This window comes from Pipistrellus hanaki (genome assembly GCF_964339955.1).
Source record: "Pipistrellus hanaki genome assembly, chromosome: 19".
NCBI classification, from domain to species: Eukaryota; Metazoa; Chordata; class Mammalia; order Chiroptera; family Vespertilionidae; genus Pipistrellus; species Pipistrellus hanaki.
In genome coordinates, this window is record NC_140521.1 from 9,730,513 (window position 1) to 9,871,317 (window position 140,805).

A 140,805-nucleotide genomic window follows, 5' to 3' on the forward strand; every position below is an offset into this window, starting at 1 on the left:
TTGGCTCAATGGATAGAGCGTCGGCTTGGGGACTGAAGGGACCCGGGTTCGATTCCGGTCAAGGGCATGTACCTTGGTTGCGGGCATATCCCCGGTGGGGGGTGTGCAAGAGGCAGCTGATCGATGACTCTCTCTCATCGATGTTTCTAACTCTCTATCTCTCTCCCTTCCTCTCTGTACAAAATCAATAAAATATATTTAAAAAAAAAAAAAAAAAAAACTACACTTTTATAGTGCTTTACAGCACCTCTCTCAAATTACACTATTGTGAGTTTTCTGTATTTTAAAACCAATACATAAGACCCTATATTTATCCCTGTTAAATGCCAACTAGTTGGATTCCAGCCTGTGAAGATCTGTTCGGGTTCTAATTTTGTCAATGAACTTTGCTATCCCAGCTCTGTGGCATCCTTACTGAAGCAGCCAAGAGTGACGGTAATCTCTCACTGGCATGGGGGCCACCAGCAGGCCTCAAGCAAGAGAAGCAGCAGCAGAAAATACAGAAGAGACTGAATGCAGGACATTAGGTGAAGCAGCACGGGGGGAAATACAGGAAGACCAGGAAGCAAAGAAATACTAACAGGATGTGGGACAGGGTGACAGCGATCGCCCCAGGAGGATATTAATAAATGATACTGTCAAATAGATGCTGTGATCTGTATGTGATCCTAAAAGAAAGATCTTTCAAGATATAATACATTACAAAAGCAAAGGGCAGGAGAATATTTATAGTAGGATTCTTTTAATCATTTTTTGAAAAATATAGCGGTGTTTACTGGAGAGAGAGACCCAGCAGAACAGAATTTACACTTATTTATACTTTCCGTATGGGGCCATTCTCCCATGTATATGTATTGCTTGAAAGCAGACTTTTGCCTCAGCTACAGAATGCTCAAGAACTGTAGGAGAAGGACATTGCTAAAGATCTTCCTAGGACCTGATAACTCTTTCAACCCAGTTAACTAAAAAAAAAAAAAAAAAAAAAAAAATACTGGGAATCTTGTGCAGTTTAGGGATTTTGAACATTTAAACATGTTGTATATGCCCTAGCTGGTTTGACTCAGTGGATAGAGTGTCCGCCTGCGAACTGAAGGGTCCTGGGTTCGATTCCGGTCAAGGGCACATGCCAAGGTTGCCAGCACAGTCCCCAGTGTGGGGCGTGCAGGAGGCAGCCAATCAATGATTCTCATCATTTATGTTTCTGTCTCTCTCTCCCTCTCTCTTCCTCTCTGAAATCAATAAAAAAAATTAATAATTAAAAAAAAAAAAAAAAAAAAATAAACATGTTGTATAGTGATGACTTGTTTTTCCAAGGAAGCCCTATTCAAATTCATTTATCATTTGGTCACTAACCATGCCACTGTTGTGGGTACTCTCACAGGCTCACCCTCCCACACACGCACGGTGAATAGGTAGTTACTTTCCTCTGTTAACTTATATGCTAATTAGACCAAACAGCCCAACAACCTTTCAGCCGTCCTTCCCGATGACTTCCAGACAAAGCTGGGACTGCGAGAGCCGAGCCCCTTGCATGAATTTTGCGCATTGGGCCTCTAGTTTGTAAATAAGAAAGTCAGAAGGTAAATGATTGGCCCAGTATATATTTCCAGAACAAGGATTGTAAGTCTGCCAATAGGCAAAATTTCATAGATTACACAAGATCTTAAAAAGTTTCACTCAGAGGTACAACAGTTTTAGGACATAATGAACCTATTGTTTGTCTCAGTAGTGCCAAAGCCATTTCACAAAATGAGGTGACTACAAACACATCCTGGGCTGTGGGCAGAAACAAAGCAAAGTCAGTGACTTTTATAAAAAACGTGAGCAGCCGAAACCAGTTTGGCTCAGTGGTAGAGCGTCGGTCTGCGGACTGAAAGGTCCCAGGTTCGATTCCGGTCAAGGGCATGTACCTTGGTTGCGGGCACATCCCCAGTTGGGGGTGTGCAAGAGGCAGCTGATTGATGATTCTCTCTCATCGATGTTTCTAACTCTCTATTTCTCTCTCTTCCACTCTGTAAAAAATCAATAAAATATATATATATTTTTTAAAAAAGGTGAGCAGTACAGAGAGCCTGAAAAAGCCTACAAATCTTGTCAACAGACGGCCTACATTATAACTAATCAGTCACAAACATTTTATTATGAAACTGGCTTAAGATCGGAGGGCCTATTCCATTCAGGCAGTGGGAAAACAACTGCAAACAAGAGGAGACCCTGACCTCTCTGAGCTCACAAGCAGGAAGGGGAAATGAGGGCCATCAGAATGGAAGTCCCAAAGGCCACAGGGACAGGGAGGAAGGGCTCAGACAAGTCAGGGGCAGCTTCTGGAGAGGGTGTCACGTAAGCAGAAACCAGAAGGCTAAGCAGGACTTGGTTGGGTAATGAGAGGGGCGAGGGGATGACTGGGTTCTGGAAAGAGACAACAGCATATTGGAAAGCCCATGAGCAAGGGTGTGGGAGTCCAGAGAAGGTCCTGGAGGACAAGAAGCGGGGAGGGGGGGGGGGGAGGAGGGTGAGAGCTAACACAGGGATTTCACTGACAGACTGAGCAGCTGTTTATCTTTTGAGATCTCTCTGCCTGTGTGCTAGAGAATGGACTGGAGAGGAGCAGGTAAGCCTGGAGGCAGATTTCAGAGAGGAAGGGAGACCGAGAGAAAGAAACATCAATGATGGGAGCGAGTAATTGATCGGCTGCTCCCTGCATGCCCCACACTGGGATGGAGCCCACAACCTTTGTCTCTGGGGGGGGGGGGGGGGGGGGGAAGGCTAAACTTTGGGGGTGCTGTTGTGTTGAAAGGATCTTATGATAACAGACCATCATAATTTTGCCCTAAACGGTTTGGACCTTGGACTGAAGGGTCCAGGGTTTGATTTAGGTCAAGGGCATGCACCTGTGTTGCAGGTTCCCACCCTGTCAGGGCACATGTGTGTCTGTCTCTTCCCCTCCCTTCCACTCTCTCTAAAAATCAACGGAAAAATTTCTTTGGGTGAGGATTAACAAAAAACAAAACAAACAAACAAACAAATTGACCCTAATGAATATGCAATTATTCTTTTTTTAAAATATATTTTTATTGATTTCAGAGAGGAAGAGGGAGAGATAGAAACATCAATTATGACAGAAAATCATTGGAAACATCAATGATGAGAGAATCATTGATTGGCTACCTCCTGCACGCCTCCCACTGAGGAATGAGCCTGCAACCCAGGCATGTGCCCTTGACTGGAATCGAACCTGGGACCCTTCAGTCCGCAGGCTGACGCTCTATCCACCAAGCCAAACCATCTAAGGCATGCAATTATTCTAGAATTAAAAAGTAGTTTGGTCACACAATTTTTTTAAAGTATATTTTATTGATTTTTTTACAGAGAGGAAGGGAGAGGGATAGAGTCAGAAACATCGATGAGAGTGAGACATCGATCAGCTGCCTCCTTCACGCCTCCTACTGGGGATGTGCCCGCAACCAAGGTACATGCCCTTGACCGGAATCGAACCTGGGACCCTTCAGTCTGCAGGCCGACGCTCTATGCACGGAGCCAAACCAGTTCGGCTTGGTCACACAATTTGAAGATCCTTCCCCCATGAAGACATCCTGATGTAAGGACCACAAGATACAAAAGGGGACATGGAAGACTGGATGCCGATTTTGGAGTTATGACGCTTGGGACAGAAATGTAGGTGCATCTCTAGTCAGTCTAGTTCAGCGATTTTCAACATAATTTTTTAAGACAGCAATTCCTTACTAGTCAGGGGCACTGACCTCTTTTCCCTTAAATTGTCCAAAAAAATAAAAATAAAAAAATAACAGCCAACACAACAGCAGTTCCGTATGAATGAATCAAAGTGATACCTACTCTGTTGTCAGATCGGCAAAAATATATATATTAAGGTGACCAGACGTCCCGATTTTTAACAATTTGTCCAGCGGCGCTTTAAAAAATTTTTTAAAAAAATTTAAATCGGGACTTTTTTAAAAAAAGCCACGGGACAAATTGTTAAAAATCGGGACTGTCCCGCCAAAAGCGGGACACCCGTTCATATATATATATATATATATACACACACACACACACACACACACACACATATATACACAAATACACAAATATGTATATATAGAGGAAGTGCCACAGAACTTTAGTAATTAATCTGTGTGAGCCAAGCGACGGAAAGGGCTGCCAATCGCTGGTCTGGGCACTGACTCCAGCGGTTCTCGGGTCCCATCCCTGGAGCCTCGGGAGCGGCCGCCCGGACGCCCCGGTCCCCGCGCACCGTCGCGGAGGCACCACTGTTCCCGCGACCAGAGCACCTGGCGGGCCGCGTCCCGGGCCGGCTCGTCCGGATGCCGAACCGCCCGCCCAGCCCACCGGACTCGGCGCCGCCTCCATCGGGGTCAGGTCGAGCCGGGGGGTGGCGGCGCCCCCAGGTCTTCAGGGAGACGGGGTGGGGGTGCGGGTGGGGGGCGCGACCTGCCTGGAGCCCGCCGGGTCCCGCAGAACCCCGGTTCTCACCTGGAAGCGCTCCGGAAGCGAAGGGGAGGACCTGCGGGAGGGCGGGCGCGGGGCTGCAGCGGCGGCGGCGCCTGTCGCGCGAGCGGCCCCGCTGACCGGCGGACGCGCGGACCGGCAGGGGGCGTGTGCGCGCGCGCGCGGGGGCGGCGGCGCAGGCGCACTGACTCCGGGCGCCACGCACGTCCCCTCCGCCGGCGGTAGCGGAACCCCTTCGTCCTCCGCCTGAGGGTCCGCGCAAAGTAGTCCGCGGCAGTCGCCCTTCCCGGACCCCTGAGACTAGGCGAGTCCATGCCACGCTCTGGCTGCGGTGAGCGTGCACCCCAGGCTCGGTGTGGGCTGCCCTTAGCAAGTTCTGTGAGGGACGGGGTTTTCAGGAGAGGTAAACTGAGTCACCGGCTGCCCTTGCCCAGAGCCTTGCGTCTCTATAGAAATTCTACCTCAACGTCTGGACAGTTGGGTTCAGGGACACTTCTCATTTTTTTTTTTAAATTTTTTTCTCTCATTTTTTATTTTATTTTATTTTTAAAAATATATATTTTATTGATTTTTTTACAGAGAGAAAGAGAGAGGGAGAGTTAGAAACATCGATGAGAGAGAAACATCGATCAGCTGCCTCCTGCACAACTCCCCATGGAATGTGCCGCAACCAAGGTACATGCCCTTGACTGGAATCGAACCTGGGACCTTTCAGTCCGCAGGCCGATGCTCCATCCACTGAGCAAAACCGGTTAGGGCCAGGGACACTTTTTATTTTTTATTTATTTATTTTAAAAAATATATTTTATTGATTTTTCACAGAGAGGAAGGAAGAGGGATAGAGAGCTAGAAACATCGATGAGAGAGATACATCGACCAGACACCTCCTGCACAGCCCCCACCGTGGATGTGCCTGCAACCAATGCACATGCCCTTGACTGGAATCGAACCTGGGACCTTTCAGTCCACAGGCCGACGCTCTATCCACTGAGCCAAACCAGTTTTGGCAAAGGACACTTTTAAAAAAAATAATATACTTTGATTTCAGAGAGGAAGGGAGAGGGAGATATAAACACCAATAGAGAGCCGCCCTAGTCGGTTTGGTTCAGTGGATAGAGCGTCGGCCTGCAGACCGGAAGGTCCCAGGTTCGATTCTGGTCGAGGTGCCCGGGTTGCAGGTTGGATACCCAGTAGGGGGTGTGGAGGAGGAAGTCTATCAGTGATTCTCCCTAAACATGGATGTTTCTCTTTCCCTCCCTCTCCCAAATCAATAAAAATATATTTTAAAAAAGAGAGTCATCGTTGGGCTGCCTGGCTGCCTCCTGCATGCTGCACACTGGAGATCGAGCCCACAACCTGGCATGTGCCTCGGCCTGAATCTAACTGTGATCTCCTGGTTCCCAGGTCGAGGCTCAACCACTGAACCACACCGGCCGGTGGGTTCACAGACAATTTCTAAAATTCAGTCAAATATATGCCCCAAACTAAAAGGAGGCTTCCAAGAGTGAGAGTGACCGAAGTCTTCCTGCCCCAGGCTCAGCACCTGCTCCTTCAGGAAACATCCTCCATGGCTGATAGGATTTCTAGAGAACACTGTGACGGAATATCGGTGTGAAAAGTCTGCAGAGATCGCATCAGCGGCAGATGGCCAACTGAGTCACCCGGCTTGCTTGTGGTTGCACAAGAATACATAGCAGCCGGGACCGGTTTGGCTCAATGGATAGAGCGTCGGCTTGGGGACTGAAGGGACCCGGGTTCGATTCCGGTCAAGGGCATGTACCTTGGTTGTGGGCGCATCCCCGGTAGGGGGTGTGCAAGAGCAGCGTTTTTCAGTGCCGCGAGATGTTGCCTGGTGTGCCGTAGGTGCAGACAAGAATTTTATAATTTTTCACTATTTTGTTTACTTAATATTTCATAATAAAGTAATTATAAAATACTTTCTTTGTGTTTATTTGATTCCTATTCAAGAGAATTACTTTATATATAGTCAATATAGGCACAGAGTTAAATTTTTTAACATTTTCTAATGGTGGTGTGCCTCGTGATTTTTTTCATGAAACAAGTGTGCCTTTGCCCAAAAAAGGTTGAAAAACACTGTGCAAGAGGCAGCTGATCGATGACTCTCTCTCATCGATGTTTCTAACTCTCTATCTCTCTCCCTTCCTCCCTGTACAAAATCAATAAAATATATTAAAAAAAAAAAGAAAAAGAAAGAATACATAGCAGCAGCAGGTCCATAGCTAGGAGCCACACCTTTGCCCAGCGGCCAGGTGTTTCCAGAGGGACACTTGAACATGCGTTTGGAATGCAGATGGGCCAGCTGCATACAAGGTGTTTGTCAGGGAGCCACACCGAGTTAACTGCTCCAGGCTGCCCACCGGGTATTTTCTACCGCGAATAGCACAGCGATGATGTGAGTATTTGCACAATAGCTTTACAGTCTGGTGGCCAAAAATGTTAAAGAGAATAGACGGTTCACTTTCAAATTAAAATGGTTTTCCCTGTAGTTCGCTCTTATCCGTGCAGGCCCATCACCTAACAATAGAGTCGATTTTTGCAGTCTTAGGGCTCCTCTTGTTTGTTTTCCCTCGCCCAGGGATCACTGTCCTTTGTTTTCTGATAACCAGTGTCTTAAGACCATTGCAATTTGTCCCATGTATTTTGTTCCTTCGGTGGTTTCAGACGGGAGGGTCAATTGGGCCCCTTACTCATCTTGGCTGAAAGCAGAAGTCTCCAACTTTGTCTTCCTGTCCAAATAGTAGTGTAATAAAAACACGGACTGCCCACACTTTCTTCCAAAGAGCATGGCCAAGTGCCAGGATGTTGCCTACATGATCCCAGTTGGTTCTCACAACCGTTTTCTTAACCTCAGCTCCATTTGACAGCTGAAAAGCAAGGCCCAGATTTTTGCTGGTCCAGACCCCCGACAGGCCTGTCAGATCTTCAGCCATGGGTGTGATTCGTCAGCCCGAAGTTCGTTCTCAACGTCTCACTGCGGAGTTGTTGAGGGAGGTGCCTGACCACAGAGCACCTTTGGTTCCTTGCTCCTTAAAGAAAAGTTCACACTTGCAGCCTGGCTTTTGAGGCGTCTCTGCCCACCTCCGCCTGTGTGCTGGCCATGTCAGGCATGCATATGTGCCAGGGTCTCATCCAGCCACCAGACTATGAGTGAGGCAGGCAGTGAGATGGCCTCCAGGCAGGGAAGCCGTCAGAGAGGGGCCCGTGGCCAGTCACTGAGGCTTTCTGATTCCAAGTCCGGCCTCCTCCTTGGATTCAGGATCACACACAGCTGGCAGGGAGGTGACAATGAAGTCCACGAATCGGGGGTGAAGGTGCTCAGCCCTCTCCATATTTGAAGGTTCTGTGATTCTAGCTATCTCCTCTCCCTTGGGTCAGCATCTTAGACCACCAAGAAACTCTCCAGAAAATACTTTAGAAACGTGAGTCTACTTACTGATATCCTTCTATGAAATCAGCAAGTCTGCCACAGTCTTGGTGTCCAGCATGATCAGGGGCCTGGGGCACTGCTCGGCCAGAACCAAGCGAGGTGGTTGGCCCCAGCTCGGCCTAAGACGCTGCATGACCAGGGAAGTGACCTCCCCTTGAGAAAGGAATTTCCACAAGGAGGGACTGGGGTGGGAGTAGTGGTGACACCGAAGATCCCTTCTGGCTATGATGTCGTCATTCTCCATTTCAGGAGGGATCCACAGTTGTAGGAGAAAGGTGGAAGTGGAAGGAGAGGCAGGGGGAATCAGGATGATTTGGTATCCAATGTGTGTTCATTTATTTTACACTTACAAAAGAAATCACCCGCCCTCTGCCCTATCCCCCCCAAACAGTCTCTTTTTACAAACATTTAAAAATTAAAACCAAATGAAGATAGACAAGTTAATTTCAGTACAATTATTTTTCAATGTAGCTGTCATAATTAGAGTTTAAATTTCCCCCCACAAGTAACCATTGTCCAAGTGACTTATAGGGAAATCCTGATTATTGGCCAAAAGGAAAATTCTGTATTACAAGTTAGCAAATTCTAGTACAAAAATAGTCTTTGTGTTGGAATAGTCTTTCCTTTTACATAGGTCAGTCTACTGACTGCATAATACACTAGTACATTTCAGGGCTCTCTCTTCACAAATGGCTCATTCGTCATAGTTGAAGCAGCACGGCACCTGCAGGGGCAGGGCTAGCGTCCACCTCTGGACCGTGCTGCGGACGGTCGGACGGGGCGGGCCTCGCTGATCCCAGGGCAGCAGGGCAGAGCCCCAGCCCCTGCTCCGCGGGGGGGTCCTGGAGAGAGGCACGAGGTGCCAGCAGAGCTGCCCCCTTCCACGGGAGCAGCAACAGACCCAGGACACCGGGGAAGTCTACCCAGGGACCTGGGCCGGTGCCGGGGCAGGACAGCCCACCTCCTGCCAGTGTCTCCTTGTCCTTCGGTAGCCCGACAAGCGGAGAGGTGGCCCTGCCCGGGCTGTAGTTGGGGCAGATGTGGGCAGGCTACTTGTCCCTTAGGATGTCGAGCTGTTCCTGGCATTCGGTGAAGAGACGCTGGAAGCGGAGGTTCTGCCCGATGACTGGCAGCAGTTCCTTCAGTAGCTCCCTCTTCCGTAGACCCTGTGGGCACAGAAATGACGGCTCAGTACAAGTGTCAGAGAGGAGACCTAGACTGTGGGTGGTTTCCCGGCCTAACAGAGACCCTTGTGTCTGCCCATCTGACCCCTAGGCACCCCTTGGAGAAACCAGAGATGGATGAGAAAAGTTCTCTGCATGCTAAGAGGCCCTGGGAGAGCTGAAAGGCTCACCTGGGGGGTGGGGGATGGGTGGCAGGGTGCAGGGGAAGGACACAAATTCAAAGATATTGCAGAGAAAACCAGGGTAGGTCTGTGCCCCCTAAGTCTGCTGGCACAGTCACCACTAGCCTATCAGCTACACCGTTCAGTGACCACAGTAGCTTGGCCTTCCAGAGTAGGATGAAAGTAGAATATCAGGGTAGAGGGATAGGTAGATGGCCGCCTGAGGGGGCTGCTCCCTCGAGCAATGCTCTCCAGGGGTCTGAGGTGAAGCCCAGAGGTGCGGTGGCACCTGGGAGTTTTACAGTCCTGGGGGGAGTGTGCCCCTGGCTCTTGCCCACCTCCTCCATGCCCGGGTGCACTGGCTCCAAGACCTGCCTGGATCCCATGCACTGCCAGGCATGGTCTCCACTGCAAAGGGAAAACCACTGACCAACAATACTGACCCTTAGAAGAGAAGGCCCACATGTTAAATCAGCATGGCAACAAAGAATTACAGAAAAGAACAAAGTGTAGGTGTTAAGTTTGAGCAATACAGTGGTTCAAGGAGATGGAATTAGCAGGAGAATGGACCCTGCTGAAGACCGAGTCAGATGGGTCAGATGGAGGAGCAGCCAGTGCTCGAGCAGGGCAGCATGCAGAGGGGAAACTGTAAGAGAAGAGACTGGAAGATAAAGTAAGGGCAGATGAAGTATGGAAATGGGCCCAGCATCTACATGAGACCCACAGGAGAGAGACACAAAAGAGAGTAGGAAATATTTGAAGAAATAGCATGGATAGTTTCACACAATTAAAGAAAAAGGGACTGCCTTAGGTTGAAAGGCTCCATTAAGTGCTGATGAAGATATGAAAAAAAAGGTATTTTAGATATATTAGAATGAAATATACAGAATCTGTGGATATAAAACACAAAAAAATTCTGAAAAGTTCTAAAAAACAAGAGCATATCACCTACAAAGGAAGAGATACCAAGAGGCATAATAAAGTAGTATTTTTTTTTTAAATTGATTTTTTACAGAGAGGAAGGGAGAAGGATAGAGAGTTAGAAACATCGATGAGAGAGAAACATCGACCAGCTGCCTCTTGCACCCCCCCCACCGGGGATGTGCCCGCAACCAACGTACATGCCCCTGACCGGAATCGAACCCGGGACCTTTCAGTCCACAGACCGACGCTCTACCTCTGAGCCAAACGGGTTTCAGCTAAAGTAGTATTTTAAATATACTGCGAAAAAACTCAATCTATTTTTTCATCCAGCCAAGCTGTTATTCACATAAGAAGATGTAATAAAAAATATTCTTAGGCTTGTAAGATCTCAGAATGTTTACCACAATAAAGATCCACGCTGAAAATGTTCTAGAAAGTATTCAAAAATAAGAAGAAATAGAGATGATGCTAAAAGAGGTATGAAAAGTAATGTGATCAACCTCTTGCTGAAGTTTATGTTGGTCTTTAAAAAAGTAAACAACAAATGTAAATGATTTTAATTTGTGATAAAAAAACACACACACCTTAGTCTGTCAGATTAAACAGAAACCAGACACGTGATGTTGGCAAAAAGCACATAAACATGGATACAGAAATGTTAAAAGTTAAAGATAGAGAAAGATTATGTTAGTAAATAAAAAAAAGCGTGTGTTTCACAATCATCAAAGTACACAGACTTTGAAACAAAAACATCATTGGAGAAAGAGAAAGTCAGGAGAGAGGGACAAAACCAAGCTTACAGGGAGCTTTTAATACACATTCCATTAGGATGTGTCCAGAAAGGCAAAAACCTGCAGATTCAGGTAATTCAAACTGAACATTTAGTAAACATGACCATTAGGACATTAAGGCACAAGAACTAGAGAACACAATTCTTCTTGGCACACACAGAAATATGAACAATTGTTCTAAAAGCAAACCTCAACAAAATAACAGTCTCATGTAGATTGTGAGTTGGCTTGGGCCAAATCCATCCTACCTATTTAGTGAATAATTTTATCAAAATGCAGACATACCTATCTATTTGTTTACATATTATGTTACAATGGCAGGGTTGATAGTTGTAAGCTATCATATTGATTTGCAAAGCCTGAAATTTTATTCTCTGGTCTCTAATAAAAAAGTATGGGCTCGGCTGGTATGACTTTGTGGTTGAGCTTCAACCTATGAACCAGGAAGTCAAGGTTCAATTCCTGGTCATGGCACATGTCTGGGTTGAGGGCTCGATCACCAGTGTGGGGTGTTCAGGAGGCAGCTGATTGACAATTCTCTCTCATCATCGTTTCTATCTCTTCCTCTCTGAAAAAAAAAAAAAAAAAAAAATTACCAAGAAATTAAAAAAACACACACACAAAAACAAACAAAACATTTTTTTAATGAAAAACTCTATTAAAAAACAACAACAACAACAAAAAACATGAAAGGGTATAAAGCAAAATGCTATTAGCAAAGTAAAAATTTCAGCTGGTCTATGGCACCAGGGACAAGCTACAAGAGGATCTACCTTCTGGCCTGAAGGCTATTTCAATACCAACAGCTATCAAGTACCATCTCCTGCCCGGGCTCAGTAATAGGTGATGTTCCTCCCTGTTCCAGGCAGCAGCCTGGAAACAGCTCATCAGTCTTTCTGGCCAATGACACAGACCCGACAATAAAGCTTCCTTGGGCTGAAGAGACAGTGCTGAGCACAGAGCTCAGGGACTTGAAGAATGGCTGCTTAGTGCCTCAGCCCTCTGTTTCCACCTCCCTCCTATGCACACTGAGTCATGATCCTTGAGGGAAAGAAGCCTGGATCTTTGGAGACATACTAGCAGCTCATATCACAGAGTCATTTCCCTAGTACATAAGAATTCCTACAAAGCAAGTTCTAGAAATTTTGTCATGAATTTGCTCACGCACTATGAGCAGACCAGCTATTTTAAGCAGTTTACAGGAAAAGCAAGTGGGACCGCACTGACAAGTGCTTCCTAGGAAGGAAGCCACAGACTCTCCTGGGCAAATCCCTAATAAGGTGTCCTACTTAGAGACAGCAAAAACAACCAGCAGGGAGGAGGAGCAGGGAGAGTGCATGGCCATGAATTAGTGGCCTGTCTGTGCTCCCTTCTGCCTGCACCACACTAGCCTAGAATGCTTACCTTCAGGCTGAGACAGAGAACTGTTACATAGAGTGAAGCCCTACAGGAGTGGTTGGTTGGGTACTGGCCTACCTGTCTCCCACCTCAACAGATGGCCCATCAGGCTGCCTAGAGGTGAGCTGTTCTTACGGGGAATTCAGAAAAGCCCTTCCCACTGAGAAAGGGGACAAAGCTGGACAAAGAGAAACAGACCTCAGAGAGCTCAAGTGCTAGCAAGAAGGACTGAGCTGGAGTGTAGAGAAGATAGAAATCCAGAGAAAAACGCCTTTGCCTTGGGAACAATTACTTTATTTTTCTTGATTTCAGAGAAGAAGGGAGAGGGAGATAGAGGAACATCAATGATGAGAGAGAATCATTGATTGGCTGCCTTCCGCATGCTCCACATTGGGGATGGACCCACAACCCAGGCATGCGCCTTGACTGGGAATCAAACCTGGGACCCTTCAGTCCGCAGGCCAACATTCTATCCACTGAGCCAAACTGGCTAGGGCTTGGGACCACGTATTGATGAGGAAGAGGCTGAGCAGAGTGTTTACTAGACTTGAGGGTTTAGGGGGACCAAAGCAGGGGGATAGCACTCATGAAAAGTAGGGTCCCTTTCCTTTGTGCTAGTCTCCAACGAAATGCACTCTAGAAGAGTAGACTGGTAGTAAACCAGTCCATGCACTAGTTATTATCCAGCTTTGAGTCCCCAGGTAGCCCAGAAGACTTCAATCCCTGAATTGGTTGAGAGGGCCTTGAAGAGCTAGGGCCAAAAGCTGGTAGCAGCAAACAACAGTGCTCTGTTGAAGAAGGTAACATTACTGAGGCTTCAAAACATTTCTATAAATAATTATTCAAATACCATGTCTATCAGACAGTCAAAACCAACCAGGCACTTAAGGAGATAAGACAATATAAATGAGAACTATCAGAAATATTTATAGGAAATAGAAACAGATCTACAAGGGCTCCTCAAAGTAGAACTATGCTCAAGTAGATAAGACTAAATTTTTAAAATATATATATTTTATTGATTTTCTTACAGAGAGGAAGAGAGAGTTAGAAACACCGATAAGAGAGAAACATCGATCAGCTGCCTCCCGCACAACCCCAATGGGTATGTGGCCGCAACCAAGGTACATGCCCTTGACCGGAATCGAACCTGGGACCTTCCAGTCTGCAGGCCGACGCTCCATCCACTGAGCCAAACTGGTTTCGGCAGTAAGACTAAACTGAAAATATGGGGAGAACTGAAACTATAAAAATAATATAACAGATTCCAAAAAGAAAATATTATATTTCTCATGATGGGGAAAATGGAATATAATCAAAGAGAACCTAGGAAAATACACAGAATGAATGAAAGACATAGACTTAGAGCTTTGTGAAACTTCAAAACACCAAGAAAGGGTCAATCCCAAAAGAATTTACAAAATAATGGAAATGAGATTCCTGGTAGTTTTTAGCAACAGTGGATACTAAAAGTCTGTGGCATAGCATAATACATTCAAAGCTCTAAGATTTTATTAGCCAACCAAATTAAGATCTATTGTAACAAAATAAAAAGGGAGCCCTAGCTGGTTTGGCTCAGTGAGTAGAGTGTTGGCCTATGGACTGAAAGGTCCCAGGTTCAAATCCCAATCAAGGGTACATGCCCGGGTTGTGGGCTCGATCTCCAGTGGGGGACATGCAGGAGGCAGCTGATTGATGGTTCTTTCTCATTATTGTTTTTTATCTCTCCTTCTCCTCTCCTCTCCTCTCTGAAATCAATAAAAAAATATTTTTTTAAAAAGGGAATAAAAAGTAGAGGAAGCCAAGTATACACCAAGGTCTTGAGAACCTTGTAAGACTGACTCTCCAGCTGCCATTCTGCTCAGCTGTTCCTTTTATGCTGCAAGATGCCCAACCCCAACCTCAGGGCCTTTATACTTGCTGTTCCTTCTGCCTGGATATTCTTCCTCCAAATATCTGTGGGGCTTCATCTCTCACCTTTTCTGGTCTCTGCTCAATCAATTAGGTCTTCCTTGATCACCCAATATAAAATCGCATCCTGCCAGTATTCCCTACCTCCTTTCCTATATATATTTTTTCCATGGCACCCATCCCCACCCAACACTTTATATGTACTTGTTTGCTTGTTTTGAATCTGCCTCTCTCCACAAGAATGAAGATCCGAGGGGCTCCGGTCAGCCTTAGTCACTGTTGCCTGCCCTGTGCCTAGATTATGCCTGGCCAGAGAAGGTGCTCTATCAGTCTTTGCTCAGTGACTGAGCGAAGCACTGAAGGTAAATCTTGGACCCATAACTTCTCCCATTCCTCACCAACCTGCTCCTTTTCCAATTCAATCAATACTCTAGCCAAAAGAACCTTGAGCTGACCACACGTTCATTATTCTCTTTTCATCAACTTCTCCATATCCAACCACCCAAAACACCAAGTCTTTTTTTGTTCTGTCTCCAAAATACATATTGAATCTGTTTTCTTCCCCCTCTTGATAGCCATCACATTGATCCAAGTCACCTGCATATATTGCCGGAACTTTTGGGAAAAAACCCAACAAGCCCTGACCAGTTTTCTTTTCTTTTAAAAAAAAACATATTATTGATTTCAGAGAAGAAGGGGAGAGAGAGGGAGAGAGGGAGAGAGAGAGAGGGGGGGAGAGAGAGGGAGAGAGAGAGGAAGAGAGAGGGGGAGGGAGAGAGAGAGAGGGAAAGAAGAAGAGAGAGAGGGAGAGAGGGAGAAAGAGAGGGAGAGGGAGACAGACAGAGAAAGAAACACCAATGATGAGAGAGAACCACTGATTGGCTGCCTCCTGCACATCCCCACATTGGGGATGAAGCCTACAACCCGGGCATGTGTGAACTGTGACCTCTTGGTTCATAGGTCAATGCTTAACCACTGAGCTACGCTGTCTGACCTGACCAGTTTTCTATGTTAGTTCACATCACCTTTGCTGTCTGATCTTATATCAGGTCACAACATCTCTGTTGATTGGTCTATTTCAGGTCATATTACCTCTGCTGACTGGTCTTCTATGTCAATTTGTATCACATCTGTGTAAAATTCTTCAATAACTTCCACTGCCTAGACTGAAATTCTGGAACTTTATCAGCTTTCCATGATTTGCTTCCTGCTCACCTCTTTTACCTAATCTCATGTCACCCTCTCTTCTGCCTAGTATGTCCTAGTCACAGTGGCCTGGATGCACCAAGCCCTCTTTGCATGCACTACCACCTCCACCAGGAAATTCTCCCCAGGGCTCTGCAGAACTGGCTCATCCTCAAAGTCCTCTTCTGAGGTCTTCCCCAGTCACTCTTTCCCAGGCATGCTTGTCTTACTGATCTGCTATTTCTTTCTAAGCATAATCCATGGTCTAAAGCTATCTTGTTGACTAAATTGCTCACTGGCTTCTATCTGCCTCCCTACCAGACTGCAATCTCCATGAGGGCAGGAAGGATCTTTCGCCTTCATTACTGAACAAACCCTCAGCCCTGTGCAGGCAGCTTTCCTCAGCACAAGGGCATGGCTGAATCCCGTCCGAGGCCTCATGCTGAGGGCCCAGCTCTTGCTAGATTGTGCAGTGCAGGCATCTCACCTGCTCACTGACGCTGGGACTCAAGGCATTGTGCTATAGACATCTAATAAGGAAGAATTTCAAAGCACGTAAGCTTACTTTTTAAATTTCCACCTTCACTTTTCAAGAGAGTTCTTGTGGCGAGAATGAAAGAAGCACCTACCACTACCGTTGACTCCCACTGGCTTCCAGTGGAGTAGTGAACCGGACCCAGTAAGTCCTTGCATATTTCTCGGAGTCGGTATTCAAACCCTAATTACAGGAAAAAAAAAAAAGAAAAGAACAAAAAACAAAACAAAACAGAAATAGGAACACATTACAAAAAGAAATAAAAAATCAAGAATATGCTAAGTTGTTGGGTATATCAAAACAGACTGAACAAAGGCTTATTGAGTTGCCTACGATGGGCAGAATGCCTCCTGCATGCCTCTCAGTTTGGGGCACTGAGACTCATAATGACAGATTCGCACTCACTCACTCACCTACTCCCTTGACAACGCATGCAGTGGCCCCTCTGTGTGCTGGGCCAATGAGAAAAAATGAGATGTGGCCAGTTTTGGGATGAAACCCCCAAGGTTATGGGAAATGGTAGAAGGAGGGGAGAGGGTTAGTCAGATTTGAGAGAAGACATCTTGGCAGCCAGTGTGAGGAGATCAGCAGGGTCTGGAGGTAAGAGATGGCGAGGGGACGAGTTGAGATTGAGGAGGTGGTGACTGAGCAGAGATAGGAGAAGCAGGTATGGGCCTATCAAGTCCAGGGTTATGGGCACAGCCATTGGCACGCCAGAAATGCTAGAGGCAGGTCTGGAGTCTGTAGGCACCGGGGGCAGCTAAAGCCACAGGAAATGATGAAATCACCCAAAGACGAGAGTGGAAATAAGAGGATGAAGCTGGAATCTGAGGAATTTTAGGGAAATGGGTCTCCTGTTAAAACTTGAGTTCTCCTTTTACAGTTAGGAAGCAAGGGATAAAGAGAGGAGGTGGCTTATGTAGGACACTGGAACAGACACGGGAAAGATGAAGAGGAGCAAGCGGCAGAAGTGATTTCACAAATGGGTGCAGGCCCCAGAGGAGGCAGTGGCTTTATTCAGGGCATCGGGGTGAGTCCTGATCAACAGCCAGGATGAAGGAAACAGGAGGGGCCAGAGGAGGCATTTCCTCAGCAGAGTGGGTGTGAGGAGCACCCCAGAAAAGGGGGGAGGGGCTTGCAAAGACTGAATATTTAGAAATGCCAGTGACCACACAGATTGGAGAGTAAAGATCAAACTCATTACCGGAGTCTGCTGGGTAAGGGAGAGGGGCTTCGAGTTGGTCAGTCATGCTTGTCCTCAGAGGTGTGTGTGTGTGTGTGTGTGTGTGTGTGTGTGTGTGTATACACACACACACACACACACACATACACACATAAATACATATATACACACACACTAGAGGCCTGGTGCATGACATTCGTGCACTTAGAGCGGGAGTGTCCTTCAGCCTGGCCTGTGCCTTTCAGCAGTCTGGGGACCCTCAGGGGATGTCCGACTGACATCCTTAGCGCTGTCATGGAATTAGGAGAGGCTCCAACCACTGCCGCTGTACTCACTAGCCAGCCATCAGCCAGCTTGTGGCCGAGTGTGCTCCCCTTGTGGGAATACCCTGATCACCAGGGGGCAGCTCCTGCATTGAGCATCTGCCCCCTGGTGGTCAGTGCACATCATAGTGACCGGTCACTCTGTTGTTTCGTCAGTTTGCGTATTACCCTTTTATTATATAGGATTGCAAGTTGTATAGAACATGTAGTTGCATTAGAGGAAACATAACATACAAGTTCTGGGAGTAACGTTTGTAGGAGTTTGACCTCATTTCCCCTGTCTTTTCTATATTTCACTTTAACCTCTAAATCATAAACAGAATGGAGAGGATGATGTCAAAAGCAAAGCAAGGCCAGGAGAGGCCGTGGGGGAGGCTGCTCAGTAACCTGCATGGTGACACCGGGAGAACTTAGGGAGGGCCAGTTCCCAGGCCATATCTCTGGAGGCCATGTTCAAGCAGAAGGAAGACTGTAGGCAGACTCCATGCTTGCCCAGCAGAGAGGATAAGAGGCTTTGGGAGGTCACCTAAGAACAGGATGGTCACTTCCTGTAACACACCTTGCTTTCTGCTGAACAATAGGGCAAGTGTGGGTGGCATATGCTGGGAAGGAGATGTAGGTGCTGAGAGCCCTGGCAGGGAAAGCTAGGCCGGAGGGACAAAAGGAGGTGCTGGACAGCAGGACAGCCCTTCCAGGGCATGTGGGGGCTCAGAAAAGGAAGAGGAGCGCAAGCACATTGGATGCTACAAGACACCCACCCTGGGGTCACTGACCACTGATGCTCCAAGGGATTGAGGGAAGAACAGAAGTCTGAGCATCACATTTGCATGTCTTTCTACATATCCTCTGCCCTCACCCTCTCCTGCTGCCAATCTTGCTGGCCCTCAGGAACACTCCATTCAGGGGCTGGGAGCCTGTAATGGGCTGGATGCCTGCTGAGCTGGCCTGATCATAGCTCAAACTAGGAGATGGGGGTGGGGAGGCCGAGGGTCCATCATGTTGACAGGGAACTGGAGGCTAGGGCCTCTTGGATGACCATGGCAGACTGAGAGAAAAGAATGTAGGGAGCCCTAGGCCACTGTAACTCTGGCCTAACACACAGGCTTCTAGAAGGGTTGTGTTGGGACAGGGATTGAGCTGGGCCCAGGAGAATGGAGGAACCACCAGGGACCTCACCTTCGTTCACAAGGTACCGCGCGTAGAGGAGGAGCCAATGGCGATACTCGTGGCTGGACTGCAGGGTGAGTGCTGCTGCCACCTGGTTTTCTAGGTAGGCCAGGGTAGTCTCCTGCTGCACCACGTGAGGCACGGAGAAAAGGCGGGCCGCCTGCCTCCCTGACCTGCAGAAACACATCATGAGGCAGTGCGCACTGTGTGGGCAGGAGGCTGCCACCATGCACCCCAAGGCACCAGCAAGAAGCCAGCAGGGGGCAGATGGCAGTCTCCACACTGGCCCGCCCATTCCCACGTCCCAGCTGCAGACTTCCTAGATGCTCCGGCACCCCAGTGTACCCCACTCTGTACCTCCCATTTAGACCCCTGAGATGACAGACCCCAACCAAAATACATGACCCGTGGCACATCCAACTGCATCTGGGCCCTGAAATAACAGGGCTTGCATCCAGCACCCTGAGAAATCATCTAATGTGGACCCCAAACTCTTGGTGCCCAGTCTGCCTGTGCTGAGCACAGAGGACAGCAATCAGAGAGCTGGCCTGGGTGGGACTTGCACAACCCAGTCACCTCTCCTGGCACTCGGTCACCTACGTGGAGGCACGGCCTTGGACTATGGCTAAGGGTCCCGAGCACAGCATGGCGTCCTGGGGAGGCAGGCTGCTCCTGAAGTCTGCACACTGGGCCAGGGAGTCTTGCTTGTCAGAAACCAGGTTCCTGGGGAGGCAAAGGCAGGAGCTGAGCTCAGAAACACCAGAAGGGTAGGCTGGCAGTGAGGCTGCTGAGGATCAAGCACCACATGACCTGTTACCAGAACACCTGCGAAGGCCGAGGGTCACCCAGGCCTCTCACAGACAGGTTTCATTACAAGGGTTACATTTAAAAAAAAAAAAAAAAAAAAAAAAAAAAAAAAATATATATATATATATATATATATATATATATATATATATATATATTTTATTGATTTTTTTACAGATAGGAAGGGAGAAGGAGAGAGAGTTAGAAACGTCGATGAAAGAGAAACATCGACCAGCTGCCTCTTGCACACCCCCTACCAGGGATGTGCCCGCAACCAATGTACATGCCCTTGACCGGAATCGAACCTGGGACCTTTCAGTCCGCAGACCGACGCTCTACCACTGAGCCAAACCAGTTTCGGCACAAGGGAACATTAAAGACAGTGAAGGTCACTGACAAGGCTCCTGGGGCCAGGAGGCTTATGTGTGAAGTGGTCCAGCGCTTCGAAGCTTCGAGGAATGCCAGCATCCAGTCTTTGTGTGCTTCCACAGCATGCGAGGCAGTCAGCTCTGAACCCTCACACCCTTCACATCTCTGGGAAAACTTCCTTTACGCACTTTAAAAACAGCCAGGTGCCTTTGTAAACATGCCCAAAATACAAAGGGTCAACATTTTGCTTCTAAATACCTGGTTTGTTTCCATTATAACAGTAATCTCATGTAATACGCAATATCTTGCAATATGGAAGAGCAGGCAGCAGGGAGGTTTTTTTTTTTAATTTTTATGTTTTAACTCAGGAAAGAGATTCCAGTATGGGATAAATTTGTGCCTGGTAACTCTGAACAGCAAAGTGCCAGAAGAACTTGGGTCTGAGGGGCCAAAAAGTGCAGGCAGAAGAATTTCTGTGTTGCTGGTATACAATGCACACAGTTTACATGTTGGGGTTGAGATCTGTGATGTAGAAAATGATTTTACAAATGTAAAAATGGGCTCCCAATTCCAAATGGGTGGAAAAAAGGTACAGAACATCACATGTGCTGACGGTGCAACCGTACTAATTTACAACGTCGAAACTGCTACTAGACTTCAAAAACCGCTATGTGCTGGCGAAGGTATTGTGAAGCTGACTCACCCACCGATGCTGATGATGGCTAAGGAAGCCAGGCTGAAAAAAATACACCGATCTTATGTACATATGATCTCTGAATGCATAATAATCTGGCCACTCAGTGTATATGTATCCCAAGTGGGTAGCAAAAGTATTCTAGACTTTTACTGGAGATCAGCCATCTATTTGCCCTGAGCTTTCTATCAGCCAGTGCAAAGGGGGAAACTGATCAGGTGCACAATTTATAGTATCTTTGATATCAAATAAATAATATACTCAAGAGAAGTACACTGAGTGGTCAGATTATTAGGCGTTCATAGATCATGAATATATGAACTCAGCGTATATTTGCAATCATAAAAATTTTCAAATGCCTATTCCAAAGTGACCTCAGAGAACAATGCAGACAAAGCAAAGCACCCCTACACACGGGCTCTGAGAGCAGAGGCTGTGGGCCTCCAGCCTCTCACAGGGACAGTAGGGCCTGTACAGGTGCGTTTGGGTTCTGTCTCCTCCAGCAGAGAGCACACCACGCTGTCCCTGTGACCTCTACTCCAGGGCCCACCTCCGGAGAAGCCAAGCCAGGCAGGCCTGAGGAGCGAGCACCACATAACCTGTTACCAGCTGAGGCGGACACTCTCCTCGGGGGCCGGGCCAGGGAAGGGTGGCTTGCTTACCATGTAGAAAGGGACGGATTAAAGCAGTAGGCCTTTCCATCCGACAGGTTCATCACGGGGATTCCATGCTGTGTAAGCAAGATCTGCGACACCGTCATATCACTTCCTGGAGAGACACCACAAGAATGGATTCTGGGTGTGTCTGATCAGCAAGTGCTTGTACATGCACCGAGGGGAATGTGAACATGGCGCCCAGTCCCAGAAACAGGTGCCTAATGCTGGCTCAGCAACTAGGAGTCTCTTCCCTGTGAGTGATGTTTTCACCACCACCCACAGGTTCTTTGTCATCACACAGGGAGCCAATGAAATGCGCCCCAGAGAGGGTGCATCTCCTGAAAAATAACTGTGACCCCTTGTCACTCTGAGTGCCTTGGGCTGAGCCAAGAGACTGGCTCTGGCTCTCTGTCTAGGCTGAGTGGAGCCTGGGACTTGAGGTGCCCTGTCCCACTCCCTCATCAGGGCACCAGGGGCGGCCTACCGTGATTACCTGCCAGGATGGAGTGCAGAGATTCTTCTTTTACCACGACCACCTGCCTGTGAACATCCCTAGGAGGGAGACAGGAAGCAGCTTACTCTCCGATCTGAGTAAACGCCTGGACGTGTGCCGCGGTGCTGACCCCTCCTCTGGTCACTGTGCACACCCTGTCCTGGCATCCCGAGAGGAGCTCTGGCCACAAGTGGCTTCTGCTCCCTGTGAGCCACTTTACTTTCCCGCACGAGGCTATAGCAGACGGCTCGGCAGCAGAGCTGTGGGGCTTATGGATCTGCTATATTATGATCCATACCAGCTTTGGGAGAAGCATGCTGCACTGTGGCAGCTGAGATCCCATTCTGATGAACCTCCGTTAGGGATGGTGGCACATTGTGTTTTGCCATGTGGTTTGTTCCTATAAAAGTGGTAGCAGGGGTAGGCACCTACCCCACTTCCACTTGCATACCTGCCCCCACCCCACATGTACACATGTATGTGTGGTGGCCATCACAAGCAGTGTCCAAACCCCCATGCTAGCAGGGCCCAAGGGCATGTCTGCCAGGTGGCTTCCTCCACTGCCTCCCCTGTTCCTGCAGGAACCTAAACAGCCCTAGCCTGCCCTGCCTGGAGCCCACCTCACCCCAGGCCTGTCTCTTACCAGACAGATAACGTGGCTGCCGCAGTGAGCGCCATGACGTAGGAGCCTGTGCAATGCAACGTGGAGATTGGGGATGACAGGAGGATAGGAGGGAGGAGGCGGCGACCACAGGTGGAGAACACTGACAGCATCCTCTTTTCACAGGCCACACAGACCACATCACTGAGAAGGCAGACAGGGCATAGGTGTCAAGATGATCAGGTGCTGTGGCAGAGGTAGAAGCCCCGAGGCACAAAGCCTTCCTTCTGCCTGGGCCTGAGCCTGAGTGGGTGCAGCAGAAGGAGAGGCAGGGAGAGGGCCGGCCAGAGGACTGGGGGAGGGCGGGACAGTAGGGCTGACAGAACTGAGATCTCTCATTAGAGACTATGTTCTCCCCGACACTAGACTGCGCAAGCTTTTTCGGAATTCACCCTAATGCTAACTTGCGGCATGGGGTGCTTCAGAGGACCACTGATGGTGACCCAGAAAACACACCTCACTTGTCATATGAGGCCACACAGCGCCCACTCAACAGCCTGCTGGCTACACTAGTCCTGAGAAGATCTCTGCCGAGAAAGGCCAGTCGTGTGGAAACGAGGGAGCGTGTCTCCATAAGGGACACCAACTGTGTGCTCAGAAAGCCTTTTAGGCTACGGTGGAGGTGAAAACAGGGCCAGCTTCAAAGGAGAGAGGCCCAGAAGCCCATTGTGAGACACGTGTGACTAACACTGAATTAAGGTCTCCCATCGAAGTGCAGAATCTCAAAATGGCTGGTCTGGGAACTCAGAGGGACACTCAGAAATCCATCTGGACTTCCTTGGATTAAAATTTGGGATTCAGAAGAAGAACCAGCCCAAGTTAGAGCCAGGCAGAGCTCAGGCTGGGACCTGAGACTTCATTCAGGAGTCTGGCCAGACAAGGGAATCAGAACACCTGGGTGAAAAATATTGGCATGGGTCAGCCTCTAGGACTCAGTTTTCCCAGCTGTACCATGGAGATAATGACACCAACTTCAGTGGGTGTTGCAGGGACCGAGATGGTAGCTGCACACACTTAGCCCGGAGCAAGACCTGCAGTCTTCATGGGAGCTGGCACTTGGGGGGCAGTGCATGCCCTCAAACAGCATCAGCATCACACCACACCACATCACACCACACCACACCACACCACACCACACCACACAACACATGGGGCTTGCTTTACATGAACTGCTGGGCCAGGTGAAGACCCTCACCCTTACCAGCTACCGGCAGCAGTGAGGATCCGGCTAGTGAGTACCGTCTCCCACTCCTTCCCTTCCCGGTTACACTTCAAGCGACTCAGCTTCACTCCTCCAACGGCTGTCACTTCATTCTCCACCTCAATGTACATGGAGGGGTCAGAGCTCACCTGGATGGAGGAAAGCAAACACAATGTCCTTTCCATGTAGCAGAGCAGAGAACTGGTGTCAGAGCTAGAGACCCCACCATCTCCTCTCACGGGAAACATGCAGAGAAGGCAGGTGGCTTATCTAAGAGCACACTGCAAATGAGGCCCACAGCCAGCTGGACACATGAACCCGAGGTACAAAGGGCATGAGGTGACGGTGTGCAAAGGTCTGGCATGGGTGCTAGAATGAGTGACTACAGGGCCTCTGCGTATAAAGGATTTTTTATGATAGTATTTAAAAAGCTGTGTTTTGAACAAGCACACGGTTAAAATAGCCCTGATGAAACTCTGTGCTGGGCCCTGGAAAGTGAACAGGGCCAGTGGGCTGGTTGGGAGGGAGACCATTACCACACAGTCCAATGGGCACTGAGTCTGAGGCTGCTTGGGACCAAGTATGGAAGAAGGAGGCTTCCAGAAGGGACTCCTGAGACAATTCTGGAAGGAGCTGGCCATCCAGAAGATGGCAGCAGGGACTTTGAGGGCAAAGCCCCAGAGAAAGAAGTGTGGTGGGGGGGCTGGAGGGGGGGTGTAGGGGCTGAAGGGGCTCCTGGAGAACACACTAGTAATCTTGCTAATAAGACTGGTGGTTGCCATGATCAACTACAACTTCCCTCAGAGGATGGTGGAGAGCCACTGGGAAACAGCCCTGTTTTTGACAATTCAGGGTTTACACTGGGGGTTGGGGAAGGAGTGGGGCTGGGGAGAGAGAGAGGCAGGGGGCCGGCTCACCTGGAGGGTGAACGCTCTCTGGGGGCTCGGCATGGGCAGCTTCAGTGTAGGCGCTGGTACAGACAAACACACAGTGTCCTTTTCTGCGGTCAGAGCAGCTGGGGACTGCAAGAGCAGAAAGGTCCCTGAGCCCTCCCAGAACTGGAGGGCAGTGTCAGGTAGAGGGGAGTCGCCTAGAGGTAAGGCTGGGCCAGTTCCCCGGGTATTCCACCCCCTCTGGGAGGACAGTACAGATGAATGCTTCAGGGACCCCACTTGACAGATGAGGTAGCCGACGCCAAGGAGCTGCTCCAGGCCTGTGGGTGGGTCCAGAGCAGGTCTGAGGGGGAGGGTGCCTCCATGCCACGCCCAGCGGAGTGCATGTCTGAGCCAGCTGTTCCCACACTGTGGTGTGCAGGGCCTCCCTTCTCCCACTGGGCACATGCACGCTCCAGCTCGGAACTCACCAAGTGGGCCGGGGAAGCTAGTGCAGACCTGCTGGCCTCACCTGGACAGACAGAGACATGGGCATGAGCCGTGAGTCCTTCCGAGGTCGCCCTTTCTTCTTTTTCTCCACTGTTTCCACCTCAAGCTCCAGTTTCCGCTTGGAGAGGGAGGAGGACTTGGCCACAGGAACCTTCTCATCGCTGTCACTGCTGCTCTCCAGGAGGTCCCGGGGCCTCAACTCTTTCACAAGATTCTGCTCTTTCAACCTGCACAGACACAGGTACCCATGGCTTTTTCATATGATTACTAACTTATAATTATAATTACCAATACAATTCCCCAAAGCTGAAACATTAAAAAAGAAGCTGAGGATTCTGGTTTCTGTTGGGACATTCACACAAACTCTGGCTCCATCCGCGCCCGTTATTCTGAGCACATCTCCCACACTGCCCAGCGGCCATGCTGCTGCCCTCAGGTCCTTGTGCTGAGCTGCTCTGTCCGCCCCCGGCTCCTTCCAGCAACCTTCCCACTTGAAGCAGCCGCTCCTCTCTCCTGGAAGCGGGCTCCCGAGTGCAGAGAGACTAGTCTGCTCCCGCAGGGAGGGCAAGCTGCTTGGCAGGAGAGAGGACGCTGCACTGCTGGCCCGAGAATGTATTCGCCTGGTCTCTCTGAGCCCCACACGGTCACCGCCTACCTTTCTACGGCCGTCGGGGTCACACTTGTCAAGACAGGAGCACCAGGCGTGGCTTTGGACCGCTCCGTGAACCGGGAGTCGAACGCTTTCATGGGTTCAATCTTGGACGGGGTTGTTAACACAGAGGGGGACGAGGCAGCAGGAGCCGAGGTAGCGTTCACGCTGGAGTGGGGAAGAAGATGGGAGAGCATGTCAAGCACAATTCGTCAGGGATTTGGGGGTCTGGGACTTAACATCACCTGGAGCCAAGTGAAAGGGGCACACACATAAAACTTCTAAAAACACAAAAATTTCGAGGTATAATGTACTATTCCTGACTAGTTAAAAATATTTTCACAAGTTACAATTCTGGAAGTTTGCCATGGCCAGCTGGCTAGAGCGTTGTCCCAATGCTCCAAGGTTGTGGGTTTGATACCCGGTCAGGGCACACACCAATGAATGCATAAAGAAGTGGAACAACAAATCAATGTTTCTCTCTCTGAACCAAATCAATAAACAAAAATGGTAAATATGAAAAAGTAAACATTTACTAAAAAATTTTTCGAAGTCTGGCTGTCAGAGAATGCACTCACATTTGCCCACTGCATTGTTCTGAGAGCTCTGGGGTTAGCACAAAGCCTAGAAAGTGGTTCGTTTTTTTTTTTTTTTTTTTAATATTTGTTTTTTTATAGATTTTTTACAGAGAGGAAGAGAGAGGGATAGAGAGTTAGAAACATCGATGAGAGAGAATCATCCATCAGCTGCCTCTTGCACACCCCCCACTGGGGATGTGCCCGCAACCGAGGTACATGCCCTTGACCGGAATAGAACCCGGGACCTTTCAGTCCGCAGGCTGATGCTCTATCCACTAAGCCGAACCGGTTTCGGCTAGAAAGTGGTTCTTGCAACCCTTTTCTCCTCACCATACGGCCCCATCTCCACAACCTGAATACAGCCACCAAACCACTCCAACCACCAGCTTTTCCCACTTTGACAATGGGTCTGATGAAAGTCCCATCTGGGGTCCTGAAGCCACTGTCTATTCCTGACCTTCAACCTCCTGCCCCGGTGGCCCCTCAATGTGACAAATTCACACTCTTCTCCCAGTGTCCATCCCACAGCCCCTGCCTTCTCCTCTGAGAAAGGAGAGCCCACACATGAGCCTGCCAGCTACCCTGTGGTTGTCTGCCTCCCTCACACTGGGTCCCAAAACCACTGGGCCTCCTCATGACCAAATCTACAGGACTGGACCCGACACCAGATGCCTGGCAGGTATCCGAGACAGCCTCTCCTCCTCTCCAGAGAACTCTAGGACCAACTATCGAAACATTTTGCAAATCTGGAGCTTTCTGTCCTTCCCCAGATACCCTTCCTCCCCAGATGCTTTGCTTTCTAACTGGTCAAGCTGCTCCATCTCCTCTTCCCATCCACCCTCATACTTCCCTCAGCCATGGGACACTGGACACTTGGTGTATGCCTCCATGACCGAGATCAGAGCCGAGGAAGGAGGAGGCTGTAAAACACAAGACTCAGTGCCCACCGCTGGAGAATCACTCTATCAGTAGTAGTTTCGTGTGCTAGGTGGCAGCTATATTTAGGCCTCCTGGAGTGATCTGTCTAAGGTGGAAGTCCAGAGCCTTCTGTGTCTAAGGAGAAGGCTCTGGACTTCTAAGGAGAAGCCCAGGATATCTGATTCAGTACCAAGGCTCAGCTTTCCCCCCTTTACTGACACTCCTCAGGGACTTGGGGTTCTGCTCTTGCTGCTGTATCCCAACCCTTCCCCTGGGTGGCCTATCTGGGCCCTGGGTAGGCATCCTCCAATAAGTCTTCCTGAGACCTGCCCACAACCCCTCCCCCGCTTTGGATGGCTAGCCATTTCTACACAGGAGACCCGAGGAGCCATCCTTATGCCTCTGTGTTTGCCCCTTTCTCCACCAGCCTATTCACGCTCTGGGGTCAAGGACCCACCAATCAACCCCATGCGTTACACTAGCAGTGTGTAACCCAGAGCAGGTACTGGGCAAATGTTCACTGAGTGAATGGCTCCTGGCTCTTATTCATGCTCCTCTGGTTCTTACTGACCAGGTAATGGTTGGTGAAGACACAGGCTCCTGGAGCAAACATAATTCTGAGTGAAAGAGGACTCTGCCCCAGCACACTAGCACTCTGCCTGAGATGGCCGGTGCGGTGATGCTACCAATAATGCAGCAGAGGCTCAGCCACCTCCAGCGTAGACCTGCCAGAAGGGGGCTTGATCCTGTGGCAGGTGACGTGTCCTTGGCTGGTTCCCACCCTCAGGGCCCAATCCTGGGACTGCTCTTCCCCCAGGATGTGGAGTCCTCTCAGCCCTGTGCATCAGACTCAGCTGAATGAAGGCCTCCCTTCTGAGCAGGCCCTCATCTGAAATCCAGCATCTCTGTTCTTTCTTTCTTTTTATTTTTTAAAATATATTTTTTATTGATTTTTTTTTTACAGAGAGGAATGGAGAGGGATAGAGAGTTAGAAGCATCGATGAGAGAGAAACATCTATCAGCTGCCTTCTGCACACTCCCTACTGGGGATGTGCCCACAACCAAGATACATGCCCCTGTCCGGAATCAAACCTGGGACCCTTGAGTCTGCAGGCTGATGCTCTATCCAGTGAGCCAAACTGGTTAAGGCTCTTTTCTTTCTTTTTATTGAAAGGGCCATGAAGTGACCCTGGAACTGTGTCCGAACCCAAACTTTCCCCAGGGGCAGGAGGAAGCCTTGGTGCCCACTCACCTGTCCTTATTGACAGAATTGCCCGCAGGCCTGGTGCCGGCTGCTGCCGCAGGTTCCGTGGAAGGCTTTGAGGTGCCGAAGGAGTTGGGGGTGCTGGCGTCCAGCGGCAGTAGCTGTGGACTGCTGTGAGAGGAGAGCATGCTGCCTGCCAGGGAGCCTGAGAGTGGGATGCTGTTAAAGAACGCCGTGGAGAAGTCCCTGTGGTCAGGAAGAACAGAGTCAGCCTCAGAAATCAGATGCCACATCAAGTACTTTCTATAATTCTAAGTCACTTTTTTTCTGGATCCTAAGGTAATTTATTTACATAGAAGAAAATTTGCAAAATAACAAAACTAAAATCATTCCATATACTCTGTTTAACTGACTCTATGGTGAACGGATACTTTGTGTACCACTAATAAAAAATGGCTACCAAATATAATAATAGTCAGATGCATCTGATCTTAGAGGTGTTAAAATGTAAAAACATGTGTCTGAGAACTAATGAAATACAGCATACAGAGTGGACCTCCCTTTTATTATGGACTATATGCACGTGCCATAATTTACCTAACCAGTCTTTACTGAGGAACAACTGGGCTGGGCTGTCTCCCAGCCTGGTCAGTAATAGACACTGCTGCAGCAGGAGGCAAGATACTGCAGTGTTAAGACTGAGGGCCCTGGGCCAAACCAGCCAGGTGTCACTCCTCTGCTCTGGGACCTTGGGTGCTTCAACCACTCTGTGCTTCAGGTTCCTATCTGCAAAACAGAAAATGACAGGACCTTCCCCATGAGGTTGCTGTCAGGACTAAAGTTGTTAGCGTAGCAAACACTTAGAACACATAGTAGCTGCTCAAAGATGTCCACTGGCATAACTGTCATCACACCTGCTGTTTCAGCTTCCATGAGATAAATTCTAGAGGTGGAATTACAGCAGTCAAAGAAATGTTCATTAATGATTTTTGACAAGTAGCTCTAAAGTGCCTTCCTTAGAGGTTTAAATTACAACCTGTCTATGAGTGTCTATAACCCCACACCCTCACTGACAATTTTAATAAATTTCTTTAAAAAAAAAATTTTTTTTATTGATTTCAGAGAGGAAGGGAGAGGGGGAGAGAGAGAAACATCAATGATGATGAGAGAGAATCATTGATTGGCTGCCTCCTGCACATCCCCTAATGGGGATTAAGCCCACAACCCTGGCATGTGCCCGGGACCTTTCAGTCCGCAGGCTGATGTTCTATCTTCTGAGCTAAACCGGTAAGGCATTTCTTCTTATCTTCTAAAAGTAGTTGGTGTTACTTGATCTCATCATGTAGTTTGTGGATAGTCACCTTATTTTCTTCTTTTATTGTCTATGGGTGAAGTTTTTCCAGTTGATTCTCTTATAGAGATCATATCATACTTAGATAATAACACATTTACCATTTCCTACCCAATTTATTGTTTCTCTTGACTGAGCAAGGATCTCTAGAATTAATTTCTTAAATTATAGTCAGAAGAGTGGACATTTTAGTTCTTTAATTTGAATAAGATAGTTTATGAAGCACCCATCTATTCCTGCTTAAATGAGTTTTAAATAAGAATGATGTTGAATTAAATAAAAATGCCTTTTAAGCATCTCTAGAAATATCATATCATTTTTGGGGATATATTAACATGTAGAAGTAAATTAAGTTTTCCAAATTTGAACTACTTTGCTTTCCCAAAATAAACTTTACTTGGTCATAGGGCATTAACATTTTAACACACTGTAAGGTTCTGTTTGTTACTATTTATTTAGGATTCTGCATTGACATTCAGAAATGAGATTGATCAGTAACTTATTATGTTCTACCTCTGTCAAGATTTGGTATAAATATTGTATTCACTTCAAAGACAAAGATTTTGTAAGCTTTCCTTCCTTTTCTATGCACTAGAATGTTTTCAATATTAGAATGATTTGTTACTTCAAAGTGTTAGAATTTTCCTTCTTAGTCTGGTAGCTTTTGGCAGATTAATTATTTGATAGTGTCCTCTCTTTCTTCTGTAATAATTAATCTGTACAGATTTTCTTCAGTTTGCTAATTTTATTTCTTAAAAATCATCCATTTTCAAATTTATTTGCAGAGTTCAGCAAAGTTTTCATCTTTTTAATTTATTCGTTATTTGTAGTTATTTCCCGCTTATTTCTACGTTAAATATTTGTGCTTTTTTTTCTTTCTTGATTAGCTAAGCTAATAATTAGCTATTCTGTTACTATTTGTTTTTTTTGTTTTGTTTGTTTGTTACTATTTGTTTTAATATGGGTATCAGGAGGGCAAAGCAGCTTTGGAGACCAAAAGAATCAAATTCTGGTGCCAGAAAACGAGTTCTATAGCAGAAGGCTGGCTCAAGTCTAGGCAGGAAGCAATCTTCTCTCTCTGCCCCCTTACAAGGGAGGGATGCCACCACCACCATCACCTCCACCGCTTCCAGGACCCTCACTCCCACAGCTCTTGCAGTGTCACATACTTGGTCTGACTTGGTCCTAATAAAAGGTGGCAGCAGGTGGCATGGGGAAAAGGAAAACCACTCTCTGGGAGGAGCCAGGAAACTGGTACTGGCCCCATTGGGTCTCAGTGCCCAAACACCTAACATGAGGAGATCAATCAGCACATCACTGACTGAAGGTCTCTTTAGACTTCTAAGAAGACTTAGAACAGGCTCATGGATGAGCAGTTGCAATGTGCAGAGGGCTACAGCGTGTGGTTGCTCTGAGTAGACTGCATGAATATAACCCAGAGTGAATCACCTTTATAGGGGGAGGGGAGAACTTATTTCTTTCATATTGGACTTTATAATTCTTTGAATCGACATACATAATTTTGGGCAGAATGGCCCATATAAAAGCAAGCCTAACAATAGGTGCTAAGACACAGCACATGGTGACTGAGTTCACTTTCCCGCCTCTCTGCCTCCTCAGGGAAATGTGCCTCAGAGCCCTACTCTCCACCCATCAGTTCCACTTGTGGGAAGAACCTGAAGTAACAGTCACAGATGTGCTGTTATTCATTTATAATAAAAAAAACTACAAGTCCACAGTTAAGGGGCTGGTTAAGTAAATCATGGTGCAGTCACAGGCTGAAAACCTGGACAATCAGCAAGCTAATGCTTCAAAGGACTATTTATTGAAATGGATGCAAGGTCAAGATATAGGGACAAGTCGGGAAAAGACTAGAGATACAGATACCAAAATATTGACATTGATTATATATCTAAGAGACTGAATTAAGGGTAAGGTTTATGTCCTTCTTTGGGCCTTGACTATTTTCAATAATAAATATATGTATTAAGTTACAATAAAATTTAAAAAAGAAAGCTATACAAGGGAAAAAAGAAATGGAAAAAAAGAAAATCAGTACAACTTCTCCACCTCGAATCTTTCAACACCCTGGCAAGATGAAGCAGGGTTGGCTGTGCAGACACGCTGACCTTGTGAAGGTGCCCTTGGCTGCTGGCCTGTCACAGGCTCTTCCCAGCCCACCTTCAGCATAAGTGCTCTGTGAGGAGCGCTGGACTCTGAGACTGGTGGGAAGCTGGGCTCAACTCTCTCACTTCCAGATTCTAAGGGTCAGATCTGCCCAAGAGCCTGTGAAGACCCTGATTATGAAAGTGCTAAGTGGTGAAAGGCGAGAGGAAGAGCTCCCACACAAGGCCACAGAAAGCTCGGCGAATGAACGAGTACCCGGTGTCCAGCTGTGCTATGCAGAGAGGTGTGATTCTTCTCCGACCATCTGCTGTCCGAGTCTCAACTTGTTTCTTCAAAAGATTCTGGCAAAGTAGAGTGATATAAATGAATGGAAACGTTTATGTGAACCATCTCATTATCAAAAAATAAGGTTTCTAAGGAAATGTATTCTGACTTTCCTTTCTACAGACTTCTGGTCCAACTAAACTAAGCCATTCAAACAAAGAATAAATGTTTTTATCAGGGTACATGCTCCACTTCCGGCACAGAAAGGACAGAAAGCTCCAGCTGAACCAGCTCAGCCCCACCCTCTCCATGACAGTATGCAGGTCTGGCCAGGTTCCAGGGCAAAGTGAGTGGCCACGGGGGGGTCAACAAGGGAATTAACAGATGAGACTTGCACCCATGAGCCACACTTTTGTCTCTAAGCTCTGGTTTGCAAACTTTCTTCCACTAGGGCTCATACATTGTGTCTGAATCACCTGTGGAGGCTCATCACCCTTCACAAACTCCTAAAGATGGTTCAAGCACCCTAATAAATTCTAACCTTCCTGCCCCATCTCTACCTTCCACCTCTCAGAGAGAAGATAGAGGAGCCCACAGATGTTTCCTAAGGGCAGAGACTGAAAACTAATGTTCTCAGCACAGTAAATCCTCACTTAATGTCATTGATAGGTTCTTGGAAACTCTGACTTAAAGTGAAACAACATACAAGGGAATCGATTTTACCAGAGGCTAATTGATATAAACAAGAGTTAAGTTCCTATGACATATTTCTGATCACAAAAACACAATCAAACTTCTAAGTAAAGACCCAAAATACTTCTAATACTAAACTCTGAAATATATGTGAGCTATACATACATTGAAAGAAAATTAATAAAAACAAGTAAGGTGATTATTTTCCCATCCACTTATTTCATGGGTGGCTGGAGCCCTATCTTGGCAGCTCTGGCGTACCTTGGTCAGTAAACCTATCATGCACACCTTTGGGATGTGAGAGAACACAGGGGGAGAATGTGCAAACGCCACACAAGACTCAATTTTTCATTTTCTCATCAAGGCTGTAATGACAAAATGATGTTGTTCAAGGACTAACAGTAAATAGAATTCCCTAGAAAGGTCAAATTCCTATAAGAAATGACCCCTTCTAGAGCTCTTTGGGGCAAAAAGGCCTTTGATAAAGGTGGATTAAGCACTACTACTTCTTCATGCAACTGAGGGTAGCGGGCCAAGTGGTCCCACCCAAACTGGCTCATTCCTGGCTCCTACACCAGATCCAGCACACACCCACCTCCCCACCACTCATGTCTGTACCCTGTCCAGACTGCCTGTTCCCCTTGGCCTGTCCCTGGGCATGTGCTATGTTCTCAGTGCCATCAGGCCAAGCCCTCACCTTCCTGATGTCTTCCAGACTCTCCCCATTGACGACCCCAGCGACTGAGGCAGCTGAGCCCGTCTCTCTGGCCACGGCATTCTTCTGGTCCAGCTGCTGCTGTTGCTGCCTCCGCTGGTACTTGAGCATCTCAGGGTTCTCAATGACAGCTGTAGACAGCTGGGCCTCGGTCATGATAGCCAAGCTTTTCCCATAGGTGGATTGGTGAATGTGGCTCTAGAGAAAGCAAAGTACAACAAACCAGCTGTGAGCAGCCAAGTGGTAGATACTGCTCACCCATGGGTGAAGTGTGTGCTAGCTCTCCTGGCCCTGGCAGGGGTCCCGGAGTGCCAGATGCCAGTTCTCTATTGCCTCCCACCCTATTCCGCCTGTTGCCAGTGAGATGACTCTGGAGCAGTCTTGTATCTTTCCTACATGTTTATAGTCTTCTGTGTATCTATACCTGGGGACAAAAGTGAATGAGCAACCAAGCAGAAAAATCCTACTACATGTCTGATGCAGAACAAATGGTATGTTTGTTGAACTGAAGTTAAGACACTCAAATTGCTAACTTAAGGCTCTTATATCACCCAAGGACCCCAAACACTCTTTGGGAATCAGATACTGAGACCAGAGTCTGCTTTAATTGCTCTTATCTACAGCCATCAGCCCCATTTGGTTGGAGGTCGCCATGGGGCTGCTAAAAGTGTTTCTAAGAACAAGGGGAGGCCTAGCACAGCTGACCTAGGGACATCCTTCTCGTTCCCTGCTGTCTAGATCCTTCTGAGCCGGGTCCCTCTCTCCATCCTTCCAAGTCTCACTGGTCGCATGCCAAAACAAGTCCGAGAGGACCCCACAAGGGCAGGGATAATGTCCCGAGAACACAGGGGTGACTGGTGCGATAAAGAACAGATTCACATAAGGACGTGCACTGACCAATGTGGAGGTCAGTAGGAAATCTGCCTCACAGCAGAAGATGCTGGGGGGGGAAGTGGCATCTTGGGACTCACTCCTGCAGGGCCTGGTGTGCCTGTGTGTGGCCAGGAACCTCCCTCCCTTACCCCCTGGCTTCTGTCCCCTTTCCCCTAAATCCCTCAGAACTTGGCCAGTATTTCCCTAGTGTTCTTCATACACGGGGTCCCTGCCTGTCATCTGGGAAGTGATAGTTAGACAGGTTACTATATAGGCTCCCAATGCGACTCTCCAAGTGCGAGTGCACAGTGGATCCCCTGAGGACTGTGAAAAGGTGGAAAAGACCTGAAGCCAAGACACTCATCCTCGTATTGACAAGAGACTGCCAGGCCCTATTCTAGGAGCTGTCAACAACTCAGACTCTTACCCCTGACCTCATAATTGAGGAGTGGGGGTTCCACACAGTAGCTTAAGAGGAAGCTTCTACTATAACTGAATCACTGCGGGGAGAGCTGTCCACTTATTCTGAGCTTTCACAGGGCTCCTTTCAGACAAAGGCCATTTGTAGAAACACTGGTTCTAAGTCTAGAGTAGTGAGGGCAGAGCCGTTCCTGAAGCCCTTCAGTTCAGGAAGAGATGCCCAAAATGGTTTTATGCTTCCTTCCAGAACTGATTTCTGACATGAACCGAGATTCATTTTTAAATTAATCTACTTTCTAAAAAAAAACAACAAGGATTAGGCTTATAAAAGATGAACACCCAATAATACGTTAAGAAACAAAGTACATATTCAACAATAAAGAATTATTTAAAAAAAGAAGAGAAACAATGTATCTGTGTATGTCACAAGTGAGGGTCCAATTGAAGGGGCCTCTCAGAGCTATCATGGCCATTTCTGTGGCCTCAGAGCATGCGCAGCACACAAAGGTCACTAGCCCCGCAGTATGTTATTCTCCTACCTTCTCCTCCTCGCTCAGGGGGTCTCCGAGCTCATCCTGGGAGAAATCTAGGAATGCCACAGAGCCATCCATGGAACACACCAGGATGCCCAGCCCGTTCAGAGTCCTGAAAGAGAAGACCATTAGCAGCCTGGAGCAAGCCTTGTGGTGCTCACGCGTGCCTCAGTGGTTGGTGCGAGAGGACAGCAGGGCAGAGCTCTAGGTAGACAATGAGAATCTCCGAGTCCCTGTTGTGGCCTTGCGGGGATGGGGATGTGGATAGGTCAGACAATAGAGTCTCAGAAGGTTCTGGCATCCTGTAGTTCTAAGCACATGCACAAAGTATCTTTCATCATGTATTTTGTAAGAATTTTATTTTTTTATCTTATTTTTAAAACCATTAAAAAAAAAACCATGTGGGGGAGTACAAATCTAAACGAGGTCATTGAGAGGCAGACTGTGCCTCCACACCTATGCTAATCTGGTTCATGCAAGGACAGAGTGAAGCATTCTCCTTTTCCTAAATATCAGTTTGTTGGAGAAGGCATTTTCCAGGGCAAATCCCAACAGAGCAAAGAGCACAGCAGTTTACACTCTCCCACAAGCAGGACCACGCTGCCCTTTCTTGAATCACACACAAACAGCACCCTGGTGTCTGCTTCGGTGTCAAAACCTGGAGTGGGTCCCTGGCTACCTGACACTAATCACATCAAGGGGTCTCGTGTTCCAATGTGTGGCTTCTCCTTTCCTAAGCCTAATAATACAGGAATCCACCTTACCAGGAAATATCCATGATGGATTTGTCAAACAGCTCATGGATGACAACCAAAGGTCGTTTTAGACACGTGAGCTGGAAAGAAAGCAGCAGCAAAGATTAATAAATGAATGAAAACCTTATTTTGTTCATTCAGCTCAGTTAACGTTATCAGACCTAGAAGACTTGGTCAGAATTTTGAACATCGATGACCAAGATTCCAAACTGTAGAAACCAAAGCTTGCCGAAATAGGCAAACTAGAATGCTCCCTGTCAGTGATCTGGCGGGGGAGATGACTGCATACACAGACAACCAATGACGGAGTAGGGGACTCTGGAAGGGCCAAGACCTGAGCAGGGAAGGGCTGCCAAGCAGGGGAAGGCATGCCAGGAATGAGGCCGGAAAATAGTTCCAGAGAAAATGCAACATATCTTCTGGGCCCAAGGAATTGTGGAACACATTTGTACAAGGCTTGGTGTAAGCGGCTTCATATGTCACACAGGCTGATTCTACACTGTGTGCGGACAGTTCATAAACACACAAAATCAGTTTATGTTGCCCTAATCCAGACCCAAAGTTAACCACTATTAATGTTGGGTGAGTTACTTTCTTCTGGTCTACAAAATAAGGCACATGCCTGCCTTTTCATTTAATATCCACTGAGCATGTCATTAAATATCCTGTAAACATCTGTTATAGATGACTGCAGAACATTCACACGTGCATATACATGATCTAGTGATTGTAACGTTGGGCCCTGCACTGTCTGCATGCTCCCACGGTTACAGTGAGATCCACCTCTCATAGTGTCTTGACTTCCTGTTGACAGGTCCTGGGGCCACAGAGCGGTAGGCTAGGTGGGAACACCCTTCTGCAGGGCTCCCACCAAGTACTATGGAAGCTTCCAGTAGGCTAGGACTGTTTTTGTGGAAAAGGAGTTACTTCAACCATCCTAATTCTGAGGAGAGGGCTGAAATCTGAGCTACCTGGAATCCACCAGAAAAATCTTGCCCCTACCCTAACTGTACTTCCAGAAAAAAGAACTCTGCCCCTCATCCCAAAAATGTGTCTACAGACCCCTCAGAAATCTGGATCTGTGTGAGCAACTGACCTCAATTTTATAAGAAACATGAGCACAGGATCAGTGATGTTTTGGTCAAAGCACCATGAATGGAGCCCCAGGCCAGGAAGAACATGCCTGGAACTGCCTATGATGGCACTAGGGTTCAGGTTCTGGAATGGATGTAACATGAATACTGGGCCTGAAAAAATCACAGTGTACACAGCAATCAATTTCTGTGACGAATGACCATAATAAATGCAGTCAGAGGATAACCTTCAAATCTTCCCCTTATGGGGAAATTAATAAGGAATAAACTATCATTAAACGTAATAGCATACATAACCATGTCATTAGAAAGGTTGCTCTGGCAGAGGGTTCTGGGCTGATGGTTACATGTGTAAACATGTTATGGCAATGCTCTGAGCTGGATACTTCATTTAGGTTGTATGTTGATATAGGGTTTTTAAGTGAAGCAAACACAACATGCCAACTAAAGTGTTCCTTGAGTCTGGACACCAGAGCTGCTCTGGCTGGGCTGAGGCCCAGTCTTCAGTGCTTCCTTAGGGGTAATGGGTGGGCCTGACTCCGGGTACAGGGTGGAAGCAGGGTCCCTCTCTGGCAGGCTTCCAAACCTTGACCAGCCCTGAATCCTGTCACCTTGCAGGAGCAGCAAAAGCTCATGACGGGGGGCGGGGGGAGGGGGGCGCTCACCCAGACAGAGAGAGAACGGTCCTTGCTGCCAACAGCACAGCAGCAGTACGGGCAGCTGGGCTTCGCAGAACTCCCATTCTTCTGCTTCTTTTTGAAGATTTTTGGGTTGAATTTCTAAAGCCAAATAACAAATGCTAAAATAATTGATCAAGCATCAAGCATGTACCGCATGCCCAGTATTACAAATATACCACAACTGCAGTCCACCGATGGGCAGTCCACACAGACATCTTCCTGGCCCAGGCACTCAGCATGTTACTTGATCTTTACAACTACCCAGGAGGCATTTTGCTGAGGCTGAAGTGAGATTCAGAGAGGCCAAAACACATGTGCTGAGTCACCAAATGAGTAAGTGGTGAGAGGAGGATTTGAAACAGGCTCTACCAACTCCCCAGGCTGGGCCCACAGTCAGGTCCATGGCAAGGGAGCTACTGAATCCCCCCGTCTGGGAAGGACCAGCTCTAGGACCTGAGCTTTAGGGACAAGGTCCTGAGGGGAGCTGTTCCAGTGCTCCTTTCCTTTCACTTTATTTCTTGCTCAGTCAATACTGTCTTACAAAGACTGAGCAGCCTTGCTTTGACCTCCCAAACAGGGATGATGGCTACGTCAGGCTAAGTGTAACGAGGGCACCATTTTTGGAAAGGTTGGAAGCACACATGGAGGTGTTCCTTGCTGCTTTCCTGAATTGAAAAGGGTTGGGAGCTCTAGTAGACTAAGAGTTGAAATCTACTAAGCCAGGAAAACTGAAAGGCAAGGATATGTTAGGTGGTCCAAAAAAATTCTAATTCCAGAGGGCAGGCAAGAATGGCCAGAGACCGGAGAACCTGGAACCCAGAGGTACGTATTCTGGGCTTGAGTATTCACAACCACCTCACACAGTTGATCCATGAGGTTCACTTGAGAGAGTCATGTGGAAGCACTATGCTAACTACGAAGCAGTGACTTTCAAACATTTTAGTAACATGGTCCTAGTTTCAAACAAGATCTTACATGGACTCCAACATAAAATATTAAAGAAGTGATATTTTATTTGCTTAAGTTTAAGTCACATTATATGGTATATATTATCACTTTAAACAATGGGAAGAAGGAGCCCATTTTGATAAATAAAAAAACTGAGGTCAGGGGCCTGGATGATCCTTCACTTCTATCATCCTTCGCCTGTCAATCTATTGACTTAGTTGTGGTACCCAGTGTTGAGGAAATTCTGGTCCTCATAGTGTTTGTCTTGGGTACTCTCAAGAGATTCTTCAATGAAAGTCATCCAAAAGCATAAAAGCCTGAGAGAATAACACATCTTCTGGCACTCTTCCCTCTTCCACATCAAAACGGGGCCAACAGCTCCAGAATCAGACAAGCACTCCAGTGATCCAAAGCACAGCCCTGAAGCTACACTGGCCACTGGCGGGCTCTGGGACAAGTGCACAGGCTCCATGGACACTCAAACTGCATCTGTGTCCTCCAGAGCCTGGTGGGTGGGGCACCTGTCAGGACCACCATGCGTGAGCACCACCAGCAGACCGGAATGTGTAAAGAGACTAGTGCAGAGCTAGTGTCACTAATCAAAGGCTGATTTTGGTGATATTCATCATGTAAAGTTTGCCAATAAACACATGAGTACGTATTCTATTTTTTAAGTTTAATTTTAAAATGCCAAAACATAAGTATTTAAAATGAAACAAGGACCTGACATGTGCTGAATCTCGGCCTTGGTGAGCCAGCCTTGCTGAGCACAGCACTGCCCGGGCTCTGAGGGGACCACTCTGAGCACACTCACCACGACAGTCACAGCTTTTCGGTGTCCGACGAAGTCCATGTTGGTCTTCCAGCCCTCCCGCTCGATGATCTGGGCGGTGGGGCCGGAGTTGTTCATGGCGTGGGCAGACACCAGGTAATGTCCATCAGGTGACCAGCTGAGCCGCAACACATGGGTTGTCCCTCCACACTGAAAGAAACATCTGTGCTTAAAAGGAAATCAAGGCCAACCTTGTGACCAAAAAGGGACTCAAGAATAAATTTGAGCCCTAGCCAGTTTGGCTCAGCAGATAGAGCGTCGGCCTGCGAACTGTAGGGTCCCAGGTTTGATTCCTGTCAAGGGCACATGTCCAGTTGTGGCCTCAACCCCCCCTGTGGGGGACTTGCAGGAGACAACCGATCCATGATTCTCTCTTATCATGGATTTTTCTCTCTCTCTTTCCCTCTTCCTTCCTCTTTGAAATCAATAAAAATATATTAAAAAAAAAAAAAAAAAAAAAAGAATAAATTTGAGAATCGGTTACAAGGACAAGTGAGACCCAGGTTACCGGGGACACGCACACTCCCTGGCGCCCACTTGCCCGCCTGGCAGCATCACCCCCATCTGGGGGACTCCACCCCAAAAGGCGACCAGGTGACAATATTCTTCTCCTTGAAGTAATGTTCTTTTTTTAAGTAAGATGTGGAACAATGGTATTACTTTCTCCTGTTGACCAAGATTGGACTATGAAGAAGCAAGGAAGCCAGAATGGGAACCATAATTTAAAAAAACAAAACAACAAAAAAACATTCTAGCCCTAGCCGGTTGGCTCAGTGGACAGAGCATTGGCCTGCGGGCTCAAAGGTCCTAGATCAGATTCCTGTCAAGGCATGCACCTTGGTTGCGGACACATCCCCAGTGGAGGGTGTGCAGGAGGCAGCTGATAGATGTTTCTCTCTCATTGATGTTTCTGACTCTCCCTCTCCCTTCCTCTCTGTAAAAAAATCAATAGAATATAGTAAAAAAAATTCTAAGATTAAGAACCAAATCCAGTTCATAAATAAAACATATTAATACATAATAATAATAATAATAATAATAATAAACTTGAACTCTGATTTATAAATGTGTGATGGGGAGCCTGTACCCAAGCTTCTGGTTATACAGACAGCTGTAACTCCAGCCTCTCCAGATGACACAACTAAAAGCCTCTGTGAGAGGAGAGTTGGAGCCATGGCATATTCCACTACCACAGGAGCTGAGCTCAGCACAGTGGGGTAGGCCCTGAGGGGATCTGTAGGACGGACAACTCTCTTTTAAAAAAAATTTAGTAATTCTTTATTGTATTACACATGTCCCCTTTTCCCCCAATGACCGGCTCCCCCGGCCCCCCGCCCTGCCTCCAGGCCTTCAGCACCCTATTGTCTGTGTCCATAGGTTATGCATATATGCTTACAAGGTCTTTTGCTTGATTACCTCCCACCCACCCTCCACAGCCCTCCCTCTGAGATTCTGCTTGTATGGACAACTCTTTTAACTAACTCTGTATGGGCCACATCTATCTGGCCACTTACCCCCTTTTTCCTGCCAGCACCTTTTAATTCCACTCCATGAGGTCTGTAGAGCATTCACTGCAGTGGAGAAAGAGCCCTGTTGACCCTCAGAAACCTGTCTCTGTGACCTTGAGTCACATCAACTGTTCTCTCAAAGCCTATCTCCGCACCCAAAGCCTGGTTATGCTACCAGCAAAGGAGAAGAGGTTTGTAAAGTCTGGATAAACCACAGTACTGCCTTGTACATAGTAGGCACTTAATGTCTAATGAATAATGGTGAGTTTGAGTGTTGACCCCATATAGAATGAGAACTCAAATAGAAGAGACAGTCACACTATAGACAAGCCACTGTAGTCTGATCTCCAGACATTTTGCAAACTGTACTGTAACTCTTACTCAGGAAAGTCAGCTGGCCTGCAGTGGAAGTCAGTGAGCAATGCCACCGCAGTCAGGAAAAATACAGGAGAGAACTACTTCCACCCCCTGTCCTCCCATCCATCCCGGGGGCAGTGCAATATAAACGTCACATGGTGAGAAATACTTTCATCCATGTCTGTGGCAGCCAGCTGCGTGGCACAAGGTTGTGGGGTATCTCCTTAGCTTTAAAACTTTAAATTATTTTCACTCCAAAGGCAGACTTTTGATAACATCTGAGAAATGAAAGATTTTCATCTCCTGACTCTTAGGGCCAAAATGCCCAGCCCAGAGAACTCTGACAGCCTGCTCAGGCCGCCGGACTCTGATTCACCCACCAAGCCCCACCCCAGCCAGCTCCTCTGTGCACGGAGGCCAGGAAGGGTGCAGGCCGAGTTCTCTAGGCCGTCTCGTTACCTCATCAAAAGGCTTGGTGATGCTGGTCTCCAACTGCCAGTCCAGCGTCCTCCACACCTTCAGGCTGCGGTCATCAGCTTGAGAGGCAATATATTTACCAACAGGGTCCCAAGTCAACCCCTTTACCAAGCCAGAATGACCTCTCAGAGTAGCTAGAATTTCTGTGAAGAAAAATAAGAGATTGGAAAGTTGTTACTTAGAGGAAAACGATGAATCTGTATAGAAACATGAACTACAATCCAACCAAGAGAAGGAACTTTAGGAGTGCATTTGGCCAATGCTTTTCAGCCCATGAGGAGAACATATCCAAATATGAAGCAGGAGCATAAGAAGTATCTTACTAGGTATAAACTGCAGTGCTATGCCAGGTTATGCCATCTGTCATGACTTCAAACACATTAATATGAAAAATTAATCTTTTGCAAAACTAGATTTGCTAGCCTGCATCTGCTCAAGGGTGTCACAGAGCAGGTGGCAACTGAGCTGAGGCCAGAGCCCAGTGGTGGAACGGCGACCCTTGAGGGCATATGTGTGGAGATGCTGGGGTGCACGTGAAGGCTCAGCATGGGTAGGGGTGTCAGGGCAAGCTGAGCACAAGCTGGGCGAGGTCCCCAATGCCAACTGTCAGTGTATCACCCTCATGATTTGTGGCACATGTTTACTATTTTTCTTTAACATAAAACTCTTTTAAAACCTTAAATATAACTGATGAAGAAAAATAACTGAATTACTGACAAGACATATGGATCCCTGTCCACTGTGAGACACATGCTGCCACCAGCCAGAGAGAACCATCCTGCTCCAGACACCAATAGGCAGCAGAATGAGGAGCAACCCATTCCTGCCACCCCCCAGCCAGGGGAGGCCCAGACCTGGGAACTTCACTGCATTCCAGATGACGACAGTGTTATCCACGCTGCACGAAGCCAGCCAGGCATCATGAGGAGACCATGCTACGTCCATCACATCTGGAAGACAGAGGGCTGGCGTTGAGTGTCTTACCTGGAGTGCAGAGTTGGCAAGGGGGGCAAGCAGTATCACCCATCTGCCAGCTGGTGTCATGTTTGAAGAGACTTGGCCCAGGACCATCAAAAGTAGACTCTTTTTGTAACCAATCTGCAAAACTTCCCCACTAATGATTTTCAATTGGTCATACATTTTCAAGGATCTAACTGATCCTGCCCTACCCCTTTCATACACGAGGCGACTAGGGGCACAGCTGAAAGCTTGGTGTCTTGTGGCATTGCACCCACCTATTAAAACCACGGCTCTGATACCTATTGGGCCTGTGGCTTGCTCCTCAACCCCGCTAAGCTCGCTCCATTCTCACTGGGCCTACCTCACACAGCCCTTTGAGCATTGCAGGTTCTACACTCAGTGGAGTGCTTGACACAGTAAGAGCTTAATAGCTACTGACTGAGAGCGAAGCCATCTTCAGACCCTTTTCCTCATGAATTAGCTCTCATCTCCAAGATCCTGAGAGGAGTACCCCTTCCCTAAGGAGCCGCCAAACACAATTAATCACACTCATTTCTTTGTGACTCAGTTTTCACATCTGAAGAATGAGGATTTACAATAGGACCTATCCTAAATACATACATACATACATACATACATAAGCAAGCAACTTCCTCAGAGCATTGCTGTGAGGATTAAATGTGAGAATTGCTGTAGGAAGGCATCAGGCACACTTCAAAGCATCTATAAAAGTCAACGTGATGGTGACGATGCCCATCTCACATGCAGGTGTGACGGGCACAGTCTTACTGACCGTGCTCTCATTGCCTGATGCCATGCTAGGCACACAGAAGAGCTGGTGATATGAAGAGGAACACAGCAGCAAGTTATTAGCTTTCGAGTCCTTTCCTCATAGGATTTTCAAAAAGTGTAAGCAAAATATTCAAAATTTCTATTGTATTTTTTTCTAGTTAAAAAATATCTCCAGTGACAGTTGGATGAATTTGCCCACACCGTACTAGCATTTGCATTTCATGCTGCATGCACTGGAATGCTGCTGTAACATTCTAACAGTATATGTGATCTTCAGGGCTTATTTTGATTTGTTCTGCATTCTATGTAGTTGAGAGCATTTGCTACCACAAACAGACCTAATTTAACAATGAACTTTGACTGGGTTCCCGTTTTTCATATTAATGAGCATGTGGGTATGTGTCACTCTCCACATCCTGGATTGTTCCTTTGAGCCCATTACCCCAAAGTGGGAATCTGGGAAGAAAACTGAACTTTCCTAACTCTGGAGTCTCTTAACCCTGCAGACGGCGTTTCAAAGACCTCTATGACTTCACACTTCTATAAGCAGAAGGTCCATTTCAAGACTCCCCTAATAACTTGAGGATTATGATCTTTTCCCTTGTAACTTGTTATATTTTAAGTTTACTTTGATTAGTAGTGAAAGTGCAGGCTTTTCACATCTGTTTGTCTAGAGTTGTCTTGTCCTTAGACGATAGTGCTCCTGTTTTTGTTTTTGTTTCTAATTTTTTTTATTAAATTATTATCTTTGTACATATACCATTAGTGCTCCGTTTTGATGAGTGCTCCTGTGCAGTTTGGATCTAGGTCATAATGTGCATAATTATTTGTGCATTTGTGAGACTGTGCAGCGGTCTAACAAATACAAGGACCCAGACCTCCTCTAGGAGCTGAGTCCAGGAGGGCAGACATGTGAACCCAGGACTTCACCGTGGTGCCCAAGTCCAAGAGCAGAGACATGGTTAGCTAGGAATCCAGAAAGGAGACGTGATTTTCTTTGCCATTTCCATGGACTATTTCTAAAAAATATATTTTTAGTGATTTCAGAGAGTAAGGGAGTAGGAGAGATAGAAACATCAATGAGAATCACTGATCAGCTGTCTCCTGTATGTCCCCTTACTGGGGATTGAGTCTGGAACTCAGGCATGTGCCCTGACCAGGAATGGAACCATGACCTTCTGATTCATAGGTTGACACTCAACCACTGAGCCACACCAGCTGGGCTCCATGGACTATTGATACTATAGGCATTAGCTGCAAATTCCATCAGTTTGCCTTCCTATATTGTAGATTTATGTAGCAAACTCTTATTCTTCTTTGTGACATCCTTTACTGCCTGTTAACCTTAAAAAACATTCCTTCTGCTAGAGGTTTGATATATATTCAATTGTTTTTCTTCTGTTTTAATTATTTAGAATGTTCCTCTCTTTAATATCTGAGGTTTATTTTGGTGTATGCCGTATTTAGTGAGCTCACCACAAACTGCTAATGTTTACTCTATCCCAATGGGAAATAATTCTTTCTTTTTAGGTACACTAGCCTACTTCAATTTTTAGTTTTACCCAATGTTGTTAGTTTGTCACTCTGTGACAAACACTGTAGCTTCCACAGGTCTTCTTTCAGATGCCCTTTGGAGTCACTGCTGACGTCTGCAATCTGGGACCCCTCGGAGGATATTGGAAGCTGGTTTCGGCCCAAACCCCACAGAGGGACCCCACTGGTGCACAAATCCATGCACCAGGCCTCTTGTATGCATATAAGATCTTTGGTTAATCTCTTCCTGCTCCCCCCACCCCCCTCCATTCATCAGTCTGTTCCATGTTTCCATGCCAGTGTGTTGAGTATACTGGTTCAATAGTCGCTTAGACTTTTATCTATCTATCTATCTATCTATCTATCTATCTATCTATCTATCTATCTATCTATCTATATGCCTACACAGTAGGTCCACTTACACTGCTGCTAGGCAATGCAAACAACATGCCCAAAATCCAGCAAACATTTCTGTCATACCCACACACACTCCCACCTCAAGTAATGGCAACTGCATCTTTTCCACTGTTCAGGCCACATTCTGATCTCACCCCAATTCCTCTGTTTATCTCACACCCCATATCCCATCCACCAAGAAATCTGCATCTGACCACTCCTCCTGACTTCCACCATTATGACCTAGGCCCAAACTGCCATGGTCTCTCACCTAGACTGTCGGCAGCCTCCTCAATGACTTCCCCAGTGCTGCCCTTTAGTTTCCCACAATGTGAACTCCATACAGCTGCCAAGGCCTCCCCACTCCTCTGTTCAAAACCCTGCTCAGCCCCCACCTCACTTAGAAAGAGCCTCCATCATAACCCATGCTCCCCACCCGTTCACTCTCTCTACTCTAGCTCTGTGCTTCCCTGCACACACCAACCACACATCTACACTCCAGGGCTGTTGCCCTGGCTGTCCCCTTTTCCTGGAAAGCTCTTTGGAAGACTACATAGTTGTTCCTCCACCTCCATTTGATCTCTCCTTAGATGGCACCTTCTCAGCAAGGCCAGGAGAGAAGTCAAGGTTATGGCTCAGCCCGAGTCTCAGGTGAGGAGCCCCACAAAAGCCTGAGGCCCCACCTCATGCTTGAACACCCTCATAGCTACCTGTGCCAAAGTTCCAGAAACCCATCTAGACTCCACTGTGAGCAGCTGGGAACAGTAAGAGTAAGTTACAGACTTTTACTATTATCAACAATAACAAAAGGCTACTGTCAGCTTTCACAAATTTAGAATCAATCTGGTCACCAAGAGGTGAGTTTGTTCACCTTCAAAGTGTCTGCAGAATATTTGCCGAGCATACATATAGCTGATGCTTTCCAAACCTCTCACTCCTGCCCCATGTATCCCTCAGAGCTCCAAGCTCCATTCCAACAGTCTCTTGACATTCTCTCCCCAACTCCCTCAAACGTAGCTTACCCAACAATGAACTGGTGTCCATCCCATAAGACTACTCTTCTTATGATTTCAGTAGAGGGCAACCACTGGCTATTCATGCACCCAGCTAGGACTTTCCTTCAATGCTCCCTTTGCTCTATCCTAACAATTTCCCAAATAGTCTCTTCCTCTCTATTCCATTTTATCATAGGTCTATGTCAGGCCCTTAGTTTTCATTTGAACCACTGACACAACCTTCTTTTCCCCACAGCTGTCAGAAGGATTTCCCTCTTGGCTTCAAAGCTTTTAATGACTCCCTGCCTCTTCCACAATAAAGGACACACTCATTAAAAGGGAGCATGAGCCTTCCATGACCTGGTCCCTGTGCACTCAGCTAGCCCCACTCTGTGCTGTTTCCTGCCTTGTATATAAAGACCCAACAGTGGTGAAGTGCTGCCTACTCATTCACTGCAAACCTCTCACTTTTGCTGTCCTCCCTGCCTGGGAAACCCTCCAGGATAGTCCAGGGCGAGACCACAGGCTTTCTGAGGTAAGACTAAGTGATATTTGCTCTGGCATCCCTCCTGCCTAACAAAGTGCACATCACATGGTTTTAGACTGCAACTGACGGACTGACATTCCTCCTTTTCAGTCCAAATTGGCAAAATGTGTCTAAGTCTATTTGCAACACTTTGCAAACATACTCAGGGTCAAATAAAAAACGTCATTGGGCCCCTGTATTCTAGTTTCTGTGGAATAAATAAAGTGCGCTTACGGACTTAGTGATCCACTGATGAAGGAGTGACTCAGTTCACCAGGATAAACAGCAGAACGTGGGGAGTTCTACATTAAAAATATAAACATATACCCCATGAGGGCAGGAGTGGGGGCACTGAATGCAGCTGGAGGCAGGCAGTGGGGACGATGACTGCACAGACCTTGAGGGACAAGCAGGGTATGACCGATGGTGATGGGGAAGGGTGACCCAGACTCAGAGCTGCTGAAGGTACTGCTGCTGGTCTCAGACAGCTTCTGGGGCCGCCCAACCCAACAGGCAGCCCCACTCACCGCCTGAGTGACTCCGGAGGATGGAGACACATCGCCACTGCTCCACGTTGGCAAGCTTACCACTGGAGCCGAAGACAGTGCTGGGGCCGATGTACCTGTGTGAGAGAGGAATCAGAACGGCACTCCACGGAGGCTCTGGCACTGCACAGAGATGCTCACTGCAGCATGGCTTATCATGGCAGACAGAACAAAGCAAAAACAGACAATGGCTGGAAGCACTGAATTGCTGATCAGCAGGAGCTGAGGGGTAAATTATTTGCACTTGATGAAATACTACACAGTTATCACAAAGTGTGTGGTGAAAGACTAGCCACTGCCTGGGAAAATGTTCACAATATATAACTAAGTGAAAGAAGGAGGCCACAGGACAGCATATACAATATATCACTATGTAACGAAAAAATTACATGTACGCATGGAAAATGGATCAGGACACACGTAAATAATACCAAAATATTAACCATAGCTTTCTTTAGGTGGTGGGATTATCATATTTTTCTTTTATATTTTTTAGTTTTCCAAATTATATACTTAATATTATTTATATTGGCTAAAGCAGCAAGCAGAATCAACAGTAGTTTTTGAGCCCTCTTACAAAGAATTGAAGGCCTCGGCCTTAACAGCTGAGGCAAAGAAAGCACTTGAATCATGGATACTAGCTCCTGGCACTCAAGCAGTCACATGGGCTCCCGTGGAGGTGGTGCCTACACCACTGACATGCCTCTGTTGACAGCCTTCACTCCTGTAGAATTCTTCACAAACTCACAAAGACCTTGCTGGGGCAGCTGGGTGGGACAGTGTGCCTCTGTCTCAAAGCCACGGCCATAGGGCCATTGGCTGAGCAGTGGGGTAGGTCTGAGTCCCCAGATTGACTGGCCTGGAGACTGGTTATGGAAGAGCCCCAGGACCCACCCTGAGGAGCTGCCTAGGTGTAAAGAAGAGTTTTCTAGGTGATGGTTAGCTAACTATTGGTGCAGAGAAAGGGCTTTCAAGTGAGGACTCCTTAGAGGTCAGGGTTGAGGCAGACAGAAAATGAGGTGAATGGCTAAGAGGGCAGGCTCTGGACCCCTCCCCAGATTCCATCAGAGCACCTTGACTTTTCACCACATTGCATGTTGGGAAGTCTCATTTAAAGAACAAAATAAAGGAAGCCACAACATCAGCATTGGAAGGGATTCGCCTTTTCTTTTTAGGTGGAAACCTATTGCCTGGCAAGGGACAGTTGAGCAGGTCACTAGGGAGGCTGGTGGCCTTCTGACTCCCAAGTCAGGCCCCTGATCCTGGCCTATGTGTGCTTCCTGTTTCTTATGAAGTTGGGACTCTGGGAACTTCAGTGCCAGGGTAAAGAAAGTGACTGTGATAAAGACCAGCAAAGAAGCTAAAAATAAAATGTGAAGAAAGGAAAATGATGCTTACGTAGCCCGCTTCCACACCATAATCAGTTTGTCATCTCCCCCAGAAGCTAAATACATCCCACTGTTTGACCACCGCACACAGTTCACACATGCTGGGAAGAAAAAAAAATAGGGTGATGAAAATCCAATAGTCATTTGTTTAAGCAGAGTTTGGCAAGATGCAAAGGGTTTATAAAGTCTAATCTATCTAATCTATTCAAGGGATCTACTATGTGAGAGCCCTAGAAAAACATTTCAGTTCAAGCACTAATCTACTTGTGCTATCATAACAACTGGCCAGATAGAGCCTGGAGGGTGAAAGGCCACAGAACCTGAGAGGTGTTAGTGCTGGATGAAGTAGTCAGTAGGAGGAGGCTCACTGCCATGAAGACTGGTAATACCTACATCTCATTATTTAAAAAGGGCTGTCTAATGATGAGATGTGTTTCTGAAGAGGGATTACTCTTGACAGGAAGACATGTGCTAAAGAGGCCAAGATGCCTTCTCCAGAGCTTTCAGGGAGCAGCTTGGGTAAAACATAAAACTCTGACTTCATTCCACCTGTCAGCAATTAAATTCGGATTTTCCAGACTCCTCAGTACTGCAGGTCCATTGATCCTGCACTCATACACTGAGACCAGCAGGAATCCCTCTTGGATCCTGTCATGCTGCAGCCTCTGGGAGCACTCACGGCTCAGCCTTTGGGAGCCCAGCTATACGAGGGACACTATCCAAGTTGTGGCCCACACAAGGCTTATGAGTGACTTGCGCTCCAAGTTGGAGGACGCCCAGAGGCATGTTGGGAGAACATGAACATACAGAGCAAAGGCAGGGGAATGTAACCGTTAAAGGAGCATTTCAGGGGAAGCAGCCAGGTAGGAACCCAGAGCCAAGTACAGTCACCCTGATGCTCAGGGGCAGGAAACTGAGGCACTAATGCAGGAAAGAAAACCACATACTGTCCAGCAACCAAAAGGGTCCTGGTAGCGGGTCTCTGAGTGACACAGTGGCAATCTGAGAGGTCTTGTAAGTTGTCTCTTACACACCCTTCCCAGAACCCGACTGCTTCCAGGTTGCTGGCCCCAAAGCCCCATGGAATCAGGCAGTAACGACTCATGAGCAGGAAATCACCAGAGGTACCTGCAGACTGTCCAAAGATGGTTCTGTGGGCGGGCCGAGTCTTCTGCCGAATAACTCACCCAGGTGTGCAGCCAACATCTGTGCCTTCAGACAGCAGGCCGAGGGGAGTTACCGCCGCACGGGGCCTTATCTTTCTAATTACAAACACATGTGCTAACCTTGGGCACTCTGCCAACACGAAAAGCCTGCAAAGGGCCACTCTGTAATACCTAAGTGATTGTCCATCTGGCAAAGCATCTTGGGAATATTTTCATCCTTCTCGTCATCCTCCTGGAGGACTGGAGACATATTCCAGATCACAACCTTCCCAGAATCCTGTCCTGGAACGAAGGGGCAGAAATAACTTAATGCACAAGGAACAGACTATTAACTATGAGACACAATCCTCACTTAGCTTTCGTAAATCACAACTAACTAGATTGGGGGAGACTGAATTTGAATTACTAATATAAGTTACTGCAAAGAAGAAGAAAAACAAGTGCTTCTGGGGACTCAAAAAGTGTGGATTTAGTACTGTGCTGAGGCCACCCGACTTTATGAGAAGAATTCTAGACCAGAATCCAATGAGGACCAAGTTCTGCTCTGGCCTCTAACTCGGGTCCACCAGAGGCCCCTAGAAGGTCCTCATTCCTGCCCAGTAACCAAAAGGGTCCTAGTAGAGGGCCTCCAAGTGACACAGGGGCCATCTGAGACATTTCATAAATTGTCTTTTACACATCCTTCCCCCAAACCCTGCTGCTTCCAGGTCGCCGGCCCCATCTGTAAATGAAGAGGCTGGAAGAGCCTAGGCCCCAGCACCCTCCCAGGTCTCTGCATGGGTTTCTCTCCCTTTTCAGGTGTTGTCTGCAGTCCATGGCTAGTCTCACAAAGACCCAGTCTGAAATGTGCCTTAAACACTGGAAAAAGTCCTCATTATCTCACCGGCTCTTTGCCATCTACAGATGAGAGACCAACCAAAAGAGGGCATTTCGGGGGCCTGTGGTCATAGGCTGATGTATTATTGGGCTAAAAAAATATATTATATCTATGCATTCCAGTAATGATTTCTCTTTCTAAGATTTCCATCACTGATAGCTAACAAAAGTCCAGCCATCCTTTAACTTTCTGTTATAGAGGGGCCGATGCTCTATCCACCGAGCCAAACCAGCTAGGGGGTAAACATATTTTTAACCAGCTCTTCTGGAGTGTACTATGCCAAGCAGGTCAGGAAGGTGTGCCTCTTCTCGTGAACGAGGAGAAATCTGTTACCCCAGCTAAGTCCACCGGTCCTAGGTGACGCCTGTGGGCACCTCTCGGGTGCAGCCGGCAGCACGCTGGAAGGAGATCAAGGCTTCCCTGTAAGCCCTGCAGCAGGAAGTCTCCAGACAACCTGCTCTGCAGCACCTGCGGACCTGGCTCTCACAGGGGCGCTCTCCAGTCCTGTCCAGGGAGGCCTCAACCTGCTCTGGAGTGAAGCTGCTGGGGGACTGGGCTCTGCGGGAACGCTACTTTGTGTGACCACATATACATCTTGGTGTCCTGGCCTCAAAAGTGACTTTGCCTTTCCAGAGTTGTTACTGCAATATTGCAGCAGACACTGGGTGAAACACACTGACAATACCATGGGTCATCTTTTCAAATAGTGCGCTGCACATCTGCGTTTGCCCTCTATTGCAGGTGAATTGCTTTGAGCGTGGAGATTGGGCCTGATAACTACATGACTGACTACAGAGGTTAACCATCTCCTCCCCCTTTACAGATGGGAAAGCACTGCCAGAACCAAGATGAGGACCAAGAGCCCTTGCCTCTGGGGCTGGCGCTTTGTCCATGAGACTACCTGCCACTTTCATGCTCAATAAGCTTGGGCTCAGATATGCAAATTGATTTCAATATCAACCCAATAAATAGAAATTAGAAAGATAGACCTGTTATAGAAATATCTATATAGAGCACACTCTAGTGCAAAAAAAGGGATTTTGATGTGACTTGTTCAGACTTAAACTGAGTCACATCTATACTGAAAACAGCAAACATTCTTTCTGTAGCTCAATGGGTGGCCAGGAGAAGCAGAGCTGGGCGCAGGGCTGTGAGCATTCCTGTTATTCCATGAACATACCTTGTCCTCCAGTTGCGAACTTGGTCCCGTCAGGGTGAATATCGACTGAAAATATTGGCTTGCCTGCAAAAAAAGAAAAAACACACACAACATCGACTTGGCTTCTATTCACTGAAGAATAGCAACAGACTCAAACTTTTAAAATACCGGTTATTCAAACAATATCCCTAATCACTGATCGTAGGAAAAATAATATATTACCAATGTACACTTACCTGAGAGCGAGGGCGGAGTGACCTAAATTTTAAAGTATAAACTGCTGGAACACTTTCCAACTGACATTAACCAGATGAAAGTATAAGAGTGAGAAAAGCAATTTGACCCTAGAATGACTGAGCCCGGAGGTCACCTGGCATTTACACAGGGGTCTACTGGATCAGAGCTTGACACCTTTCAGGGATGCATGTTTGCAAAGGCTATTCATGACAACGGCTCAGAGTCACAGGGGCTATGGTATATACTACATCCAGCCATTTCCCCGTCCCATGGCTCAGCCTGGACACGGGATGCACCATGCCCTGGCTTTTCTGCTGACTGAGAGCTGGGAAGGGCCAGTGGTTGTCTGCAACACACTGCTTCCCTCATCATGCTTCTGCTTCCAGAAAGCTTCGCCCCCATACATTTGTGCTGCATCGATGTCCACGGAGAGTCGGCCTTCTCAGCGTCTCCTTTTGCTGATCCTCCTTCCACGGTACGTGCCCGATGTCCAGACAGATGTTCGCTGGTGAGTGGTAGCTCAGTTATACTTGTTCAGTGGCAAACTTAGATGGCATGACAATGGACTGGGCACGAGCAATTGCTGTTGCCAAAGAGTCTCTTAGTCAAGCATGCGCTATTGCTGTCACCCACGGAAAGGTGGTGTGGGCACTAGGACAAGAGTTACCGGCTCTAGAATTACAAGGTAGCAAGTGTGGGCAGTGGCTGCTTAGGAGCTGCAAGTCTTGCCAGGGCTCACATCCATGTGTGGAAATCAAAAGGCAATGCCAGCAATGGCCCCAGTGGCACCCCTTCCCTCACTTCTGAGGTCTCAGAGTCTCATGCAGGAGCTGTCCAGGCCGGGGGAAATGCGCTCCCTTCTCTCTGGCCATTACGTGGCAGTGGGAGACACAGCTGTGCAAGGCCACCAGCAAGCAGGTACAAGCTCTCAGGGAGCAAGTAGAAACGTAGGAAAATTTGAAAATCACACCACATGCTAGTTCATCTCTAGTATTTACTGAATTCCCGAACAACGAAGGCTACCACAACAGGCCATGTCAGCAGCTCTGGCCTGGTCTCTGAGCCCCTTAGTCACTTCCAGGCCCACACCCAAGAGCCAGGGTTCTACAGTGACAGCCAAGGAGCTGGGGACTGCACTCTGGGAGCACTGCAGGTGCTCAAAGCAGTCCCACACACATGACATTCCAGCCCTGGTCTGCTCTGAGCTTTCATTCCAAGAGTTCACAAGACAAGCCCTGACACAGCTTGGTACTGCATAATCTCTGAAGGAGCCAGCCCCAGCAGTGGAGTGCACTCAGACCTGAAGAGGAAGCCTGCAAGTTATTATTCTCCAATAGCCCGGACAGGGCAGACCTGATCACTCCCACCTTCACCTTCATCTTCAAGAAAGGACTCCAGAAACTATCATACAGGGTGGGCTAAAAGGGCAGGTGTGAGAACACAGGTAAGGACTGAAAGTGCTCCAACTGGTCCTTCCATGCAGGTGCACTCAGGCCCATGCTGGCACACCCACACCCTTCTGGGCTTGGTGGCTGCCATGTGGGATAAGCCAGAGTCCCACACGCTGCTGCTGAGAATGTGCCAGCTTTTCCCATAGGCTGAGGGCCTGGGAGGGAAGCAGTTGCGAAGAGGTGGGTCTCTTGCCTATCTGGCTGTGAGATATGCCTCACAGGCGAGCCTCAAGAAACAAGACAGGGCAACTGGGGCTGTGGGCCCAGCCTTGAGTGGTGCAGATGCCACTGCTCCAAAGGCTGTAAGAAATGCTGAGACCATGGCTGGTGCTCAGACTGAGGCTTGGAGTGCGGCCAGACACCAGAGACAGTGACCAATTAGCACCGTAGGAGCCTTGGGAACTTCAAAAGAGCAGATATCTCTAAGTATAATGAGAACAGCAGCGGGAGCCTAGACCTCATCAGTGCTGCCATCTCCTCTTGGAGCCTCCTGGGGCATCTGAGGTGCCAGCCAGCCACTCCTTCTAGGAGAGCCAGAGCCATGCTGGGGGGTGTTCTATGGAGCTCTGCCTTTCCAAGGCCAGCCCCTCACCTCTCCTGCTCATGACATGCTCTGAGTACCTCAAAACCTGCAGGCAGGCCAGGCCATTCTATAAACCTCACCTGGCCCTCTTAGGTAAATACTTCTGACACCCTCATTTTACCATGAGAGGGAAACTGAGGCATACAGAGAGGTTAAAAAAAGTTGTCCCAAACTAGTGGTCAGCAAACTGTCCCTCGCGAGGCACAGTTTGCCGCTGTTGACTAATGAGTTTGCCGACCACTGCCCCAAAACCATACAGCTGCCTGGAAGAGTCTAGGTATCTGGCTCCAAAGCCCAAGGCATTAAATACTGCGGTTTGCTGCCTCTATAGGGGACTAATGTCCAAAACATGGAGAGAACTCCTAAAATTCAATGGCAAAAATAGGAAAAAACTTCATTAAAAAATGAGCAAAGTACTTCAACAGACATTTCTCCAAAGAAGACATACAAAATGGTCAACAAGCATATGAAAAAAATCTCAATATCATTAAACTATCAAGGAAATGCAAGGAAAACCAGAATGAGATATCATTTCACATTTATGAGGATGGATACTATCAAAAGAAGAAAAAGGAAAAGAACAGTACTGGTGGGATATAGAGAAACCCGAACACTTATCCATTGCTAGTAGAAATGTAAAATGGTACAGCCACTATGGAAAACAGTGTGGTGGTTCCTCAAAAAATTAGAAATAGAATTACCTAGAATTCAGCAATTCCACTTCTGGGTATATATTCAAAAGAATTAAAAGAAGAGCCTTGAAGACATATTTGTACACCCATGTTCATAACAGCATTATTATTATTATTATTATTATTATTATTATTATTATTTTTAACATATTTTAAAAATATATATTTTGTTGACTTTTTACAGAGAGGAAGGGAAAGGGATAGAGAGTTATAAACATTGATAAGAGAGAAACATCCACCAACTGCCTCCTGCACACCTCCTGCTGGGAATGTGCCTGCAACCAAGGTACATGTCCTTGACGGGAATCGAACCTGGGACCTTTCAGTCCGCAGGCCAATGCTTTATTCACTGAGACAAACCGGTTAGGGCCACAGCAACATTATTCACAATAATCAAGAGGGAAAGCAATCAGTGTCCTTTGATGGATAAATGGATAAGCAAGTTGTAGAATATCCATAAAATGTAATATTATCAGTCTTAAAAAGGGAAATTCAGATATGCTACAACTAGATAAACCTTAAAGACATTATGCAAATTGACATAAGCCAGCCACAAAAGCACAAATACTGTATAAATTCACTTATATAGAGTAGTTAAATTCATAGAGACAGAAAGAATAGTGGAGAGGGGAGGGGAGCAGAAGAAGGGGGTAAAAAAAAGTTAAAAAAAAGAAGAAGAATAGTGGTTGCTAGGAGCTGGGGAAAGGGAATATGGAGAGTTGTCGCTTACCAGGCATATACTTTCGTTGTGGAAGATGAGAAAGTTCTGTAGATATTTTACACAACAAAGTGACTATACATAACATTACTGAATTTTACACTCAAAAGATTAAGATGATAAATGTTATATGTATTTTACTACAACAAAAAATGCGAATCAAAAACAAACCAAACATATATCTTTAAGGTAGAGGGGTATGGAAAGGTGATAGGTGTGGTTATAGAAGCTGTTGGAACTGCTCAGTGTCTTGACTGTCGTGGTGAATACACGAACCTTGACAGGGAATATATTGTATAGAACTAAATACCCATCTACACACAAATTAGTAAAATAAAAGTGGGGAAATCTGAATAAGATTGTGTCAATGTCAATGTGGTATTATACTATAGTTTTGCAAAATGTTACCACTGGGAGAAAATGGGCAAAGTGTACACAAGATCTATCTATTTCTCATTATTTCATTCAATTGCACGTAATTCTGCAATTATCTCAATGAGATACGCACATGGTCTGTTTTTAAAAAACCAAATATATATATATTTTCTTGTGTGTAATAACATGAAGGTAATCAAGGTAAACAGCAAACCACTTGTGACTGTCATAACAAAACAAATTATCTTCTTGCGCAGGTGATAATGTACATACTGGACAACCAGCAGTCTCTCTGGAGAAACTCTTGCACCTAAGCACTCTTAATATGCAGTTAACACCTCTATCCAGCTGCCTACCCGACATCTCATCCTTAACTGCTCCAAGACAGAACTCCTGATCTTCACACCCATACCTGCTCTGCTGGCTGTCTGCCCATCACGGTTAAGGCCATGCCTTAGACAGAAGAAGCCAACAGGCTGGGCACAACAGCCATACTGCCTATGACTTTTCTGGCCTCATCTCCTGGCCCCCTTCCCTCTAATCACCGGTCCAGTGTCCTGGCCTCCTCTCTGTTCCTAGACTGCACCAGGCGCCCTCCCACCCAGCGCCCTGCCCTGGCTTTCCTGAGCTGGAAGCTCTTCTCCCAAACAGTCCAGACCGCGGCTCCTTCCTTGCCTCCTCCTAGCATTTACTCAATGTTGCCTTCTCACTGAGGCCTACCAGAGCTGCCCTATTTGAAAGTGTTACTTCCTCAACCAGGCACAACCCATCCTGCTAATACTGATCTGTTTTTTTCTTAACTAATTTATTACATAGTATATAATTCCCTTTATTGTATCTGCTCACCCTGCCCACCAGGATGTAAACTCCAAGAGCTCAGCCATTTTTGTCTGTTTCAGTCACGGAGCCATTCCCAGCTATGGCGTGGTCCTTAGCAAGCACTCAATAAATATTTGCTGTTAATTGCTGGAGAAAAGGCCCAAAATTCAAACACATCTTCAGAGTGTCACTAGCATCCCAGTCTTTGGAAGGTAGGCTTCTCATCTGAAGAGGGGACACAGATATCACCAACCACTTCACAGAGCCACCTGCTGCTATTATCTCTACTGCTTTCAACCACAAACACTCCTCCAGCCTTAAGTGAGCAGTACCACAATGACATCCATAGGTGTCAGGTGGCCGAGAGACTCAAAACACAGCATAGGAAGGAAGCTGAAGCAACCATGCAACCGTTACCCCTCCCCCTCCCCTCACTAAGGTAGGAGAAAGTGACAGGTATATCATTTATAGACCTTAATCACTTCTCCTGCAGCATTTGCCAACATATAATCCAGTTTTGGTAACATTCACCACTTGTTTCTTCATACTCTTTTCTCCTCTAGTTTTGCAGAACATAGATATTCCTTAAAAGTTATCTGCAACATGGATTTCTATAAATATAATAATCACTTCCAGTTCTATCAGAAAATTAAGAGCAAGAGGACCACATTCCCACTGGAGGGCAGAGATATATGTTAGCTTGACAACCATAGTCAAGAAAATAACACTAATTTATTGTATAATACTGTGTTGCATATTTGAAAGAAGCTTAGAGAGTAAATCTCAAACATTTTCATCAGTGAAAAAAAAATTCTGTAACTATGTTTGGTGAGGAATGTTAACTAGATATTTGATGATCATTTTGCAATATATAGATATATTGAATCATTATGTTGTACACCTGACACTGATATAATGTATTTCAATTATACTTCAATTAAAAAGAAAAAGAAAATAACAAGCCTACCATATTAAATGGAAACTACACAGCAACATGTTAGCTATTCAGTTATATGTGCAATCCAAGGTCTGAAGGGAGGCTACACAATTGAAAAACTGGATTTGCTATGGTATCAGGAATTTGGCTAAGTTCTTAAAAATTTAGATACTTTTTAAACAAACAAAAAATAGAGACTCATAATGTGGTGTGTAAACCAAATGTTTTTTTTTTGTTTTTTTGTTTTTTAAGCACCAAGCCACCAGTTATTTTTTTCTAAGTGGTCCGAAAGACAATTTTAAAAATGTATTTTATTTTTTACATTTTCAAATTTTTTCTAAATTAAACAGGTATTACTTTTATAATAAGAAAAATAATTCTACATTTTACAAATTAAAAATATCAAATCACAATATGCTTCGTTATCCATATGGCAATTGTCACACCCAAAATAAAGGTATTTGTCCTGTTCCTTAAAAACTCTAGAATGGAATAAAAAACCCTCTAGAATGGAGCTCCAGGGTTTTTCGAGAGAGAGAAGGCAGAGAGGCCACTCATCACACAGATGCTTGGGGAAGGCCCTGTGCAGTGGCCTCACCTGGCCCCCCTGTCTAATTGAGTCTGGGCTCGCTCTCCAACTGCTTTCACAATCTTACTGATCTCAGTGGACACCACGGGAGTCACCCACCCTTCAGCCCTCCCTTATCTCATACCCCATATTCTACCCTGGCAGCTCTACCTCAGCGATACATCTGTAACTCAAACTCCCTGGGGAGGTGTAAAGGTTCCATATTTTGAGTGGGGAATAGATTACAAAGTGTATTTGTCAAAAAATTCATAAAATTGTACACCTTAGGTCTGTGTACTTGTCCTTGTGTTGCTCTAGTCTCACTCAAATCATAAGTTCTCAAACCCACCGGGCTGTTCTCCCTGCCTGGGATGCTCCTCCCTCAGATGGCTGCCTTCCTCACCTCCATGAGGTCTCTTGTGAGTGGGTGCCATGGTCCCCTGTCCAGGTCCCTCCCTCCAGGAATGAAGCACATTGCCACAGCTGCAAAGCTCATTTCCCTCACCCCACCCCTACACCACTTGTTATCTATTCTGTTCCATCTACTCCCCTTCCTAAAATGTTATATATTGTGTTCCATCTACTCCCCTTCCTAAGACACAATTATATAAATAGGCTCCTTGGATAAGGACTTGGGCAGAATGCTGCCCCCTTACCCTAGCTGGTTTGGTTCAGTGGACTGAAGGGTCCTGGGTTTGATTCTGATAAAAGGCATGTACCTTGACTGCAGGCTCCCAGCCTCAGAAGGCAACCAACCGATGTCTCTCTCACATTGGTGTTTCTGTCTCTCTCTTTCCCTTCCACTTTCTCTCTCTCTAAAAAAAACAAACAAACAAAAAAACCCCAAGTAGGTGAGGATTATAAAAAAAAAAAAAAAAAAAAAAAAAGCTTCCCTCTCATTGTTGGAATCCCCAGCAAATTCTACTCCAAAGTGTGATCTTTAGAAAAGCCAACCAGAATGAGCAAGGAGTTTGTTGAAGCAAATCAACTCTACCAGCCAAGGGTAACAGACTCTGGGGGCTGTCTGTCCATCAACCTTTCTCCAGTATTCAACACTCACCGGACACTGACTGAGTGCCTACCCTGGTGTGTGCCTCACACAGTCCGAGGCCCTGGGAACAGAGCGTTAGCAAACACAAAGCCTCTACCCTTCAAGAGCTCACTTTTGGTGGGAAGGTCTCTAACCCCAACTTTAGTCAAGTATCACTCCCCCCACCCCCATGTAAGCCAGCAGGCAATAGTGACTAGTGTAAGAAAAGGCAAGAGAGCCCTAGCTAGTTCGGTTCAGTGGATAGAGTCTCAGATTCGATTCTAGTCAAGGGCACATGCCCTGGTTGCAAGCTCAATCCCCAGTAGGGGGCATGCAGGAGGCAGCTGATCAATGATTCTCATCATTGATGTTTCTTTCTCTCCCTTCCTTTCTGAAATATATATATTTAAAGAAAGAAAAAGAAAGAAAAGGCAAGAGGAACTCAGGCCTCTCCCTGAAAGCATTCTGTTGATACTCCATGACCAAAGAGCTCTCAAAAACCAGATGCCAGAAGAGTCCCACGCACACCTCAAGGCCCTGTGAGTGGCTACAGAAGCAGCCACAGAAAACTATCCAAGCACAAGGGGACTCCTGGTACCACACTGAACCGCACGGTTTCTGGAAGCTCTTTGCGAGGAGGAAATGGGTGCTCTTATCTCCCTGGGACCGAAGTGCCGCACAGAGACCAGCACTTGGTAATTAGAAAGGGTAAGCCTGGGCTCTGGCTGGAATCTGGGTGTGACCCCTAACTCTTCCCCTTTACATTTAGTAGGTCACCTCATTTTATGCAGCCTGTTTCCACCTGCAAATTCTGCTGCAAGTCAAAGAGAATTTCAAGGGGAATTGATATAACAAATCCTGAAATGGGTCAGCTTTGGGTGTGTTAATTTAGCATCTTAAGAAGCCACGGCCTTCCATCTACCTGTCCTGTCATCCTCATGGTTACAGGCTGACAGCCACGTGCAAACCTAGTGAAATCCAGCAGAAGAAAGGCCTCGCACAGTCTTCTTACCTGATTCCAGAGGAGCCCCCAGCACACGTCCTTGCCCAGTCTTACTGGCTAGAATGGCATCAAATCCTCAAAACATCTCCAGCTTAGGGCTATCAAAACTTGCCCCTGCAGCTTGGCCTGCAGAAAAGGGCAAACGCCTGAAAAACGCTGGGATTCTGCTGGACAGAAATAGGGGCAGACAACCCACAGTATGTGCATCACTCCCTTTTGCTATTTAATAATGTGGACACTACAGATGGACCCACTCACCACTCTAGGAGTTGCTGCTCATCTTGGTAAGATAATACAATGTGCTTGCATCGATTTTTGGTCCCAGGGCTCATTCCAGACCTGTTTCATGTGCTAGACACCTCTGCAGCCTCTAGGCAAACACCCTGATAAACGGGAGAACCTAGTAACCTCTGGGGCAAAGGAGACAGCTTCTCTCCATGGTCAGACAGGACCCGTGATCAGTGCAATGGCAGCAGGTCCCCTCAGTGGCCAAAGCCAGGTGCTTCCCAGAGGTCCCTCCAAGCTGTAAATTACAATTCTGTTCATGAAGTGAAAACATCTTTTCAACAACTTCTTAGATAAAAACAAATATTTAAGAAAACCCCATTTTTTAGTCCTCATTCTTGCTTTCTCTAGAATAAAAGAATAAACTCAGAGTGACCCAAATCTACAGTCACCTGCCTTTGCCCTGTTTCAGTGCCTATCCATTCCTTACCTCCACCACTCCTGACCTCCCTCATCATCTCTCACCAAGACCCAGGGAACAGCCTCTGAACTCCTCTGGGGCCTTCTGGAGAGAGTCTCTTCAGAAACCTCAATGTGCCCCTCCCCCTGTCCCTGGAAGGAAGTCTAAGCCTCCATCAAGGTGCTTAAGGCTCCGCCTACCAGCCCCATTCTCCCTTTCACCTGCTCAGTCATGCCCTAACATGCTGTCTCCTCTTAAGTGCTCTCAGCCCTCCCCGAGCCATTCCTCCTGATGCTCTCACAGCAGGGGGGCCTTTTCCACCATCACAGTCCTCCTGGGGTCAAGGTTCAGCCCAAGGGCACACCATAAGCCAGGCCCCCTAACCTGGGGCCATGGCAGCTCACTCATTTAGCGCTGGTTTCCCTCTGCCCTGCATTCTAGAATGTGGTATAAGTCCCTCTCCCACTTACTGCACAGCTTTCCATACATAGGAGTAACATTATGTACCATGAACTTCGCTCCAGAAGGGTTCAGTTTGGTGTATAAATCAGTCAAAAATCCACATGTGTATTATCCAAGGCAAAATCCCACCTAGTTTTCTTCTGAACCCTCTTTGCAATGTTTTCTGGTTGTTTTCTTAAATCGACCTATTGTCACCAGGTATAAGTCAGTGAGAGACAATGTAAAGAGAGCTCACATTTCCTGAGCCTTCACAGGGAGAGGGGAGGCAGGTGTTACTGGCTTCATTTAACAGATCAAAAGCACTTTCCCTGACACATTTGGTGAGCAGTAGAGCACAGAGACTCAAGAACAAGACCGACTTCAAAATAAAAGGCAAAACTCTTGTCCTCAAGAATCAATTTAATTGGAATGATGAGACAAATACAAGAAAAGGCAAAAAAAAAAAAAAAAAAAAGATATTCTTATCTAGAGGGTTTCTCAACCTCGGCGCTACTGACATTTGGGCCAGAGGATTCTTTGCTGTGGATGCATGTCCTATATACGCTGGAGGGTATTCAGCAGCAGTCCTCTGCTTACCCACTAGATACCAGTAGCTCTCCACCCCCCTTAGTTGTGAGAAAAAATGTCTCCAGATATCAGCCTGTTTGAGAACCTCCAATCTAGAGCAACTCTAAAGTGTACCTTAACAATTACTGCAATGATAAAGTATCTCTATTAGAACCCCTCTCAGCCTGTTCTGAGGGACAGGTCTGCAGGGCCCCTCCACACCCAGTCCTGACTTCATTTCTGCACCATTCTCCCCGCATTTCCCCTTCAAGCTGACTTATTTATTTTCACCCAGATGCAGAAGATGTCTCAATAGGATGTCTCAAAATCCTTTCTGGGATGAGACAGGGCAGGGGGGAAATAATGCAATTACAGGACAGGAGAGAAAACATACCACAAAGCAATGTGATTAACCGACAAATTATCCCATTACTGAAAATTTGCCAAACACCTTTTACAACACTGCCATCAAAGTGTGAGCCAGAGGCCAAAGGAGGATGAGAGTTCTTCCAGTCCTGGTCCTTCTGAAGAGCTGAGCATGAACACTGCCCAGGAGTGAGAGTTCCAGAAAAACTCTTAGGAACAAAGGCCGAGGGATGGGAAGAACCCATCTCAATGAAACTTCCTAAACACACAAATACAGACTACATTTTCCTACAACCAAAATCCCAATCGCTTTCACTTTCTGACCAATATATGGTTATAACCTAACTAAGAAATGAACCTTTGGTCAAGCCTAAAATAAAATAAAATATAAAGAATACTATATCTAAAAACAGGGAGTAAAACATGTGAGCATGAACAATGCCTGGCTCCTAACTTCTATGTAAGTTATAAATATTATTGGCTATTCTATATCTTAAGGCACTCTTTGGGTACAGGATGAAATGATAGGGGTGAGTTTTTATATTTACTCAATTTTACCAAGGTCCAGGAGTGAAATCACAATACCAAGAATTTACAGCCAATAAATATGGCATCTTGAACCCAGTCTGACTCCATTTTCAAGGCTCATTTCACTGGGATATGACATCTTCAAAATTTATTAACTTAACACAGAGTAGAGATTCTCTCCTGGCCACCAGGGGACAATGGCAATGTCTGGAGACATTTTTGATTGTCACAACTGGGAGTGTAGGGGAGATGTGTGCCACTGACATGTGGTAGAGGCCATGGATGCTAAAATCCTACAACAGAACAACCCTATGGCCCGAAATGTCAACTGTGCTGAGGCTGAGGAACCTTATCCTAGAAGAAAGGTCTTACCACTATTATCATTATCAGCCAGGAAAACGAAGGCCTATACCCCAACATATGCTTCTCATTTTGCCTTAAACGGCCCTGTTCTAGCTGCCTTTTCCACTTGTCTGAATGGATCCTACCACCTCAGAGGAATTGCTGCGCTCTCTTGCTCCATCCCTCTTTGGACTCTCAGACATCAGAAAAAGTATGTTCAAACCACGTAACAAGTCAGGAGACATAAATGCAGAGAAAGGAAGCCAGAAAGTGAAATGATGCCCTCTCCAAAGCACCACGGGCTTTTTTGTTTGTTCATCCAAAGGAAGCACCACCCACCACCACTCTGGCTTCTGGCCAAGCAGCTCCCACCCCCACCAGCTCTCCCAGTCACCAGTTTTTAAAGGACTGATCAGTAAGACTGGTCAGCGATCCAGACAACGATTATTTCCTGCAGGACAGCGGTAATTTACCATGACAGTTCTTCTGGACACTTGATAAGACAAAGGCTGATTTCAGGAGATTTTAAAAGCAAGGAAATTTAGCAAAGAACACGTTTAAAATAAGTTCAATTCCATCTCTCCAGAGTGCCAAATTTTTATTATGTTTTAGGTTTCTAAAGTATTTTATAATCTGGGGTGCACTTTTGTGTCTTCCTTCCCAACCAAACATCATAATTGTACTGTGAATAAGGCAGAGCAATATCACAATGTTCCATCCTAAGACTATGGAGAGGCCACGCCCACTTTGCCAGGGTGGGATGCTTGGCTGTTGGCCTGATTGTAGACTCTCACTTGTTTGTACCTAGATAATCACTTAAGCACCTTGACTTATTCTTTTACCCAGCACAGAACTTGTGTCCTGCAAAGGAGCTTATCAGAAAGTTAGAAATTATATGGCAGAAAGTCAGAGAGACTGGAGAAGGGTAGGCTGACTATACACACAAACTGATCTAGGCAAAATTTTTATTTTAAAATAAAAAATTCCTTCAGATCTTCACTTACACCACAAACTAGTTCATAATGAAATATTTCATTTTCTAATTCACAAGCCCCATAATTTATAATTACTGGACATTTCCCCAGGTCTCCGGGGAAAGATCTGCACACTACACATCAGAACATCAACTTGGAAATCAACTTAGGAGAAATGGAACTCTAGTTCACAGCTTTTGGTTTCATGCACATAAACCTAGTGTGTCTTCATAAATTACAGAAACCTCATCTTTCTTACCTGTTCCAGCCAATATTTATCATGCATCCTTTATGTGGGAGATACTGCCGAGTGGGGCAGGGATAAGGAGGGGAATGAGGCAGTCTCTGCCCTGGGGGCATATGAAAAAAGGACACAGGGCTGAGACCAGTTTGGCTCAATGGATAGAGCGTCGGCTTGGGGACTGAAAGGTCCCGGGTTCGATTCTGGTCAGGGGCATGTACCTTGGTTGCAGGCATATCCCCAGTGGGGGGTGTGCAAGAGGCAGCTGATCGATGACTCTCTCTCATTGATATTTCTAACTCTCTATCTCTCTTCCTTCCTCTCTGTACAAAATCAATAAAATATATTTTAAAAAAAAAGAAAAAAAGAAAAAAGGACACAGGGACAGAGCACATCTAGTGGACGGACTCAGGAGGAACGGTAGAAGGAAAAGGTGACCAACCCGGGCCCTGGAAAATGACAAAGATATCACACAAGGAGAGAAAGGCAGAGTACTTCTGCCTGAAAGAACATACATGTTCAGTTCAGTTGCAGGAGCAGAGAGCAACCCGCAGATCAGGTACAAAACGGAAAAGCTACATGTGCAAAAAGGCAGAAGCATCTCCTCTACTTGCTCTAAAAGAAAACTGATAACTCATTCTAGCTGCATGCAAACAGAAATGAGGAACCAGGGGGTGACCCTTTGCCTAGCAGTAGTCAGAGGCAGGCTGGGATCCGGGCTACAGGCCTTATTGCTGGAGGAGTGCTCCCTGGGCTTCCTGGAGACAGGGGTGGCGAGGAGGACCAACTCCTGCAGCTGTGCCCACAGGGTAGAACTATGACAAAGCTGCTGGTTATACACCGCCTGCTCTCAGCTAGAGGCCTGGAAGAGTCAGTTTCCCCGCTCCTAGAATACACCTGTGTCGGATGGGCTGCCCAACCCAAGTCACCATGATGCCCCAGCTCAGAATAAAACGGGGTTCCTTCTGCTGGGGGACCTCAGCGCTCAGCCATAGCCCCACTCCCCCCAACTGAGGGCACAGTGGCCAGACCCAGGCCTCCGCCGGAGCAGGAACAGCTCCTCCAGCAGGGCAGAGGCGTGCAGGTTTCAGGTCTTCGCCCCGCCAATCAAAAGCTACAAGAGGGGCTGCGCCCAGGTTTCCCCACACATCGAACCGTCTGAGCACATCCTGGCTGGTGCAGAACTGGCTGGCGCCCAAGGGCCGCTCCCCAAAGCCAGGCCGCGGCGCCTCCACGGACCGAGGGTGGGTGGCCGAGGGCTCGGCGCAAGCGCTGGGGGCGGAGGCGGACTTGGCCGCAGCCGGGCGGGCGGGAGCACGTGCCGGGGCTCGCCGGTCTCCCGCTCCGAGGACAAAGTCCGTTACCTCCCGCTCCGCGGCTCTGGCACCGGGCACCCGGGCGACGGGAGCGAGGCGGGCACGGCCCCGCGCGCCGCGCCGACCCGGCTCAGGAACCCCGATCGGACGCCAGGTGTGGCCTCGGGCGACCTCTGTGTTCACTCACCATTGTGGTTGACCCAGGTCGGCTTCAGGAGCTTCATTGTTCGGCCGCCGCCGCCGGGCTGAGGCGAGAGCCGCGTCCTTCAGCGCGCGCGGGCCATGGGGCCGCCGCCGCCGCCGCCGCTTTCTCCCGCGCCGCCCGCCCTCCAGCCGCCGCCCGCCCCGCGCCCTCAGTGCCGCCACGCCATCGCCGGCTCGCGCCCCAGGCCGCCGCCACAGCCGCCCCCCGCGCTCGGCCGCCACCGCTGCCGCCACAGCCGCATCCCCTGCGCCGCTCCTCCTCCGGCAGCTCCCGGGCAACGCCGGAAGTCACGGCGCGCACCTGCCAAATCGCCCCGGCGGGAAACCGCTCCCTGCGCGGACGGGGCCCGCCCTGGCTGCCACCTCTGCGGCTAGGGGCAGCGTTAGGGAGGCTCCGCTTTGGGTCCAGCCCTGCTCGCAGCGTTGGGTGAAGGGGAGAGTCTGCTGGGACCGCGGCGGGCAAGCGGGGCCCCGAGTGGCAACCCAGGCCGGTGGTGCCACACACCGGGTCGGAGGAGCGTGGACCGCCTCCCCAGCTCTACATCGCTGGTTACCGGTCCGACTAATTAGCTAGCTTCCGTCATTCATCAACACGCGCTTATTGGGCATCTCGGGAGCGCCAGGCCACGTGCCGGCGCCCAGGTGCGTCCACCAGCAGGCGGGCGGCCGCGGCGCGGAGTTGGAACGAATGCAGGGGGATGAGCCAGCCTCAAGGAGGGCCACGGGGGAAGCGGAGGCGGCGCGTTTACTGGAAGATCGGGGACCGTTTTCACTGATGTAGACACTTAAGACGTGGAGTAAAGGGACATTCTCTTGGCCATTCCGGCTGCACTGCGGAGTCTTGGCGCTAAGGGTGCAGGCCAACTAAGGGGGGGCGGGAAGGGGGAAGAATGACGTGTGTGATAGCGGCGTCCGGCGGAGGCGGAAAAAAGGACCACACCGGCACCTGGGGCGGGGCCAGGCCAGTTGGGGGCGTGCCCGCGCGACGTCGCTACGTCGGGGCGGGGCAAGGCGTGTTCCGGCCTTCCTCCACGGCTCGCACCGCAGGTCGGAACGCGATCGCGTGAACCGACGGGACTGCCGGACCGTAGCGCGAGGCACCGTGGGCCGGACCGCCGCCGTGCGCGCCCGGAAGCAGCCGGTGGCTTGACTTGGGAGCCATGGCCACCGTGGTTTTGGGAGCTGCCGCGCGTGCTCTGCGGCCGCCGTACTGGTGAGTGAGGACGGTCAGACCGTTCGCGGGGTGTCCGGGGCGTGCACGGGGGCTGGCCAGGGCCTCGCCTGGGCTTCCTCCCTTACCGCCCTTGTCCACGGCCATCTCAGTTATAAACGGGCTGACCCGCCTCTCCCTGTGGGTGAACATGCGAAGACCCTAGCGAGCGGGGACCCTGCCCAACTGCTCTCTGTTGTGAACTGGGGATTTTGAAAAAAATCTCGCACGTTGACCTTGCTGTCACATCTAGTAGTTGCAAGTGCCTTAGATTTCGAGGGCATTATAATTTTTTTTTCCTGTTTAGTGGGGAGAATCAGGTATTTATACACACTGATCTCTTCCAGGCGTCTGGGAGTTTGGCAGACACAGGTTAGAGACACACACCAGCGAGCTTCATTGTTGTCTTTCTGGGAACTCATTCCCATGAGGTAAGCTGAGATGTGGGCCTGACCTCTTTGGGGGTGTCAGCGGGAGATAGATGTGCACAAATCACGACTACTCTCTGGTATGCAAAATGAACAGCTTACACAAATTCTGTTAAATTTGGCTAGATGTTTTTCTGTCTGTATGGAACACTGGTGTGTCTGTAATCAGAAAACAAAAATTAAATGTAAAAGTAGTTTACTTTGAATGGGTTCGTGTTTTTTACAGGGCAATGCATAAACGTCTGTTCTTCATGGGCCTTCCATTTCTGACTCCCTGGAGAAGTGTGGGGGTGGGGGGGGTGGGGAGGTGTGAGGACTAGTTTTTACACCTGGAACTCTGGATGCTTTCTAGGGACTTGATTCACAAAATTTGGTTTTGATGCTAGGGGATTTGATTATTCTTAATACTAAATTATCACCGTAGAAGATGTGTTCCTGAGAGTAAATAAGACTTTTGTTAATGCTCTAGGATGGGAATTTGTTAAGAAACCCCCCAAAAGTAGGGACAGGCCAGTCACTTTTATTATGCTTTCTCTTAGTCTTACTGAATTTTTTTTTCATTGTTTTTATTGATTAAGGTATTACATGTGTCCATACCTCCCCATTTGAAATAATTCTTATAAATCACAAATCCATTTGCGATGTAATTAACTTTTTTTTTTTTAAATATATTTTATTGATTTTTCTTAGTGGAAGGGAGAGAGAGAGAGAGCGCCAGAAACGTCGATGAGAGAGATACATCAACCAGCTGCCTCTTGCACACCCCCTACTGGGGATGTGCCCGCAACCAATGTACATGCCCTTGACCGGAATCGAACCTGGGACCTTTCAGTCCGCAGACCAACGCTCCATCGCTGAACCAAACCGGTTTCGGCTGTAATTGACTTCTAATTCATCCATTTGGTATTTTCACTTTCCAGTGCAATCCCAAGGCACACCTGAACCCTGGCACTAAAGATGAGCCCTTCCCTTTAATTTATACCCAGATGCCCCATGAGGCTTTCCCACGCCTTCCTGGGTTGAGAGTGCCCACGCAGTTCTCACACGGACCCTGGGCTGGAAGCCACCCATCTATCTCCCTGACACTCTCAGCTCAGGAGGGTAGGACCGTGCAGTTCATTCCCCAGTGGAGAGTTCAGTACAAGTTTGGGGTATTTACCTGGTGCCATGCCTCTCAGGATGTTTGTGAAACTGAAGAGGAAACACTTTCATGTTTGCTTTATCCATTAGAGCAGAACCTCTGAGAAAGAAGAAGAAGATCGATCCTAAAAAAGACCAAGCTGTAAAGGACCGTTTGAAAAAGAGGATCCGAAAACTAGAGAAGGCTAGCCAGGAGCTAATTCCCATTGAGGATTTTATTATCCCCGTGAAGTTCATGGATAAAGAGAGGTAAGAGTCCTAGGGTTGAGGGCAAAGGAGTCCCATCACCTAATGGTAGTTCTACCTGCAGTTCATGCAGGTAATGGGAAGGGGGTCAGTAGGCTTGGGCTGACGGGGCCCGGGGCAGAGTCCTCTTCTTGATCATGTCTCCTGGGAGTTGAAAAACATTTCTGGGTGGTGTGCACTTGAGTGGCTGAATGCGGGAAAGAAACTCAGAGTAATTGTTTGATAAGCCAGGCCAGATGCTAGAGTTAGTTCTATCAGCACTGCTCAAGAGTTCATGTTGTTGCTCTTTTGCAAGTTGTTGTGACAACTTGGGCTTTGCCCATCTTGATGGTAGAAAACCCTTAGCCTCTTGCTTTGTGATGCAAAATGCTTGTGATTGCCATGTGTCATGTGCAGGGTTGCTGTCTTCTAAAAGCCTGTACTATTTATAAAATTGCACCTTGCCATACAGGTGGGACTGGCAGGTGTCTTTTGGTACTCCAGGGCTGATAAGAGGCTCTTGATTCCCTGAGATTTTGGTGTTCGTTTTCATTATACAATTTCTCCAAAGCCACCTCTCACCAAAGGTAGTCTCTGCCTGGGAAAGAGGAAGTGCTACTGTAATCTCCTCAGGGATCACTGTCTCCCATTTCCACATAAAGCAAATGGGCCTGGTTCCTAGTGTCACCACAGCTGCCACCACATTCAACATTGCATTCCTTAATGTGTCCCTTTCTTTTCTGAGTTCCCTCTGTCTGGCAGGGAGGGTGCGTGGGCCGTATGCAGTCCCCCAGACCCCTTGGTCAGTGGGGTCAGTGCTTCCCAGCCTCACACCTTGGGATTCGTGTGTTCCCAGACAGCGGCCTCAGGTAGAGCTCTCCTTTGAGGAGGCAGAACGGAGAGCTTTGCTCATGAAGAAGTGGTCCCTGCACAAGCAGCGAGAGCATGAGATGGAGAGGGAAGCCATCAAGTCCATGCTCCAGGCCCAGCAGGAAGCTCTGAAGGAGCTGCAGCTCACATCCCAGGAACTCTATGCGGAGGCCATCAAGCGGGACTACAGTCTGTTTCCCTTTGAGAGAGAAGGGCCAGATTACACACCACCCATCTCCAACTACCAGCCCCCTGAAGGCCGGTACCATGACATCACCAAGGTGTACACACAGGTGGAGTTCAAGAGGTAGAGCTGCGGGCCGCTGTCTGAACATGCTGCCCTTGGAAGCCACGATGACCAGAGCTCAAGCCTCCTTGTCAGAGTCAGGCATGCTGAGAATAAATGTAAGTGTCATCACGTGTCTCCTTGTCTCATGTAAGAGTCAAAATTAACTCACCTGAGGATGGACAGAGGCGAGACAGGCTGCCCTTCCTTTACAAAAATTTTATTGTCACTTTATTTTGATTGTTTACATGATTACAAATGTCCCCATCACCTCCCACGCCGGGTACGGGGAAAGGATGATGGAGACCATTTCCCCCAGCAGGAGGCAGGAAACAAAGGTGAAGGGTGTTCAGGCTGTCTGCTCCGTGTTGTCTGCACGGGTGGGACAGACAGACACGTGAACTTCCTCACGTCATCAGCATTTTAAGCTGGGAGGGTGGCTAAAGAGAGTGGAGCAAGCCAGGGACACACTAATTAACACAATTGCTGTGCTCCCTCAGGCGGGTGGGACAAGTGGGGCTGAGCACTCTTACGCCGGGGTGGTGACTGCATTAGTGTGCTGGGGCTGCCAGAACTAAATGCCACTAAATGGTAGTGAAGTCTAAATGCCATTTAGACTGCATGGCTGAAACACATTTCTCACAGTTCTGGAAGTTACCAGCAGGGTCGTTTTTTTCTTTCCTTGGCCTGTAGATGGCCACCTATTGGCTATGTCCTCACAATGTCCTGTTGGATTATGACCTTATTTCAGCAGTCGGGAGTACAACATCCGATGTGAAATTTAACAATCTCAACAACTAAACTGAATTTATATTTAGCTTCTTTTTGGAATCTAATGTGTAAAATGGCTTTTGGTATTTTCTAAAAATGTTGAGGGAAGCAAACCAAAATTCCATTCGTCCTGGGTTTGGGTTTCTTCAGCCATGAGTCCATGAACGCTTTTTATGCAAGGTGGAACATTCTGTAGCTGTGTGCATTTCTGAAAAGCTGAAATCTCACCTCCTGGGCCTAGAAGGTACAGCTTGCTGCTCCAGAGGTTATGCCCCACCTGTGTCTGCAGAGGAACTGAGCTCGTGGGCCACAGCCAAGGGTGAGCAAAGGGTGGCAATGCACGGCCATCACCAAACCAGGTGGCACAAAATGACCCCACAAGGTGTTCATGACTGCACAGCCATTTAGTTACCTCTACGTGTCCACACGGGTCAGGGCTGCTACTCAAAAGTTTATCTGAGAATTCTAGACCTTCGGAGGGCCATCTCCTGTGCTAATGTCCCTGGTAGGGGAGCATGAGACAGCCCAGTGTGGCTGTTCACAGCAGTAGGCAGTGGTGCTTGGCTTCCCGGAAGCTGCGCAGTAGACAGAACTGTCCCCCGGAGCATGGCAGCGGTGGGGCACCCTGAAGGCAGGTGAGGGTGGGCAAGCAGCACTGGAGACGGTCGAGCTCCGTGTTCCAAGCCAGGCAGGAGCTCCCAGTACCTCCTGGAATATTTGGGCCAATCAGAGTCGTTGAAGACTGCAGGAAGCCGTGCAGGGGTGCTTGTCACTCGTCTTTCTCCTCCAGAGGGAGATGCCAGTCTGCAGGGGGGCTCTGTCTCGGGGTCCACACGAGGGTGTGCTTTCTTGCAGCCTGGACTCTCCCACGCTCGCTCTCACAGAGGGATCGCTGTGCAAGGGAGACCCCGGTCACTTCACACACCTCACATAGCCCAGGTACCGCCCTCCTCCTCAGCAGGCTCCCAAACACAGATGGACAAATAGCGCATGGTACACACTTCTCTGAAACTACTTCCATCTAATCCACACAACTGAAAATCTGTATAACTTAAGTTGTCCTCTGCACACATGGATTCCCAACTGTGGGTGGAAAATACAGCTGACCTTTGAAGGACACAGGTTTGACAGTAAGTAGAGGCACACAATTCAAATCTATTTTGCTTGAAGGGTCAACTGTGTAGATCACCATAATTAGAGGAAATTTTAAAAATTATCTTTTCCCTGGCCTCAGGGCTTAATGCCCTTGGTTGACCTAATCAGATTTACCTCCTAAGGCTGGTGGGGGTGGGGGTAGGGGCTGAGCTAGAAGAAGATATAAGAGTCGGGAAGAGTGGTCAGACAGAAGAAGATAAGGAAAGAGATGCATGTCCAGGGAGCCCTGGATGGGACCAAAAGGTCCCTTATATCTCTGCAGCTCACCCTCCTCCTGAACCTTGTTCCTCATGGAAGTAACCCCCTGGGACTGGGTAAAGGCTGCTAAGACTGGTTCCTGGTCTCTCGGGACTCAGCAGTTTCACCTCCTTTGCAGATCAGCTGGCAACCCTAACACGGTCTTCCCAAACCACTCTCCACTCCCCTCTTTGTCTTTCAGAGTGGGGAAAACCCAGTTGATAAGACTAATTTTTGGTATTTATCGAAAACAAAAAAGCACAAAAAGAGGAAGGCAGTGCTCTCCAAAATCCCGGGACCTGGGACGGGAGCCAGGGTGGCCGGTGCACTCAGACGCCCTGGCAGCGCGCCCCGGCGGCTCGGCGCCCCCCACCGCACCCACCCCCGCGTCCCGGGCGCACCTGGGCCTCGGCGCTCCGGCGCTCCTCCCACTCGCGGCAGCTGTCCAGGTCGCGGCGCCATTGCTCGCACGCCGGCCGCTCCCCGTGGACGTAGTAGTGGTGCAGGAAGTGCCCGGCGCTGCGGCACAGCTTCCACTCGGCGCGGTAGGCTTCGCAGGGGCGCGGCGGCTGCGGGGAGAGGGGCGCCTGAGCCGGGAGCCGCTGCGCCGCCCCAACCCGAGTGCTCCCGGGAGAGACCTCGCTGAAGCCGGTCCCACGGCCCGCCCGGGTCCCCCAGGTCCCCGGCGCCCAGCACACCTACCTGCCAGCCGCCGCCGTCGGCCATGCTCAGGCGAGCACCTAACTCCCGCCCTCCCCAGCCCGTCAGCCAATGGCCAAGGGAGACTGATAGGCCGGCCCCGCGCGAGACACCAAGGAGCTCGGAGATCTATTTAAATCCTCGCCGCCTCCGGGAGACACCCCGATACAAGGGCCGTCCGGGTGGGGCAGCCAGTAGCAGCCGGGGCGGCGCAGGCGGGAGGTGGAGCCCAGAAGGCTGGGGGTGTGCCGGAGGGAAAGACCGCTCTGCGCGGAGCCGCGCAGGCACAGCTCGAAGTTGGCAGTTTGTGAAATCGCGCGGGTCAGGCCAGTTCTTTTCAGCGATTATTATTCTCACAAATCTCAAAGATCGGGCTTACTACGGTAAGCACACACTGTGCAGCAACCTCCGCGAAGCTGTAGTGACCACTCACAAAACAACGGGGGTTGGCTGGGCATAACGTGTGCAGGGGCAGGGTATCTAAGGTGCCGGGTAACCTCCCGAGGGAACTCAGGCCGGAAGCGGAGGCGAGAAGGGCATTCTGAGCCACAGGGGCGGGGTGGTCCAAGGCATGGAGGCTGCGAGCGGCACTGGGTACAAGTCCAGGGCCGCTAGCATATCTGATTAGGAGTGAAAGCTTTACTGAGACAGAAGGCCCTGCAGGAGCAATGCAATGGTTCCCCAGCCTGTGCAGACCGGATCACGGGCAGGGAGCCCCTTACAAGGCGGCTGCTGGGCCCCTTCTATGATTGAGACTGGGACAGATCAGAGGCCCTGCAGCTGGTTCAGAAAGTTGAATTTTATCAGGATCCCTGCCAGACTGGCTCACAGACCAAGCTTGGAGAAGACACTGTGTGACAATAAGGTTCCAGGCCAGGGCACAGCAGGAATAACCAGTTTTGCTCCAGGTGATCCCACTGTGCCACCAGGAGACCCATCATTGGGGTCCAATCCTGCCTCCAGCACAAGAACAGGACCGGTTTCATTACATATACAGGTGATACCTGGGAAGAGAAAACCCAGGGCCAGCATCTTTATTATGCATAAAATGGCAATGTCAGGCAATGTGATCCTGCCAGTGGAGCTGCCAACCCACCAAAGGCTTCTACCTCTGTGGTGGAACTGAGACTCCTAAGGTCAGGGGTGGGGAACAACTGGCCCACGGGACAAATAAGGCTCGCAAAATCATTTGGCTTGCCACTGCCAAGGCATTAGGGATGTTAAATGTTTGACCAAATATATAGCAGGCTAATTTTTTATGGCCCGAAAATGTGATAGCCAAATGGCCCTTGGCAGGAAAAAGGTTCCCCACCCCTGCCTTAAGGGAAGAGTCAGGTAGGTCACGGTGGTACTTTATGCCTTCTGAAACTACACCCATCGCCATGATGGATGAACAGCCCTGGTCATCATGACAATCTTCAGTGCTCATTCTCTGAGATCCATGGTGGACCCTGGTATGGTACATCCTGTCCTCTTCTGAGTGCTGGGAGGAGCCTTGTTCAGAGAAGGACCCTCTGCCTACAAGCAGGAGACCTGGTACAAGGGGAGATCTGGGCCTGACCATCCTCACCCCAAGGGTCAGAGAGCCTCGGTTCTCCATACACTGAGCCACTCCCCTGTCCCCAAGTTCTTTTCTAACAGCACTATGGAATGAGGGGTACCTGCAAGCAGGTCTTCCTCCAACTCCTGCTCAGTGGCCCAAACATCAATCCCTGTTGACATCTAACCAAACATTTAGAGGCAATCCAGGTTTTAGTCATTCCCTGTTTTTATTTGAAAAATTTAGAATTACTTTCAAGGAACAAAAGAGATGAAAATAATTGGGTTAACATGTCACAAAAAAAAAATTCACTTTATACAAGTGAGGATCTGAGACCAATACAAAATATGCAGGCCAGGAGAACATTGGGTAGTACATTAAACTGGGAGTGGGAGATAAGGAAGGAGAAAGAGGACCACCATTAGCTCTTATTTATTCTAATTTTCATATTTGTGCTTCACCATGAAATTTTGTTGTTCCCTCCCTCCCCCTAATAGAATAGACTCAGGGAGCCAGTTATTTTGAAATGACAACTAAAGTAGAAATGTTTTCAGATCAGGTTTTCCTTCTGAGAAATAGTTCTTTTGTGAGAGAGGAAAAAAAAAAAAAAGTAAAAAGTAGAATAACCACTATTTATAGAGGACAAATCTATTTAAAACCACTTTTCTTTAGACCAAAGACAACATCTAAGCTCCAGACCCACAAAAAGAAAGGGTAAATAAAATAAAAAGAACATCACGTTAGAGTAATTCAACCCCTTCCTTTGACTTTTATCAGAACGGGGAACTCTGCTCCTGCTGGGTCAGTGGGAGTGCCCCCAAGGGCGGAAAAGCAGGAAGTGGTGAGGAGGCGCCCGTAGCACCTCAGAGACAGCTTTCTTTCTCCAATTCAAGCACGTAACCACGAGGTCCTGCATCCCACTTCCAGACCAAACTAGACGATTCTTAGGTAACTCTAAACAAACCTAAAGTGACAGAGCATCTTTGCAATAGTTTCATCCCTGTCAGAGCCAGTAACTAAAAGCCATTATGTTGCAATTGAGTATTTTATTTTCCAATCAGCTAACTTATGGCTTTCTTCCCTTTTTACGCAATGACTGTCCTTCTCCAGAGAAAGCGACGAATCTGCCTCCAGCATCATCCTGTGTGAAGATAAGATACTATTTTCAGAAATTTCTTGGAGGTTTATAGAAATTGCTTTATTTTGCTGACTCATGTACCATCCATCCATTTTCCTTACTTCCCCATTATTGATAAGAAATGTTTTTGAAATATAAATACAAATCACAATCAACTGAATTGAACACATGCCACACAATCACAACCATGTGTCTACCACTGCATTTATCCTCAGGGTGAGCGTATATCCTTTTGCAGAAGCATCACATTTTCTTTCTTTTTTTTTAAAAAAAAAATATATTTTATTGATTTTTTACAGAGAGGAAGGGAGAGGATAGAGAGCTAAAAACATTGATGATGAGAGAAACATTGACCAGCTGCCTCCTGCACATCCCCCACCGGGGATGTGCCCACAACCAATGTACATGCCCTTGACCGGAATCGAACCTGGGACCTTTCAGTCCGCAGACCGACGCTCTATCCACTGAGCCAAACCGGTTTCGGCACATTTTCAATATATATAGTATAAAATACACCCCAAAAGAAAAGTCACTGTAACTCCACCACCCAAAAATAACACTTCCAGTCACTTTTCTGTGTTTATATAAACTACTTAAAAATATATATATATTTTAGCTGAAACCAGTTTGGCTCAGTGGATAGAGCGTTGATCTGCGGATTGAAGGGTCCCAGGTTGGATTCCAGTTAAGGGCATGTACACTGGCTGAGGGCACATTCCCAGTGGGGGTTGTGCAGGAGGCAGCTGGTCGATGTTTCTCTCTCATTGATGTTTCTAGCTCTCTATCCCTCTCCCTTCCTCTCTGTAAAAAAAAAATCAATAAAATATATTAATATATATATCAATAAAATATATTTAAAAATACATATTTTATTGATTTTTTACAGAGAGGAAGGGAGAGGGATAGAGAGTTAGAAACATCAATGAGATACCTACTGGGGATGTGCCCGAAACCAATGTACATGTCCTTGACCGGAATCGAACCTGGAACCTTTCAGTCTGCAGGTTCATGCTCTATCTACTGAGCCAAACTGGTTAGGGACTATTTGTAAAATTAATTCCCAAGTCTCAAGACAATGGATTTCTTATCTAGTACATTGTAAAATCTACAGAGAATTTCATCAGGTAGGAGAGGCAGTCTGTACCCTTGGATATTACTTCTAGGTTTGCAGTATTTTTAAATTGCTCTGATGACCAGCTTAATGTGTTTGCACTCAGCTCGATATTTCCTATAAGTTGAATTCCTTAGTAAGCTAGTCTCCCACCAGCAGAAAGAGGGCTCGTTTTTCTGAACCCTCAAAAACAGGTATCTTTCATGTATTCCTTGTTAGTCAGCCAGTGGTGTCATCTACAGAAGATGAAGGTTCTGAGCTCCCAAACACACACCTCCACACCCAGCCCCACACCCCACACACAGCCTCCACAGGACCACCAGGCCACTGGAGGGAGGAGAGCCCCAGGAATGAAGAAAAATATGACAGCAATAACCTGATTCAAAATGGAAGGAATTCCCCCCCCTCATCATTAGAAAATAAAACTTCTCACCTCTTCAACCTTTTTGACCTGTGGACGTGAATTTCTGATGAAAGTGATCTTACCAAGTTTAAATTCATAATTGGGAATTCCTCTGTAAAGATGGAAGAGGAGAAATGTTAGCTCCAGAAGAAAAGGACTCAAATTCCCTCTTGACTAACAAGAGGAAGGCAAGCCAAAGGGAGGAAGTGTGTCCTCTTGGCGATTCTCATTCTGAGGCAGGCGGCTGTACACCACCTGGCCTTGGCCAGCCCTCTGGGGTCCCAGCATCCCTACAGGAGGGAATCAGAAGGCAAGTGGGACAGGGCCTTCAGACGGGACCGAGCCTGCAGTGAGGGCTCACCCAGAGGCTGGGAGGCCCTCATCAAACCCGTCCTCCAGCCTCATGGATCAGCCTTGGAGGGGTACACCTGTACCAAACTCGGAGAGTGGGTAAAAATCCGTTATACCAGCGGTCGGCAAACGGCGGCTCGATAGCCACATGCGGCTCTTTGGCCCCTTGAGTGTGGCTCTTCCACAAAATACCATGTTTTTAGCAAAGGCCAGCTTAGGAGTACCTTATTAAGTTAATAACAATGTACCTATCTATATAGTTTAAGTGTAAAAAATTTGGCTCTCAAATTTCAATCGTTGTACTGTTGATATTTGGCTCTGTTGACTAATGAGTTTGCCGACCACTGGATTATACCATCATCCTTCTGCTCCAACATATAGTAGAAAGGTGACATATGACAGGAGACACATCTCATCCCTGCCACCAACTGTGACAGCCACCAGAGCAGGGAATCTGCTCAGAGTCCTTGGACCAAACAACAGAAACACATCTGTGAGGCAGCTCGTGCCTCCTGTTTGAAGGAAGTTAGATACTATGACTTGATGAATAGAACAGAACAACAGATTGGATAGGAACTAGAAAGGTTTTAAGTAGGCGAGAGATCTGATGGGGGACCAGCTGGAGGCAGGTGGAGGCTGGACTGCCTGGTTCTGGACTGGAGGGAAGATACTGACACACTTCCACTGGAAAACAGCAACTCCTTGTCATGTTTCAGTCCCCCAAGGAGAGCAGGAGGGGGTGGGGGTGGGGAATTCACCCTCTGCTGGATTCTTTGAGCTGGGCTTTCCTTCCAGAGCTGGAGGGAGGCTGCCCGCCCCATAGGCCTAGCACAGACCCCGCCCTAGATGATGATAAAGACCCACCTTTTGATGTCTCCAGGCTTGATTGGGGAGGGGCTGGGCTCTACACCTTTCTTCTTCCCGTCCAGCCTGTTCCCGGAGCCGGAGAAGGCCTACACAGGCAAGCAGGAGGTGAGCACAGTATGCCCTTTGCTGAGACTGCTGCAGGGATATGTTCTGGGGGGTGCCACCCAGGCCCCATCAGGAATGAAGCCCTCACTGCCCAGCTGCTGAAGTGTGGGCAGCTGAGAACTCCGTCTCAGGACAGCTGTGAGATGAAGGTAGTCTCCTGGCTCAAGAGCCTACTGCCCAGGGGTAGCCTGTAGCCAATAGCCAATGACAGGTTAAAAGGTCTGGCCTTGGCCTCTGCAGGACCAGTCTGGGGCCCTGTGGATGGACTAAGACCTCTGCCTCAACTGCCGCATAGCTCAGCTTTCCAGTCCCCCACTGTCTCCCAGTGCCGATACTAGTCATCTCTTTTTCCCAGGGAGCCAGGCTGGGCGCGGTGCTAAAGGGTCATGTTGCAATTTATTTTTAAACGGTGTAGGCCAAGAAAAGGAGAACACAGTCTTAGAGATAAAGCAAATGTGGCCATATTGGTGAATCTAAAGGATAGGTATACGTGTGTCCATCGTACTATTTTAACTTTATGGTAGGTTAGAATTTTAAAAAGAAGAAAGTTGTGGCTGCCTTACAGATTTGTTAGGAAGATTCCATGAGAAAGTGGATGTCAAGTGCTATGTAACTGACAGAGTGACAGATACATGTGTGTACAGATACCAGAGGCCCAATCCCTAGTGACGTCCGTGGAGTGTTATAGAGTGTCTGCGAGGAACAGATGGCACGGCAGGAGCACAGGAAGTGAAACCCGTGGTCTGGTACTCACACGGAAGCCCAGCTCTCCGGCATAGCCGCTGTGGTCAGCTTCGCCTTCCTGACAGGGACAGAAAAATGAGAGATAAGCTTCCCAGCAGGGAAACCCCAACTTTTCCCAGGGATACCCCCCTCATTTCTATTGCTGTCTCTGCACCAGAAGAGCGGGCCCATCCCCTGGGAGCGGGGCTGGGAGAAAAGCAGGGACTGTGGCTACACCAGCACCAGTAGAGACCAAACACAGGCTGGCAGCCAGGTCAGACCAGGACACGCTCCCAAAGGCCATTACCAACAAGGCCAAACCTGCCGGGCTGGGAGGGAAGAACTCACAGTTGACTCCTCGTGCTGGGCTTGTCTTTCGGGTTCTTTGTAGCCCAGGGGAGCGTCAAAATCCACCTGCATTTCCGAGGCGAAAGGGAAAGTTGTGAGACACGCTGGCGCTTAGCATTCCTTAGCTTTTCTGTTTGTAATGGAAACTGTAGATTCACATGCAGTTTTAAGAACTAATATAGAAAGATGCTCTGTGCACTTTGCCCAGTATTCCAATGGTGATATTTGACAAAACTATAGTATAATATCATTACCCGGATATCAACGTCTACACTATTCAGAATTCCTGTTTTACAAGAATTCACTTTGTGTGTGTATGTGTGTATGTGCTAAGTTTTCAGAATTTTATCACCTGTGTAGGACCACAGTCAAGATGCTGAACAGTTTCAGCACCACAGGATCCCTCCATGTTTTCCCTCTACATCCACATCCACACCTCTGCTGGCCGTTTTCTCTACCACCCAAGGCACCTTGTAACCACTATTTTGTCCTCTCTTTCTTAAGTATTATTATTTTAAGTATCAGCCCTGGCCAACGTGGCTCAGTGGTTAGAATATAAGCCTGTGCACTGAAGGGTCGTGTGTTCGATTCCTGGTCAAGGGCACATACCTGGGTTGCAGGTTCAATCCCTGGGCCCGGTTGGGGCACATGCGGGAGGCAACTGATGTGCCTCTCCTATATCAATGTTTCACTCTCTCCCTCTTTCTCCCTTTCACTCTCTCTAAAAAATCAATGGAAAAAATATCCTCAGGTTAGAGTTAACATACACACACAAAAAACAAAAACAAAAAATGGAATCAGTTGTAACCACTTGGGACTGCCCTTTTTATGCTCAGCATCATTCTCTGGAAAGCCAACAAACTATTGTGTGTCCCAGTAGTTCCTTTCTACTTAGGAGCTGAGTAGCCTTCCTTAGCTTTTTATTTTTTATTTTTAAAATATTTTATTGATTTTTTACAGAGAAGAAGAGAGAGGGATAGAGTTAGAAACATCGATGAGAGAGAATCATCGATCAGCTGCCTCCTGCACACCCCCTACTGGGGAATTTGCCCGCAACCAATGTACATGCCCTTGACAGGAATCGAACCTGGGACCTTTCAGTCCGTAGGCCAACGCTCTATCCACTGAGCCAAACCGGTTTCGGCCTTCCTTAGCTTTTTTAAAAAAATTGAGCTTCCTGCCCTAGCTCATGTGGCTCAGTGGATAAAGCATCTTCCTGTGGACTGAAGGGTTCTGGGTTTGATTCTAATCTAGGGCATATGCCAGGGTTGCAGGCTCTATCCCCAGTAGGGAGCGTGCAGGAGACAATCAATGATTCTCTCTCAATATTAATGTTTCTCTCTCTCCCTCTTCCTTCCTTTCTAAAATCAATAAAAATATTTTTTAAAAATTAAGCTTCCTGAGTGTTTAAGAAGATGCACTTCTTGGCAGGTCTGAGATGCCAGTAGATTTAGCCATCTCAGAACCGGAGGCAACTATGCCACCTCCACTGGCCCTGAGAAGGATCACAAGGTCTGCGGCGTTCTTATGTTGCTCCGGCAGCATTTCCTCCTCTCTCACCCAGGTAGTCCTGGGGACTGTGTGATAGTGACATCCTCTTGGGGCACTGGCTTACAGGTGCTACCAAATGCCCTTCTCCCCCGGGTGGAATGCACTATACGCAGCAGTTACTCACATTCATGTCACACTCGATGATGGACACGGCTTTGTCAGGCTTGGTCTCCATCACCCGCAGTTCATAGATCTGTGAGAACACAGAAATCAGTTGGTTAGTTTCACGGCAGCACTGGGAACTGTCACTGCTACTGTGACTCCCTACTGGGCTCTTGCAGACACATCATTCACCTCCACAACACCCTCCTCAGGTCTTGCTGCAACAAAGAGGCCCTGGGGATAGACTGCCTTCATGCCTGTCCATCACTCAACGGAAGTTTTTCCCTAAAAGTAGTTCAAATCAGACAAGGGAATTATGGATCAAATTGAAAAAGACACTCATAACCTTATCCCAGCTTGTACACTCCTAGGAATTAACTCCAAGTAATTAATTAGCTTAAATATGCAGAGAGAAAATTCTAAGAATGTTCACTCCAACATTGCTAAGAATAGTATGTAGCCAAAACTTACTCATTTGTAAATAAATTATAGCCACCAGGAGAATACAATGTAGCCAAGGGACAAGAAATTAAACCAGTAATGTTGCTGTGTGTTTAGGATAATCTCAAGTACGTAAAAACATACATTAAAAGTGGCTGAATCTATTTTTTTCAACACTGCTTTTGGTTCAGAGCCTGGGACAAGCTGCTGCTGTCCACTGCATGGAATCACGGATGAACCTAAGTGGTGTTCAGACTTGAAAGACTGTGTCAGGAGGGACAAGCCCAGAGGAGCTAAGAGAAACCCAAAGTGAAAGAAAACGTAAGGAAGAGGATGTGGCCAGGCTCTGCTTCCAGGTGCCCCCGCTTGGGGCGCACTGCCTAGCAGCTCCAGGAGGGCCTGTTGCTTCCAATGGAGGGAATCATAAAGTCAGGGACCTAGACTGGCTCATTTCTCTGTCCTGACAGCCTAGCAAAGGGCTTATCTGAGATTTTAGGTGAAATGCAGGCCTTTCTGAGGCACAATTGGCAGGCTCACCACGAGACACAGATATGTGATTAATAAGAATAACAAACCCTAGCCAGTTTGGTCCAGTGGATAGTGTCGACCTGAGGATTGAAGGAACCCGGGTTCAATTCTGGTCAAGGGCACATAACTCAAGCCCTGGTCAGGGCCCATGTTGGAGGCAACCAATCTCTATCACACTAGTGTTTCTCTCTGTCTCTACCCTACCTTCCATGCTCTCTAAAAAAGTCAAGGAAAAATATCCTTGGGTATTAACAAAACAAAACGAAAGGATAGCCGAAACCGGTTTGGCTCAGTGAATAGAGCGTCGGTCTGTGGACTGAAAGGTCCCGGGTTTGATTCCGGTCAAGGGCATGTACATTGGTTGCAGGCACATCCCTGGTGGGGGGTGTGCAGGGGCAGCTGATTGATGATTCTCTCATTGATGTTTCTGACTCTCTATCTCTCTCTCTTCCTCTCTGTAAAATATATTAAAAAATAAACAAACAAAAAAACAAAATGAAAAGATATCAATGTTAAGCTTATTCATCTATTAATGTAATAAATCAATTACCAAAACTCAGCTTCTGAACTATTAGTATAGGGCTCTAAAAAGTAAGCAGTAGGCAGCAATTAGTTGATAATTCAGGTATACACTGCTTAAAAAGAACCTCCATTCAAATATCAGAATGGCACTGCTGGCCCTCTAGCCGACACTTACCTTCTCATTGTAGTTGATGGCAATCACATCCCCAGTGGTCAGACAGGCAAAGTTTCTCAATGCGTTTTCTAATCTGCAGACACACAATGTCAAGGCATAAACATAAACTATAGCTCCAGAATCCACCAGTGACATGGCACCTCCTAGAGCAATGGTTGCCAACCTTTCGGATGTCACGGACCACCGCCTGGTGAATGCTGTCCTAGAGAGGCTCTCAGCGCCTGAGGGGGAAAGCCAGGCTGTCTAGGTTGTTTTCTTGGTCACAAATCCTTCCAGGGTAACAGCAACTTTGTGGAAAGGGCCTTGTGTGGGATGCTGTCTTCATTCCTCATGTGAAATGCCATGCTTCAGGAGGGCCCTGCCCTTGACACCTCCTGAGGACCCAAGTTGTCAGGTCGAGGATGAACATGGCTCTCCTGTCGCTGCTGTGCACCCCCCACATTCTCTGCTCTATGTGACTGCCTTTATCCAGACTATCAGCTGGACAAGGGCATTGGGGTGACTGTAGCTGATGAAAGTAGTGCCCTTTCTATGAGAGAAATTGCTTCTGAAAGCAATCCAGTAAGTATGCATTGAAAAAAATGTAAAAATTTAGAGAAACTCATGAGGGGCTACAGTCAGACGCAGGCCTCACTCCTAGGCACTGACAGTCAGACAAGCACCTCCAAGCAGAGCTTTGAATGACAAGGGATCAGACTTTGCCACAGGACATTGACTGCTATGAGCAGAGTCCAGCACCCCTGCAGGTCCAGGACCCAGCTGCAAGGTGCCCAAATGCCAGTCCATAGACACAGTCAGTGGATGGCTCAACGTGCCCACGCACATCTAGGACACGACTGTCAGCAACTTGCTCCTGAGCTCCTGCCTGTGAAGAGTGTGCAGGGAGACAGATGAAGGCAGCTTTTCTTTTGCTGTCCACTTAACTACATTTTTTTCTCCAAACATGCATTTTAAAAAACAAATAGGAGATAGAATGACCACTCTATCACATGACCTCAATGAGCTACACTGGGGCCTCCACGTTACTGTAGTCCACACACAGCAGACCCCTCACCCACACTGGTCACTCCTTAAATTATAAACACATACGTCTTGCTACTGTTCAGAGAACACACACCCTCTCTGCCAAAAAAAGATCACTAGAAGCTAAAACCTATGCATTCCTCTTGCTAAGAGAAAGAAAACTTAAGCCTATGCTTCCCACTGGTTTGGAGTAAAAAGCCCTAAGCTTGAGTGGCAAGTTTACGGGCACCAGTGGCTCCCTTCCACCGGGGTCCTCAAACTTTTTAAAGTGGGGGCCAGATCACGGTCCCTCAGAGAGCTGGAGGACCGGACTATATGAACTACTAATTCCTGCTGTAACACCTCGGCTGCGCTCACTGCCCAAAAAACCTGGCGGGCCGGATCAGACTCCTCTGCGGGCCGCATGTGGCCCGCGGGCCGTAGTTTGAAGACCCCTGCACCAGAACATACTGGGCTTTGGGCTAGGGGTCAAAGTTCACCCAAAGGAAAGGTTCCACGGTACCCATGAAGAAGTATGCAGAGAGCACACAGAAGGGGCACACGGAGCGTCTAGCACACTGGTCAGGCCCAGGTCCAGGAGTGATGGCAGATGTGCTGGCTGAATGTCATTATGCTCAAATTACTACGCCAATCACAATAAATATGTGCTCCTCAAAGTAGGCACACATTCAACCAAGTGCTCTCCAGACTGTGTGCCAGCAAACCCCTCTTTTGTCCAGAAGAACCCTTCTTACACTGCTTTTGGGTTGGTGATGTCCAAGAAGTCAGGGCTCTGAGGCTGAAATTTGGAGTATGTGGCCACTTGAAGGTTGACACTTTCCACCTGAACCAGGCCCCCTTCTTCCAACAGCAGGTTCTGCATCATCTAAAGGAAAAAGAAGGCCACGTGAGGCTTCTGGAAATCCGGGACCGTCATCGACCTAAAGTCTGACATTCAGATGGCCTCCTGGAACCTTGTTCCAGGCTGACTCACCGTGAAGTAGCCCGGGAGCCTGAGGTGAGATGGAGCCAGCCAATAAGCCAACACAATGCATGAGCATGGGGGCTGGCTCAGCGGCAACACCTGGGAAACCCCAGGCAAATGTCTATTCTTGCCAGGAGCTAGAAGACCAGCTCAGGAAGAGACAGGCCAGCAGCTCCATGCTACCTAAAGAGGCATCCCAGGGAATGTGATTTTTCTCAGAGAAAAATGATTTAGTTTTCTGATCCAAAGTGGCGTAAGTACCTAGACAAGGGTCACCAAACTCCAAGTCAATGGGTTGCAGAGAACCTGTGAGGGATTGTGTACCCCAGTATCACCACCTTTTCTCTCACTTCTAAAGAGGGGTCTCTGCAGATCCACAGCGGTCTCAGGAAGCTGTCACTGTCCGACACTTCAGCCACCCACAATACTCTACGGGATTAGCAGGAGAAGGCCTCAAACCAAGAAGAGGGACCTCCAGATACACAGGAGAGCAAGGCACTGGGAGTCAAGTGGTCAGGAAAGCAAGTTGGGTCTGGGCTTTGAGGTGTAAGAGCTCCCCATGGGACCAAGATTGGGAAATATCACAAGAGAGGCCAGGCAGCAGGTGTGAGAGTGGAAGGCTCCTGTAGTGGAGGGGCTGGCTCCCCTAGCCGTCGGGAAGGACACAGGCTTAAGGGAAAGCCTAAGAGCTCTAGAGAAGGTTTGTTTTCATGACCACAAAACTGAGTGCTTTAAAAAGACTCAGTTATAGGCAAAAGAGTAAACGCATATCTGTTTCAACAGAACTGGGGGAGAAACTACTGAAAATGGGGAGAAAATGTTTAAAAATCTAAAATGTTGTACTTAGACCATTTCAAATATACTGCTGCTTCATTATGGTGAACAAGCCTTACCCAGGAGATCACAGGTAAATGGCATGGGGTGGTATCCAGGCTACCAGTTGAGCAATTAACAAAGAAAAGGATATTCCGAATGCCCTCCCTCACTCTGTATCTGGGGCAAGACACCTGCACATGCTGGGCGGGATGGTGTCCCTGCCTGAGGTTCCACCCGAGACAGGCTCACAGACTCTCCAGAGACAGCTCCACTCACCCAGTGTGGCAGGTAGCAGATACCCTCATCAGCCACAAATTCCAGCACACCGCAGTGCGTCATGCGGTCCGAGTTCTTGTTGGTCAGCTTGAACAGCATGGGGTAGGTAATGTTGAGTCGGCCTAGAAACAAGAGAGGTTATGAGATTAAACTTCTCCAAGGGACAGAAACACTGTTTCCCCAACATGCTCCCCCAAAAAAGCAGCCTCCTGGGCACCCACTATGGCTCCACACAGCCTTGCCCCCCAGAGCAGATCCTCGGACCTGTGTGGTGTTTTGCCCTTCAGAGTCTGCCCACCCACAAGACCCCACGTTCCCTGCGAGATCACAGAACTTGGCCCAGAACTGGGAAATGTGCAGTGACTCCGATTCTCAGCAGCAGCTTACACTTGTGATTTTCTGAAATTCTAATTTTGAAAAGTGGCATGTTTATTCGTCTCTTTGCAGATAATTTAAATGCCAACCATGTGCTGGACAAAGCTGCCACCTTCAAAGGTTTCTAGTGAGCAAACCAAGAAAGAAAACAAGGGCACCCTCATGCGTGGCGCTGCGGGAGGGGTGGAGTAGGGCGGGACAGGGCTCCTGGAGGATGGCCTCCAGGTAAGTCAAGGTGGGAGGGCCCGGAAGGGAATTCCAGGCAGAGGAAGCAGCCTGAGCAAAGGCATGGAGGGAAGGGGAGCCCAGCCAGTTCAGGAGTGGCTGACCATTAGGTGAGGCTGGAGCACGGGTACAAGGTATGGAGCGGTCAGGAGAGGAGGCCGGGTGGGACACCACGCAGGGTGACTGACACAGTGCATCCCCTCTGAGGGTGAGGCCACATACAGAGCCATAGGCAGGCAAACAGGACTGCTGGCAGCCTGACCCAGGAGTGCAGGGGGCTCAGAAAGGAGGAGCTGTCAATGGGAAGCAGAACCCAGGAGAGTCGGGGACTGGGACAGACTGACATAGTGACAGTGTTTGCCACACGCCAGGCCCTCACTCGGTCTTCCCAGAACAGTGAGGTAGGTACTGTCCTTGCCAATTTTATCTACGGAGAACAAAAGAATGGTGAACCTGCCAGCTTAGCGTCATATTCCAGGGACAACTCCTGGCCAGACATGGCATCCGCCTTTATATTACCTCAGTTCTCAAGTTGTGCAGGAAATACTTACTGAGTTGATCGAGGGCTGAGGGTGGCATAATAACTGTGAAAAGAACATTTAAAAAGTATTAGAAAATAAAAACGACAAAAATCAAAATGCAGTTGCTGTTAATCTTTAAAAAGTACTAAATGATACTTATATGGTAGCCAGAATTAATAATAATGATCTGCCATAACGAATTTTACTTGCTATAATTAATTTTGGGGAAATGAATGGTTACTACCCATAAATCTAATCATAATTTGGACCCCACTCCAGCAAATCTGGAACAAGCAACGTTTTCAGCATAAGTAGCTACTGTTACACATGCAAAATAAGAACTGTTAAAGACTATAAGCACTGCAGGTTGAGGGCAGGAAAAGTTACTATTCCAAATAAAAGTTACTATTCAAAATAAAAACAAGCACATACTCTTCCCGCCTTTCTCCACATCTGACCTGTCATTAGGCCCTGCAAGCATGGACACAGAGAAGCAGCGGTACTGTGTAGAGAAGCGGTTCTGGAAGACCCGGGGAATCGGGTGGTCGAACATGTTGAAAGAGAACTAAAAGGAGAAAAGAGATGCCAGAGTTAGAACAGAATAAAGACATATTTATTCTCATCAAAAGCCAAAACAGTTCAGGGGAGTTAATGCTGATAAATGTTGTTGAAGAATAAGATACACTACCAAAATCCTGATGGACCACAGCGGTCTGCCTGAAGCACTTGTCAGTACTACAATGAACCTAAAGTCTGTTTCCACCCTTTCTTTTTTTTTAAAATATATTTTATTGATTTTTTACAGAAAGGAAGGGAGTGGGATAGAGTTAGAAACATTGATGAGAGAGAAATATTGATCAACTGCCTTGTGCATACCTCCTACTGGTTGTATGCCCGCCCCCAAGGTACATGCCCTTGACCGGAATTGAACCTGGGATTCTTGAGTCCGCAGGCTGATGCTCTATCCATTAGCCAAACCTGTTAGGGCTCTTTCTTTCTTTCTGTTAGGGCTTTCTTTCTTTCTTTCTTTTTTTTTTTTTTAAGGAAAAAGAGAGTTGAGAGTTGAGTAAGCTGGTGTGGCTCAGCAGCTGAATGTCAATCTACAGTAGGAACCAAGAGGTCTCTTCCTCTCTTTCTAAAAATCAGTAAAAACATATTTTTAAAAATGTTTTTATTGATTTCAGAAAGGGGAGGAGAGGGAGAGATAGAAACATCAATGATGACAGAGAATCATTGATTGCTTGCCTCCTTCACACCCCACACTAAGGATCAAACCCAGGCATGTGCCCTGACTGGGAATTGAACCAGTGACCTCTTGGTTCATGGGATGACGCTCAACCACTGAGCCACACCAATTGGGTGCTTGTCTCTTAATTTTGTTCAGAAGTTTTTACCCATAGAATATTTAAACTCTGAATTAATCATTTTTTTTTTTTTTGCTTTCACTATGTAATACTTTCAACATAAAGGATTTAAAAAATATATATTTTATTGATTTTTTTACAGAGAGGAAGGGAGAGAGACAGAGAGATAGAGAGTTAGAAACATCGATCAGCTGCCTCCTGCACATTCCCCACTGGGGATGTGCCCACAACCAAGATACATGCCCTTGACCAGAATCGAACCCGGGACCCCTTGGTCCGCAGGCTGACGCTCTAGCCACTGAGCCAAACTGGTTAGGGCTCAATATAAAGATTTAATTTAAAAAAATAAGAAAGAAATCTCAAAATAGTCAAATATTTTTTACTTGATTCCAAATATACATTACGTAGAGGGAAAGCCATCTATTGATAAGGTAGTTACCAAAATGGAATCAGCCATCTTCCTAAAATGCAAATATAAGTCTCAAATGATTCTGCTTAAAACTTCAAGTGATTCTTCACTCCCTGTGTCTGGCACAGTAGTTTAACACCTTTGATTCTTCTTTTAACCAACAGAACTCTGTCTAGCAAAATCTTGGCCAGAAACCTAACAAAAGAAAGTGTTTCTGGGATAGAAGGAAGAAAAGTGGGGCCTCCCTGAGCGCCTCTCACTACACCACCCCATCTAAGCTTTTCTTCTCTTTGCAATACGAAAGAGAAAAATGTGCAAGGTATTTAACACCCATACCAATCTGCCTTCAATTCACTCGGGAATTTATGCTCCTTCCTACTGCTCCCCATCCCAAATCCTACTGTCCTTTATAATCCCAACGCCTAGCATACTGCCTACCACATATCAAGTATTCAAGGTCTGTTAAGTGGATAAACTTGAGAATAGAAGTATGATTCGACAACAACACACTCAGGAGAAAATCTAATCATTCCTTTTCCTTTTCCTTTTTTTTTTTTTTTTTTTTTAACAAAAACAAACGGGTGACACCTAGGTAATGCTGTGCAGTAGTAATTAGACTGAGCTCTGTAGCCAGCTAGCCAGACTGGGTTTCAAATGTTCACTCCCACTTTTGTGACTTCTGTAAACAAGTTTTCTCATAGTGAAAACGATAATCATCATCCTTGTCTCCCAAGGTCACTGTAAGGATTAAATGAGATAAGGTGTAAGGAGGGACTGTAGGAGTTAAAATAAAAGCTGTGTATGGGAAAAGCACCAGCAAATAAATATTAGCTACTACTGTCATGTTTACTGAATCGCTTACACAGCCGAAGGCATGACCACCACCCAGGCAGGACCCAGGAGGGACCGGACTCCGGGAACTGGGTAAGAGCGGAGTGTTCCCGCTCACGGGGATGCCCCCCTACATTCTTTCTGGGAAGCCTCTCATTCTGTTCCTCCCCACAACAAACTTTCAGTTAATTCAGTATTCATGGAACCTGTTAAATGTCTACCGCTTGCGAAAACCATGGGTGGACACAAACACGGAAGGAGCTCGAGTTCAACTGAGAGGAAATGCAAGCCACCTCCCGAACTAGTGGGGATGACCCGCGACCGTTTGCAGTCCGGGGTACGGCTCTTGCCCGATGCTCCCCGGACGGACGGACGGACGGACCGGCCTGACTTAGGCCGGGTGACTCGGCACCTCCGCGGCCGTCAGGCCCGCCTTGCCGGGTCCTAAACACCCTCCTTCCTTCCCCGGCCCTCAACTGCCGGCCCCTGCCCTGCGGCGCTCACCATGATGGCACCTCTGCCACGCAGACACCGCTCTGTCCAGGGAACGTTACGACCCAAGCCCTCGGACTCGCTCTCCTCACAGCCGACTCGTTCTTCTCACAGCGGCCGTCGCTGTCGCCTCGGCTCTGACGTCCCGGAAGACTCACCGGAAGTCCCGGAAGGCTCACCGGAAGTTCCGGACTACAGTCCGGGGGGGAAGGGGGGTGTCCCGAACACTGGGCTGGGTTGTAAAAGAGAAAAAGCCAGGCAAAAGCGCCAGGGTCCAAAGTTTCCCCGGAATGAACAATAAAGTACCTTTTTTGAACTTGTTTCTATTCTAGAGGATTTTTAAAAAGTATTTTAAGTGTACCCCTCCTTCCCCGACGAATTTACTAGCGCCATTTTCCTTATTGACTACATTACCCAGAATGCAGCAGTCCTGGAAGACTCGGGCAGAAGTACGCTACTCATCTGCCTTCGAACTAGGACCGATAGAGCCTATTGAAATCATCAACTTGACAACTTGGTTCGGTGTATATTGAACTTAAGGTGATACTGAAATAATAAAATGACAGCTTCATGCGATGTATAAATATATTTAATTTAAAGGGAATGGCTTCTTTTTCTTGGAGTTCCTGTGGGAGAGTAATAGGCTTCTCTACCCAAAGTAAAGATGTCCACCGACCTTGTTGTTTCTGGGCAAACGTGTTTGCATCCAGCTCGTCGATGACGCGTCTAGGGGCGGGCCAGCATGTCAACCGTGAATGGCGGGGCGCTGCAGCCGCCGCAGTTTGAACTAATCACACAGGAAGAAAGGCGGGAACTGAGTAGCTATTGGTTGGCTTGTGGGCCAATTGGAAAAGACCCCGATTTGGCGGGAGTCTCGATCACAGTCGGGGCTCCGAGTTGTCCCCGCGCGAGCGAGCTCTGGGTGTCCCGGCTACCGTGGTCATGTTCGTGTCCGATTTCCGCAAAGAGTTCTACGAGGTGGTCCAGAACCAGGTGACCCCGCCCTTCCTTGGACCCTGAGGCCTCTTCGCGTGGAAGGGATGAAAGGGGAGCGGCCGTGGGAGGACGGGAGGGGCCCGGGTTAGGGGCACTGCGCTCAGCTCTCTTTCTCTTCCGCCGACAGCGGGTCCTTCTCTTCGTGGCGTCGGACGTGGACGCTCTGTGCGCTTGCAAGATCCTTCAGGTGCGACTTCGGACCCTGGGAGGGTGGGGCCGGGCGAGAGCAGAGCGTGCTGGGCGCGCCCCCCGGGCGAGGTGGGGGCGTCGAGTCCGGAGGGAACTTGGTGGGGTAGGGAGCAGGGCGGGCGGTGAGGAGCACCTTCTCAGGTGAGAGCTCAGGTTGGGGTAGGGGCCTGAAGCGACAACTGAAAGCTGGGGAGGAGGCCTCTTGAAGTTTCTTCCCTAGCAGGTTGGTATTGGGGTGGGTTAGAGAAGTTCTAGGCAAAAGTCAAGGAGACGAGTTAGTATTTTTGCAATAAACTAGGCAAAATATGGCTGCATTAGAGACCTGTATTGGCTTTTCAGATGTGGGGTTTGAGAAAGAGAAATCTGTGATAATTGAGGACATAGTGATGCCATAAGAGTAATGCTGGAAATACAGGGTTCCTTAGTCTATTATGGAAGACTAGAGGCCTGGTGCATGAAAATTCATGCACTGGAGGGGGGCGGTTCCTTAGACCTGCCTGCCCCCTCTCACAGTCTGGGAGCCCTCAGGGGCGAGAGGCAACCCGGTGATCACGGGAAGGCAACGCCTCATCACACCTCTGTTGCTGTCACTGCAGGCAGACTCTGGTAACCTGAGCCTCAAGCAGCCCTGGGCAGCTGGGTAGCCGCCATCCAAGACTTGCCTGCACCTCAGCTGGCCCTGGGTGGCTGGGGGCTGAGAGGACTGGGTGTCGCCATCTTGTGGCTGTGGGCGCCGCCATCTTTGAGGGCAGGGCAATTAGCATAGTCCCTCTTTATTGGCTGTGGGCACTGCCATCTTTGCAATGGTGTAAGGGTCAATTAGCATAGTCCCTCTTTATTAGATAGGACCATTGCTTCAGTTTTTTATATGGTACAGTGGATGTTTACATGAGCTTTGGTCAGGCCCTTGGTTCAGGAACTACTCAGAAGAACTATAAATAAGATCAGGTTTTCTCTCAATGTTTTCTTCGGGAATTTTAAAAAAATTCAGCCAAGTTTACAGAATAGTGTAGTGAACGCTCACATTCCCATCCCTAGTTTTTTCCATTAATATTTTTCTAACCTTATTTTTGTCACATGTCATTTGTCTCTCAATCCATCTTATTTTTTTTTTAAGTGCATTTCAAGGTAAATTAAAGACATTCCAAATATGACAGGCTTTGAAAATAATCTCTCTCTAGGCCCTGTTCCAGTGTGACCACGTACAATATACACTGGTTCCCGTTTCTGGGTGGCAAGAACTTGAAACTGCCTTTCTTGAACATAAAGAACAGGTATGCAAGATGCATTTTGGAGTACTTGGGCTTTTTTTTTACTCAATTGTAATGTTTTATTTAAGTATCAAATATGTTGCACAATATGAAAGGGAAAAAGCATTATGCTGGGTGACATACCTTCAAGTCAACAATAAATAAAAGTCAATATAGACAGCTTCTAACTCCGAATTTGTGTTGCAGACATTCCATGGTAAGGTGCTTGGGGGTTAGCTGTTTGTTTTAGACATGGCCTAGTTAAAATTATTTTAGATTAGACTACTATTCCCATTATCGCTCCAAAAAGATGTATCCCAGTTTCCTTCTTGGAATCTGGGAACATAATTTAAACAGTGGAAAGTCAGGACTCCTCCCACTTCTGCATGGGGCTATAATGAGAGTTGGGGCAGCTGAGACCCCACTGCGAGGGGCTGGAGTATGGAAGAGGGTCCCTGGAGTCTGTGGCCATATATATGACAGTCTGGCAGAGGTACATTCTCACCTGAGGCTCTTGTCATGATGGGACGGACCTCTGCCAGTTCCATATTTATAAGGAAAGGGTTTTCTATAGTGACGGGATGTAATGAAAACTTAATATTTAGGTGTCCATAAAGTATGGACTACCCAAGACTTGCTAAAATATTTAATTTTTTGTTTCATTTTGTTAATCCTCATCTGAGGATATTTTCCCATTGACTTTTAGAGAGAGTGGAAGGGAGAGGGAGAGACAAGAGATAGAAACATTGATGTGAGAGAGATACACAGAAGTATGTGCCCTTGACCAGAATCAAACCTGGCACCTTTCAATCTACCGGCTGATGCTCTATCCACTGAGCCAAACCAGCCAGGGCCCTCATCAACTACTTGACTCCATGTATGACTTAGGCATGCTGAGCCTCTGTATGCTCCATGGTGAAGCAGGGACAACCACAGGGCCTACCTCACAGTGCTGTTATGGAAGTGAAATAGTATATGGAGTATAGGAAAGCACTTAGGCCAGCTGTGGGCTTATTTGGAGCCCCTTCCTGTCAGGGCCTATTAGGGGTTTGATGCATCTCAGCAGAAGGACTCAGAGGCCTAGTGTGCGCCCTGTCCATGTATTTTCTTCACCATGTCTCTTCTTTTTTTCAGTTCCGTTATTTCATCCTCATAAACTGTGGAGCTAACATTGACCTATTGGATATCCTGCAGCCTGATGAAGATGCCATATTTTTTGTGTGTGACACCCATAGGCCAGTCAATGTTGTGAATGTGTACAATGATACCCAGGTAACTAGGCCTTTGGGCCCATGCATCTCCCACGTTCTCCCATCTATCTGTCTGTTCCTTTTCATGCCAAGGACAGTATTGCACCTGGTGTCCTTAGCAAGACAAGAATCTGGTTTTGTCCATCTTTGATGAGAAACCTGACACCTAACCCTGGGAGTTGCTCGGAATGCATTTGTGGGACATGCATGACCTGAAAGTGTGGGGACCAGAACCGAGTCTGCCCTCAGAGCTCAGGCCTACCCTCATTAACCATCCAGGGGCCTCAGAGACATCTGCCACACCCATTTAAGGGGTGGCATGAGGACCAGCAAGGCGGTGGTGCAAAAGGCCACTGTTAACTTAAAATGGCTCTGCTGCGTTCACTTTTTGAACTCCTGAGCAGAACGCGGAGCCTGGTGCAGAGCAGCCGCCTAACCTTCCTCTGAGGTCATTTTTCCCACCCACATTAACAAAGTGCGGGTCCGGAATTTTCAGGTGAAATCCGCCGGCCTGCACCTGCTTTTACGGACAGGACTTTTATTCCCTTTGGGGTTGCACATCTTCGTGTCCTCTGTCAGAGGCCAGGTTGTGGAGAGTTTGTTTTGTTGGCTTGGTGTGTGGCATAAGAGGGAGCTTTTTCCAAGACTTTGTGACTGTAGATAGTTTTCAAGTTTTTTTGTCATTTCTACAGACAGTGTGGTGTAACCCTAGCACCTCACTTAATGGAAATGAAAATTTTAAAATGCCTAAGAAATTTGAAATTCTTAATCATGTGACTATGTGTGCAAAAGTTATGAGTCAACCAATTAGGAAATAAGATTCTTCAAGACACAAACATGTGGTAAATAGTTTTCTGTCAAGAGAGAGGAGAGCTTGATGGTTCTTTGTTTTAATCTTAGATCAAACTACTCATTAAACAAGATGATGACCTTGAAGTGCCCGCCTACGATGATATCTTTAGGGACGAAGAGGAGGATGAAGAACATTCGGAAGATAAGGACGATGGCTCAGAGCCTTCTGAGAAGCGCACACGGTTAGAAGAGGTGGGTTTGGGCCTCTCACCAGTCTTAGGGAACCTGTCACTCCAGGAGGTCAGAGGTGAGTCTGGAGCCTGCTGGACCCTGACATAGCTGGGAGGTAGCAGGTGTGGGCATGTACAGGAGGTAACCGATCGATATTTCTCTCTCACATCAATGCTTCTCTCCCTCTCATTTCCTCTCTCTAGAATGAAAAAACACACACATTCCCTCGAATGTGGATTAAAAAAGATTAATTAGAATAGTAGCTGACGCATGATAGGATGTAAGAGACATTAGCTCTTATTAATCTGGTGGGGAAGCCAGTATGAGGCAGCTGTGGGTTATCCCAGATGACCTGGTGGTGGGGGTGTTGGAAAACCGAGGTAGACAGAGTATACCCTGAGCAGGCATTGTGGCAGCATCCCTCTTGTCCTGATGTCTTGAGGGCTAATGGGTCAGAGGAGTCCCGGCCATCCCTCGCCTCATTGCTTCCCTTCTGCGGGAGCAGACTGCTCAGGGCACAGGAATGACCCCTATTTTGGATCTGAGTCCAATGGCTTTTGTCAAATCAGAACGTTCTCGAGTTGTGATAAATTCCTGGCTCATTTGCTTACTTTTGTTTTCTTTGTCCGTGCATCAGGAGATAGTAGCAGAAACCATGAAAAGGAGGGAGCGAAGAGAGTGGGAGGCCCGGAGGTGAGTGTGCACTTCAAGCAGCACCTTGCTCTGCCTGTGGGTCTGTGGCATCTGTGTTTTCCCCTGGGAGCGCAGGCAGTGTTCTCCATGTGAGGGTAGTTTGTTTAGTTTAGGACCTCTGGGCCTTTGACTCCTTGAATGAGCATGTGATCCCTGCATTGGAGCACGTGGCGTCCTTTTTGTAGTCTTGGTCCCAGGAGTGACAGGAGCAGGCCCAAAGGTCTCCCTCATACATCACCAAGCATGATGGCCTCTGGTTCTCTTATTTTTATTGCTTTCCAGATGTAGATACTTTTATTTACAGACTTTTACAGTTCGTTTAGATGCCAATTGTGTAAAACTTACAATAGCAATAGAAGTACTATTATATAGTACTTACTTGGCCATTCTGCTCCTTTTTGAACTGTATTTTACTTCAGTATCTTGCCATGACAGGTAAGGCTGCAGTGAACAACCTTGTGCACATAGCAAGTTTGGTCTTGCTTGTCCTTTGGATAATTTCTTGGGATAATTTCTCAGAAGCGGGGTTCCGGGACTGTTCCGTTGCACATCTCCCATTGCCGCAGCAGTTTGTATTCATATCACTCCCTTCCGGGCCTTGTGCCTATCCACTCCGAGAAAGGGTCAGTAAGTGAAAACAAGACTACCATGCCTTTCTTTGAGTACTGTAAAACTTTAGCGCCTTCCCCAAATGTTTGCTGTTTCCTGTTGAAGACTCGCGTTTTATGTCGCACTTTATTTTGTTACAGAAGAGACATCCTCTTTGACTATGAACAGTACGAATATCACGGGACATCAGTGAGTATGGATAGGTGGAATTCACCACAAAGTTCTGACTCGGGGGTCGCTGTCCTGGAACATGAGGAGGAATGTGCATAGAGCCTCAAAAATCTGGTTTGGATCTGAGCCCCATAGTTTCCTACTGTGTGAGCTTGGGGAGGTGGTACAGTCTCTCTGAGCCGTAAATCCTCCACTAAAGGAAGAGGACAATCTTCATTCCAGAGGCAGTTGTTAGGAAGACTCTTTGTACCTAATCCACTCACACACTCTGGTCGGGCAGACGCGCTGCAGGGGTTCAGCTGGGCCCTGGGCAGCTCAGGTCTGGGCTAGCTGTGGCCTGGCCCCGTGTATGCCCCTTCCATGAGTGAGCATGGCTGCCTCTGGACTCAGGCTTCCCTCTCTCTTTCAGTCGGCCATGGTGATGTTCGACCTGGCATGGGTGATGTCCAAGGATATGAATGACATGCTGTGGTATGTAGCCTCTAGTCAAAGGCACTCCATTCGTGGCTTTCTTCTAGCAGCTCTGTCCGCCCAGTGAGGGCAGGGTCAGGAGGAAGATGTCACCATTGCACCGCCCTTGTTCCCCTGGGAATGTGCATGGCCCGGTTTTCTCTCTAACTGTGAGCTCTCGGGTGTGGAGGGAGCATGGCCAGTGAGGAGGGTCGGACGTTGGGGCTTGTATGCAGCTCCTCCCTTCCTACTCTACGCTGAGCCTTACGGAAGGAGTGTGAGGTTTGAACAAGGCAGCCCTGCTAGGCATCTTGACAACCCTGGCATGTGGCCCCTCTGAGTTTGCTTTAAGCAGGAACTCTTGGTACACTGGGGTGGAAAAGTCAGAGGAGGTGGTGGGGTTGGTCCCAGGGGTGACACCCCAGGTGGTATTTTTGAAGAGGTCCCTGGGAAGTGGGCACATGCTATGCTGAGAGATGTGGTGGGTGCTCCAGTGGCCTGTCTTCCACCCGCAGGGCCTCTCCTGTCTCACTTTGTGCCCAGTGCCAGCTGTTTCCAGCTGTGGCCCTGGAGGGGTGTTGAAGGACTCTGCCTGGGACCAGCAGTTAGCTCACACCATGGGTCTTGGTCCCTCCTGCTGTGGGCCGGCTGAGACCTCAGGGAGGTCGGTCCAGCCTAAATCTCCATGATCTCATCCACAAAAGATAAGCTTGGAGAAGGAACCTGGAAGGTTACTAAGGAGCCTACATGCTGGTCCTTTCTGTGCCATCATTTTACACAGGAAGGACGGAGCTGTGGATGTAACAAGGGCATACCTCAGAGAGGGTAATGTGAGGGGCTCAGAGAGGTAGAGGGAGGCACCAGCGCCTGAGCATGGGTGTCTGCTGCAGTCCTACACTGGCAGGACCGGGCGGAGAGTGGCGCCCTGCGACCTTGTTCTTGATCTCCCTCCTTGTGTATCAGAAGTTCCTGCAGGGGTAGCACCGAACCAGGAGCCCCTAGTCTCCCCCATCACCTCTCCACCCCGAGAGGGACTACCAGTCTGAGGGAGGGCCTGGGTCTGGCCGTGATGGCAGGATGCTCCTGCCTGCCCCGCCCTGTGCAAGGCCTCACTGCCCTCTCCTCCTTTTCCAGGTGGGCCATCGTTGGACTGACAGACCAGTGGGTACAGGACAGGATCACTCAGTAAGGATTACTCTTCGGGCTGTTCGAGGTCGGCCTGTGCTGGGAGGGTGTACCCGGCCCAGCCGCGGGCTCTGAGTTTGCGGTGGGGACATGGGTGGCAGCATCACTGTAGAGCCCCACTGAGGAGGGGCTGGCATTGGCCTGAGTCCTTGTCACCGAGGAGGAAGGGCTTAGTGCAGGAACTGTCAGAGGAGCATGTGGCCTCATGTGGATGTTCTGTCCACTCTCGGGGACCCCAGCAGGTGGAGCCAGAGGGGAGAGGAGGGAGCCCAGTCTCCCGAGCTGGGTGCTGTTTTCGCCCTGTGCTGCAAAGGTGTGGCCCATGCACAGCAGACACAGGGCAGGAGGAGGTGGGGAGGGCCCCCGGAGTCCTGCCAGGGAGGGTGGGTGAGGGCTGCAGGGAGGGCTGGCGTGGAATAAATCCTTTTTTGCCCCTCAGTGGGCAGACTGTGGTGCTTGCCATTGGAATCAGACAAGCTGAAAGGCTGCCGAATGCAGATGCCAAGGAGGGGCAAGGTGCTGGTGCCCTCTCTCATCCCTACTCTGGTAGCCGTCAGGTGGGGACTCCAAGGGAATCAAAGGGACCTTGGCCCCAAGACGTTAACCCTTTCCCAGGGACCTGAGTCTGTCACCTGGCACTACCCTAGGCACAGCCTCCTAGTATAGCTTGCTAAGATCCCCGTGCCCTCTGTTTTCTGCTTCCCCTACCTTTCTAAGTGTAGTGGGGCCGAGGGAGTGGGAGGGCCCTGAGTTTCACAGGCCCAGTGGCACTTCCTGGATCTGTCATCTGGGCCCAGCCTGCTGCCCTGCTGGTCCTCACTCACCCTTCCCTGTTAGGGTGGCATGGGGTGTGTGCAGTGTTAGGCACCATCCCTGGCCTGTGGCTTCCGGTTATGTGAGGCCATGCTATTAGTGTTCTATTCAGTGGCCCCTTTACGTGGACCTGGACTCCGGTCTCTCCTGTGCTCAGAAGCACTTCCTGTGGCTGGTCCACACCCCTGCCGTGGGTCACCTATGGGGTCTGCCCACTTGACCGTGGCTGGCAGGCAGGGCTGTGGCCTTCTGCAGTGCCCCCTCTCAGAAGGCCTCAGTAAGTAAGGGCAGGGCAGCTGATGCCCAGAGGAGAGTGCAGGGGAGGTGGGGCCTGAGCTCCCCCTGCCAGCTCTGTCTGCTCAGCTCCCCCAGCACCCAGGCCTGCCACCCCTTTGCCATGATGGCTTTGTAGGCAGAGGTGGTGGGCTGGCCCTTGAGCCTGTGAGGGGAAGCCCTTGGGAGGGGGAAGCCGTGGCAGGCTGCACGTGAGGAGAGGAGGGAGCCCGCCCAGGCCAGCAGTGCTTCCTTCCCAGGATGAAGTATGTGACTGACGTGGGCATCCTGCAGCGCCACGTGTCCCGGCACAACCACCGGGACGAGGATGAGGAGAATGCCCTCTCCGTGGACTGCATGCGCATCTCCTTCGAATACGAGTATCCTTGCGGCTCAGGCCTTCGGGGTGCAGGCAGCGCCCCTGCCCTCAGATGCTTTGTTCTGTTGTGCATTGTTGTCCCCTCTGCAGACCCTAGCCCGTGTCCCCTGTGTTTGGCGTGCTTGCTGGCCACAGAGTTTCAGGTTGTGCAGCTGTGGCTGCCATGTCCCAGGATGGGCATCAGACAAGAGGGGTCCCATGTGTTCCTGGGGTGGGCAAAGCAGGTACTAGGGACGCAGGTTCTGCCTCACCTTGTCTGTGTGGCTCTGGCTCCTGGGCACCACAGCTGTTTTAAGAAGCATCTGTATGTATTTAGAGCTCATTGTAGGCCTGGTGCTAGGTGTATGCAGGTAAGGGCATGAGGGACTGCCTATGTGGTGGAGGCAGTTTAGTGACATTTGCAGACTCCTGTCAAGTCAGGAGGAAAGAGAACCAGCATGTGATTACGTAGTGTTTCATGAGATCACTGGGGGGCTGATGGAGTGAGTGGCCCTGTGAGCCCAGAGCAGTGACTGAGTTCACTTTAGTGTTTAAAAGGTTCCAGGACTGCCGATTCGAGGAAAGGAGACAGGGTGGTTGCTTGGGTCAGACCACAGAGTGATGATGAGCTTGAGGTATGATGGGGTTGCTGCTTAGGTGGCAGAATAATGGCAGGACAGTGCCTTCCTTTCCCCATGCTGAGTTGGCTGGGAATGAGTGAAAACATGGATTTGGACAGGTCATGTGGGAAGAGTCCACAACAAGTCTAGGAAGAGGTGCTGGGTGCGGGGCGGCCGGATTCCTGGGAGGGCGCCACAGTGTGCAGGAACCCACCGGGAATTGAGTCCAGACATGTGCCATCAGGACCAGGGCTTGCTGGGGTATGGGCAGAGAGGTCGTTGGCTATGGAGCTTAGCCCTCAGGAAGGGCAGCAAAGAGAACACAGCCTGCCATGTGCCCAGAGGCTGGCCTAGGGGAGGCAGGTATGTTGGCAGTAGTGGCACCTCGATGCAAGCAGGGCCAGCCTGGCATCCTGCCTGAGACCCTCTGGTGAGAGGAGAGGCCTCGGAGTTGGGAATATCCTTGCACACAGCCTCACTATTGACCCCAGGAGCAGTGAGGGGCGTGTTCAGGAAGAGAGGTGAGGACGGGCCTTTGCTGAGGGAATCCAGGCAGGGGGATGGGGGATGGATGGGGTGGAGGGCAGGGTCAGGTGGAGGATGCAGGGAGTCAGAAGGTTCTCTATAGCCACGGTAAGGCTCTCAGGACTCCTTCACTTCAGTTTCCCTGTCTGTCACACAGAGGTAATGGTGCATACCCACAATCTCACAAACTCTATATATGGGTTAAATTAAGCAAGAAGGTCAGAGAGCTCCAGGGTACTCAGGTGCTGACTGGTTGTGCCTGGTGAACGGAGCAGGCCGTCTATGGGAGCATCAAAGTGGGCCCTCACAGGGTGGGAGGCCCCAGGTCATGGTGCAGCCTCCTTGACTGCAGCCCAGCCTCCGCCTGGCGCTGTACCAGCACTGGTCCCTCCATGACAGCCTGTGCAACACATGCTACACTGCAGCCAGGTTCAAGCTCTGGTCTGTGCACGGGCAGAAGCGGCTCCAGGAGTTCCTTGCGGACATGGGGTAAGTGACCCCCTTAACCTGAAGTCCCCCAAGAGAAAAGCCCCTCCCCTTCATTGTGACTGACTTGGCTGTAATATTTAGCTGTTGCCTGTTTCTGCCATCAATTTCTCACTCTGAGTTCCCAGAATATCATCTGAAGGCCCATGCCGGGATGTCCCTTGTTTACAAACACTGGGGCCCTTGTGGGGTTCTCTCTGACTCCCCACCTTTGGTGGTCAGCCTCAGCGTTCTCTATTTGAAGGCAGGTTGTGTATGACTAGTGCTTGCCATGTTCCCAGTCTCCCCCTGAAACAGGTGAAGCAGAAGTTTCAGTCTATGGACATCTCTCTGAAGGAGAATTTGCGGGAGCTAATTGAAGAATCTGCGAATAAATTTGGGTAAACACATGTATTTCTGTACTAAGCTTTGTGAAGGTTTCAGTTTTAACCAGATTTCCTAAAATAATGTTTAAAAAGAAAACAAACAGGAATGCACAAATGAGCATGACCTGCCGAGCCTTTCCTGAAGTTTTCAGTTCTCTTTGGGTTAAAAATAGGGCTTCATGAAGTGCCCAAAAGGTCCAGGATCCTTAAGTCCTGGGGCTGAGGTTGACCCAGTGTGTCCCTCACTGGACACAGGGAACGCCTGGGAAGAACCCACTGGGTCCAGACTTAGGTGAGTTCTGCCAACCCGGTTCTCCAGCACTGCTGCTCCTGGCACAGCCCGGCCTTACAGCTAGTTTATTCTGCTCCCAACCAGCTGAGCAGCTTTGACCAGGCGTTCAGAGCCCAGGTTACAGGGCTCTACATCAGGCCTTCTTACTCCCTTCCTTCTCTGACCAAAACAGCCATACAGCTGCTGGGGCGGGAGAGGGAACAGCAGCACATTTTGCTGTCCTGGCCTAGTGAGTGGTAAGAGCTCACCCACTTGACACTCCCATGTGCCCCCGCGGTGACAGCCATGTTGTTTCCTCCTGTTGCAGGATGAAGGACATGCGTGTGCAGACTTTCAGCATTCATTTTGGCTTCAAGCATAAGTTCCTGGCCAGTGACGTGGTCTTTGCTACCATGTCACTGATGGAGAGCCCCGAGAAGGCCAGCTCAGGGACAGATAACTTCATCCAGGCTCTGGACAGCCTCTCCAGGTAGTGGACATGGCTGTGGCCTCTAGCCCCTCAGCCATCTCCTGCCCTCAGCCTCATCCTGCCCAGGGAGGCAGGTGTCAGGGACTCCCGGGGCGTGGGCGTGACTTTGGCCTGCGGAAACTGCTGACGTGCAAATTAGAATCACATACAAGTTGTGCGTACTCATATTTTCGTTTCTCTTGGGTATATGCCTAGGAATGGACTTGTTGGGTCATATACTGCCCTCATCCCAGGATTGATGATGGGTCAGTTTTAGACATTGTCTGCTGACTTCCTGCTATGACAAAAGAGCATTTTTCTCACCTTTGTGCTCCTTCCCCTCCTGTTGTTACAGTCAGCCCCTATTTTTAGCTCCTTTGTGACTTCAGCATACTTACATCTTGTTCTATCACTAGTGTCTCTTGTCTCCCTTCTTTGTAAGAAAAGGATATCAGCATTCCTACTTTTCTCCTTCCCCTTCCCCGCACGTGTCCACCCCTCCCCCAATAAATCTAGGCTTTTACATTTTCAAGGTTGAGAACACTTAATCTTGAGTTAGAGAATGTGAGTCATCTCATTTTTGGCTATCGGTTGATTCTAAAAGATGAAAATCAATAAATAGTGTTACTTCACTGTGCTAGTAAAATATTTCAGAGTCAATAATGCGCAGCGGTTCCATCATCTTCTGGTCTAGCGCTTTGTTTTTCCTGGGGCTCTTGTTTGCCTTTTATCACATCCTGCTTTTTCTTAGCTCTCCTTGCAGCAGCGTTTCCCCAAGTCCTTTTTGTGTGTGAGAGCCTGGGAGTCTGTCTTTTCGCTCCAACCTGGACCTGCAGCTCCCGTTGCCTATTGTCCGCTGCCATCGCGGATGGCCCTTAACTGCGCCCTGGTTTGGAGCCATCATTTCTCGGCATCCTCATCTTTTGTCTGTTTTATTTTACTCCTCCTTTTTGCTAGAGCACAATCTCGAGTAACTTTTCTTTTTAAGAAAAAATATATATTTTATTGATTTTTTTTTTACAGAGAGGAAGGGAGAGGGATAGAGAGCTAGAAACATCGATGAGAGAGAAACATTGACCATTGCCTCCTGCACATCCCCCACCGGGGATGTGCCTGCAATCAAGGTACATGTCCTTGACTGGAATCGAACCTGAGACCTTTCAATCCGCAGGCCGACGACGCTCTATCCACTGAGCCAAACCGGTTTCGGCTCGAGTAACTTTTAAAGAAAGAGCGCGTGAGGAGTATAAACGTTCTGAGTTGCACTTCTGACAGTATCTCTTCTACCCCCTTCTGATTGCTGGTTTAGCTCGTATAGAATTCTAGGTGGAAGGTAATTCTTGTTGAATGTGGATTCCATTGCTCCCCTGTCTTCCAGCAGTCAGTGGTGCTAATGAGAAGTCTCAGCCATTTTGGTTTCTTTCTTCCTTCTCTTTTTTTTTTTTTTTTTTTTATAAATGTGTTCCCAGCCCATTTGAAGAAGCTTACAGGATCTTTTATTCCCAGTGTTCCAGAATTTCTTAGTGAAGTGTCTAGGGTGGGTCTTGTTTCATGCATTATATTGGGTTCTCAGTGAGTCTTTTCAATCTGAGGTTCTGTGTCTTTAAGCTTGAGAATGCTTTTGTGCTATTTTTTTTTTAATTGTTGAGAGTATGTGCTATTTCTTTACTATCCCCCAACACATATATGTCAATGTTTTTTATTTTCTTTCCAGACTTCCTAGAATAATACCCTAGCTCTTATTTTTGTCATATTTCCATGACTTTGTTTTGTTATTGATGTTAAGGAAGCTTTTCTTTATCCTCTTGTCTTTGGAAGAGAATTTTTTATTTTTTGCAGTTATTTTACTTTCCACAAACACTTCCTAGTATCAAATGGTCCCTTTTTTATAGCGTGTGGTTCTTGGTTTATGAATAGTTGACCAAATCTCTCTGAAGATACTAGAGTTCATTTTCTTTTGTTCTCCAAATTATCTCATTTTCCTCTTGGGTCGTTTTTTTCAGGCCCCAGGTGTTTCTCAATGTCTGATGGTCCTTCACATTCAAGAGGGGGGCTCTAGAGCCCTGGGTTTCTGGGCACAGCCTGCTAGCCATAGGCATCACTCCAACTTGAGGGGTGGAAGTCAGTGTGACACTTGGGGAACCTTAACTTCTGGGTGCAGCAGCTTTGTTTGAGGACCTCACTTCTCCACGAGAGTTCATTTTGATGTACTCAGAGGGGAACCCTCCTTTTTGTGCCAAAAGGTAAAAATCCATTTGTCAGGTCCTCCCTGCAGCCCTTGCCCAGGGCTCTCGGATCAGAGCCCTCCAGGCACCTTCCAGGCCTGCTGGGCAGGGCCTTCCCCCGCTATTGGCTTTTTCCTGCCTTCTGATGCCAGCACACCTTCCCACCTCCCCTGTCCATCACTATGGGTTTATACAGTGTTTATTCCTTCCTTTCCCCTGAAAGGGAACTTAGGAGGGCGAGAAATCAACTCTCATCCCTACATTCCCTCCTGACCCAGGAACCAAGCATTCTGTTTGACTCTGTGCTGAAGCCATGTGTCTGCCACGTTACAGGGGTAACCTGGACAAGCTATACCATGGCCTGGAGCTTGCCAAGAAGCAGCTGCTAGCTACCCAGCAGACCATTGCCAGCTGCCTTTGCACCAACCTTGTCATCTCCCAGGGACCTTTCCTCTACTGCTCCCTCATGGAGGTCAGGCTTCCTCGGATACGGATGGGCACCGGCCACATCTGCTGGTGCCCCTCTGACTGTCTTCTCCCTGCAGGGCACTCCCGACGTCGCGCTGTTCTCCAAGCCAGCCTCCCTGAGTCTGCTCAGCAGACACCTGCTCAAGTCCTTTGTGTGTTCGGTGAGGAGGGTGGGTGGGTGCCAGAGGGCAGACTTCTTGGAGCAGTGCTCAGATGGGCACTAGAAGCTGGCCTTGCATGCCTGTGGCAGTTCACCAGCTACAGGGTCTGGGCAAACCCTTCCCTTTTTCCAAGCTGTGTTCTCCTCAGCTGACCCCTGGGAACCTCCCAGTTCCCATGAGCTCTGATTTTGTCACTGGCCATTCTGGTCACTCAGACAAGTGGGGAGGGCCTCAGGGAGCATGTGGGACTGAGGCTTGAGCATCTCTTCTGGTGAAATGGAGCCCCTGAAGGCTTTTGGGGTGTTGAGCGGTGGCTCTGTCAGGTCCTGGGCGCTGAATGCTGCACTCTACTTCAACACCATGACTGGGGATGTTTTGCCTCCACAGACGAAGAACCGGCGCTGCAAGCTGCTGCCCTTAGTGATGGCTGCCCCACTGAATGTGGAACAAGGCACAGTGACTGTGGTGGGCATCCCCCCAGAGACGGACGGCTCGGACAGAAAGAAGTGAGTCTTGTTCTATATGTCCTAGGAGCCTAGAGGGTGCAGGGGTGTCATTAGCTCCTGGGCCCTTTGGAGTTGGGTGAGGTTTGTCCTCAAAGCCACACCAGGGAGAACCTTTCTTTGATGAGGCAAACCTTCGAGGGCTTCAATCCACAGGTGGCAGGTTACCCCCTCTCCTGTTGGACAGTCATACTGTTTCTAACTCTGTTGTTATTATTTTAAAAAATATATTTTTAATTGGCTTTTAGAGAGAAGGGAAGGGAGGGGTGGGGGAGAGAAACATCAATTGCTGCCTCCTGCTCACACCCTGCAACCTTTCAGTGTATGGGATGATACCCAACCAACTGAGCCATACCAGTTGAGGCCAACTCTTATTATTAACTAGAGGCCCAGTGCATGAAATTCATGCACGGCGGCAGGGGGAGGAGGGCCCTCAGCCCAGCCTGTGCCCTCTTGTAGTCTAGGACCCCTCATTCCTTACTGCCCGCCTGCAGTGGAGGCAGAAGAGGCTTCCACCGCCACCACTGCACTTGCCAGCCGTGACCTGGCTTCTGGCTGAGCAGGAGTGCACTGGGAGCGCACTGACCACCAGGGGCAGCTTCTGTGTTGAGCATCTTCTCCCTGGTGGTCAGTGCACATCATAGCGACCGGTTGTTCTGGTTGTCCTGCTGTAACGCTCACTTAGGCTTTTATTATATAGAAAACACACCAGTGGGTCTGAGTCAGGCTCATCTTGCACTTCTGCAAAGCTTTCCTCACATCTAAATGTATTTCTGGCCCTTCCCTGCATCTTCAGCCTCAGCACTGTGTTCTTGCCCTTCTCTTGCATCAGTGTTAGGTTTCCTCCTGGCCACTCCTTCCAGACCAGGTGTTGGCCAGCAGGCAAGACCAAGGGGGCTCCCTGGCTCTCCCTGCTTCCCCTCTATGCTGTGCAAACTGGAGAACTTGTGACTAATCTCAGGGGCTGCCTGTTACCATCCTTAGGTATCTTTGCCTCCTAAGTGCAATCAGTGCCCCGGGTCAAGTACTCCCCAACAAATCCCCTAAGACGGACTTGGGTGCTTGCTGAGTGACAGCAGGTAGCAGGAAGCTGCCACCCTGCTTTCCTGGCAGGGCAGCTTGGGTGGCCAAGGACCAACCAGTATTTTGTGCCCCTCATTTTTCCCAACTAGCCTTTGTTGGCCTGTGCCGTAGAGGATAGGTCAATCATAGCTCCACTGACGTGAGCTTTGACCTCCTATGTTTGCAAAGACCATTTATTATAGTAGGAAATTGGGTGAGACAATGAACTTTTTCAGACAAGTGCTTTTAAATGGCTAAGCTGCTCTCCAAAGCTTCTCCATGGGTCTCCAATTCATGATCACACAGGCTGTAGCTGGCCAGGCTCATGCCTGGGTTCCAGGCAACCAGCAAGCACCTCCCTCGTGGTGTCATCACAGTCACCTTCATTCTTTCTCCAGTCAGTTTATCATTGTACGTCATATGTGTAACCATGCTTAGTGCTAGCTCTGAGTATGCACAGTCCCTTGTGAGAGTTGCCATTATAGTTTGAACACATGTCCTTCCTTTTGCCCAAGAGCCCCTTCCCCACAACTCACTTCGTCTGCTGCTAGCCCTTAGCTCCTGCAGCCCTGAGCCCCCAGGGGGTGGCCCATGCTCTCTGCTATCTGCTGCCCTGTGCTATCAGCAGCTCGGTACTCCTGCCTCCTGCCCTTGCTGGCAAGTTCTAGTCGCATGCCAGAACCCAGCTCTGCAGGCTCCTCCCAGTCCTATCCTACTGTGTGTAACCTGGTCTCATTTGAGACCCCCCCTCCTAGCAGTTTTCACTGAGCCTCTGCCTCTCACCTGCTCTAGTTGCCAGCACAATGACAGGCATGAAGGAGGCTGCAGTCGAGCCCTGGGCATGAAGCCCCCCGAGGGGGGGGGGGTACAAATGGACATTCACTCCCTGAGGGCTGAGAAGGGCTCAGTTGGGTACAGACGGGAAGCAGCAATGAGAGGTGTTGCCAGCCCAATGAGTGGTGAGGCCTAAGAGGCAGTGGCTCAGGAGGGGATGAGTCCTGGTGGGAGGAACTGGCAGCTGGGAAGGAGTTTGGGCTGAATCTGGTGTGTGTCCAGAGACATGGGAAGGGTCTGTCATAGTGGCAGGGCCCCCAATGTGCCTGTTATGTGTCTGCAGCTTTTTTGGGCGGGCATTTGAGAAGGCAGCGGAGGGCACCAACTCCCGGACACTGCACAACTATTTTGACTTCTCAGGTAAGAGTCCAATGTATGGGGGCCCATTCAAGGTCAGCACTGGCCTTGGAACCAGGGAAGCTGGCATCACCAGAGATACCTTGCCGGCAGCCCTTTCATCCTTTGGGAACCAGTCCTGAGCCTGCTTCTCTAGGCAGCTCAGGGAGCTCTGGGACGTTTCAGACCCTGTCAGGCTCCCAGGAGAAGAAACAGGTGTTGCCCAGGAACCCATAGGCCTGGCCCTTGAGGTCACTTCACCAACAAGCCTAGAGGACTGGCCACTCACCAGAGCCTCTAGGGTCCAGCTTCACCCATCATGGTCTACAACCCTCCTATGGGTTGTGGAAATACCAGCACCTAAGCTCTCAACCCCCAAGATGGCAAAGCAGGTACTCCTCCCATGACCACATCAAAATTCCAACTAAACTACAGAGCAACCATCATGGAGAACTGCCTGACGTCTAGCTGAACAGAAGTCCTATAACTAGAGATATGAAGAAGAAGCCACATGGAGACTGGTAGAAGGGCTGGAGACACAATGACTGGTTCCACACCCACCTATGGCAGTTAGAATCCAGGACTTAGATGATATTGTGTTGAGTGAAATAAGTCTGACGAAGAAAGACAAATGCCATATGACTTCATGTATATGCAAAATCTAAAGAACAAAACAGCAGAAACACTCAGATACAGAGAACATTTTTTTTTTAACTTTTTTTAAAAATATATTTCACCGATTCTTCACAGAGAGGAAGAGAGAGGGGGACCAGAGCCAGAAACATCCATGAGAGAGAGTCATCGACCAGCCGCCTCCCGCACACCCCCATTGGGGATGTGCCCACAACCAAGGCACATGCCCCCGACCGGAATCGAACCCGGGACCCCCCAGTCCGCAGGCCAACGCTCTATCCACTGAGCCAAACCGGTGCCGGCCAGAGAACATTTTTAACAGTTGCCAGAAGGGATGAGGGTGATAAAGGTGAAGGGATTAAGAATCATAAATTGGTTGTTATAAAGTAGTCCTGGGATGTGAGTATAGCATACAGAGAATAGTCAATGATATTATAATAACTATGTATTGTGCCAGATGGGTACCAGATTTATTGGGGGGATCACTTCATAAGTTATATAAATGCCTAATCTCTGGGTTGTACACCTGAACCTAACTTAATACTGTATGTCAAGAAAAAGAAACAGCTGGGCTTGTGGTGACTCGGGCACCACCTCCATCATGGCGCTGGCCAGCAGTTCTGGTCAGTGTTGTGAGGGGCCCTCCTGAGGCTTCAATGTGGTTATACGATAGCTCAGGCACTGGCCCCACATTTGTGTTGCACTAGCCCAGAGAATGGAAGAGCCCTGCCCAAGTGGTGGCTTTAGGACAATCATATCTGTAGGCCAGCCAGTGGCCCCTGCACTACCCTTGAACTTCTCCAGACACCAGCATGGAACATGGCCTACATTTGGCCATATTTGCTTTTTATTTTTGCTGACAGATTTTAAAACAGAGGTGTTGACACTTCACCCCTGTATTAGTCAGCCCAGGCTTCCATAACAAAGTACCACAGACTGGGGGGTTTAAACAACATAAAATTTTTAATGTATTTCTCAATTGTTCTGAAGACTAGACATCTAAGATCAAGCATCTACAGAGTCAGTTTCTTTTGAGGCCCCTCTCGTTGGCTTGTAGATTGCTGTCTTCTCCCTATACTTCACATAGTTGTCCCTATGTCCAAATCTCTGATAGGAATACCAGTCAGATTAGATTTGGACCCACGATAACTGCATTGTTTAATCTAATCACCTTTTAAAAAGCCCCATCTCAAATTTGTAGTCACATTCTCAGGTGCTGGGGGTTAGGCCTTCAGCATAAGAATTCTGGGAGAGTATACTTCAGCCCTTAATACCCATCTCTTTTATTTTTTAAATATATTTTAATTTATTTCAGAGAGGAAGGGAGAGGGAGAGAGAGAGAAACATCAATGGTGAGAGAGAATCATTGATCGGCTGCCTCCTACACATCCCCTACTGGGGATTGAGCCTGCAACCCAGACATATGCCCTTGACTGGAATCAAAACCAGGACCCTTCAGTCCACAGGCCGGCGCTCTATCCACTGAGCCAAACCCGCCAGGGCTCACCACCTGATTTCTCAATGACAATGATCACTGTGGTCAGAGACCCAGCCTTCATTCCAATTGCCTCAGTGTCTAGAGCTGGTTTCTTCCTACCGGGCCCACTCAGGCTGTGGCTCAGTTGGGTGTGTTCACCCAGCAGCAGCCCCCTAATTGCTGTTTCGTGTCTGAGAAGTGGGAAAGATCGGTGCTGGCTGATCTGCAGGATGCCCTAGCTGTACCTGGGGCTGGTTTGTGGGCCAGGAGCTGTTTGGCTTCCCCCGGGGGTGGAGATCATGGCAGCCCTGGCCAGTATGCCTGGGTGAGCTGAGCTTGAGTCTCCTGGAGCCGTGACTCATGGCACAGGCACTGCAGGGCCAGGCCAGCACAGTTCGCCCTCTAACGAGGGCCCATGTGTTTGTCTGAGCCTGATGGCCCCCCCAGAACTAAAGGCAATTTGCATTGTGTCCCCCTTCTACCAAAGAGGACACTTAAGCTGAGGGACTGGCCAGAGCAGGACGGAAGACTGGCTTCAGGCCTCTCACAGCCCACTGTGGGGCAGCACTCTGTCCAGCAGGGTGGAAGTTAAAAGTCATCCCCGTGTCCCCTCTGTTGCCTGTCAGTGCTGTTCCCCTGGCTGCCTGGAGGGTCCTTCCCACAGACCACAACCCCAGCCCCACTAACAGGGCAGCTGGAGGTTTCTGAGCATTAAATAAGGTGGGACGGGGAAGTATAACTTCTTAGTTCAGAATATTCCAGGCTATCGGGGAGCCAAGTCCATTTTTTTTTAAAATAAATTTTTATTGTTCATATTATTACAAATGTACCTCCCCCCCCCCCATTGCTCTCCTCCACCAGGTTCCCACCCCACCCTCTGCCCTTTCCCCACTCCCCATTGTCCTCATCCATAGGTGAACAGTTTATGTTCAGTCTCTTCCCACATCCCCCTTCTCCCATTTTGGAATGTACTGGAGAGTTCCAGGCCTGGATGGTTGGGAAGAAGTTAATGTGCTATGGCTTGTTTTTCTCCCTTCTCCCTCCCGTCCCTCCTCCTCCCTTCTCACAAGATGTTTTTCTTTCATTACTGCAGTAATTGAACTGAAGGCGGAGGATCGAAGCAAGTTTTTGGACGCGCTTATTTCCCTCCTGTCCTGAGGGTGAGTGCGGGGGCAGGGGGGGGCCCTGCCACAAAGCCAGTGCTGCGAAAGGCCCCGCCTGATTCCTGCTGTGGGTTCCCTGCTCTTTTCCTCCCCAGTCAGGCTTCTACTTGGGTTACAGGGAGATCTGGGGCCAACACTTTTTCCCCCAGGAATGTCTATCTGTGTGCTGGCGGCAGTGCCCACAATGGGGCATGTTGGGGAGCTGATTGCATTAAGTTCCTGAGACCCCTTCAGAAACAGCCAGCATTTGCCCTCTTCCCGACCATACTGTGGGTTGGGCGACAGCCAAGGACACACAGGCCACCTGGAGCCTTGTTGCCCCTTCAGCCTGGCTTCAGGCCCTGGGCTGGAGCCCACAAGGGCCTCTATTCAGGCTCCTGTGTGCTTTTGAGAAAGCAAAGCTGTTGCCAGCCGCTCAGCTGAGAATTATGAAATGGCTGTACACGGGCCTACAACAGCATGTGGCCGTAACCGACGGCCTCCTCGGGAAATGGGCCACAGCTGACCAGGTCAGGGGCTGCTCTGTGTCTAGCGACCGCTTCTCAGCACAGGGCCCCTCATACAGTGGATGCCCACACCTAGTCCTGCATCTCCCTGAGCCTGAGCTGGGGCTATTGCTGTGGCAGATGGGCCTGGCAAGGCTCTGGCATAGGATGGGCCCTCATGCCAGTCCAGGGTCCTCCTGTTTCCCCGTCCATGATAAGTGGAAACTAAGAGCAGATGATCCAATCAAAGGTTACAAGTAGGGCTCCCAGGCAGCGAGGCTGGCATTTGAGGCAGGTGCTCTCCTGCAGTCTGCTCAGTGATGTGTCATTCCACACAGCCCGGGTGCAAGGTGGCTCAGCCAGGAAGGGTGAGGAACAGTGTGTCGGGGGTGGCAGCAAGACACTCCAGACAAGAGGAGGGTTACCATGGGGCTGAGGCTGGACAAGCCACTGGGTAAGAACTGCAAGTAAGAAGGTCACCTTGGTGACCTAAGTCTTCAGAACTAAGGCCTTCAGGGGTTCTCGAGCAGATAACGGACTGGACCTGGGCAAGGGGTACAGTCAGGAGGGCAGGATCAGGCACCTTGGTAGTTCTGGGGTGGCCCTCGTCCCATGAGTGGTGGGGGCTACTCAGAAACAGCAGCCTGGCATGTCATTATTTATTTTGGGGGAAACTTAAGAATTGTTTGAAATTTCTTTCTTTTTTTTCTTTTTCAGAGTTGGATATCTTCAGAAATGACCTCCTTCTCCTTATTTATATTAATAAGCTTTTTATTTAGATTGTAAGTTATGGATATAGTTTTAAATGCAGGGACAGTGGTTTTTAATGGAATAAAAGGCTTATTTTAGGTTCCATGTGCCAACCTTTGCTCCAGTCATAGGGCAAGTACTTAGTTGTGCCCTGAGCTGAGCCTTCTGTGGATTCATAGGAGCCTTGATCATGCTCCCTGGACACCCTCAGGCTCTACAGGAAATCAGCACATGTTGGGGTATGGGGACAGCGATGGGCAGAGGCCGAGCACCTGGGTGTCTATATAGCACTGCGCCAAACACTGCCCAGCAATGCCAGCCCGAACCTGGTTGTGTCCACTCCCCCACCACTTCCTCTTGGCCTTGGCAACATCTCAAGTTCACCCTCTTGATCACATCCCACTCTCGTGATCAGCCACCCCATCCCATCCCCAGCACTGTCATCTCACACTTCAGCTCCTAGGTGTCCATGCACCACCCACCTCACAGGCACACAGTGAGGCCCAAGCCAGGAAGCGCCGCTGATAGAGACACGATGTCCCCAAGGTCAGCTTCACCTGCGTCTTTGTCACAGAAGGTCTGAGCTGGACAGGACCTTGGTGACCTAAGTCTTCAGAACCGCGAAAGTTCTCCAGGAGCCATGGGATCCACTGGTCCCACTCTCCCAGATGTCTCTGGAGCATGATCTGGAGGCGAGGATGCTCCCATCTACTGCTCTTTGGGGGGTCTGTCAGATACATCACCTGTTTCAGGGGAGGAGAGAGTGCATACAAGTGGCTGAGCTTGTCTGTGGTTACCACTTGGAGCTTAGGTGCCAGGGAAGCAAGCAGGCTGGAGGGACATGGCCTCCCGAGTGCAGCACCTGAGGCCGTGGGCAGGTGAAGGCAGAGTGGTTTGAGCAGGCTATAAGCTGGTGGAGGGGAAAGCTTAAGGAGTGGGTGGGTGTGGCCAAGACTCAGAGCAGCCCTTGGGAAAGGGTAGTGGGCACCGTGAGGTTGGCTGCAATGGGGCCAGCTTCTCTCTCCTGACCTCTGGCAGTGGGCTTTGCACCCTGCTCTTGATATGGGTCAGGTGGCAGCAGCCTGATTCTCCAGGGCTTGCCCTCAAGCACCCCAACCTGGCTGCAAAAGCTGTCTGGGCAGCTGCCTTCAGAACCCCAGCTGAGGCCTGAAAGAGCTGGAGAGCTGTGGGTTTGTGTGGGATGCAGTCCGCTCTTGGCCAAATAGCCTGTAGCCAGCATTAGCTGGCCCAGCAGCCAGGAGCTGTTTTTGGGCCCTGCTGCCTGCTGAGGTCCTTTGTACTGTGGGGCCCATCCCCCTGCAGCCATTGTTGGGAGCTCAGGCTACCAGTTGTTTCAGCCTCCCGGAAAGACCCGCTCACTGGCTCTGCTGTGGCCACCCTGAGCTCCTGTTCTCAGCTTCTCCCTATCCACTGACCCCCTCTTCCTCTAAGAGGCCTGACCAAGCCTGGGGGACTCCTGGCTGCTGGACATGGCACTGGCATTTCTGGACAGGGCCCCTGAGGCCAGGGTTGGGGGCAGATGCCAAACCTTCCTGCTGGCCAGGCTCAGAACACCTTTGCTTCTGTCCACTGCTCTCTTCTGCCCTAGTCTGGCAGAAGGTAAAAATCATGAATTTCAAGTGCCTAGAACAATGCTAGAAGCAATGAGCTTTCAGTTGCTGTAATAGCTCTGGTTTGCTCTACTTTTCTGGGATCTACCCCCACCGCCCCCAGGTGCCTGACCAAGGACAGCAGAGCTCCCAGCGGTCCCACCACAGGAGGAGGGTCATACAGGGGGCTCCCAGCAGGTGCTGATGGCACAAGTCTGGGATGGTCATCAGGTTGGGCACGGTGGAACAAGACTGGCAGAAGAGCCAGGATGGGCTGGAGCCGAGCCTGGCACTTTCCAGGCAACTGACCATGGGGTCTCCTCCCATGGCAACAAGCTTGTCGACCCCCAGCTAGCTCTGCTGGGGCCCACCCAGCACATCCTGGATTCGCCCTGTTCTCACTGCACCCAGTTGACAGGCCCAGTTGGTGTACAGATGTCTGTGGCCATTTAATGTGACCCAGAGACAGGTGAGCCCTGAGAGGGCAGGTGGGAAACATCCACCTTGGAGCCAGCCTCTTCTAAACAAAGCCAGTAGCAGCCTGGCAGCCCAGCCCCAGCACTTCCTGCATCTCCAGCCCACCACTCACTGGCTTGAGGGAAGGAGGTGTCCACCCCCCACCTCCCCAGGACCCATGGCTCAGACAGGCTCTTCTGATACAGGGTCTTCCTGGGTTGCAGTGAGCTGGCTGTTTTCTACCCAACAAGAAGGAGATCCTGTGGCAGAGAGGACCCAAGGAAAGGCTGTGGGTGGGATCTTACGGACTCGGAGCTAGCTGTGGAAGTCCCCACAGGAGCCTTTCAGGGAGGAGTCGATGGGTGGGTGGATGAATGGCTGCTGGACACAGGTGGTAACAGCACAGACAACAGAACACAGGTGGGAGGGTTTTCAAACCATTTACTAAACAAATTCTTACCCTCCCCCAAACGGCCAAGGAGGACAGCGCCCCAGCCCCACACTCAGGATCTTGGCCCGAGGAGCTGCTGGGTTGAGGGAGGGAGGTCCAGTCCAAGTCTCTTGGCCCCCCGGGCGCAGGGACTGCTGATGGGGTAAAGGCCAGCTGTACACATCCTTCATGCAACCCAGGCTGGGGGCCCCGGGCCCTCAGTCTGCTCCTCTGGAATCAGCAGAAACCGCTGGAAAGCACAGTGGCACCCAAGGCCACCAGGGACGGGGAGAGAAGTGGCATCTTTGGTCCAGCGCCCACACAACCAAGGAATCTGCGCCCCACCCACATCGGAGCCAACAATGCCCCCAGAAAAAGAAACCGAGCGAGTCCTCCCAAGTGCGTGTCGCCTGTTCGGGGCAGGGCACCGCCCAGGGCCCAGCGAGTAACGGTCGGAGTGGACGGGCTGCGGAGCTCCATGGCCAGTACTCCGGCTCGTGAGCGTGGCTGACACGAGGGTGCCCACCGTGCCTGGCGCCCTCAGACGTAGTTTTTCTTGTCGTAGTCACCGGCCGCGGGCCGTCGCGGCGCCGAATACTTGACGGGGAAGCTGAGGTCCGGGCGGCGCGCGCAGACCCAGGCGCCGCAGCACACGAGGCCACCGCCGCACATGAGCAGCGCCGAGGCGGCCCAGCCGATGTACAGCGCTGCTCCCAGTTCGTACTTGTTCGACACGGACACGTTCGGGTCGTAGAATTCGCGGACCACGATGTTGGCAAACCAGCAGAGCGGCACGAGCGCCAGCAGCCCGCAGAAGGCGTAGAGCGCGCCGCCCGTGAGAGCCACGCGCGCCTTGTTGGGCCCCGGGGCCACGCAGGTGGTGCACTGCGCGCCCGCCAGGGTCAGGCAGAGCGCCAGCAGCGCCAGCAGCGCGGCGCCCACGGTGAGCGCCCGCGCCGCCTGCACCTCGGTGCTCAGCGCCAGCACCGAGTCATACGTCTTGCACTGCATGTGCCCCGTGCTCTGCACCACGCACGACATCCACAGCCCCTTCCAGGTGGTCTGCGCCGTCACGATGTTGTGGTCCAGGAAAGCGGTCACCTGCCACATGGGCAGCCCGCACGCCAGGATCAGGCCCACCCAGCCTATCAGGCACAGCACCAAGCCGAGAATCTCCAGCACCGCCGACCCCATGGCTGGAGGTGAGACGCACGCCCGATGGCCCCGGGGCCTCCGCGGGGGGCGCGGCGGTGCCTTGGCCGAGCCGATCGGCGCCCTGCGAGGATTCTGGTGCCCTTGCGCCCGCGCCGCCGGCTCACTGCCCTCTGTGCTTGCTCCGCCAGCCAGAACACAGACTTCGCGTCTGCCGGCACCTCCCGGGGTCCCTCCCCTTTGAAAGTTCGGGGGGCGGGCTCGGGTCCGGCCTCCTGGCCCGAGAAGCCAATCCGCGCTCAAGCTGTCGACCCGCAGCCAATCATGACGCCCCCCAGTATCCGGCAGGTAGTAAAATTACCGCGAGTGAGGATAGCGGAGAGCCGGGGACCGCTCCCCGCAGCGTCTCCGCCCCCAAACCCCCATCGCGGGTTGTCTAATTGTGGCCAAGCGCATTCTGGGTTGGCCTGGGGCGGCTGCCAGCACGCTCCTCCTCGGCCACCTCCTTGCACGGGACGTCCCGTCTGGCCATTTCAGGAGCTACAAGATCCCCAACTTCCCCCGCCACTTCCCGGAAAGAGGCCTGATGGTCCCGACCCCCAGGCCAGCTCCCTCTTCCATGGCCAAGGTCTGAGGGAGTCCCCATCACCACCACCGCTAGAGGCTTGCGTGGGGGACTCCCGTGGTTTCTTCTCCCAAGCTCGCCCTGGAGTCTAACAGATGCAGAGCCCTTCACCGCATCCTTACTAGTCGGTGCCCCTGAGTCTTGGCGCAGCCTCTCCCACAGGCTGAGAGGCCAGGCAGAATTGTGCGAGTCACACTGGCCTCCTGCCTCATCCAAGGTACTTCCCAGCACCACTGCCTCCCCAGTCACTGCCTCCCCCCGGGGTCTGAGACCCCAGCAAGAAGCAGGAGGCACAGGCACGGTCTCTCGTGAAACCCCTCCTCCTCCCATTCTGCTGCTGCTCTGGAGACTTCCCAGACCTCCCAACCTTCGCAGACTGCTCCTCTTCCTAAGAGGCTGCCCACCCCCATTCTGGGAGGCCCGGCTCAAGCGACGCCACGTCAGAAAGTCCCCAGTGTTCCCCAGTGACCCGGCATACAGGCTGTCCGGCAGTGGCCCAGCTCCAAGGCTTACGCTGGCCTCAGACAGGGAAGACATAAAGGGACAGAGGGGCTGTGCTCTGCCTTCCACCAGCGGTAGCTCTGGTACCCCAGCCCCCAGACCAACCTCCGGAAGCCAACTTGGAGTTTCCTGGCCAGGAGGAAGAGCCTCCATCCTCGCTAGAGGAGGGAGGTCCGGGATTTCCGGGCATTCTTCTGCACAATGGCCCAGCAGTTTCTCGAAAGGCCTACCAGGACGCACAAGAAGCCCCACAGGTGGGGCACCAGCCCTTTCTAGCAACCCCCTCCTCACTCGGTCAGCCTCCTTGTTTCCAGTAAAGTCTACTTTGTCCTGGTCTGGGGCCCCTGGTATGCCTGTGCTTTTCTATGGTCTGAGGTGCTGGACTCTGCTAGCCAGGGCCCTCCGCAGAGAAGACCTGGTATTCTGAGGTCAACTACAGCCTGGCAGCTGTGACAAAGCTGTCGCTCCGGGCCCTGGTACCTTCTCCTTCCTCAGGTGCCCTGAGGTACGGCCAATACCCTGTTCCTTAGCCCTTCCTTACCTCCCAGCACCAAGCACCACAGCCTCTTCCCAGCCACCACCTCACTGGCTGCTACCCTCCTGCTGCAAACTGTTCAAAACCCCCCCCCCCCCAATACTCTGCAGACCCTCCTGGACATCCCCTCTGCCATCCACTCCAGGAGGCCCACCCTCTCAGTCCTGCTTTCCCCAGTCCGAGTCCAGGGCCCTTGCCTAAGACCCCCCTCTACATCCACACTGCCTTCATCCCAGGATGCCCTCTGCGTGCTCAGACTGTCTGGGCCCCACCCTTGCCCACTGGGCTGTTCTCAGGGTAGCTGGGCCTTCCCAGCAGGCCCCTCCCCGCCTGACACTCTGCCTAAAATCCTCCTCGGCTTCCTTCACTGCCCAAGGACACAGTGCTGATTCCTGGGAGTGGCCTAGGTGACGTGGGTCTGGCTGTGCACACGCTCCTGCTCCGCCCAGACTGGCCTCCCTCTGGGCCCCCAGGCTGGCCTGTCTCATCCACAGCCTTTTCTGCCTCCAGTGCTTGTCCCTTGGCTTGGGGCCGCTCGTCGTCTACATTGTGTTGCTGAGGCCACTTCCACTCAGAGGCCTTTCTGCCATGTCCCCAGCTTTGCTCCCAGAGGTCCAAGCTGGAACTGTCCACCTGCTTGCTGGTTTTCCCCACCAGTATCCAGGGACGAATCTCAACACAGTGGCCATCTGCATGCACTGTACCAGGTAGGGGCCTGTCTGCTGCTCCTTCAGCCAGCTTGGGGTGCAGCCGCATGTGGCTCTCCCCGTTCACCTGCCCACCTGCCTCCCTTCATCTACCACTTTGGGGCCCATCCTTGGGCCCACCTCCAGCCAGGCAGCCCATGGTGCCCCCAGCGATCTCATGACTCTTTGGGACAGCCCCACAGTGTACTGGGGATCACAGTATCCTGGGACTGACAGGTTCCACCTATTACAATCTGATTTCTACCTCAATGCCACAGTGGAACCAGAGCTACCACAGCAAGGCCAGCTCATACCAAGGGCAGGGTGGAGGAGGGGTTAGGGAGGGAAGGCATGAGGACAGCCCACCCTTCCTTCCACTCAGGAGGACCTCCTGACCTACTGCACGCTGAGCGTGTTCTTCAGTGGAGCACAACCCAGGGAACTCCCCCCTCAGCCAGTAACTGGGTACGGTGTGCCTGCTGCCTGGGGAAAGAGACAGCCATGCGGTGCAGCGATGGCCTCTCTGAGGAACTAAGATCTGGGAAGTTCTCGTAAGAGCCCAGAGGTAGGAAGGGGAGGAACCCCAAGAGGGAGCTTGCTCAGGCCAGATGGAAGGGGGAGGGCCTGGAAGCCCAGTTCGGAGAGGGTGCAGGGCTGGGCAGGGACGTCAATCCCTGATCTGTGGCAAGGGGCTCCCACCAGCCAAGGCCACCTGCTCATTTACAGCCATTGTTCTCTTTCCCAGGGGAAGTGCAGCAGGATCTCATTAATTGTCTGAGGGAAAGGCCCGAGTCAGCAGAAAAGCAAAATTATCTTGAGCAGCTGCTGGCTGACCCCGAGCCAGGATTATCCGGTGACCTTACAAGGACAATCTAAACTTAGGCTCCAGAGCCCTTGGGGTTGAGTTTAGGGAAGCTCCTAGTTAAGGGATTTCATTTCAGGGGAAGTGAAAACCAACATTTCTTCTATCTTTCGGCTTTGAAGTGGGTAAGGATGTTTTCCTCCAATGCAGCCGATGTTTCTTGGAGCAAGGCAGTGCTTAAGCAGCAGCTCTGGCTCCAGGCATCACTCTGCCCGCTCTGGGGGCCTGAGGCGCTTGCATGGGAGGGCACCACCTGCACTCATGCCCAGAACACCCTTTGGCAAACAGCCAGTGAATTCACAGTTCAGACTAGTGAGCTGGCCTCTCCTTGCCTTAGTTTCACCGCTGGTTACAAAGTCCTCGGTGGTGAAGCCTGCAAGACTGGGGAGGAGGCTATCACTGATCCTGGGTCCTCTGCTGCCTTTCCTGAGCGCCCTCCAGGTTCCTCCCTTGACCTTCACAAATCATCTGACTTCAGTCCCCTCCCTGAGAGTGGGCACCCCTGGCTGTTGTCAGATGGGAGGGCGCTGTGGCTTTACCTTCCCTGGCTGGGGCAGAGAGCTCTGGCTGACAGAGCTCCAGGGTGCTATAGACCCCTGGGCCTTCACCACTGCACCCCTCCTCCCTCCCCAGAGCCTGGAGGAGGCCAGCCAAGGCTCCTGAAACAACAGCAGTGCCCTTACTGCCCTCCACCTCCTTTTAATAATAAAAAGTCTTTCTATATCCAGGAGATATAAATTAAGTTATATTTTCTTATAGTTTTCTTCTGCATTGCCTCATGCCAAGGAGAGCTTCTGATTCTGACTGAGATGGATGGAACTAACAGCAGATTAGAGTTTTGCTCAACCTCAAAATGGGGGAAGGGAAGAGGAAACAATCAGTAAACTTGAAGATAGAATAATAGTATTATCACATATAAACAAGAGAACGTGAACTAAAAAAACAAAACACAGAGCCTCAGGAAATGTGGGATCATAACAGAAGATCTAACATCTTTGTCGCTGGAGTTCCAAAAGTAGAGGAGAAAGATGATGGAGATAAGAAAAAGTACTTAAAGAAATAGTATCTGTCAACACCAGTAGACTTGGATGAGTTTTGTTTATAACAAAAATCTTAGAGCAACCGCTATAAAGCTATGCAAAGAGATACACTTAAACATAGTATAGATAATTCAGAATGAAATTCTCAAAGATGTCCAAGTTAACCACATGAAGGTAGGAAAAAATAAAAAGAGGAACAAGAGGGAACAAACAGAAAATGAAAATAAAATGGCAGACTTAAGCCTTACTATATTGATAATTACAAAACATGTAAATGATCTAAATACAATAATTAAACAACAGGTATTGGTAAACAACAAAAATGACCCAAATATATGCTACTTAAAAGAAACTCACTTCAAATACAATGACATGTGTAGGTTGATAGCAAAAGGATAGGGAAATATATATTGTGCAAACAATCAAATAAATGCAGGAGTGGCTATATTAGTATCAGATAAGGTAGACTTCATTAAGAAAATTACCAGGGACAGAGAAGACATTACATAATGATAAAAGGGTCAATCCACCAAGAAGACAGAGCAATCCTAAAAGTGTATGCACTAAAAAGAGCTGTAAAACACGTGAAGCAAAAACTGATAAAACTGAATGGGAAAATAGACAAACTGACAGTTATAGTTGAAGCTTCCACACTTCTTTCTCAGCAATTGATAGAACTAGATGAAAATCAGCAAGAAGATAGAATCAACACCATTACACAACAGGATTTAATAAACATTTATATAACATTAGCCAACAACAGCAGAATACACATTCTTTTTTTTTATTTATTTTTTTATTTTTTACTTTTTTAAATATATATTTTATTGATTTTTTACAGAGAGGAAGAGAGAGGGATACAGAGTTAGAAACATCGATGACAGAGAATCATCGATCAGCTGCCTCCTGCACACCCCCTACCGGGGATGTCCCCGCAAACCATGTACATGCCCTTGACTGGAATCGAACCCGGGACCTTTCAGTCCGCAGCCCGACGCTCTATCCATTGAGCCAAACCGGTCAGGGAAGAATACACATTCTTTTAAGTGCCCAGAGAACCTATACCAAAACAAATTATATTCTGGGCCACACAAACCTCAAAATCAATGAAAGCAAAAATTGGTTCTTTGAAAAGTCAACAAAATTAACAAACCTTTAGCTAAATGGATCTTTAAAAAAAGGGAGAAGACAAATTAATGAAATCAGAATGAAATATGAGATATCACTAATGACAGCTTGCTAATAAAAAAAGAGAACAATTGTATGCCAACAAAGTAGATAACCTAGATAAAATGGACAAGTCCTTAGAAACACAAACTACCAAACCTGTCTCAGGAAGAATCAGGAAATCTGAATGGATATATAACAAGTTAAGATATTGAGTTAATCATATTAAAAACTTCTAACAAAGAAAAGTCTAGGACCAGATGTCTTCACTAATAAGTTCTACCAAGTGTTAAAAGAATAGCAAACATCAATTTTAGACACACACACACACAATAGCGGGGAGGAACACTTCCTAACTCGCTCTATGAGGCCAGAATTGCCCTGATCCAAAGTCAGACAAAGATATCCCAAGAAAACACCAACCAATAATTCTCATAGAGATGCAAAAAGACTCAACAATATATTAGCAAATTGAATTCAACAACATATAAGAAAGATGATCTAACATGACCAAATGAGATTTATTCTAAAAATGCAAAATTGTTTTAACATCTAAATATTAACTAATGTAGTACACCATTTGGCAGAATCAAGAACAAAAACAATGATTATATCAACAGACACAGAAAAAGCATTGGACAGATGCAGCATTTTTGTAAATATATATTTTTATTTGATTTCAGAGAGCAAAGGAGAGGAAGAGAGAGAGAGAAACATTAATGATGAAAGAGAATCTCTGATTAGTTGCCTCTGCATGCCCCCCCACTGGGGATCAAGCCCGCAACCCAGGCACGTGTCTTTGACTGGAATCGAACCTGGGACCTGTCAGTCCACAGGCTGAAGCTCCATCCACTGAGCTAAACCAGCTAAGGGCAGCATCCTTTCTTGATAAAACACAGTAAACAAGGAATAGACAGGCTCTTCTTCCATCTAATAAAGGACATCTACAAAGACGAAAGACTGAACACTTTCTCCGTAAGATCAGGAGCAAAACAAAGACGTCTGCTCTCAATACTTCCATTTAATTGTACTGATGGCTTTAAACATGTCAATTAGACAAGGAAAGAATTAGAAGGTCAAGAGTCAAAAGGAAGAAGTAAAACTAACATATTTATAGATGAAATAATATTGTATATAGGAAATCCTAAACAATCCACTAAAATATTATTAGAATTAATAAACAAGTTTTAAAAAATTATATTTCTATATGCTACCAATGAATAATGTAAAAATAAAATTTAAAAATAAAAAATCAATTACATTTACAAAAGTATTGAAAAGAATAAGATACTTAATAGAATAAAATAAAAAATTAGAGATTTGGCTTTAATCACAATTTAAAACTTTTGTGCTTAACAAGAACAGCATCAAGAAAATGTAAAGACATCCGTCATAATAAGCAACATATCTGATAAGAAGCATGTATCTAGAATATTTCTACCTTGTAGTTCAATAATTAAAAACAGATAAACAGATTTTAAAAAAGGTCAAAGATTCAAATAGATAGTTCTCCAAGCATATACAAATGGCCAATAAGCATATGAAAAGATGTTTAACATAATTATTTGTAAGGGAAATACAAATCAAAACTACAATGTGATACAGCTTCACACCCATTAGGATGATTATTATAAAAAATAGAAAATAACAACTGTCCACATGAAAACTTGTATACAAATGTTCACAGCAGTATTATTCAGAATACCCAGAATGGAAAAAAGACAAATATCCATCAACTGATGAAGGGACAATGTTTGTATGGTATAAGCTGCAACATGGATGAATCTAGGAAATATTACTCTAAGTGAAAATCTAGGTACAAAGACACACTTATTTGGTTACTTTTATACGAAACATGCAGAAGAGCTAATCTGTATAAAGATAATTTGTGTAGTGGCTAGCCTAGGACTTGGAGGGGAAATAGGAAGTGACTGGAAAGTGACTGCTAATGATAGTGACAGTTTCTCTTTGGGGTGAGAAAATTGTGGCATAACCGTGAATAGGCTAAAAACACTGTAAATGAGTGACTTGTATGATATATAAATTATTACTCAAGAAAGCTGTTTAAAAAAGATTAAGAGTAGTCTAGCAGGTCTATCTGAATCATGCAAAAAAAAAAAAATCCCTCAACAAATTTAAAAGAAATTTAATAATACATTAAGTAAAAAATTGATTCTGTAAACAGTAAATCAATCACTAAGAAAAAAACACACAAAATAGTATAGCTAAAAAGCAAAGGGGGTAAAATGGATTAACGTGCTTAGGCCTTAGGGTAATAATGGCACTAAGAAGTGTCGCAGCTATTATTTTACTATATGATAGGGTTCACTTCTTTTATTAGATTTATTCTAGGATTATTTATATTTTTGTTGCTATTTTAGATTGTGTCTTTTTAAAATTGAAATCTTCTGATTTTTGCTATTGTATAAAATGCAAATGAATTTAACTTTGAATCCAGCACCCTTAGTTAATGCTAACAATTTATTTGTAGATGCCTTTGGATTTTCCATGTAGATAATATCATCTGCAAATAATGAGAGTTTTGTCTTTTTCTTCCCAAACCCTGTACCTTGTATTTCCTTTCTTTGTTTTACTGCGAGCCACATGCAGCTCTTTGGCTCCTTGAGTGTGGCTCTTCCACAAAACACCGCGTGCGGAGTGCACATACAGTGCGATTGAAACTTTGTGGCCCAGAAGTCAGTTTTCAGCTCTCAAAAGAAATGTCAATCGTTGCACTGTTGGTATCTGGCTCTGTTGACTAATGAGTTTGCCGACCACATATCAAATGGAGCACGTCGTGTAGCAGTCTCCCCAACTGGGAGGGAAGATTCATCATTGCGTTGTTTGCTGTAATTTCTTAATAGGTTCCTTTATCTATTAGCTTTTATTCCCATTTTGTGTTCTCTGAAATTTTTTATTATAAATTAATTTAACATTATTGGATAGGTGTGGGGTTTTTTTTTGCATCTATTGAAATATTACTGTGGTTTTCTTTCTTTATTCTGTTAATATGGTGAGTCACATTTTGTGATTTTATGCGACACCAACTTTGCATTCTAGGGATAAACCAACTTGGCTATGATAACTTATCTTTCTGTAATTGGATTCAGTTTGTGTAAATGCTCATGAGTGAGACTGACTAGTAATTTTATTTCTTGTCCTGTTCTTGTTCAGTTGGCATATCAAGATTATATCAGCCTTATAAAAATGAGGTGTGTGTTTCCTGTTTTTCTATTTTCTGAAATAAGGTGTACAAAACTGGAATGATCTGTTTCTTGAAAGATATAATTTTCAAGTAAAGCTATTTAAAAAAATATATATTTTTTTTTATTGATTTTAGAGAAGAGAGGAGAAGGAGAGAGAGAAACATCAATGATGAGAGAGAATCATTGATCAGCTGCCTCCTGCATGCCCCACACCGGGGATCGAGGCCGCAACCCAGGCATGTGACCCTAACCAGAATTGAACCCTGGACCCTTCAGTCCGCAGGCTGATGCTCTATTCACTGAGCCAAACTGGCTAGGGTGCTAGCAAAGCTATTTGAACATGAGGGAGGGGTGGATTTTAAATTACTGATTACATTTCTTTCATTGTAAGACAATTAAAATTTTAAAATTTCTTTTGGACTCTATTCTGGAAAACAGTTTATCTGTTAGGCATACAGTTGACTAATAGCCACTTACATTTCTATTCACTTGCTGGCTCATCTATGGTTAAATCCCCTTTGTTTTCCTAGTGTTTTCATTTGTGCCTCTTCTTTTTGTTAATATTACTAGAAGTTTGGCTTTGTATTTCCAACAAGTCAATTTTGGGCTTTGCTGCCTTAAATTGTATTTCATCTGCTATTAACACAGCTCACAAGTTCACTCTTGGTTAGTCTTTGCTTGGTATACCTTTCTCTCATGACCGTCAGTATTGTGGGTTTTGTTTTTGTACTTTGTAGGGAGGGTCTTCTGTAGTTTCAGAGAGCTGGATCTCCCACCCTATAATGGAAATCTTCCTGTATCTAGAGCATTTGGTCCCTTTACACTTCCCGTGATGACAGGTATGTTAGGATTCATTTGTAACAGCTATGTCCAAGCGCGCCTTGCCTGCTCCCCCTTTCTGTCTTCTTTTAGATTAATATTTTTGATTTTTTAAATTCTCTTTTCGCCCTTTTACCTATTTGGGAATGATACCTTCTGTCTATTTCACTGGTCACCTTCTAAAAGGTAACAATCTCTAAGATTAGCATTTTTGCCCTCTTTCCCCAAAACACCAACTTCAGAATGTTTTAAGCCTGTCACCTGCTGCCAGCTCCCATGCTATTGTGCCCAGTGCCCTGTGGCCGCTCCGTATACTCAGGACTGGTGTGCAGGGTGTAGGGGAGAGGATCCCCCTCCTCCCCACCCCCTCCTCAGACGGTGGCCACACCCAGCTCTCCAGACGGAGAGCCAGGAGCAGGAAGCAGCTGTAAACACAGACCAGGCACCCACACTGTTCCCAGGAGCTGGTCCTCAGATCCAATCTCTGCTTGACCTGCCTTTGTTAAACCCTGGGGACTTGGCACTCAGGCCAAGGTTTGCCCAAACAAGGAGTGAGTCAGAGCTGGACATCCAGGGCCAGGCTGACCACGCCAAGGATGTGAGGACACTGCCCTGGCCCTTAGCTCTTCCCAGAATTAGGAGGATATCGCACCTCACGACCCACCCACCTGCACAGGGAGACTGGCAGGGTCTAGAGTGTGCAAACTCACTCCTCCCCTGCCTTGTTCACCCCTGCAACCACCCTCTTCTCTTTATACTTTCATCAAAGAGGCAGTACCAGAATGCCCTTGTGACTGGCCTTATAACTGGGCTAGGCTGGGTCTGACTCCTGTGGCAAATGCTTGCCCAATTGAACATCCACACCGCTAAGGATGCTGCCTCAGACTGTCTTCTCCTGCTCTCATTCCAGACTCCACAGACGGAGTGATGGGGTGGGGAAGAGCTGGGTGATAGGAAACTGCCATCTACCTGGGAGGCTGGGAAGTTGTGGAGAGGGACTGCCCTTAAAAAGGGTGCAAGCACGCCCACAACGAATATTTTTGGGGCCCAGCCAATATAACGGTATGTAAGAAACATTTTAATAAAAAGGTTTAACTTAATTTTTACAATATGCAAATTAACCATCACTCTATCACAAAGATGGCAGTGCCCATAGCCATAAGATGGTTACACCCAGTCCTCTCAGCCCGCAGGAGTCCCCCAGCCCTGGGGGTGCGGCCCCTGAGGGCGGGCAGCATGAGTGGCCTGGTGAAATGCTTGCTTTGTTGCTGCAGTGATGAGGCAAGCGTTCTGAGCCTGGCCGTGGATGGGCTTCTGGGCCACCGAGAGCCTCTGGGCAGCGGGCGTGGAGTGGCCATGCCCAGCAAAGAGCTACTGGCACATGGATTCGTGCACAGGGCTACTCGTTATTAATAACGAACTACAACGTTCACTAATGACTGATTGCTATAATTGTGTTGCATTTATTTCCCTTACGTGCCTTATGGGCAGGCACACCATTTCTCCTAATATTAGCAGCGAATATTTTAGCAGCCAATTGCCACATCATTAGTCTTGGACTGACTTGTTTGGTATGAGCAACAGGAAATATTTTGCTTTCAGAGAACAAAAAAAAATAGATTTATTTGCATTACCCTTATTAATTTGAGCAGTTATTCAGTGTCTAGTAAGTTAATGTTCAAGAAAAAAAACACTAATTTTTATTAAAAGGTTCTATTATTTTCTGTTAATGATTACTCATTTATTTCAGCCCTTTGGATTCAGCATGTCTCTACCGAAATAAATGGAAGCTTTTGTTTTTTTGCAACCCACATAAACTTAAACATTGTTTATTTGGCCCATGTTAGCCTTTGAGTTTGACATGGTTGGTTTAGAGCAGTATTTCCCAAACTTTTGACATATGTGTACCCGTTCTATAATTTGCGCAACACTGAGTACCCCTTGTACTCATGAGAACGTAGAATTAGGCACAACTAAGCAGGGTGCAGTGCATATCCCCACCAAGCTCTTCCCATACCCCTGGGAGTACGCGTACCACACTTTGGGAAACACTGGCAGGGGTCTTCAAACTACGGCCAGCGGGCCACATGCAGCCCGCAGAGGAGTCTGATCCGGCCCGCCAGGTTTTTTGGGCGGTGAGCGCAGCCGAGGTGTTACAGTAGGAATTAGTAGTTCATATAGTCCGGCCCTCCAGCTCTCTGAGGGACTGTGATCTGGCCCCCACTTTAAAAAGTTTGAGGACCCCTGGTTTAGAGGAATGAGTAGGAGCTCACCAGGGAGAAGTGGAAATAGGCATTCCTGAGCAGGAGCAGTAACAGTAGCAGTGTGGTGGGGGGAAGGGGTGGGACACAACAATAGAACAACTGAAGCCCCAGCCTCACCCCCAGATGCTATGTGATGCTGGGAAGAGATCTCACAGGAACAAAGCCAAGAGCCCAGGTTTTCAGGAAGTTAACGTTTCCCAGAAGCTACCATTCCACTGTAGTCACATGGCCACATCTAGGTGTCAAGAAAGATGAAATGTAGTCTTTCAGCTGAGTGGCCATAGACTCAGAAGTCAAGGGGCCTCCTATTCTCAGAGGAAAGGGATCTCCAGCCACATGCTGGGCTCTGAGGGCCCATGGATCTCAGGGCCAGAGAAACAGAAGTGAGTCAGAGACTCTGGACCTAAGATGGGGTTCAAGATGGTGGACAGAACCTACCTACAGCACTCTTCTTCCTAAGGTCCCACTGCATCTAACAGTACAGATGCTGAAAGCTAACAAACTCATTAATAAGTTTTAAGAGGCTTTGAAGAGTTTTTGGAAGACAGGAAGGAGACAGGGTGAGACGGAAAGATGAACCATGATGGAGGTAAATGCTAACCCCGAGTGCAGATGAGGAGCCATGACCCGGGAAGAAGGAGGGCTGCAGCTTCCAGTTGAGCCTTAGCTGCCACTTTGTCCCTCTTCAGCACGTGGATAAATACATCATAGCATGTCCACACAGGGGACTATTACGCAGCTGTAAAAATGAGCAAAGCAGAGCAACACACTTGAGTTAATTTTATAGATTCAGTGTTGGGTGAGAAGTACAAGACCCCAAACTGTATTTATGCACGACTGTGCTTTCCAAAGGTGTCACAGAAGCAGATATATTCAAAGACATCTCCTATTGCATTCTCTTCTTTTAAAAATTAAATTAAAAAATTTAAATTGCACATAATTTTAAATTTTCCATATTAATCATTCTCAGGTGTACGCTTCAGCAACATTAAGTATCTTCACATGGTTGTGCACCCACCACCACCATCCATCTCTAGAACTTCTTCCCAAACTCAAACTCTGCACTGATTAAACAAAACTCCTTGTTCCTCCTGGCCTCTGGCAACCACCAATCTACTTCCTGTCTCTATGAATTTGACTGCTATGTTCATAGGAATCTTGATCTGTATTTTTCTTTTGAAGTCATTGTCTATCTTTGGTAACAAGGTAACTGACTTCTTAGAATGAGTTAGGAAGTGTTCCCTCCTCTTCTATATTTTGGAAAAAATTAGAATCAGATTGGCGGTAATTCTTTAAACAATTGGTAGAATTCACTAGTGAAACAATCTGGTCCTTGGCTTTTTTTTGTTGTTGTTAGAATTTTTTTATTACAAAAATTGATAAAATTTGGGAAGATTCCAGCCTTTATTTCTTATTGAAAATCAGCTGTTTTTCTTGAATAAATCTTCCCCAGTTTGCCACAAGCTTTTGGTTAATTTCCAGAGTTCAAAATAAGTTGATCCTGACAATTTTTGCCCATGTTTAAAAAAATATATATATATATATTTTATTGATTTCAGAGAGGAAGAGAGAGAGAGAGAGAGAGAGAGAGAAACATTAATGATGAGAGAGAATCATTGATCAACTGTCTCCTGCACACCCAACACTGGGGATTGAGTTGCAACCTTGGCATGTGCTCTGACTGGGAATCGAACCATGAATCCTCAACCACTGAGCCATACCGGCCAGCCACACCCATGCTTTAATTATTGTAATGGAGGGATGGATTGTGGAATTCATTTCTTCTCTATTTTTGTTAACATCACTCCTTGGTTCAATATATACAAAAACATACAATAGCATCTTAGCTGATAAGAGATTTATTTAGTTATAAAGGGAGGCATTAAATATGGTTCTTAAACTGTAGCATACATATGAATTAACTGGAGGTGATGATTAAAAGTACATATTCCGCTGAAACTGGTTTGGCTCAGCGGTAGAGCGTCGGTCTGCGGACTGAAAGGTCCCAGGTTCGATTCTGGTCAGGGGCATGTATGTTGGTTGCGGGGCACATCCCCAGTAGGGAGTGTGCAAGAGGCAGCTGGTAGATGATTCTCTCTCATCGACATTTCTAGCTCTCTATCTCTCTCCCTTCCTCTCTATAAAAAATCAATAAAATATATTTTTTAAAAAAGTACATATTCCTAGACCCCACCACAAATCCTGATATTTTTACCCGAGCCTGGGAATATGCATTTAAGATAGTTGTTCAGAGGCCACTGGATTCACAGGACTAAGTATAATAACAAGACAGTTGGGAGGCTCAGAGGAAGAGAGGTCATGTAAATATGTTTATTTCACATTCTTCATAAAATAGAGCCAAGAGAAACTGTCCAACAATTGAGAAATCAAAACTTTGGGTTCATGCTTTAGATTTATGGAGGTAACCATAGTAAGAAGTGTAAATAGAAAGGGCGAAGAGAGGAGACCTCCAGAGAGAGAGACTGAGGAGAGATGGGGCCACTTTGACATTAAAATTAAAATATATATATTGTATTGATTTTTTTACAGAGAGGAAGGGACAGGGATAAAGAGTTAGAAACATTGATAAGAGAGAAACATCAATCATCTGCCTTCTGTACTCCCCCCCGACTGGGGATGTGCCTGCAAACAAGGTACATGCCCTTGACCGAAATCGAACGTGGGACCCTTGAGTCCGCAGGTTTGAAGCTCTATCCACTGAGCCAAACCAGTCAGGGCCATTTTGACATTTTAATTTATAGTCTGAACTTTCTTTATCAAATACAGCTGTTATGTTTATAATAAAACAAATGCAAACAAACGTGATTAGGAAGTCAGTAGGAGGGGGCTACTGGCCAACAACCCGCTCTTGCCTCCTTGGTACCTCAGCCAGCCTGGCCCCAGCTACCTGCCATCTACTGGCTACGAGCTGTGGCTGCACTAAGCAGCCTGGCCCCTGGGGAACGGTGCACGAAGCAGGTCTTCTCTCCTTTAGCTCAGACCTCACCCTGACCACCTCACTTCGGAGAAGCAAGCCCTGGCAACAAGATGAAGAGAACACTGTAATCCAAGGAAGTCAAGAGCTGCAACTTGGAGTCATAGAGGCTGCAAGAATCTCCCCAAGGTCACAGAGTAACCCAGTCCTTCCCCAAACCCATAGTCTTTGGGACTAAAGAACATGAGCATAAAATCAAAAGCAAACTTTGCTTGGAAGCTGGCTGCGGGCAGTTGGCTTAACTTACACCGTGGGTTCATCAGCCAACTGTTTCAGAGATCTGGGCAGGGGCTGCCTGACAGGATGTGCTGGGACGCCAAGCGGGGATGGCTACTTCTGGGGGAGGGATGGGCGATGACAACCGTGCCCCTGGATAGTGGAGAGATGTGGTTCAGGGCTGTTTTCGGGTGAAGGTTATCTGGACCGTGCAGCTAAAGCCCTCCGGTCCAAAGCAAATGCCAGAGACTCGTTGTCCTTTCCACGGGAGGTATTTCTCCCTCTCCAAACATCCTGTGCCAGCATGGGAAATGCCTCCAAACAGAGAAGTAGATAAAGCTCTTCTCCATGGAGCCCAGAATCCACCAGGGCAGGGATGGCGGTGGCGGTGGTGGTGGTGGGGATCAGTAGGAGGTGGAGTTCTGGGACCTCAGCCCTCTGATATCCCAGGTAGGGGGCCACCATGCTCAGATGAGCTGAACAAAGGACTTAGGGAGTTAGTGTTTGGGGGTTTCTCAGTGCCATGAGTGCCACTATAGGAAACTTCTCAGAAGTAACGGCACGAGAGCTGGGCCTGCACTGGGCAAGCTTTGGATGCAGGAAGGCAGAGCAGTGCCCCTGCTTTACTGTAATGGGCAGGAAGGTGCGGTGACATACCCATCACTCAGGCTAACCTTGCCTCTTGCTCTCTGGGATTCCTGAAATGAGCTCTGGGAGGTAGAGAAACCCCACAGGAAGCACCAATTATGACCCCACCTGGACGGCCCTGCCAGCTCATTGTCCACAAACAAATGCTATGTATCTTTAAAAAAGATACACCTTTGCTAGTGTAAGTTCTGCTCTCATCCCTGGCTTCAGGAGTGTTGAGAACCAGCTCTGTTCTTCTTCGGTTCTTTGCCAGGTGGGGGTCAGCACCTCCCACCTTTAGCTCCTTTACCTGCCTGCCAAAGGGGTGGATAGAGGTGGCCCAGGTGTCAGCACAGTGACAAAAGGAATTCAAGCTGAGCAGTCAGGAATGTAATGACAGCAGCAGCAAACACCTGGCACCTGATGGTGTGCCTGGCATTATTCAGTGATGGACATATTCAACTTCCAATTCTGCTCTCTGTTCTGATGTGTGGGTTCCCACTCCCCCCAACCATTGAACAATTATGGGACACCAATTGGTGTCCTACAATTTAATTCAATTCTGACACTATCTGTAAATAGCACCAAATTTACAGGTTGAGGGCTCAGTCCAAGAAGACTATTTCACTTCAGATGCCAATCACAAGTCCAGGTTGTCACCTTTGCTTCTGCCCATCTGACTATAAATCCGAGGTTCCCTCGACTTGCTCCTTGAGTTTGATTAATTTGCTAGAGTGGCTCTCAGAACTCAGAGAATCATTTTGCTTACTAGATCGCTGGTTTATCTTAAAAGGCTATAGCTCAGGAACAGCCAGATAGAAGAGATGCGTAGAGCAAAGTATGAGGAAAGGATGTGGAGTTTCCATGCCCTCTGCACACACCACTCTTTTCTAATCCCCAAGTGTTCATCAACCCAGAAGTTCTCCTAACCCTGTCTTTTTTAAAAAATATATATATTTTATTGATTTTTTACAGAGAGGAAGAGAGAGAGATAGAGAGTTAGAAACATCGATGAGAGACATCGATCAGCTGCCTCTTGCACACCCCCCACTGGGGATGTGCCCGCAACCAAGGTACATGCCCTTGACCGGAATCGAACCCGGGACCCCTCAGTCCGAAGGCTGATGCTCTATCCACTGAGCCAAACCGATTTTGGCCCTGCCTTTGGTTTTAAAAAATATATATTTTATTGATTTTTTTTTTACAGAGAATAAGGGAGAGGGATAGAGAGTTAAAAACATCGATGAGAAAGAAACATGGATCAGCTGCCTCCTGCACACCCCCTACTGGGGATGTGCCCGCAACTAAGGTACATGCCCTTGACCAGAATAGAACCTGGGACCCTTCAGTCCACATGCCGACACTATCCACTGAGCCAAATTGGTTAGTGCTATCCTTTGGTTTTTTATAAAGGCCTCATTATATAGGCATAATTTATTAAATCAATGGCCTTGGAAAATACATTATTATATACGAGTGATGCATTATATGCTCTGCAAGTGTTTTTTTTTTTATTTTTTATTATTATACTAACTTAATGACAAATGCAATCAAATGACTAGATTATCTCAGCCCAGAGATATAAACTGCTCTAATTGTTGCCTTCCATAAATACCTGTCAAATTCCCCATACCTCCCTTTAATCATATTTTGGGCAGATTTTGTAACTTTCCAATGGTTAGCAGTTATTCAAAGTCCAGCTGGTTCAGTCTCAAATACCAGGTAAAACTCTGCCCACTCCCATCACCAGCTGGGTATACTGCACAGGACACAAGAGAAAGGGTGGGATGTGGCTGCCTCTGGATCCACAATCCTACATTCCTTTCTTTGGATTTCACTTCTCTGATCTTGGGTCATGCAAGATGAATTAGGGAAAATAGCAAATACCTAAAGGCTCACTGCTTGTAGTTTTTTCTTAGGCCAACACTAATTGGCTTTTTAAAAAATTGAGGTATAATCAGGGGTCTTCAAACTACGGCCCCCGGGCCACATGCGGCCCGCAGAGGAGTCTGATCCGGCCCGCCAGGTTTTTTGGGCAGTGAGTGCAGCCGAGGTGTTACAGTAGGAATTAGTAGTTCATATAGTCCGGCCCTCCAGCTCTCTGAGGGACCGTGATCTGGCCCCCACTTTAAAAAGTTTGAGGACCCCTGTGTTTGCCAAGTTTAAATGTACTATTCAGTGAGTTTTGACAAATATGCAGCCCTGTAGACACCACCACAATTATGACATAGAGTTCACTCTGTGCTCCTTGTAGTCAGTCCCCTCCCTCCACTCCCAACCTCTAACATATCTGCTTTCTATAACAACAGTTTTGCCTTTTAAGAATTTCATTATCAATGGTATTTTACAATATGCAGCCTTTGACTTCTGGCTCTTCCACCTTGCTTAACTAATTTCAGACCCATCCGTATTGTGGCATGTATCACTAGCTTCTTTCTGTTTTTGAGTAGGATTCTAGTGCATGGATCTATCGCGATTTGTTTGCCTTCCCATTAATTGACAGACATTTAGGTGGTTTCTAGTTTTTGACTATTGTTAATAATGCTTCTATTAACATTTTAGTACAAGACTAGTATGGAATGTTTTCATTTCTCTTGGGTAAATAACTAGGAGTGGGAGTGCTGGGTTAAATGGTACGTGTATGACAACTTTGTAAGAAACTTGCTTCCAAATTGGTTGTATCATTTTGCATTCTTAATAGCAGCGTATGAGAAATCCCAGTTGCTTCCCATCATCACCAACACTTGCTGCTGTTAGTCTTTAAAATGTTGGCCATTTTGGTGGATGTGCACTGCTTTACTGGTGTCTCGCTGTGGCTTTGCGTTTTCCTAGTGACAGATGACAGGTGAGCATCCTTCATGTACTTACTTGCCATTTGTATATCTTTTTTGGTGACACATCTATCTGCTTTGTTTGTAGTTTTATTGTAGGGTTGAATGAGTTCTTTTTTTTTTTTTTATCAGATATGTTTTGATTTCCTCCCATCTTGTGACTTTGCCTATCATTTTGTTTTTTAAATTTAATAAATCTTTATTGTTCAGATTATTACAATTGTTTCTCCTTCCCCCCCCCATAGCTCCCCCTCACCCTGTTCCCACTCCACCCTCTGCCCTTACCCACTCCCTCCTCCCACCCCACCCCCACCCCCACCACTGTCCTCATCCATAGGTGTAGAATTGCCTATCATTTTCTTAATGGGGTCTTTTTAAAAATTAATTTTCTTCAGGTTTACTGAGGTATCCTATATAATAAAAGGCTAATATGCAAATTGTCCTTTCCACCAGGGGTTCTACAGGGATTTCCACTAGGGGGCTGGCTGCTCCTCCCCCCCTCTATTCCCCCCTGCCCGATAGGTCCCATGGGCTGGCTGGACCCCACCCCTGCATGAATCTGTGCACCGGGCCTCTAGCAATTTACATAAACAACACTCACCATTTAGGGTGTAGAATTCTACCACCACAATCAAGACACAGGAAATATTCCCAGCACTCTCCCGCAAATTCCCCTCCACTCCCTTCCGGCAGGCCTGGCTCTGCAGCCTTTTAACGAGCTCTGGGTGCATATACGTAAGGGATTCTCTTTACTGCGTAGGACACTAAGTGTCTCTGGGTCAGCTTTGTGCCCTGACTCATAAATTCCATGGTAACAGGAAGAGGCCCATAAAACGCCTCGTTACACACAGCTCTAATAAAAACAGCAATAACAACACCAAAAACCCCCATATAGTGCTTTCCAAGGCAACCCATCTCATTCTCTGCTCACACCAACTCCTCTGAACTTCACACCATTCCCCGCGAGGTGCGATCCCTAGCCCCATGCTCCCTCTGAGGAAACCGAGGCACAGAAGAGGTCAACTCTCGGGCTCTCAGGACTAGGGGACCTCGGAGCCGGACCGCTGCCTCGGGGGTCCGGCTGCAGGGCACACGGCCAGGCCCCCCAGGGGAGAGGCCGACTGGAACTACCCGCCAAGCCGTCCTTCCTGCCGCGTGTCTGGTGAAACGTGCACGAATCAGGAAGTCAGTGGGCAGGACGCAGGGAGAAGGTGTACATCGTGCCTGCCTTCCTGCCATCTCTGTGTCTCACACGCCCTTGGAGGGAGGCCCCGTGTGGAGGGGAGCGCCGAGCATCCCTACCTCCAGGCACCGCGTCCACGAGCCGCTGCAGCGTTGGGACACCCCGCGGCCTGTCCAGCTCCCCCGCCCAGGGGCGCCGGCGCCACACATCATGGTGGGTGCTCGGGTCCCAGGCCCGCGGGGCCGCAGTCTTGCGGGGAGCCTGTCAGCCACTGATCAGGACCCTGTCAGGGACGCCATCTGCCGTGCCAGGCCTCGAGGCCGCCACAGGGCTCCTGCGCATGCGGCAGAGGGGGCGCACGTGCCGGAGCGCGAGCCGCGAGTGCGGGCCACGCATGCGCGGGCACGGACCACGCATGCGCGTGGCGGGTGCGCAGCGGTCGCGACCCCACGTTCACCTATGGGCCGGGAAAGGAGGGAAAAGTTCTGGTTCTTCGAGTGTGAAAGGAACCGACTGCGGCTGGGGCTTTGGCTTGGACGGGGGGTGCCCAGGCGGGACAGCTGGTGACCACTCCAAAGCCCCCCGTGTTTCTCATCGCCCACTGTCCCCGCCTTAAGTGCAAGGGTTTTGCTTAACGTGGGTGAATAAAATTTCTTTTTAAAATATATATATATATTTTTATTGATTTCATGGAGGAAGGGAGAGGAGAGAGAAACATCAATGATCAGGGAGAATCATTTGTGGCTGCCTTCTGCACGCCGCACACTGACGATGAAGCCCCCCATCCAGAAGCATCCCTAACTCCAGTGTATGGATCTATCGCAATTTGATTACCTATCCGTTAACTGATAGACATTTAGGTGGTTTCAGCCCCGTCCCCACTGCACTGGAGTCCAACCCAGACCTCCTGGTTCACAGGTTGACGTTCAACCACTGAGCCACGCCCGCCAGACATGGGTGAATAAGATGTCTAATCCGATGGTCGAGGTCCCAGCTGTGTCCAGCACCGTGGCTCTGGGCCAGGCACGTCATCATTCCTGGAGCTCTTTATTCCCATTGTTAAAGCGAGCAGGGTGCGCAAGTGTTCAACACCGCAAATTATTAAATTGAAGGAAACATGATGGCCGCTCGACCAACTCATGCGCACGCTTGCATTGGGTGCGGCAGCGTGTGCCTGGTCTGGCTCACCTGCGGGGGTGGCCGTGAGGGACAGGGTAGCCGGGACCTCGTCCAAGACCATGTGCTGAAGTGAGCAGTGTGCTCAGGGCAATAGAGGACAGAGGGAAAGCCAGGTGTGAGTGACTCCTGCGTGGGAGGAGGGAGAGTCAGTGCAGGTTTCACCCATGACCTCTGAATAGGGCCTGGAAGGATGAGATGGAAGTGTGTGTGTGTGTGTGTGTGTGTGTGTGTGGAGGGGGGGGGCGCCTCCCGGCAATGGGGATGCCCTAAAGCCTGCACAGCCCACTGATGCGCCTGGAGAGTTCTGGAAATGGCTGCCAGACTAGTGTGGGGCATGTGGGGAGACAATAGGTTGACCGGGTGGGGGTGGGGAGGAAGAGTGTGAAGGGTCTTCAAAGCCCCAGTAGACAGTGAAAAGGCTGCAGAAGGTCTTCAGGCATGGGACTGCTCGCAGATGAGTGTTTCAGTAAAGTGACTCTGTCAGGAACCAGACAGGAAGGGTAATTGTACAAAGGGGATTTTGGAGGAAGGAAGTTAATCTCATAGTCCCTGGAGTGATGAGGGCCTGAGCCTGGGAGTGCAGTGGGGACGGGGCTGGAAGCAGGATTTCAGAGAGATTTTAGAGATAATAATTCACACTTCATTGGCTCCCCATCACGGCTGAGTCTAGGATGACTCCTGGGTCTGGAAAACCCCCCAGGGATTGAGTCATTAAGACATTTGATTTTCTACCAAGTGTAGACCTTGTTCCAGGCACGCCGATCTGAAGATAAAACAGTCCTAGCCTGGTGACAGTGTGCTGGCTGGCACGAACAGAGCACTGGCATGAGTCTGAATGGCCTTGGCAAGGCCATGTTCAATCATGATGTTTGGGAGCGGACCATCTCTAAGCTCTTCCCTGGTGTTACAGCTCCTGGGGGGACCCCAGGCCTCTGGAGCTCTGCTGGAGCCTGCCTTCTCAGTCACAGTGCGTGTTTTCAGAGTATCCTGTATGAGTTAGGTGCATAACAGCAAAACAGTGACTTTTATTATTTCTTATCACCATTTATGAATGATTTTTAAAAACCTTTCATGTGCTCCAAAATGTTGACTGGGGGGGTGAGGGTAGGGGGCGGGGGGAAATGAACATTTGTAATAATATGAACAATAAAGATTTATTTTAAAAAAAATCTTATTACTTAAAACCTAGTTTTCTTTCAGACAAAGATGGGCCTTTGGCATGTGGGATTCTTTCTTTTAAAATATATTTTATTGATTTTTTTACAGAGAGGAAGGGAGAGAGATAGAGAGTCATCGATCAGCTGCCTCCTGCACACCCCCTACGGGGGATGTGCCCGCAACCAAGGTACATGCCCCTGACCGGAATTGAACCCGGGGCCTCTCCCTCTGCAGGCTGATGCTCTATCCACTGAGCCAAACCGGTTTTGGCTGGCATGTGGGATTCCTGCCCGAAGTGATAATGAAGACTCTCTCGCCTTAGCCCTCTCGCCTCTAAGTGGTGGTTGCCAAGACGAACAGCTGTGAAATTATTTGTGACTCCTGAGGATAAACATATTTGTCCCTTTTCATTGTCCGGCCCAGCACATGCTAGCAGTGCCTCTTCGTCACCGTGCTTTCCTCTCCCGACTGTATTTTTTAGGCGAGAGGGGACGTAGAGACCGTGGCATCATTTGTTTTCTTTGGGATCTGGGTTATGAGTTTGGGCCCCACTTTCGGACAGACCTTGGCCACGCGGTCTCCGCAAGTTCGGGCTTTCCTGTTTTTGTCCCTCTCGGCTTGTTCCATAGGTCGCTTTGTGTGGGGGAGAAAAAATACCCGCGAAGGAAGCCTCCCAGAGGGTGACCAGGTGCACAGTTCAGCCAAGTAGGTGACTCTGCAGGGCGCTTCTCTTTGTGTTTGTTCGCGTCGGGAAGGGTGTGACAGCGTGCCGGGAGAGACTCGGCTCGCAGCCAAATAACTTTACCACCTGAGGCTCAAGGCGCCTATTCCGAGGGGTCCAGCCTGGGCTGCTGGAAAACCCAAGCCTGTGGGGAGCACCCAACCCCGATGGCGCTCGCATTGTTTGTGTTCCTCTGAGTGGATACCCAGAGCTCCTCCCATATGTGCATGTATGTGTGTAAGAGCGTGTCTGTGTACATGCCAAAGCGTTTGTGGGCAGAACAAGAAAAAAAAAAAAAAAAAAAAAAGAGCCCTGACTGGTTTGGCTCAGTGGATAGAGCATCGGCCGTCAGACTGAAGGGTCCCAGGTTCGATTCCGGTCAAGGGCATGTACCTTGGTTGCGGGCACATTCCCAGAAGGGAGTGTGCAGGAGGCAGCTGATCGATGTTTCTAACTCTTTATCCCTCTCCCTCTTCCTTCCTCTCTGTAAAAAAAATCAATAAAAAATATTTTTAAAAGAAAGAAGAAGAAAGGCTTGAGGGATGGAGAGAAAAATGGCAGCGCATGGAGAATTATTGAAGCTGGATGATGGCCACCTCGGGCTCATTGTATTCTCCTCTCTGTGAGCTGGGATCCCAGGGCTGAGTCCAGGGCCAGGCGCCTGGGACCGGACACCCAGCAGACGAGACCTGATGAGTCACAGCCGCCTCGGAGCTCAGGTCTGGCTCAGACGGCAACTGAGTGGAGGACAGCAGTGATCAGGGACCGGAGCTCCTGGGACCTCTGGGCCCTACAATCTTGAGAGACCTGGAACTTGAGCAATCCGGGTCTGTTCCGGGCCCGGGACACCCTCCTTCTTTGATGTGGTACATGGCCTGAAATTTATACCGCTGGACAGTTTACCAGTTAGACACTGGGTGCGTTAGCGCCTTCTTAAGCTTTCCTGGAGGATTTTGACATTTGTCTTCATTCATTCCCATTTTAGGGGGAATTCTTTTCCTTCAGGCACCTCGTAGAAATCAGTTTCATGTGCTTGGAAGTGCACAGCCACCTTAGTTTTGATAACTGGCCTCAGAACATAGTGAGAGTCCTGTCTCTCTCCATTGTCCTGTCAGGGGCTGTAGGGAAGCCCCATGGGAAGGAAACAGGAGCAATGTCAGACAGAGCTGTCATCCAAGGACCTTCTCTCCAATCACGTGGGAGATTAGCCACGACTCCAGGGATCACGCTGCTCTTTGCTCTGCTCTGGCCCACATTCACTCAGTCACAGTCAGAGGCCCCAGGTGGCCATGGCCTATGGGACCTACCACTCTCCCCCTCCCACTGCCCACCTTGATCCACAGCAGACCAGGTGTGCTCCTGCTTTGGGGCCTTTGCCCGGCTGTGCCTGTTGTCTGGCCCGGGTCCCCCTCACTCCCCTCACGTCTGCTCAGATGCTGCCTTCTCGGTTCCTGGCACAGGTCTTAAGGTGGTAGACACCCAGGAAGTATCTGCTGGCAGAAGGAGTGAATGACTCTAGAGTGAGTGTGGAAAGTCAGGGCCCCAGGGAAAGAGCTTCTGATCTTGCCCTGGCTGGTGTGGCTTAGCGATTAGAACATTGGCCTGCGCACCGGAGGGTTGCAGCTTCAATTCTCAGTCAAGGGCATGTACCTGGGTTGCAGGCTCATCTGCCCAGCTCCGCCACCCGCCCCCCCCCCAGTTGGGATGAATGAGGGAGGCAACTGATCAATCAATGTGTCTCTCACATCGATGTTTCTCTGTCTCTCTTCCCCTCTCCCCATTCCCTTCCACTCTTCTCTGAGGAATCAATGGGAAAAATATTCTTACTCCTTGGGTGAGAATTAAAAAAAAAAATAGTTGCTGGTCTTATTGTGCC

The 140,805-nt window shown here is 48.4% G+C and overlaps 6 protein-coding genes and 1 pseudogene across 11 annotated transcripts in view; 2 read left to right on the forward strand and 5 right to left on the reverse strand.

Moving 5' to 3' along the window:
* Positions 1-8,248: 8,248 nt before the first annotated feature.
* Positions 8,249-66,839, reverse strand: HIRA (histone cell cycle regulator). 5 transcript variants are annotated; one of them, XM_084867862.1, is made up of 25 exons: positions 66,335-66,838; positions 52,296-52,358; positions 50,410-50,520; positions 49,083-49,173; positions 47,667-47,761; positions 42,792-42,887; positions 41,920-42,080; positions 39,578-39,745; positions 37,801-37,914; positions 36,051-36,121; positions 35,293-35,398; positions 33,443-33,658; positions 32,044-32,129; positions 28,359-28,556; positions 25,617-25,778; positions 24,984-25,188; positions 24,497-24,601; positions 23,580-23,728; positions 22,361-22,522; positions 21,718-21,776; positions 21,231-21,336; positions 19,299-19,421; positions 18,708-18,871; positions 16,120-16,208; positions 8,249-9,102 (listed from the first exon to the last, which is right to left on the reverse strand). In XM_084867862.1, exons 1-25 carry the CDS (start codon positions 66,369-66,371, stop codon positions 8,986-8,988), a joined length of 3,054 nt encoding a protein of 1,017 aa, XP_084723988.1. In that variant the 5' UTR covers positions 66,372-66,838; the 3' UTR covers positions 8,249-8,985. The 5 variants fall into 5 exon arrangements, with proteins under 5 accessions (XP_084723988.1, XP_084723990.1, XP_084723987.1 ...); XM_084867864.1 differs by lacking the exon at positions 16,120-16,208 and adding an exon at positions 47,374-47,441 and having other exon boundaries at positions 66,335-66,369; XM_084867861.1 differs by lacking the exon at positions 16,120-16,208 and having other exon boundaries at positions 66,335-66,839.
* A 39-nt stretch (positions 66,840-66,878) lies between these two features.
* MRPL40 (mitochondrial ribosomal protein L40) lies at positions 66,879-70,648 on the forward strand. The gene is made up of 4 exons (XM_084867961.1): positions 66,879-67,564; positions 67,909-67,992; positions 69,220-69,378; positions 70,211-70,648. The coding sequence occupies exons 1-4, from the start codon at positions 67,512-67,514 to the stop codon at positions 70,533-70,535; spliced, it is 621 nt and encodes a 206-aa protein (XP_084724087.1). The 5' UTR covers positions 66,879-67,511; the 3' UTR covers positions 70,536-70,648.
* Positions 70,649-70,715: 67 nt separating this feature from the next.
* On the reverse strand, positions 70,716-73,580 carry LOC311613724 (synaptic plasticity regulator PANTS). Its single transcript, XM_084867963.1, has 3 exons — positions 73,376-73,580; positions 73,075-73,242; positions 70,716-72,173 (listed from the first exon to the last, which is right to left on the reverse strand). The coding sequence occupies exons 1-3, from the start codon at positions 73,397-73,399 to the stop codon at positions 72,051-72,053; spliced, it is 315 nt and encodes a 104-aa protein (XP_084724089.1). The 5' UTR covers positions 73,400-73,580; the 3' UTR covers positions 70,716-72,050.
* Positions 73,581-75,124: 1,544 nt separating this feature from the next.
* On the reverse strand, positions 75,125-90,754 carry UFD1 (ubiquitin recognition factor in ER associated degradation 1). Its single transcript, XM_084867954.1, has 12 exons — positions 90,586-90,754; positions 87,910-88,042; positions 87,508-87,540; positions 86,357-86,478; positions 85,035-85,165; positions 83,278-83,350; positions 81,634-81,702; positions 79,959-80,024; positions 79,642-79,689; positions 78,780-78,868; positions 77,595-77,676; positions 75,125-76,053 (listed from the first exon to the last, which is right to left on the reverse strand). Exons 1-12 carry the CDS (start codon positions 90,586-90,588, stop codon positions 75,979-75,981), a joined length of 924 nt encoding a protein of 307 aa, XP_084724080.1. The 5' UTR covers positions 90,589-90,754; the 3' UTR covers positions 75,125-75,978.
* A 547-nt stretch (positions 90,755-91,301) lies between these two features.
* On the forward strand, positions 91,302-112,783 carry CDC45 (cell division cycle 45). Its single transcript, XM_084867924.1, has 19 exons — positions 91,302-91,566; positions 91,697-91,756; positions 92,940-93,032; positions 94,143-94,280; positions 95,159-95,302; positions 95,919-95,974; positions 96,724-96,772; positions 97,164-97,225; positions 98,339-98,389; positions 99,736-99,855; positions 101,336-101,467; positions 101,746-101,844; positions 102,429-102,590; positions 105,128-105,266; positions 105,340-105,423; positions 105,811-105,929; positions 108,106-108,182; positions 111,362-111,428; positions 112,634-112,783. The coding sequence occupies exons 1-18, from the start codon at positions 91,516-91,518 to the stop codon at positions 111,424-111,426; spliced, it is 1,701 nt and encodes a 566-aa protein (XP_084724050.1). The 5' UTR covers positions 91,302-91,515; the 3' UTR covers positions 111,427-111,428; positions 112,634-112,783.
* A 2,372-nt stretch (positions 112,784-115,155) lies between these two features.
* Positions 115,156-116,884, reverse strand: CLDN5 (claudin 5). The gene has a single exon (XM_084868106.1). It carries the CDS (start codon positions 116,354-116,356, stop codon positions 115,703-115,705), a length of 654 nt encoding a protein of 217 aa, XP_084724232.1. The 5' UTR covers positions 116,357-116,884; the 3' UTR covers positions 115,156-115,702.
* Positions 116,885-140,358: 23,474 nt separating this feature from the next.
* The window catches only part of LOC311613986 (RNA transcription, translation and transport factor protein-like), a 4,697-nt pseudogene continuing 4,250 nt past the window's right edge, over positions 140,359-140,805 (reverse strand). The window contains exon 5 of the transcript in view: positions 140,359-140,444. The product of the transcript in view is annotated as an RNA transcription, translation and transport factor protein-like (transcript). The remainder of the gene's footprint in view (positions 140,445-140,805) is intronic.

Excerpts from the sequence above, each read along its gene's own strand:
- HIRA (XM_084867861.1), bottom strand. The coding sequence starts at position 66,371 with ATGAAGCTCCTGAAGCCGACCTGGGTCAACCACAATG. Across the intron at positions 42,081-42,791 it reads GAATGCAGTGAAGTTCCCAG|AAATTCTAGCTACTCTGAGA; the intron begins GTCTGGGCCTCC and ends TTTTCTTCACAG. Across the intron at positions 21,777-22,360 it reads GCAGCCACGTTATCTGTCTG|GGATGTTCACAGGCAGGTGG; the intron begins GTAAGAGACAGG and ends TCTCCCTCCTAG.
- MRPL40 (XM_084867961.1), top strand. The coding sequence starts at position 67,512 with ATGGCCACCGTGGTTTTGGGAGCTGCCGCGCGTGCTCTGCGGCCGCCG. Across the intron at positions 67,565-67,908 it reads GCTCTGCGGCCGCCGTACTG|GCGTCTGGGAGTTTGGCAGA; the intron begins GTGAGTGAGGAC and ends GATCTCTTCCAG. Across the intron at positions 69,379-70,210 it reads AAGTTCATGGATAAAGAGAG|ACAGCGGCCTCAGGTAGAGC; the intron begins GTAAGAGTCCTA and ends GTGTGTTCCCAG.
- LOC311613724 (XM_084867963.1), bottom strand. The coding sequence starts at position 73,399 with ATGGCCGACGGCGGCGGCTGGCAG. Across the intron at positions 73,243-73,375 it reads CCGACGGCGGCGGCTGGCAG|CCGCCGCGCCCCTGCGAAGC; the intron begins GTAGGTGTGCTG and ends CTCTCCCCGCAG. Across the intron at positions 72,174-73,074 it reads GCCGGAGCGCCGAGGCCCAG|CGATCCCTCTGTGAGAGCGA; the intron begins GTGCGCCCGGGA and ends TCCCTTGCACAG.
- UFD1 (XM_084867954.1), bottom strand. Across the intron at positions 85,166-86,356 it reads TCTGCTACCTGCCACACTGG|ATGATGCAGAACCTGCTGTT; the intron begins GTGAGTGGAGCT and ends TTTTTCCTTTAG. Across the intron at positions 76,054-77,594 it reads AGGTCAAAAAGGTTGAAGAG|GATGATGCTGGAGGCAGATT; the intron begins GTGAGAAGTTTT and ends ATCTTCACACAG.
- CDC45 (XM_084867924.1), top strand. The coding sequence starts at position 91,516 with ATGTTCGTGTCCGATTTCCGCAAAGAGTTCTACGAGGTGGTCCAGAAC. Across the intron at positions 101,468-101,745 it reads GAGTTCCTTGCGGACATGGG|TCTCCCCCTGAAACAGGTGA; the intron begins GTAAGTGACCCC and ends CCATGTTCCCAG. Across the intron at positions 105,424-105,810 it reads TCAAGTCCTTTGTGTGTTCG|ACGAAGAACCGGCGCTGCAA; the intron begins GTGAGGAGGGTG and ends TTGCCTCCACAG.
- CLDN5 (XM_084868106.1), bottom strand. The coding sequence starts at position 116,356 with ATGGGGTCGGCGGTGCTGGAGATTCTCGGCTTGGTGCTGTGCCTGATA.